Raw genomic sequence first — 144179 nt, forward strand, 5'->3', positions numbered from 1 at the left:
TATTTGTTAGTCCCTGCGATGGTTAGATATGAGTGTTTTTGGGGGTGTTTGAAGTGTCGCCCCCTGCTGTCTCTGAGCGGAAAACCAGCCTCGCGTCAACACGAAGACAACTCTCCTGAGAAACCCTGACTCTTTGTTAAAATTTGCCAACGTTACATTCATTTAGTGTTATTTGACCCATTGAGATCGACCTGGAGGAAAGTAATAAACTGAAGGAACAAAAAACACGTTCTCTGATAGTGTATTCTCACAAAGGAGCAGCAGGGGGAGCTCTGTTGCAAAAGTTCTATATTTTGAGCACAACTTTAGCTGTCACGCTGTCGACATATGTTTCAGTAAATGACAGAATGAACAATTATTGAGCATCTTTTCTAGCGGTCAATATTCATCATACATTTATTCATTTTTTTTTTTTACGGTACATTCAAATTTGAGTTGTTTCGGAGCAAAAAATTATGACATCGTTAACTCATTTTACATATCGACTTGCATTGTATTATTTGTGAATTGCAGCTGATCCTTTTGCGCACTTTTGTTCATTGCTATTTCAATTCTGTGGTGTTATATCGTGATTATTATTGTTTTTTTGTGATATTTTACGTAGCGGTTTGTTGTTCTCTCGACCCACCGTGACGTAACCTGTTTGTCTTCTTGTCCGTGCGCAGCGGAGCGTCCGGCGTCGTGCTGAACGATGGAGCGTGGTGGATTTCAGCGCTCGTGGGCCACACAGTCCCTCCGGATCACGGCCAAAGAGATCTCGCTGAGCGGCAAAGGGAAGAACAGCGCCATCGCCGAACGCTTCTCCAAGTACGGAAAACGGAACGCTCCACAGCTACAATCGAGCTGCAACACGCGCACTTCCGGATGGGGCCGGGAGTCACGGGGTCCCTCACAATTCGATATCACGATACACGATACAAGGCTCACGATACGACGATATCACGATTTTGCCATACATGCGATAATCGATATATCGCTTATGATATTCTACAATATATTAGGTCTGGGAATCACAGGGTCCTTCACAATTCGATATCGCGATACACGGCTGACGATACAACAATATCACAATTTTGCCATACATGCGATAATCGATATATTGCTCATGATATTCTACAATATATTAGGGCTGGGAATCAGAGGGTCCCTTATAATTCGATCCGATACACGATACGCGATACACGGCTCACAATACGATAATATCACGATTTTGCCATACATGCGATAATCGATATATCGCTTATGATATTCTACAATATATTAGGTCTGGGAATCACAGGGTCCTTCACAATTCGATATCGCGATACACGGCTGACAATACAACAATATCACAATTTTGCCATACATGCGATAATCAATATATCGCTCATGATATTCTACAATATATTAGGGCTGGGAATCAGAGGGTCCCTTATAATTCGATCCGATACACGATACGCGATACACGGCTCACAATACGATAATATCACGATTTTTCCATACATGCGATAATCGATATAGTGCTCATGATATTCTACAATATATTCGGACTGGGAATCACAGAGTCCCTCACAATTTGATATCGCGATACACAATACACGGCTCACGATACGACGATATCACGATTTTGCTATATACGCAATAATCGATATATCGCTCATGATATTCTACGATATATCACTATTTTTTCCACGAATCCAATACATTTTAACGCCATTTTTCTTTCGCGACCTGCGCAAACTCAACACTAGACACGCCCATTTTAATCATCAAAACAGTAAAAATGTCACATGGTTTGCGTCAAAAAGTTTCCGCTCTCTAAATGAGCAACATAAGTGTAGCGCGGACACAAAATGATTCGGAAAACTATACCAAAAATGACTCGCGGCAGCCCACAATATCGATACTGTATCACCAAATTCAGTATCACGATATGTCGATATTCCGATGTTTTGGCACGCCCCTACTTCCGGATTGGAGCTTTAAAAACATGTCCAGCTGTTGTTTTTTTTCCCCTCACTTTAGAACGTGAAAAGTGCTCATCGTGACAGAATCCAAGCTTTATAATCCAAGGATTTCAGACTCCATTTCGATACCAAAGGCAAAATCTCAAAATTACAAGAAAAAATAACAATACTTTTATGAACATGAAGAACGATCATGTTTCAGTCCTATTCAGACACAACAATGTAAGTCATATGTTAATCTAAAACACAAACAAAAACGCTCATAACAAATGGACAATGTAAGATTTTTGCCAACTATAAACGTAAATAAGTCACCAGATTTCACCCTCAGTTTGGCTAAAACGTACAATAGAAATAATCATCAAATATAGCCGCAAGCGGCAGTGATCGGCCCTCGCCACGCCGCCGCCACACCGCCGCCACGCCGCAAGAGGAGGGGGCGCTAACGCGCCCCAATTGTCCTTTTATTACGCCTACTGCTGAATCTGTGACGCTGTCACATCTTCTCCCCTTTGTTTTACCATCAAAAAGCAATTTTATTTTGAATTCTTGGCAAAATGTGCGGCTTTGCCGCACAGACACCATGACTCTTTGAATAAAAATGTGGATAACTTTTGATGGTCCACCCCTGAAGATGAGTCTCACCAAATTTCACGTTGATAGGGCTGACGCCCTGGGAGGAGTTGGTGAAAGTATAAAGTGTAAGCATGTTCTGGCGATTTCTCCATTGGAATAACATGTGAGGTTTCGGTCATCGCTACAGCAAAGCCGTAACAATTATGACATGGGTCTCATTTACTTTTTTGATGGGTATGCCAAAATTGAGTTTTGTGTCAAATTTCAGATAATTTCGCAAAACTAAACATTTAACCTCCATATAAAATCTGTAGGGGGCGCTGTGGCGCCAAATTAATTAATTTCACTTCAAGTAGGTTTAGGGCAAAGAGTTTAACAACTGATTGTAATTTGACGCAATTCGGACTTTATCTGCGCAAACGGCAGAAATGTTAAATTTGGGAGATTTCTGAAATTCTAGCTACAGTTTGCGGCTTCGCCGCACAGAGACCGTGACGGGTATCAATGTAATTTGAATAACTTTTGATGTCCCACTCCTCAGTAGCATTTTCACCAAATTTCAGCTTTTTAGAGCCAATGCCCTGGGAGGAGTTCGTAAAAGCACGACGTTTGGAGTCATGCTTAGCCATTTTTGAACCAATATGGCCGACATTTGGTTGGGTGGACGGCGTTGCCGTAATAATATTTTTTACTTCTCTTGTCACCATCTACCTCTGCGCCAAATTTCATGATTCTACGATCAGATTTTTTTTGGGGTCATTTCCTATCTCAACGCATTCTTGGTACATTTGGGGGCGCTGACGCGCCAATTTTTTTTATTTTAGAAAAGGGAAATAGCCAGAATGTAGAGAGGCACGATTTTTAGAGGTGTGCAAATTTTTGTGACTTTTCGTCAATGTTCACTGGGTGAAAAATAGGGGGGTTGGTCCCGAGAAGAAAGAAAGAAGAAAGAATAATATTCCGATGCGAAAACAATGTTTCCCATTTTTCAAATATCATAAACTATACATTTTCGGAAAGCGCTCGCGCTTTCCTACCTCTAAGTACACTGACGGGTACTTTCGTTAATTTTGAGTGGGTTTGTGTTTTTGGCCCTCTATACAGTAATAATGTTCAATTTTTGCATTACATGCTTATATGCACGGAACATGCAAGAGATGGGGAACGTATTCGTGAGCTACTTAGGGCAAATGAGTGCTTTATCGTCCCCATATAAAGTGCTCGTTTAGTGCGCACTTTTGCACGGGCTTCGCCCGTTTACAACGGTAATGTTCCATTTTCCTACTACTAATTAGTATGCACGGGGCGTGCATGAGTGAAGGAGTGCGTTAGTGAGTGTTTGGAAGTGGGCGAGCCCTTCGCGCTCAATTTTGTGCGCACTACGTGCGCACTTTCGCAGCCGTGCTTCGCACGGCCTTACGAGATTAAAAGGCCTCTCGCCATCTTGTGGCGCTCGGGCCTAATAATAATCATAATTAAAGCCGCGGTACCGGCGATGATGGCTCTCGCCTTCCCGCGCGACACTCCGCCCCGACACTGCATTCTCTTAGACTTTATTCTCTTAGACTTTATTCTCTTAGACTTTATTCTTTTTAGACTTTATTCTCTTAGACTTTATTCTCTCAGACTTTATTCTCTTAGACTTTATTCTCTTAGACTTTATTCTCTTAGACTTTATTCTCTTAGACTTTATTCTCTTAGACTTTATTCTTTTTAGACTTTATTCTCTTAGACTTTATTCTCTTAGACTTTATTCTTTTTAGACTTTATTCTCTTAGACTTTATTCTCTCAGACTTTATTCTCTCGGACTTTATTCTCTCAGACTTTATTCTCTTAGACTTTATTCTCTCAGACTTTATTCTCTCAGACTTTATTCTCTCAGACTTTATTCTCTTAGACTTTATTCTTTAGACTTTATTCTTTAGACTTTATTCTCTTAGACTTTATTCTCTCAGACTTTATTCTCTCAGACTTTATTCTCTCAGACTTTATTCTTTTAGACTTTATTCTCTTAGACTTTATTCTCTTGGACTTTATTCTTTTAGACTTTATTCTCTTAGACTTTATTCTCTTAGACTTTATTCTCTTAGACTTTATTCTCTCAGACTTTATTCTCTTAGACTTTATTCTCTTAGACTTTATTCTCTCAGACTTTATTCTCTTAGACTTTATTCTCTTAGACTTTATTTTCTTAGACTTTATTCTCTCAGACTTTATTCTCTTAGACTTTATTCTCTCAGACTTTATTCTCTTAGACTTTATTCTCTTAGACTTTATTCTCTCAGACTTTATTCTCTTAGACTTTATTCTCTCAGACTTTATTCTCTTAGACTTTATTCTCTTAGACTTTATTCTCTTAGACTTTATTCTCTTAGACTTTATTCTTTAGACTTTATTCTCTTAGACTTTATTCTCTCAGACTTTATTCTCTTAGACTTTATTCTCTTAGACTTTATTCTCTTAGACTTTATTCTCTTAGACTTTATTCTTTAGACTTTATTCTCTTAGACTTTATTCTCTCAGACTTTATTCTCTGAGACTTTATTCTCTTAGACTTTATTCTCTCAGACTTTATTCTCTCAGACTTTATTCTCTGAGACTTTATTCTCTTAGACTTTATTCTCTCAGACTTTATTCTCTCAGACTTTATTCTCTTAGACTTTAATTCTTTAGACTTTATTCTTTAAACCCCTTCCTCCGCCGCTAACGCTGATGCTAATGCCAATGCTAAGACATCGGCACGAGGGGAAATGTTCCTTCAAAATAAAAGAGGAAGAGGAAGTGAAGGCATTAATTGTGCCCCTGCTGGACATTTGTGAAAATACACAATATCTGCAATGCACTGTTTTTCATGGCGTCTCGAGGAGAATATAACCCATGAGTTTCAAACAAATCAGACAATGTTGAGTTTTTAGTAGGGGGCGCATAGACTAAATTTGTTACATGGTATTAATTACCAGACCATAAAAACGCATTAGTGAGTGAAATATGAGGTCCGTAGATCAATTCCATTAGGCGTGACTTGTCCTAGAATAAACAGGAAATTCCTTTTTTGAGGGAGTGTAAGGAATATCAAAATTTTTTTTGAATATTTATTACATTTCAATGATCGATCGGACAAAAAAACCTATGACAAGTACGATTTTGAAGAAAAAAAAGGCAAGGGTGGCGGTGCCACTTTGATTCGACATGGCTGGACTTCCTGTTTATCATAGAGCGATGCTGCCAGGTGTGTTTTACTCCTCAAAGGTCAGAGGTCAAAGGTAGCTCTATCACTGTCCCAAGTTTCATGTGCCTAGGCCAAAGATTAAGCGTTTCATGTTTATTCTTTTTTGAACTAGTTGGCACTGTTGTGACCGGCGTTCTCGCAACCTCCATTTTATTCGAGTTCGGGCCGAACCGATCGCGTCTATGTCCCCATGTGTGACATTTATCAACGTTAGGGGGTCAAAAATGCCCGAGTTGTGGCAAAATGACCACGAAAAATAATAATAATAAGAAACCTGGCAAGGGCAAAGACTCGTCGCATTCCATTCCATAGAATGGCTCGAGCCAATAAAAATAATAATGTTTTTTTCCCCATTTGAGTTCATTGTTTTGTCTTTTACAGGTATCAAAAAGCTGCAGAAGACGCCACAGACAAGAAGAAAGCCGTGAGTACTTTTCCATCTCACATTTAAGCCATATTTTTTTAGGTTCTGGGTCTGGTCCTGGGGCACTATTACTCTATTATTAGTCTATTATTTAGTCCTGGTCTAGTCTTGATCTAGTCCTGGTCTAGTCCTGGTTTAGCTCTGGTTTAGCCCTGGTTTAGTCCTGGTTTAGTCCTGGTTTAGCTCTGGTTTAGTCCTGGTTTAGTCCTGGTTTAGTCCTGATTTAGTCCTGGTTTAGTCCTGGTTTAGCTTTGGTTTAGCTTTGGTTTAGTCATGGTTTAGCGTTGGTTGAGTCCTGGTTTAGTTCTGGTTGAGTCCTGGTTTAGCTGTTTTAGTCCTGGTTTAGCTCTGATTTAGTCCTGATTTAGCTCTGATTTAGTCCTGGTTTAGTCCTGGTTTATCTCTATTGTTGTCTTCTCCTGGTTTACATGTTGGTTCAGACCTGTCCCGAGAAGTTTATTTCTGTCATAAATAATCATAGACAAAAAAAAAAATCATACTCGTGACATTTTTTGAAGGAAATTAAGTGTTTTTTTCACTCAATTGCTAGAAAAGTGTTTTTTTTTTTTAATTAGTTTTAGTCTAATTAAAAGTAATGTGACTATTTTAGAAGCAAAACAAAGTCCTTTCTGCTCAGCCTTTTCTCAAAAACATAAACCTAAATGTGAAGTGCTTTTTTATCTCGCCGTTTATGTCACATTGACCGTTCGGAAAGTCGATTGATCGAGTTAAAAATGCGTTAAGAAGACACGAAGCAAAGAACATTTTATTGTTGTTGTCGTTTAACCGCGACACTTATTCTCTCCGTTATCGTTAACGCTGACGTTCGAAATCGCGACGTCCCTAGTTCCGAGTCGGACCCGGTTCGAACGGTTGTAACTGACGAGGGCGGCGGTTGTTTTCAATGACACGCAGTCGTCTGTGAAAGTGTAAACATCTCTGTGAACGCTCCTCAAACAGGTTCTCGTGTCCGTTTAGTCTATGTTACCGGTGTTGTCTGTCTGCGCGATCTGAAGTCGTGTTCTCCTGCATTCTGCCACCTTTTCCCCGTTTCCTTTTGCTATATTTCTTTCTTTCTTTCTTACCCATTTTTAGCTTGAAAACCACACTGGAAAATGTGTGCAAAAAGCTCGGAACGCAGAGTAAAAGAGACATAAAAGAAAAATTGAACGTTCATGAAAACTGCTACTGTTTTAAATGATCGGGATGAGAAAAGTTTGATTTGATCCATAGAAAGTTGGTGAATTTTGTCTTTTCAGTGTTGCTCTTGCGGTAAGATTTGGGATGTTCGAAGAGTTCAGAGCGTGCGTTTCAGACACAAACTCGAGCAGCCACATTTGAGAAACAGACCGAAAGTGTTAAACTTCAAACTGTCCTGAAATGCCACAGATTCTTGCACGAGTTTGTTTTGTGGTTTGTAGAAGTGTAAAGTACAGGATCAGCAAACAAGATATTTTGTTATTTGCAGAGTTCAATGTGGTGTTTTAGTTTAATCATTTCAGACTTTGCAGGTTGTTAATTGTGACTAGAGACAATATAATAGGGACGTCGAGATATGAAATGGCAGAGTTATGATTATTGTGAGAAAAAACATCACGATTTAACCATTATTCGCGATTATTGTGACAAATAAGTGAAATCTTACATTTTGTTTCATTCCAGCGGTCTGACATGATACTATTCCTCAAGTTTGTTACAAAATTTAACTTTCTGAAAGACAAAATAAAGTTAAATGTGACAAAAACACCCAGATAAAAAGTTCATTACATTTAGGTCAATTTTTTTGGACGATAGATTAAACCAAAAATACTTAATTTTGCTTCTAAAATTGTCCGGATTATATTTTTTTGGTTCTTACGACTAATATAATAATAATCACAATTATCAACAATACATCAAGATTTAGACAAACTCTCCTCCAAACTCTCCTCCAAACTCCTCCTCCAAACTCCTCCTCCAAACTCCTATTGTTAATAATCAAAATGCTACAAAAAGAGCTGATTATAAATAAAAATTAAAAAAAGTTGTTTGTAAAAAGTGATATTTCTGCACTTTTGTGATTTATTTTCCTCAGCTAATAGATTTAAAGACACATTTTTACACATTTCTGCTGCATTGACATAATATCGTCCAAAAAATATAGAGTTTTTTGTCAATATCGCCCACCCTTTAATGAATCTTGGCCGTTCAGAAGTCGATTCCGTTCCGATACATCTCTCACAAACCACTTCTCGTAACCGGGGCCGCGCTCGTACTCGTGTAATTAGCCGCTCGTTAGCTCGTCGCACCCCGGGGCCGGCGCCTAGTCGCGTCCCGCTCCCATTGGGCACGCGTAATATCAAAGCCTTAATCCCGCGGCGCAAGCTAATCCCCCGGCGATGCTCCACCGTCTGCACGTCGCCGCGTGGTTCATCGCCACGGAGACGAGCCAAACGTTACACTACAACCATGCAGAAGTGCAAGGTAAAGTAGAAGTAGAAGTAGAAAATACACAGACGAAACGACCCCAGCGTAAAGACATGAGTAGCTGCTGCCGGTGCTCGTTAAAAGATAGATTTTAATTGGCGTTATGAGTGTGTAGTGGGTGTTGTGTAGCTCCCGTCGGACCGTTTACTTCAATGTACTGTAATTAACTTGCTTTTGAAGTCACTGAAGAGTTGAAGAGCACATTATTCTGAAGGCTGAGCTGGCTTTTCTTTTGGACAATTGTTTGAATCAGTCTCTTCACTAAAGTTGCACCGGTGTCAAAAATATCAATACCTCAATACTGGCCAACAGAGTAATCGTTATCGCAGGAAATACATACATCGCAACAGTACAAGGTTCTCAATCTGTCTGAAATGTGTCGTTTTTTTAAGTAAAATGTTTTAAAAATCCCAATAAAGTATTATATATATAATATATATTACATACATATACATATTTTGAGCCTTGGTTTAGCCTCGGTTAAGCTTTTCTTTTGAGTCATGTTAATTTAAGGCTAGTTAAGTGATTAGTAACTTAATTAATTAAAGTCTTGCTGAGCGCATCGTGTCAAAAAGTACATTAAAATATCGTAATGATATCGATATTGTAGTACAAAACGTAGTTGTTGGACATTTAGTATTTTTTTTTGCATATCTTGGTGCAATTGTTTTGCCTTTATAGATTTTGTGTGTGCGTGTGTGCGTGTGCGTGTGCGCGTGTGCGTGTGCGCGTGTGTGCGCGCGCGCACGGATACGTTAGTCACTGGATACTGCGAACACGTACCGATACTGCAAAACAAAAAACAGTTCAGAATGAGCGGGAGATTTGTCAGAACTAGAACAAGAGTGAACATGGATATTATTTTAAGTCTATTGTGTATATATTTAGCCTTTTAAAAATGTACATTATGCCTTAAAAGACTAGATTTAGTAGCGATTACTCTAAACCGTTCCGCTTCCACTCCGCAAATACTTTCTCCATCTTTATTAGTGTCTTTCACGGTAAATGTTTAAATTAATATATCTATTTTTTCTCCATATTAAGACAAAGTGGATTAAGAGTTTGTTGAAATGTTCCTGTAAATGAGAACGGATAAAAAATAAAATGGCACAGAGAAAGACAGGAGAAAGATCAGCTCAATCTACTTTAACAGTTTTAACTGCCGTATTTTCCGGAGTACAAGTCGCACCAGCCAAAAAATGCAAAAGAAAAAAACATATATAAGTCGCACTGGAGTATGAAATGCAGTTGCAAGTGTGAAAATAACAAATGATAAAAACATATAAGTCGCTCCGGAGTATAAGTATAAGTCGCACCCCGGCCAAAACTATGAAAAAAGCGAAAAATGCGACTTATAGTCCGGAAAATATGGTGTAGATGATACACACACGCGGGACAAAAGATAATCCTATCTGACATGTGCGTGTAAGTTATAACAGTAAATTATGAGCGTAATGATTCTCGTTTAAAGGGCCCATGACGGGTTTTTACCACTCTCTAGTTTTGATTTTATTTGGTGCGTTTGTGCCCGTTGTAAATCTAAATGACAATTTTACACCAAACAAGCAGCTTTTTGTGGAGAAAATGTTGAAAGATCTGTGGAAATGACAGGAAGTGACATCACACCAGGGACACGCAGTCCGTCCAGAGTTTATGCAGAATTTACACGAAAGAAACCATTTTTATTTTTTTTACCTTCTAAACATTAATTAGACAAAATAAAGGTGCTTGCATATACTGTATTTTCCGGACTATAAGTTGCACCTTTTTTCATAGTTTTGACCGAGGTGCGACTTATACTTATATTTATACTTATACTCCGCAGCGACTTATATGTGATATTGTTTGTTATTTTCACACTTGCAACCGCATTTCATACTCTAGTGGGACTAAAGCCTCGTACAGACCGCGGCGGCCGAAGCGGCCAGTTTACATTCAAAGTCTATGTAAACACGCGTCGAGCACGTTGTGCGTTTCCCGCGGCGCGATTGGTGCGTTTTCGTACGCTCTCGGCGCTTTGGGCGCGCGTATGAGGCGCCCGAGGCGCCCAAAGCGGCTGGCGCGACATGTTCAGCTTTGTTCAGCTTTCTGCGGCAGATGCGCCCAGTGTTGGGAAAGTTCACTTTCTACATGAACTAGTTCAGTTCATAGTTCATAATTAAAAATTTTGTTCACAGCTCCAAAAAATCAACTAGTTCAGTTATTTTTTTTTAATATTATGCAATAATTGTTCTAAATTATTTCCACAGCCCAAATACAACCACAGGCAGCAATTATTTTATTAGTTTAATGCTGAAAATATGTGTCAGATTTCATCTTCATATCCAATTTTGAATCCTTTCCCAGTATTTACATTCACATTGAAGGGACAGACTTCCCTCATGTGTTGCTGTCCAGTCCACACTAGCAGCAGCTGCAGCTTTCAACCCCACAGTATATTCTCAAAAACATGAGGGAAAACTTGCTTGGCAAAGTTTGCACAGAAATGTTAGATTGTTCCCATCCTCACCAACCTTATTATAAAACTCACGTAACTGGTTGTAGAAGGGCGACTAGTTACTGCTCTGTTGCTGTCGCGTCAATGATGCTTTTTGTTTTGATGCGCATGCGCAGTGCGGTGCGACACGCAAAATCTCTGTCTCCGCGATCTATCGCCTCTACAACTTCAGAGCTCTCACACTTGCCAGACATAGGCTCTTTTCGGGCAACTTAACGGTGTGTTTTTCGCCTGGAAATCTCTAGAAATCTGACACTTTATTGAACGAAAATAAAAATAACAAATTTGCCGTTCACAGACACCAGAATGAACGTGTTCATATTATCGTTCTTCAGTAGTAATACCGTTCGTTCAGTTCACGTTCACCAAAATTATGAACGCGTTCATGAACTTTTGTTCAATGAACGCGTTCAGGCACAACACTGGATGGGCCGCAGCAGCCAATCAGAGATGACGTGCTACGTACGACCCGGAAAAAGACCCAAAACAAACCCCGCGAGTAGGGATGCATACCTAAACCCACGTTCAGGTTCAGGTCCAGATTCGAATCCAGAGGTTTAGGTTCAGGTCCAGACCTAATTAGTCCGGCTGGACCTGAACCATGCCATATTTGCATAATGTTATACCAGCATAACACAAGCAACTTGGCTAAATTAAGTTGAAGACACTTGAACAAGGACGACTATCAAACACAAGGCTTAACTGTAGATTGAAATAAACTCAACTTGTCTGGTGTATTCACTGTTTTTTAACAGAAGTTACAACTTACAAATCACACGCTACTAGCTACGAGCTACTAGCTAGCTGCTAAACTATAGCTTAACAGTTAACACATATTCATGTGTTTTACTTGAGGAACAACTTCCGAACAAGAGCAAGTTAAGTATTGGTATTGGGGCAGCGGTTTCAGCAGTTTGACTGGGCTGTTTCCCACACTTGAAGGGGGCGTACCCACACTTGAAGTTTAATGTCTTTAGACACATTTCCACTCTTTAGTTTTGTAGATCCATTGGCATCAAAGTCAGGTAAAAACCTTCAAAAACTAGCATAAAAGTAAACTAGAACCACTATAAATCAATCAACTTAGCAGTATCAAAAATAGAATATGAAAATATTTTACACAACACATCATATTAGCAGCATTAAACACCAGCCCATATTTAACAACTGTAGAATACAAAATACTATTACAAAATATAAGCTCCAATTAATGAATGCAGCAATTAAATTACTTTGATTTAGTATTTACGTAGATGTATAAATATGTATATTGCACATTAACCAACGGAAATAAATGCCAAATACATCACACCACAACATAACACAGTTATTTCATTCATATTGTCGCGACCCTAATGTTAAGCATTATCTGGTTAAATGTTCCTTTCACACTGTTGTTAATGCATTGTTATTGTGTGGAGTCCAGGTCATTACATATTGATAATATAATAGATCCATGCATATTGGTTACAAGGTGTGTAACCAATAGAGTTACACACCTTGTAAGAGCGGGCTCAGGAGACGAGGTGATTTTTGATGGTCCTGTTCCATCACCGTGGTTACAGCCAACAGTAACCAACTCTGTTCAAGAAATAAAGTGACAACTTGTGAGTACTAAACTATCTAAACCAGCATTACTAACCTGAGCGAGAAGTTACAATATTTACACCCAGACCAAAGCACAACCCGCTCCTTTAACAAGCGTCTTAAACCAACACACAAGCGGCGACGCATGCGACGGCTTAAAACGGTTCAAATAAAGCCAGCGATCTTACAGCTGCCACCTCAATGTTCGGTCTCTCACGTATTTACACTAATTTCACCAGCTTCAACTTATGCCGTGGGAACGCGTACATCACTAATCCGGTCCAGGTGCGCCATTGACAGCGATGTCAGTGTTTACGTCTTTTCCAGCGCGAATTTCGCGATCTATGGAACGTTTCAGATTGTCTAGATTCTAGAACGAAAAGAATATAGTATGTGAGTGCAAGATTTGTTATGAGTCCAGAACCGAATCACCAAGGTTTCGTTTTTTTGGGACCTGAACCGAAAAGTTTTTTACAAGTCCGAATCCGGTCCTGCCGAACGGTTCGCATCCCTACCCGATAGATTTTTAAAAATCCTTAAATCGCAGCTCTTGGAGCAAATAATGATATTGACTAAACTCTGCTCAACTCTGAAGTATCTGCGGGTCCCAGACGGGCCCCGGAGTCCATCGCCTCCGCTTTTGGACTTGTAAATTGGTCCAACATTAAACTCCATTTACACCACGAGAAAAGCACCACAGCACAACTCCTCCACTGAGCATGTGCAGGACGACTCAGACGCACGTCTGCTGCTGAGTGTATTTTGATGAGTCGCGCCGCGGTGTGTACGAGCCATTATATATGTTTTTTTCTTATACTTCGCTGCAACTTATAGTCCGGAAAATACGGTAATACATATTTTTTGACTCTGTGGTAATTTCCTACTGTGATGCCATCAATTACATACAGGAAGTAAAATTATAAACCTAAAAAAACGTGCTATTCCGGGATAGAAGTTTTTGTATATACTTTAGCGATGTTGAAAATGTATTTATCTTAACCGCTGTTTAGTTCTGTGAGTGGTCCAACCCGTCGTAGGCCCTTTAAGTCTGGACAATGGCGAGATTATATCCGGCTGCCCAGTCCCAGTGAACGAGGGGTTAATGCCGCCGCCTTTAGAGTTTCCTGCTCTGGTTTCCTGGTTCTCCAAAGCAGCCGTCTGTGTCGGACACACAGCTTTCCTCAATGAGACTCCAGCCTGTATCAACCTGAGGCAAACCAACAACAGAACCTTCCTTTTGCTTTGGTTTTACTTTCTCTAAATTACCGCTTTGTGTCCCAACAATTTAAATGTACCAGGATTTCGCTCAGAACTGGGTAATTATTTTGATTATTTTAAGTATTTACAGTGATTTATTGATAGCCTTTTCTATGAAATTGTCACTTTTTTCTGCACTACTTCTATCAAAATACAGTTTCCCCTAAATCTGCTTGTTCGATCTCATGTCCGTGATTGATTTTTTGTCACTAACTTTGCTTAAAATTTGCTATTCACGTTTTTTATGCAAACTTATTTTACAAATTGTCTCATGTCTTATCAATTTCGCCACTTGATGCATGTCGCAAAATATTGATCCGGGGCTTGAAAACACTGAGCCACGACCGTTGTACGTGGCACTATATTATAACAATGGTGTGATCGGTTTTGTATTTAATTCACACGTAGATGATTTGTCCGTAGATGTTCTTTTTACCCCGGTTTATTGCCACGTCGAGCTTCTCTTTTACAACTCGTTTTTCCTCTTTTCGCGTGGAGGAACTGCCCGCAGCATCTTCAGACTCGCTCCCGTTTGGTGCAGATCTGTAGTTTTAGTTGGTGGAAGCGGTCCGGGAGGAATGCGTCTCTGCTCAGCCCATCTTGACCGTGCGGTTTTGCAGCTGCAGTAAAAACATGCACTTCCTGGATGGGCTCAAACAGCTGTTGGCTTCATCTAATTATCCGGAAACATGAGACGTTCTGGAGCGACGGACGTGTCTGACTCCTGCGTTACAGCCTCGGGAACATTTCTGAGTTCTATTTACTTTGAATTTTACTGTGACAAAACAACAACATTTGAGAGTTTGAGGTTTCTGGAACGTGTTAAATGTCTAAATATAACTAGAGCTGTTATTGCTTTGCCTGGAATGTTCTGCGGTGTTTTTATTCATTCTCACAGTGAGCAAGCTCGCCTCTCCACTGATCTGACCTGTAACTTGGCCTGGTGGTGTTTTCGGCTTGTCTCCATGGAGATAGTAGAAAAAATTCAATTGTATCATCTAGACTGGACTAGACTAGACCTCTCGCCATAAAAGTTACATAGTGCAACTTTAGGAATACAGTTTGAAGACCACATTAACAAAAAATAGGTTCACCCTTAGGTCAGGACTATTCAACTTGAGGCCTGCGGGCCAGATCAGGCCCTCCAAACAACCTGATCCGGCCCATGGTCCATCTTCCAAATGTAAAAGAATGTTATTTCTCCTCCATTGTTTGTCACTAACACGCGATCATTTGCTTGCAGTCTTTCGATGGCAGGGCGTCTCTCCGCTCCGGGAGCCTGAGCGCTCTGAAGAAGCGCTGGGAGCAGGCCGGGCCCGCCGCCAAGACCCCGGCTGCCCCCAAACCAGCCACAATACCCGAAAATCGTCCTCCTGCACCCAAGACCCGAGACTTACCTGCACCCAAGACCCGAGACTTACCTGCACCCAAGACCCGAGACTCACCTGCACCCAAGACCTCAGACATACCTGCACCCAAGACCTCAGACGTACCTGCACCCAAGACCCGAGACGTACCTGCACCCAAGACCTCAGACGTACCTGCACCCAAGACCTCAGACGTATCTGCACCCAAGACCCAGGACCCCCCCAGTCTGCAGGAGGACCACCCGGAAGCTGCCCTCACACGACAGAGCTCCAACTCCGCCGAGAGACCAATCAAGCGCGAGGAGCAGAGGCCAGAGGTCAGCAGTCGATTCGTTAAGGTCGTACGTTTAGTGACACAAGCTGCAGTTATTTCATTTTTATGTTTTTTTCCCCCATGTGATATTTTATTGTTCGTATTTGTTAAAGGTAATTTGCATTTTAGGTTTGGTAGCAATGATTTTCACAAAAAGATAATGCTGTGTATGTCATTTCTCAAGCAGATCTGACGCGTAATAGAAATGATGAAAGGGAAATTCAATGTTAACTCGGTTTTTAAACATTTGTCAGAAACTCTCGATGGAGCGGATCAAGAGAACCATCAGCGAGGACAAGTCTGAAGATCACATCCCGACGAGCCCCTGCGCCGCCTACGAGAAACCCCGAGTGCCCCTCAACAACCTCAAGATGAAGTTTGAGGGAGGAGAGGAGACTGTGGTTAAGGTATGTGCTTTCACCTGCTTTAGACCTGGTTTAGACCTTGTTTAGACCTGGTTTAGTCCTGTTTTAGTCCTGCTTTAGTCCTGCTGTGGTCCTGCTTTAGTCCTGCTTTGGTCCTGCTTTAGTCCTGCTGTGGTCCTGCTTTAGTCCTGCTTTGGTCCTGCTTTAGTCCTGCTGTGGTCCTGCTTTAGTCCTGCTTTGGTCCTGCTTTAGTCCTGCTGTGGTCCTGCTTTAGTCCTGCTTTGGTCCTGCTTTAGTCCTGCTGTGGTCCTGCTTTAGTCCTGCTGTGGTAATGCTTTGGTCCTGCTTTAGTCCTGCTTTGGTCCTGCTTTAGTCCTGCTGTGGTCCTGCTTTAGTCCTGCTGTGGTAATGCTTTGGTCCTGCTTTAGTCCTGCTTTAGTCCTGCTTTAGTCCTGCTTTAGTCCTGCTTTAGTCCTGCTGTGGTCCTGCTTTAGTCCTGCTGTGGTAATGCTTTAGTCCTGCTTTAGTCCTGCTGTGGTCCTGCTTTAGTCCTGCTTTAGTTCTGGACTTTCTCTGTAACTGCTTCTTTCGGACTCGTCGTTCGAGACGGCGTAAACCAGCACATCATGCTCAGTTTTTTAAGCGTTTCCGATCAATATTGCGATTATTCATTTAAAAGTTTAGCTCTGCATTTACCCTCAGATTAAAGAAGTTTGAGATTTGAAGTCTTACCCGCTGGGACATACACACTTCTCTCACACTTTATTTAAAACGAGGCACATTTCCTGCACTGCTTGAACACATTTGACGTCATTTCTGGCATTTGCGCTCGGCCCGGAGCCTAAAACGACTCTTTTCACCTTCAGAACAGAGGATTGCTGGAGCAAACCTAACAGTTCCACACGCGCACGCGCACACACACACACACAAAGCGTCGTCGATGTCGCTTATAGACATTTGAGAGCGCGTACGAGCCCCGACACAACTCCAAACTTATTCCCACGTTCCCACAGTCAGGATATAATATAGATCCAGCTCCAGAGTGAATCCAAATTTTTTTTACACGAGTCTGGAGTGTCCTTTAAACGCACCTCGCCGCCCCCGACAACCCGTAAATCTATTATTATCTAGGTTTCATTGGTACAGGTGAAAAACAAAAGGAACTACAACGACATTTCCTGGATTTACCACCTGCTCGTTTCCATGGAGATGTTATTGGTCTGTCTGGAATGTTCCACAGTGGGTCGTTAAACGTGTCGGTCTGCGCAGAGGCGAGCGAGCGGCCTCATGGTGAAGGCGAGCGAGCGGCCTCATGGTGAAGGCGAGCGAGCGGCCTCGCGGTGACGGCGAGCGAGCGGCCTCACCGTGAAGGCGAGCGAGCGGTTTCACGGTGAAGGCGAGCGAGCGGCCTCACCATGAAGGCGAGCGAGCGGTTTCACGGTGAAGGCGAGCGAGTGAGCGGCCTCACGGTGAAGGCGAGCGTGCGGACCCACCGTGAAGGCGAGCGAGCGGCCTCACGGTGAAGGCGAGCGAGCGGCCTCGCGGTGAAGGCGAGCGAGCGGACTCACGGTGAAGGCGAGCGAGCGGACTCACGGTGAAGGCGAGCGAGCGGACTCACGGTGAAGGCGAGCGAGCGGACTCACGGTGAAGGCGAGCGAGCGGACTCACGGTGAAGGCGAGCGAGCGGACTCACGGTGAAGGCGAGCGAGCGGACTCACGGTGAAGGCGAGCGAGCGGACTCACGGTGAAGGCGAGCGAGCAGACTCACGGTGAAGGCGAGCGAGCGGTTTCACGGTGAAGGCGAGCGTGCGGACCCACCGTGAAGGCGATCGAGTGGCCTCACGGTGATGGCGAGCGAGCGGACTCACCGTGAAGGCGAGCGAGCGGTTTCACGGTGAAGGCGAGCGTGCGGACCCACCGTGAAGGCGATCGAGTGGCCTCACGGTGATGGCGAGCGAGCGGCCTCGCGGTGAAGGCGAGCGAGCGGTTTCACGGCGAAGGCGAGCGAGCGGTTTCACGGTGAAGGCGATCGAGTGGCCTCACGGTGATGGCGAGCGAGCGGCCTCGCGGTGAAGGCGAGCGAGCGGTTTCACGGCGAAGGCGAGCGAGCGGCCTCACGGTGAAGGCGAGCGAGCGGCCTCGCGGTGAAGGCGAGCGAGCGGACTCACGGTGAAGGCGAGCGAGCGGACTCACGGTGAAGGCGAGCGAGCGGACTCACGGTGAAGGCGAGCGAGCGGACTCACGGTGATGGCGAGCGAGCGGTTTCACGGTGAAGGCGAGCGTGCGGACCCACCGTGAAGGCGATCGAGTGGCCTCACGGTGATGGCGAGCGAGCGGACTCACCGTGAAGGCGAGCGAGCGGTTTCACGGTGAAGGCGAGCGTGCGGACCCACCGTGAAGGCGATCGAGTGGCCTCACGGTGATGGCGAGCGAGCGGCCTCGCGGTGAAGGCGAGCGAGCGGTTTCACGGCGAAGGCGAGCGAGCGGTTTCACGGCGAAGGCGAGCGAGCGGCCTCGCGGTGAAGGCGAGCGAGCGGCCTCGCGGTGAAGGCGAGCGAGCGGCCTCGCGGTGAAGGCGAGCGAGCGGTTTCACGGTGAAGGCGAGCGAGCGGCCTCGCGGTGAAGGCGAGCGAGCGGCTTCACGGTGAAGGCGAGCGAGCGGCCTCGCGGTGAAGGCGAGCGAGCGGCTTCACGGTGAAGGCGAGCGAGCGGCCTCGCGGTGAAGGGCATAGCATTATTCAGACGATATGATGTCAGTCCAACAGAAATATGTATGAAACGTGTCTTTAAACACGTTAAGAGGTTTGATTATCAGACAAATGTGAAACGTCTGTAAAATGAATCACAAAAGTGCAGAAATATCACTATTTCTTTTGATTTGAAAGATTAGAACGTCACTTTTTCATTTAGATTTTTAGACGGCTTTCTGTTGAATTTTTACTTTTTCTGTAGCATTTTTACTTTTTATGTTGCATTTTTATTTTTTCTGTAGCATTTTTTTTTTCTGTTGCATTTTTACTTTTTCTGTAGCACTTTAAAAAAAATAATTGATAAACTCGCCGTTCAAATTTTGCACTTCTTTCACAGCATTCACAGTGTTGTACAAATGTCGAACTTTTGTCACGATGTTTCTTTGGCAATAAAAACACCTGCAAGTTAACAAATGAACAACGTTGAACTGACGTGTTGTGGAGCATTGTAAACAAAGCAGTAACAATAATATTGTTTATTTGGATATAAAGCGTAGACTATTGTCAAGTCTAAACTCAGCTTCAAACTTTTATTCCACTTTCATCAACAGTAGTCGAAGCAGGAGCAGGTCAAAAACCTTTAAAATAAGGCACTTTATTTCTATTATCATTTAAGCATTTTATACAGAAGTAATATAGTATTTGAAGATTTTTATTAATTTTTAGTGTTTTTCATTTCCAAAATATGCAATAGTATTTTACCAACTAATATTTAACTGCTGACTTTTAATATGTTTTATTTTAATCAATAAACCAATTCAGTTTTTAATAAATACATACATTACATGACTTAAATACATTGTTTTAAGTAGTTTTATCATTTGGTCTAAATAATCTAAATGGCCTTTTAGGTTAAATAACTATTCCCCAACCTTTAACATTAAATTAAATATTCCATTACATAAGCGTTCTACCTCAAATCTAAATGAAAAACTACAATCCCATCAATCATTCAGTGGAATAAGTTTACTAAAACCTAAGATGAGGCCAAAATGATCTCGACTTTACTTTAATGACTTGTAACTGCGCCCAACCAAACAAAATACTGCCTCGGGCTCGAATGTTGTTTTGAGCAGGTTTAAATTAAAAGAAAACTACTTTTACAGGCAAATCCACTCACAGGTGCATCTTTGTTTTCTCCTGTGCATTCATGGGCGTGGTCTGTGCATTCACGGGCGTGGTCTGTGCATTCATGGGCGTGGTCTGTGCATTCACGGGCGTGGTCTGTGCATTCACGGGCGTGGCCTGTGCATTCATGGGCGTGGTCTGCATTCACGGGCGTGGTCTGTGCATTCATGGGCGTGGTCTGTGCACCTGTAAACCTGAGCCAAATGAAGCCCTGCAGCTTCATCTGCCCAGGGCTCCATCTGCTGGCTGACATGGAGATAGCACACCTGGACCAGACATGAACTAAAGATAATAGCAGAGTGAGAGGAGAGACATGAGGGCTGTGCTATTTGCCTTGACGACGACAGTATAATCACTGGTGATGCATCGTCAGCAGGTAGTTTCCATTTGAACACCAGATTCTGCAGAAAAAAACAACTTCTTTACATTGTTCTCTTCTAGATTAATGCTGTTTTCACTCATGACAAAGTACAACACCGTAATAGTTGTTTAAACGACTTATTTATAACAAGAAACGTAGATTTATATCCATTACACTTTTAGATCTTCAGCTATTTTTCAATCATTATGGTGATATTATGGTTAAAGTGACACACTGCACCTTTAGGGCTGGAGAGAGTGAGGAAATAGTCGACCTTACGGTCTTCATTCAAGGCTGTTTTTGTGCCAAACTGAATCAATAAAATCCATCTGAGGTTTTGTATCTTTGACGCGAGTTCAAAGGTCTAAAAACTTTAACAAAAATCAAAACTCTTAATCGTTAAACTGTTGATTTCTATCTCTGACTTGTTGTTGTTGTTTGCGATGGTGTTTCAGACCGGACGGACCGCTCTGCGCAGCACTTCCTCCGACGACATGAACCACAGCGGTAAAGACTCACACTCCTGTCCTGGTCCTGTCCTGGTTCTGGTTCTGGTCCTCGTTTTAGTCCTGTTCTGGTCCCGTCCTGGTCCCGTCCTGGTCCCGTCCTGGTCCCGTCCTGGTCCCGTCCTGGTCTCGTTCTGGTCCCGTTCTGGTTCCGCTCTGGTCCCGTTCTGGTTCCGCTCTGGTTCTGTTCCTGGTTTTAGTCCCGGTTTAAAGGAATATCTTATCTTATCTTTTAGTCCTCATTTTACTCCTCATTTTAGTCCTGTTCTGGTCCCGTACTGGTCCTGTACTGGTCTTGTTCTGGTCCTGTACTGGTCTTGTTCTGGTCTTCGTTTTAGTCCTGTTCTGGTCCCGTTCTGGTCCTGTACTGGTCTTGTTCTGGTCTTCGTTTTAGTCCTGTTCTGGTCCCGTTCTGGTTCCGCTCTGGTTCTGTTCCTGGTTTTAGTCCCGGTTTAACACCGTTTGGCTGCGACTCGTCTTCTCTGACCCGGTTTGTTTTCTTGAGCAGGCGACGCTTCTAATCTGAGGGAGAAGATGGCCAAGTACCAGGCGGCGGTCTCTAAGCAAGCGGCGAAGCAGAGCGTGAGCACAAAACACAAACGTGTTCTTTCTCTACTCTTCATTCATTACTGTGGCACGTCGATAGATCGGAAGTTATTTCAAGAGCTGAAAAACATACATTCCAATAACTCAACAGAATTCGATTTAAAAGCTGCATTTTTCCCCGACAAAAATGGCAAAAATCTGCTTCTTCTTTCTTTCTTTTTTTACCCAATAACCGCCTGTACATTCAAGATAATGTTTTATTTTTGTGAATTAATCCTAATAAATGAATAAAATATCAAAAAAAAAACTTTACTGAAAGACTTTGCTTTTACTCTCATTTAAAAAAAAAAAGTGCTTTTGTTGTAGTGTTGTCAAAAGTATCAAAAACAAAAGTATAAGTATCAGATACTAATTGATGCAAAAACAATCAAAATTAGATTAAAAAACAGGACAAAATTGGACTTTTCCCGAGCAGATTCAGAATGACCTTGAGCTTGATCAGAACTTTGGTCACTTAAAGAATTATGACCTTTAGACACGTTTGGGCTGCGTTGCGCTCTAAGTGACACCGGAGATACAACGATACAGTTTTCTCACAATTCAATACATTACAATAGTTTTCCTTCTATTTGTGCGCTAATTACCAACAAACCACTGGGGGCAGAGCTGACCACTGGGGGCAGAGCTGACCACTGGGGGCAGAGCTGACCACTGGGGGCAGAGCTGACCACTGGGGGCGGTAGTGAACACACAGTGCAACAGCGGAAGCTCGACGTTTAAAAATATTCTTAATTTTCTGGGCTCGTTTCCAGCAAATGTGTTCCACAAACTGCACTTTTTTTCCCGTTTCGGTCCCTTCTCTAACTGACCTTGCGCGCCCTCCGGTGGTCATCTTCCAGAACACAGACCTGACGTTTAGAAACGGTCGCAAGTAGTACGAAAATTAAGCGTACGAAAATGTAGTGCCGAACAAACGCCAAACGGTTCAACATTACACACGAATAGACTCGTTTAAAACACGTATTCGAGCGCGTTATAAGATCATACGCGCCCGATTTGTGTTGATTATCCGGACGGCGTCTCGCGGTGACCTCAGCCTCATTGTCCCGCTTCGTTCTGCCCCGTAATCGCTTCCTTCCTGTCGCTTCTCGAAATAGAAACCGACTCGATGTAACTTTTACGTCGTGTTTTCTTGCCCTTTCTCTCAAACAGGGCTCGTCCGCAGAAGCCCCGGCTCCAAAAACATCTGCTCCGGCCGCACCGAAGCAGCGCTCGGCCCCCGAGTGCAACGGCGAGAAGGTCAACGGTGAGGCAGAGTTCACACGTTACGGGCGGGGCACTCCTCGGAAAGTATTTGGGGTTCGAAAGTGCCGGTTTTAACGAGCGAAGGTGTGGCGAAAGTGAGACTGACCCGGGTCTATAGCGAGAACTGGAAAGGCACGAGACAATTTACCGTATTTTCTGCACTATAAGGCGCACTGGATTATAAGGCGCATCAAGTGAAACAAAACAGACTGACTTATCTGACATAAGTCAGTAGGTTGAACTTTATTAATGCAGTATGCTCTGAAAATGGCCAGCTTTTCTTCGTAATATTTGTCAGTTGCTGCAAGATATTCATTAATCCACATATAATGGATTATAAGGCGCTTTTTTGAGAAAATTAAAGGCTTTTAAGTGAGCCGTATATCCGGAAAATACGGTAAGACCAAACTGAAGAACAAGAATTTAGGAACAGTAGGCGCACTGTATGGTCTATTTTCCATTCCATTCCATTGTTCATATATAAGGAGCACTGTTGTTTTTTGAGAAAATTAAAGGCTTTTAAATGCGCCTTATAGTGTGGAAAATACGGTATTCTCGTATCACTTTGACTATGAGCGCTCGTCTGTTCAGTTCTGATGTAGTTTTAAAGGATAAATGACTAAACCACACACATTTCATAAACTAGGTCTAAGTCGGTTTGATTTTTAGTATCTGTAGTTGGTTTAGAAATATTATTTAGCTTTACGCTCGTACTAAAGAAACCAAGTTCTGTCAAATAAGCCTCAAAGGAATCGTAGTCGAACAGACGATTGAGCTTGAACTGAATGTCCTGAAAAATCTTCTGTGTTTCAGGTGAAGTGAGCGACGCTCCGAAGCCGGCCAAAGTGAGTTCCTCTCTGCTCCTTCTCTCTCTTCACATGTTAGAACGTTTAACATGTGAAGAGAGAGAACGTTTCTCTCTTTACATGTTAAACGTTCTCTCTCTTCACATGTTAAACGTTCTCTCTCTTCACATGTTAAACGTTCTCTCTCTTTACATGTTAAACGTTCTCTCTCTTCACATGTTAAACGTTCTCTCTCTTCACATGTTAAACGTTCTCTCTCTTCACATGTTAAACGTTCTCTCTCTTCACATGTTAAACGTTCTCTCTCTTCACATGTTAAACGTTCTCTCTCTTCACATGTTAAACGTTCTCTCTCTTTACATGTTAAACGTTCTCTCTCTTCACATGTTAAACGTTCTCTCTCTTCACATGTTAAACGTTCTCTCTCTTTACATGTTAAACGTTCTCTCTCTTCACATGTTAAACGTTCTCTCTCTTTACATGTTAAACGTTCTCTCTCTTCACATGTTAAACGTTCTCTCTCTTCACATGTTAAACGTTCTCTCTCTTCACATGTTAAACGTTCTCTCTCTTTACATGTTAAACGTTCTCTCTCTTTACATGTTAAACGTTCTCTCTCTTCACATGTTAAACGTTCTCTCTCTTCACATGTTAAACGTTCTCTCTCTTCACATGTTAAACGTTCTCTCTCTTCACATGTTAAACGTTCTCTCTCTTCACATGTTAAACGTTCTCTCTCTTCACATGTTAAACGTTCTCTCTCTTCACATGTTAAACGTTCTCTCTCTTCACATGTTAAACGTTCTCTCTCTTCACATGTTAAACGTTCTCTCTCTTCACATATTAAACGATCTCTCTCTTCACATGTTAAACGTTCTCTCTCTTCACATGTTAAACGTTCTCTCTCTTCACATGTTAAACGTTCTCTCTCTTTACATGTTAAACGTTCTCTCTCTTCACATGTTAAACGTTCTCTCTCTTCACATGTTAAACGATCTCTCTCTTCACATGTTAAACGTTCTCTCTCTTCACATGTTAAACGTTCTCTCTCTTCACATGTTAAACGTTCTCTCTCTTCACATGTTAAACGTTCTCTCTCTTCACATGTTAAACGTTCTCTCTCTTCACATGTTAAACGTTCTCTCTCTTCACATGTTAAACGTTCTCTCTCTTCACATGTTAAACGTTCTCTCTCTTCACATGTTAAACGTTCTCTCTCTTCACATGTTAAACGTTCTCTCTCTTCACATGTTAAACGTTCTCTCTCTTTACATGTTAAACGTTCTCTCTCTTTACATGTTAAACGTTCTCTCTCTTTACATGTTAAACGTTCTCTCTCTTTACATGTTAAACGTTCTCTCTCTTCACATGTTAAACGTTCTCTCTCTTTACATGTTAAACGTTCTCTCTCTTTACATGTTAAACGTTCTCTCTCTTCACATGTTAAACGTTCTCTCTCTTTACATGTTAAACGTTCTCTCTCTTTACATGTTAAACGTTCTCTCTCTTCACATGTTAAACGTTCTCTCTCTTTACATGTTAAACGTTCTCTCTCTTCACATGTTAAACGTTCTCTCTCTTCACATGTTAAACGTTCTCTCTCTTTACATGTTAAACGTTCTCTCTCTTCACATGTTAAACGTTCTCTCTCTTCACATATTAAACGATCTCTCTCTTTACATGTTAAACGTTCTCTCTCTTCACATGTTAAACGTTCTCTCTCTTCACATGTTAAACGTTCTCTCTCTTTACATGTTAAACGTTCTCTCTCTTCACATGTTAAACGTTCTCTCTCTTCACATATTAAACGTTCTCTCTCTTCACATGTTAAACGTTCTCTCTCTTCACATGTTAAACGTTCTCTCTCTTTACATGTTAAACGTTCTCTCTCTTTACATGTTAAACGTTCTCTCTCTTTACATGTTAAACGTTCTCTCTCTTTACATGTTAAACGTTCTCTCTCTTTACATGTTAAACGTTCTCTCTCTTCACATGTTAAACGTTCTCTCTCTTTACATGTTAAACGTTCTCTCTCTTTACATGTTAAACGTTCTCTCTCTTCACATGTTAAACGTTCTCTCTCTGTACATGTTAAACGTTCTCTCTCTTTACATGTTAAACGTTCTCTCTCTTCACATGTTAAACGTTCTCTCTCTTTACATGTTAAACGTTCTCTCTCTTTACATATTAAACGTTCTCTCTCTTCACATGTTAAACGTTCTCTCTCTTTACATGTTAAACGTTCTCTCTCTTTACATGTTAAACGTTCTCTCTCTTTACATGTTAAACGTTCTCTCTCTTCACATGTTAAACGTTCTCTCTCTTCACATGTTAAACGTTCTTTCTCTTCACATGTTAAACTTTCTCTCTCTTCACATGTTAAACGTTCTCTCTCTTCACATGTTAAACGTTCTCTCTCTTCACATGTTAAACGTTCTCTCTCTTCACATGTTAAACGTTCTCTCTCTTCACATGTTAAACGTTCTCTCTCTTTACATGTTAAACGTTCTCTCTCTTCACATGTTAAACGTTCTCTCTCTTCACATGTTAAACGTTCTCTCTCTTCACATGTTAAACTTTCTCTCTCTTCACATGTTAAACGTTCTCTCTCTTTACATGTTAAACGTTCTCTCTCTTCACATGTTAAACGTTCTCTCTCTTTACATGTTAAACGTTCTCTCTCTTCACATGTTAAACTTTCTCTCTCTTTACATGTTAAACGTTCTCTCTCTTCACATGTTAAACGTTCTCTCTGCTCCTGCAGTTCTGCCCGCCGGCTCGGGAGACGTGTTACGCTTGTGTGAAGACGGTGTATCCTCTGGAGAGACTGGCCGTTCTGCAGCACGTTTTCCACAAGAGCTGCTTCAGATGTGTCCACTGCAGCGCTCGGCTCAGGTACTGTCTTAAGACAAGATTTAAAAGGCAGAGTCTCGAGCGCAGCACAGAGAAGTTACTGTATGTATGACCTCATCGTAACACACACTGAACGTTTCCTTCGTTGTCTCTCCAGTCTGGGAAACTACGCTTCTCTCCACGGAAACGTCTACTGCAAACCGCACTTCAACCAGCTCTTCAAGGCCAAAGGCAACTACGACGAGGGCTTCGGACACCGGCCACACAAGGAGCTGTGGGAGCCCAAAGTGGAGGGTGAGGAGGAGAAAGAGGCCAAACCCACCCAACCCGAGGCCCCGAAACCGTCCCCGAGTCCCGCCGACGCCGACCGAGACCCGACCGCCGCCGTAGAAGCGTCTCCCATCGCCAAAGTCACCGACCTGACGCAACTCCTGGAGAAACAGCCCCGCGAAACCACCGCGAAACCCGCCGAAAAGCCTGTCCCCCCGAGCCGCCGCATCCACGTCGCCTGGCCGCCACCGGGAGGCGACGGTCAGAACGGCGGCCCGGCGAAGGAAGGCGGGGTCTCGTCGGGGAAGAGCTTTAAGAAGTGGCCGCCGGAGGACGAGCCGGCGTCCTCCGCGTTCCAGAGCACGGAGCGGGCGGAGCTGAAGAGCCTGCGCCGGAGCTCGTCGCTGAAGGAGCGGAGCCGCCCGTTCACGCTGCTGAAAAGCTCCGAGTCGGCCGGCGCCAGTTTGAGGCAGAGGGAACTGCGGCGCCCGCTCAAAACGCTGCAGGAGTGGAGGGCGTCGCTGGAGGAGAGGCAGTCCATCGAGGAGAGAGAAGACGCCAACAACGCCACAGAACCCGAGGCGGTCCTGGCTCCGATCGGCGAGAAACGAGACGCGCCGAAAGAGAGTCCGAAAGAGGAGGAGCCCGAAGTCCAGGGCCACGTCCAGGTCCAGGCGGAACCGGAGGAGCCGGAGCTGAGCGCGGAGGACATTATCAAGAGGAACAGATACTACGATGACGACGAGTACGATGACGACGACATGGTGTAGTCCAAAAGGGCAAAGTGAAGCCTCAGTTATTCATAATTATTCATACGCAGGGGGAATTTTGAGTGATTATGATGAAAATGTGGCAAAAGAAGTTGTACCGTATTTTCTGGACTATAAGTCGCACCGGAGTATAAGTCTATTATTCAAAAAATGCAGAATAGAGAAGAAAAAAAACATATGTAAGTTGCACTGGAGAATGAAATGCAGTTGCAAGTGTGAAAATAACAAATAATATCACACATAAGTCGCTCCGGAGTATAACTAAATAAAAGTATAAGTCGCACCCCGGCCAAAATTATGAAAAAAGGTGCGACTTATAGTCCGAAAAATACGGTAAATATCAGGGTGGCTTCTCACTCTGTTGAAAAATAATAATAATTCAATAATTTCAGTCATTTTCATGTTACAGACACATTTGTGACTTGTATTTTTTTTTTTATCAATTCCCGAAAAATATTCCCATCTTTATTCATCAATATTTAATATAATGTTCCTGATTTTAGATTTGCACATTTCCCTCGAGGGCATGATTTAGATTTCGGCTTCGTTTTTTTGTCTATATAATGTTATTGTTAATGGGATAATAAGGCCTTTATTTGCTAATATATACATTTTATATCATTTTAATTATATCGCTTTTATACATCTCAATCAGAACGTAAATGAGGCTTATTGTTAAATTGTTAATGTTCACTTTTGTTACTGTGAAAAACCCATTAGAACTTGTTTTATATGAAAAGAACACTTGGAATTCTGTGATTAAAAACACCCAAATGTCTTAAAATGTCCACAGTGCTGTTTAGGTTTTATTCAAAAAGATAAAGTCTTAAAATCACGCTCCAAGTCCAATCCAGGTCTTGAGAAGGGCTAAATCGTGCTGTTCTGGTCCAAACATGGACTAAACCAGGACCAGAGCGGAATCAGTCACTTACGAGGCCAAAAGCTGGTTATTATCATATGATTATGGTTATGAATCCTATAAACGCTGTCGTTTAGACCGCGACAAACATCACAGCTCCAGGTTCAGTCTTTTCTCAAATGACAATCGTCAAGAATTCAACACAGTGATTGTAATTCCAGGACTAGACCAGGACTAGACCAGGACTAGACCAGGGCTAAACCAGGACTAAACCAGGGCTAAACCAGGACTAAACCAGGACTAAACCAGGACTAGACCAGGACTAGACCAGGGCTAAACCAGGACTAAACCAGGGCTAAACCAGGACTAAACCAGGACTAAACCAGGGCTAAACCAGGACTAAACCAGGGCTAAACCAGGTCTAAACCAGGGCTAAACCAGGGCTAAACCAGGTCTAAACAGGACTAAACCAGGGCTAAACCAGGACTAAACCAGGTCTAAACCAGGTCTAAACCAGGTCTAAACAGGACTAAACCAGGTCTAAACAGGACTAAACCAGGACTAAACCAGGACTAGACCAGGACTAGACCAGGGCTAAACCAGGACTAAACCAGGGCTAAACCAGGACTAAACCAGGACTAAACCAGGGCTAAACCAGGACTAAACCAGGGCTAAACCAGGTCTAAACCAGGGCTAAACCAGGGCTAAACCAGGTCTAAACAGGACTAAACCAGGGCTAAACCAGGACTAAACCAGGTCTAAACCAGGTCTAAACCAGGTCTAAACAGGACTAAACCAGGTCTAAACAGGACTAAACCAGGACTAAACCAGGGCTAGACCAGGACTAGACCAGGACTAGACCAGGGCTAAACCAGGGCTAAACCAGGGCTAAACCAGGGCTGAACCAGGGCTAAACCAGGGCTAAACCAGGACTAAACCAGGGCTAAACCAGGACTAAACCAGGGCTAAACCAGGGCCGAACAAGAATTACACAAAATATCAATAACAAATTTTAGTGTTACGATTATTGTGAGGAAAAAAAACTATATTTAAACATTATTCACGTTGACCAAACTGAGCCAAAACTGTGAAATTAAAAAATGTCATTCTTTTTTCCCCCGAAGGGACAAAATAAACTTTTTTCAGTTCTAGTCCAGGTTTAGTCCCAGAGTAAACGGATTATTTTTGAATCAGAATAAAATATATGATTTCACATACAATACTGTGGAGCTGAAGTAGATGATGCGTTTATCGGTTTGAATTTAGTTTAAGGACGACTCGTGACGCGCTCGTGGGCCTTTGTCCAGAGTGTAAACTCCATGAAACTGGGACCTTCATGCTGTGAGTGCAAACCAAAATGCCACCGATTTCTCTTCATTTTTGTTTGTTTGTTGGTGAAAAATGGTCCAATTGTTTGATTCTTCTCGTGTTGTAAAGATGAACGTGGCGCTTTAAGGCCAACTTTTGTCTGGAAATGTTTTTTTAACGTGTGGGTTTTTGTTGCGTTTGGTGCGTTCACACTTTGATCCCGCGTTGAGCCCAGTTTAGACCAGATTTAGATTTGGTTTGGTCCCGTTTTAGTCCTGGCCTGGTCCGTATCGTGGAGTGTGAACGCAGCCTCACTTTTCATTTCATGCGGCTCTTAATCTCGACCAAAGCTTAACTCTGTCGTCTTTGCACTGCTACAATCAAGCTTTTGTATAACTTTGTATTGGAAAATAACTGGAAACATTAAATAATATAAAGAAAAAGGTTTTTACTTGCTGTGCATAATTTTGACTGGATGAGGAAAATCATGAATAAAATCTGGCCTTTTTAAACTCTTTCATTAAAAAAAAACATACATTTCTGTCAGATATTTAAATTACCCATATTTCAATTATCCAAAATATGTAAAATGTCCGTATTTAAATTATCCATGTTTGAATTACCAATATTTAAATTACCATTAATATTTAAACTACCCATATTTAAATTATCCAAAATATGTAAAATGTCCATATTTAAATTACCCTTAATATTTAAAATGTCCATAATATTTAAATTACCCTTAATACTTAAACTGTCCATATTTAAAATGATCAAAAATATGTAAAATGTCCATTATATTTACATTACCCATGATATTTAATTCATCCATATTAAAATTATCCATAACATTTAAAATATCCACAAGTGTGTTTTAGTCATGGTCTTAATCAGTTTCACTAGTGAATAACAAGTGTTTTTAAGGCATTTTAAAGTTGCACTATGTAACTTTTCTGCTCACACAGTGCTGACCATAGATGATATCGCTTTGTCTGTAATGTTCCACAATATTTAACTTGCTTGTATAGAAGAAAAAATAAATAAATCCGCAGCCACAGAGCTGACCTGTCACTCGGCCCGGTCACTCGGTTCGTCTCCACGGAGACAGATAATGTGGAACATTCCAGGCAAAGTAATACCACTGAAAACAAATATTGCACTGTCTTTACCATCGAGTTACAATAAAGGCTAGAGACCGTTGCCATGGTAACCTGTAGTAACTGACGTCCAGTCCTGGCAGCCATTTTGTGGAGGAAGAACTCTTAATACTTTAATAACGTGACTTTTTGTACGTGCACCTTAACGCTCAAAGCTGAAAAAACATATTTAAAACTTTAGGTCATACATTTATTTATCGTAAAGTCATGAAATAAACAGAACAATGATCAATACAAACCAGCGCAGTGTCTTAGGTGAATATTAATGTTCATAATTCAAACACAGGTCGAGCTCTGCATCATTAAGTCACAAATACACCATTTATGTTCATACAAACACTATATTCATGACACAATGACTTTTATCGCCCGGTTTTATATGATTATCGATTAAAATGTCGCTCTTTCTGCCCTGGAAAGATGGCCATAGAACAGATGCCACGCCCTCTCGCCTTTATCATAACTCACTGGTCTTTTCCTTTCATATACTGTGCATGGATGTGTACAATTAACTGTCATATTAAAAAACACTCGCCCACGACACTCGACACATAGTGATGCCACATTTTTTTAACTTTTATTGCACACAACCCTGTCAGAAAAAAAGACATTTGTCAAACGATCATTGCATACGTGAACTTTGCGAGGGTCAAGTCGAGCTTCGGTCCGTTTCCAGCACGTTCTTTTGTGACTAAACGTGTGCCTAATAAGATTGTCCTTCGTGAGCGTGACAGAAGCCCCGCCAAAAACACTCCGCGTCCAGCAAAACGTGGGACATTCAGCAGAAGAGAGGCGCAGTGGGTTTAGTGCGATACCGCAGAAGGCCAGCAGGTGGAGGTAAAGCGCTGGATGGCACGTTTTGGCGTTAAAGATGAACAAAAGGTGAGATTGATTTGGTTACAAACAAGTATCAGCTTTGGAAAGAGATAGAGCTGCACAATAAAACCGGCAAAGTCACGTTATGTGTTTAGTATTTATATTTATGCACTTTGCTTTATTGCAATAGTCAAAGTAATGATTGCACGCTGTGTTTCCGGTTCTGTGCAGCCCTAGAGTGACTTCCTCATTAGAAAAGTATACATTAATTAATAAGACGATTAGGATTCAAAGCACATTTTGGTTCGAGCGTTTGCGACCGGCGTAAAACAGCGTCAGGCGACTGTGTGCGGCCCCGGCTCAGTTTGTGTTTCACACTTTGGCTTTTCAAGGCGTTTTCCTTTGTTTTCTTGGTGTTTTTATGGCATTTTCTTGCATTTTCCAGTATCTTCTTGTGTTTTGCCGTGTTTTCTTGGTGTTTTCTTGGTGCTTTTATGGTGTTTTCTTGCGTTTTCCAGGCGTTTTCTTTGTGTTTTAAATGGTGTTTTCTTGTGTTTTTATGATGTTTTCATGGGGTTTTTAATGGGGTTTTCTTGTGTTTTTAATGGTGTTTTACTGTGTTTTCTTTGTGCTTTTATGGCATTTCCCTGATGTTTTCCCGGTGTTTTCTTACATTTTCCTGTGTTTTCTTTGGGTTTTCTTGCGGTTTCCAGGTGTTTTTTTATGGTGTTTTCTTGGTGTTTTCTTAATGTTTTCCTGGCGTTCTCTGCAAGTACTCGTCGTTTCAGCCGCTCAGAGGATGCAGGTCCACTTTGACCTTTTCGCCCGTGCTCATCATCCCGATCGTGGGGTAGAACCCTCCGGACGGCAGCGCCACCTCCTTACGACCGACCACCTTCCCGTTACGAGTGAAAAAAACCTGCGAAACGAACACATTTAACGGTAAAACTTCAAATTGCGTTTGTAGTTTTTCCAGGCGTCTGGAACGTTCCGCTCCATCTTTACACGAAAAGAGTCGCAAGGAAAGTTTTTTTAGCGTCATATAATTATTCTCCATGGATTGGTGCTTGAATGTACCATCTCCATCATATGTCAGGAGTATTTTGTGATGTTTCGGGACATGATCGTTTTAGAAGCAAAGAAAAAAGTTACACCGGTGACAGAAATACAAAGATGCAAAGTACGGATTTAGCAGGGAGGCGTCGAGAGATAGATCTCAGAACAATACGCGTCTGAAGCAGCAGTTCAACAACAACCAATTACAAGCTCAGAGCCCCCATGCTGTAGATACCGGACACTGGCTCAGTAAATGGCCTATTGTGTTTACTTAGCGTTTACTTAGCGTTTACTTAGCGTTTACTTAGCGTTTACTTAGCGTTTACTTAGCGTTTACTTAGCGTTTACTTAGCGTTTACTTAGCGTTTACTTAGCGTTTACTTAGCGTTTACTTAGCGTTTACTTAGCGTTTACCTGGCATTTTGCTGGTGTTTACTGGTATTTACCTAGTGTTTTTCTGGTGTTTGGTGTTTTCCTGGCGCACATTCTCAGGCAGTAGAATGGCTCTGGCTTTTATGAAGTAGTTCGAAACTCAACAAACTGGATTCTATTATTCGTTTCAAGGTTCTTCTTATTTTACCAGACTCCTTGACTCAAAACTACAAATGACCTTCCTCACCGTGACCTTCCTGGCGTCCTCCGGCTCCTCCGCGCCCTCCTCGTCCTCCTCCTCGTTGAAGTAGAGGTCGTTCTGGACTTCGCTGGGTTTGGCGAACACCTCCACGTCCCACTCGTTTTCGTCCTCTGCGGAAACAACGGGGCGAGTGAGTGAGCGAGCGGGTTTTTTGGGGCGATAACGCGATCCAAGCGAGCCGCACCTTCGCTGTCGCAGGTGAAGTCTCGCGGGAACATGATGCCGCAGCCCATGACGTCGCCCTCGGAACAGCGCGGGCCGAAGGCATCGCCGACGCCGCTGCCGCTGAACAGCTTCCCGTCGTCTGCAATGGGGGAACAAACCGCACATAATTACACATAATCCGAGACGGTCTGTGCTCAACTTTAGCGTAAATGTCGGTTTTTAGGCTCATTTCTCGTCCTCCACAGGTATCCACTAATCATCTCCACGGCCGGGGTTCTACGTCCGCACCGCGATATCGATGGCGCCTGATCGATCTCGGTATTTGTGACTGACAGGGCAGATCGCGCGGTAACGATGAGCCGCTTGATGACCACAGTTTCTCCAGCAGTAGAACATGAAGAAACGTGACACATTTGTCCAACAGAGTTCCTTCCACACATGTGATTTTGTAGTTTTCCTACATATATTTCCCATTCTTCGTCTGTCAAAACAAAATTACCTTCTCTTTTATATTTATTTTGATTATATTTAGTAGCATGTTTGTCCTGATTATTAATATTGTTTATTCATACATTGTTCCTCATTTATGTGCCTTTATAAATATGAATTACCGTATTTTCCGGACTATAAGTTGCACATTTTTTCATAGTTTTGGCCGGGGTGCGACTTATACTTATATTTATACTTATATACTTATACTCCGGAACGACTTATATGTGATATTATTTGTTATTTTCACACTTGCAACCACATTTCATACTCCAGTGCAACTTGTGTATGTTTTTTTCTTCTCCATTATGCATTTTCTGGCTGGTGCGACTTATAGTCCAGAAAATACGGTAAATAAATAAATGTCCCGTTTCTCCGAGCCAAAAGATTCTTTCAACATGTCAAAGATTTTCATATTCTTTTACAACCTGGTGAAACAATGACCATAAACTCACCTGCATGATACGCGATGGATCCTCTGCTCCAACCCGGGTGTCTGTTTTTGGGATAGTCCTGAAAAAAACAACACGACTGTTGTTAAAACGCCACAAAACCGAGCCCTTTCTATTGTCAGGTCATCAACGTCGGAGTCCCGGTCCCAGTCCACCCCCGTCACGACGCCCTCTGACCTTTCGTGCCAGTCCTAGGGCGATGTAGCACTTCTCTCCGGGGTCCGTGATCTCCAGCTCGTAGTAATGGAAGCGCGTGTCGAGGGGACGCCGCGCCTGGGCCAGACCCACGTCCATGATGCTTTTGCCCCGGCCCATGTACTCCAGCGTCTGCCCCAAACACACACAATAGATGCCCCAAACACACACAATAGATGACACACACACACGACACACACACGACACACATACGACACACCAGACCAGGGATGTCAGGCGTTATTATTTGTCCATTTCAGAATCAGAATGGGTTTATTGCCATTATCAATGAACAGAATTCACAAACATAGAAACTTGTCTTGGTGATTCGGTGCAACACAAGAACAATTTAAGTCTACATCAGATAAAAAAAAATTAAGTAGGCTTAATATGCACATACATTTACAGTTGAGTTTACATATATCTCAGCAGAGCACACAATGCACTGTAGTCTCTGTTTGTCCCTGGCTGTGGCTCCAGCGTACTAATTATAACCATTGTGTACATTATATGGATTTTAGCCCTTCTTTGCTCATGTCCAGTCGGAAAGTAACAAATCACCAGAATCACCGTTTGTCACCGTCCTCAGAGGCCTCATCGAGCGAGGACGGCGACAAACGCTCAACGAAACGTGTCGAGGTAAAAACTAAACAGAAATGAACAAAGAGTAGATAAAAGACTTGATGAGTTTAGTGAATGGGTTTTCGGAATGAGTTTCGCCAAAATGGTTAAACTGGGGGAAAATCTGGCAACACTTGTAGTAAAATGTTTAGTATAATTGTGTAAAGTAAGTAGTCTAACCTCATGAGCACTTTAACTGATTATACAGGTTACATTAGAACTGTAAGGGCTACAGTGCCCATCACCATTTTCAATTTGATTTAGTCTTATTAAAAACAAATTAAAATGGCCGCTTTCCATATTGATTTCCTAAACCGAAGGACTTTTAACAAATGCCATTTAAAACTACAACAGAAATAGGATTAGTTGTGGAAAAAAAAAATCAAAATAATGTATCTCAATTAAAATTAAAGGAACTGCATATTGTTTGTAAAAAAAAATTAAAAAAAAATTTAGGAGGCAAAAAATAAGTAATTTCAATTCAATCTCTACGCCAGAGCAAACCAAAATTCAAAGTGCTAATTTATCTGGCCGTTTATGCCACTTTCTCACACCGAAAGTTGGTCGCGTCGTCATGGTTTTAACGGCGACGCTGGCTCAGACTCACCGTTCCCAGGACTTTGACGTCGTGGACTCGGGCCCAGTCGTCCTCATGGCTGTCCACGATCATGAGGCCCTCGTCGTCCTCCGGGCCCCACTCTGCGTTCAGGTCCAGCAGCACCTCCTCCCCCAGAGAGTGCATGCCCACGGCGGGGAACAGGGGGTCCGGAGAGCAGGGCACGTCCACGCTGCCCACCTACACACACACACACACACACACAACAGGCTCTTATCACTGTCACTGAGGCAACTGCACCGCCCTCTGGTGGTCAGTAGAGGTGAACTACAACCACGAGAGGATTTTAAAATATTCTGTGATTTTTAAGACTTAAAATCCACCGACATGAGGACATTTTGCAGCGGTTATTTGTCTCACATGAAGCACCGCAGTAACGCACACATGAGTGTCACGTGATTGAACAGGGTGTGACAAAAACAACTACAAAGTCTTCTTCTTTGGTGTTTTATGAAGGTTGGTATCCAAGTGTTACATTACCGCCATCTACTGTAATTGTACGTCTTCAAAGTATGCGTTTTATGCTATACAGTACCGTAAAAAATAAATAAATAAAAAAGTTGTAGTTCTTGTACTACAAGTACTAGAACTACAAAGTAGAACTACAAAGTGCAACTTCTGAAATTCCGCCACTCTAAAATATAGAAAAATTGCAACTTTGACCACAAATCCCGAAACAAGTACAAGACCAAGGAATACCAAGAGAAACATGTAACAGGTTATTAGTTCATCAGTTTGTTACTAATGTAGAAATAGAAAGACTAGTATAGGAAAACAGAAGACCTAAAGTTGACTACTTGGGTGTTGGACAGTAAACACACAAAAGCAGATGCAGAGCTGTCAACTTATCAAGGAGGTTAAACGTGAGATTTTACTAAATTAAGACAGACTATGAGTAAGATCTTCCTTCTTAACAGTGTACACAATATACAGTAAAAAGTTTAAATACCATGGCATCAATATGCAATATTTGTACATTAAACAGTTCAACACAAATGGTAAAAAATATCTAAGGGCAACACCTAATGCAGGTTGAACAAGGCTGTTGGCCTAGTCCACATGTTAGCATTAGCGTGTAGCAGCTAATGCTAGATAGGATATTGGCTAACAAACAATGAATTCACCAAACCACAAATGTTCAGACTCACCGATCCCATTGATCGATATTAAGGTGACATGAAGTTGGCTGGTTCTACAAAAAGGTAAAGAGTGAGTCTTTGACTAGAATTAGAAAACTAGAAATACCATATTTTCCATACTAAAAGTCATGGTTTTCATAGTTTTGCCCGGGGTGCGACCTATACTTATATTTATACTTATATACTCCGGAGCGACTTATATGTGATATTATTTGTTATTTTCACACTTGTAACCGCATTTCATACTCCATTGTGCATTTTTTGGCCGGTGTGACTTATAGTCCGGAAAATACGGTGTTTGGTTTAGAGCTGACCTGAGCAGGTGTTGTTCCAAGCTCCGCCCCCACACTTCTGATTGGGAGGAAGTCTGGGCACAGGTGTTGAACTGCTCTGCAGTGTGATTGGCTGGGTGTGAACATTTGTTAGGACATGTGACTTAGTGATTCAAGGACTGTAACGTGGCGGGAATTTTAAAGACTGGGCATAAAACTAGTGGATTTTACCCTGGGTTACAAACATTACATGACAAAAAGATCCTTGAATGACGGAAATCGGACAAGAAGTGCGACCTCGTGAAACAACCCAAAAAACGTATAATAATAAAGGGTTACAGGAACTAATAAAACAAAAACGTGATGAAATGCAAAAGTTCGATCAAACTGCTTGAGCCTGGCGCTGTACGGCTGCTCTGATTGGCTGCTGTAAAGTTCCTGGTGTGGCATGTTGGAATCACATTGACCCATAATATAATAGATCCATGTATTGACCCCACAGACGTGAGCAGAGCCACGACAAATACCGTATTTTCCAGACTATAAGTCGCACCGGACTAAAAGTTTAACCAGCCAAAAAATGCATAATAGAGAAGAAAAAAACATATATAAATGCGGTTGCAAGTGTGAAAATAACAAATAATATCACATATAAGTCACTCCGGAGTATAAGTATATAAATATAAGTATAAGTCACACCCCGGCCAAAACTATGAAAAAAGGTGCGACTTACGGTAAATATGGTAATCAACAAACTTTTCTTTAACAAGATTTTGATGGTAAGTACTGAAGGATTTGTTTACCGGTATATATATTTCTATGTCTGATTTATTAAAGATTTAAGTCAAAAAATTAGGCAAAATTTGAAATTTCAGGCCAATTTTTTGTCTAATCGAGTTTACACAAAAACGAAATCAGAAATCTTAAATCTCTTCTGTGAGTAAGAAATTAAAACCTGGTTCTGTCCATTTTTCAGTTTAAATTTAAATGTTTAGGTGTTTTTTTTTTCACATAAAATGCCTTATTTCTTTATGAAACCACGATTAAAAACTTGTCATATATTCTGTTCTTTCCATTACATGCGTTCGCACATCCGGGAACTTGTACAGTAGCAACCGAGTCCGCCATTTTGAAAGGGGCACAACAGCACATCTACTACATACGATATCCAGGATATGAGGCCAAAATGCCAAAAACCTGCGTTCTGTAAGGACATTGCTCTGTTGTCAGACCAAGGAATGAGAGCTTTGTCGTGTACCTTAGTTTGCCGTTATCGTCTAAACAATCAAAGTATTCGTAGCTCATTATGACCTTAGAAAAGGACGCAGTCGTGGTGGTTGCTAGTATATCGCGTGCCCCTTTCAAAATGGCCGCTATGGGGAAGTCCCGGATGTATGACGTCACCGCGAAAGCATGTATTGACCTGCAGCATCTCGCCTTAGTCAAAGAAAATAACAATCTCTTTTGTTTTCTAGTCATGACTCAGGACTTTACTTTTCAGTGTTTCACTTTTGGTTCTGACAATAACCACAGGGAAAGTACTCCTGGACCAAACCTGTCTCGTGACTGCACTCACCTCTTTCCCGTTCTTTGTGAAAAACACGGTGATCTGTCCGTCCTCCGGCTCAGGACTGATGCCACAGCCGATCCGGTCGCCACGGCAGCACTTGGACCCAAATTGCTGCCCCACCGTGCTCCCGTTGTACAGCCTGAGCGGGAAACATTTACCATCCATTTACCAATTCGAGCTCCATGGGTCACACTGTCTCAGGCCGAATACAGACACATGGGTCACGTTGTCTCAGGCCGAATACAGACACATGGGTCACGTTGTCTCAGGCCGAATACAGACACATGGGTCACGTTGTCTCCATTCAGACCACAGTTCAGTCTCGGTTCAGTCTCGGTTCAGTCTCGGTTCAGTCTCGGTTCAGTCTCGGTTCAGTCTCGGTTCAGTCTCGGTTCAGTCTAGGTTCAGTCTAGGTTCAGTCTAGGTTCAGTCTAGGTTCAGTCTAGGTTCAGTCTAGGTTTAGTCTAGGTTCAGTCTAGATTCAGTCTAGGTTCAGTCTAGATTCAGTCTAGGTTTAGTCTAGATTCAGTCTAGATTCAATCTAGGTTTAGTCTAGATTCAGTCTAGATTCAGTCTAGGTTTAGTCTAGGTTTAGTCTAGGTTTAGTCTAGATTCAGCATCAGTCTAGGTTTGGACTGGGTTCAGTCTAGGCTTAGTCTAGGTTTAGTCTACTAGGTTTAGTCTAGGTTCAGTCTAGGTTTAGTCTAGCTTTAATTTAGGTTTAGTCTAGGTTTAGTCTAGGTTTAGTCTAGGTTCAGTCTAGGTTCAGTCTAGGTTCAGTCTAGGTTCAGTCTAGGTTCAGTCTAGGTTCAGTCTAGGTTCAGTCTAGGTTTAGTCTAGGTTCAGTCTAGGTTTAGTCTAGGTTCAGTCTAGGTTCAGTCTAGGTTCAGTCTAGGTTCAGTCTAGGTTCAGTCTAGGTTCAGTCTAGGTTTAGTCTAGGTTCAGTCTAGGTTTAGTCTAGGTTCAGTCTAGGTTCAGTCTAGGTTTAGTCTAGGTTCAGTTCTGCATTAGACCTGGTTCTGGACCAAGAATATGATCAAGATATTTGCAGATCACGATGATTCAACTTGGGGCTTTTGAATTGAGCGTAACGGTCCCGGGCTCGGACACGTACTTGCCGTCGTCGGCGTGGAAGGCCACAGAGTTGGGGAGCTCGCCAGGCTGATGGTCCAGTTTGTACGACTGAGGCACCAGACCCACAGAGATCATGCCACGCACGCCCGAGTCCACGATCGTCACCTGCACGCACACACAAACAAACAAATACAATCCATAAAATAATCAAGACGTCATTAATCAGGCCTACCGTATTTTCCGGACTATAAGTCGCACCCTTTTCATAGTTTTGACCTGGCTGCAACTTATACGTAAATGTGATATTATTTGTTATTTTCACACTGGCAACCACAAGAGGGCGCTCTAGGCTCTAAGCGACGCAGAAGAAGAATCTGCACTTCCTCTTCCTCTGGAGTTTGTGGAGTTGTTTAGAAGTGACACAGAGGAAGAAGAATTCAATGGATTTAGTGATTTGGGGTAAAACTGATGCTTTGGTAAACTTGTTAGCATGTTCTTTATGCTATAGTTATCTGAATAACTGTTAATATGTTACGTTAACATACCAGACACTTACCACAGTTCTGTCTGTGCCTCATGTAGCTGAAGGTGTTAGCGTTAGCATACGTACACCTATTCACCATGTTCTCTAATCTGTTATTATTTTTAAACTGCATTTCAAGATGAAATGTCTGTTCTTGGTCTTGGATTTTATCAAATACATTTCCCCCAAAAATGTCTTTCCCTTCATTCACTCCACAATGTGCAATATTCTCTTCATTATCTCACTTTTTGTGCACAAATATGTAAATCTGTTGGGAGGGTATTATATTTGTACAAGTTAAGTTTGGATCTAAGTTTATTTTCACTGAGGTTTAGTTGATAAAAAGTCAGATTTATTGTATTTTATTGTTTAATTGTATGTGTTTCTTCTACTGCTCTGTAACAAAAACAGTATCCCCTTGAGGATGAATAAAAGTACTTTCTGATAAATAATCATAATAATAATAATAAATCATAATCATAATAACCCATAACAACGAAATTTCCCCCATGTGTGGACAATAAAAGGAATATCTTATCTTATCTCAATCATAATAATGCATCAGAAGCATAAAACAATAGAAAATTGTTGGGACTATTCCACCACCAACTCTATATTATTATTATTATTATTATTATATTTCAATAGAGAATCATTTCCGCCTCTTATGAATGAAAATAGTTCAGTAATTCACTTATAAGAAGGTCTTAGTAGTTTCTCAAACATTACAATACATTTGGAGGTATTTTAGAGTGTGTCACAATTTCCTCTTTATTCCAAATATGCTTTAGTTTCTTCCATAGTGAACGCATGAATGTGTTATAATAACTTTGACACTTTTAAATCGCACACAGCGGCTCTAAACTCGTAAATAAAAGGGGGATTTTGCTGTGGAAACCTGGCCAAAACAATCTATTGTGTGGAGTTCTGAGAGTCATAGTTTCGGTGGAAGAGCGTGGATTCTCTTTGAACCTTCTCTTCTTTCCGCTCAGATGTTTCCAGTGAGTCACAGAATTCATGAATAGAAAGAAGATTCAGAAGAAGAAGGTTTGAGTCTGATCAGTTTGAACAGGTTGAACGGAGTCAGGGTCATTTATCACGTCGAACGAGCATGACGGCAATAAAAAACACACCTCGATGATACTTTTAGATTATAATGTGGACACTGTGGGTGGGAACCTGAGCCGGTCACTCTCGGTGTCACAGCGGGCTTTAGGCAGAGTTGAACGTTGACCTTTTGGCACATTGCTGGTATTGTCGTGCTAAAGCTTCACGTTAGCAAAGCGAGCGGCTCCCGGATTTATCAGGACCTGCTTTTACAACATACAACACGTCGTCTTACATGTGCAAACTGTTTCATTTATTCCATTTTAATCAAGGATAAGTTATTTCCAATCGTCATGCCCCAGGGCAGCTGTGGCTGCACTACATTCCACCACCAGGTGTGAAGTGAATAAATAATGTTAAATTGTCTTTGACTGTCAGAAAAAGCATTATCTATTATTTACGGCCGTGGCTACAGAGCGGTCAAATAGCCCAGCAGTTTCAGGAGCCACGGCACGGCCATATAGCCTCATGGCTAACCCTAACCTTAACCCTAAAGGCCCGTCCACACCGCCGCGGCTGAAGCGTCCAGTTTACATTCAAAGTCTATAGTAAACACACGTCAAGCGCGTAGTGCGTTTCCCGCGGCGCCATTTCTTCGTTTTTGCGTTTTCTTACGCTCTCAACACTTTGAGCGCGCGTATGAGGCGGCCGAGGCGGCCGGCGCTACTTGTTCAGATATGTTCAGGTCTCTGTAGCCCGATGCGCCACAGCCGCAGCAGCCAATCAGAGCTGACGCTCCAGTGACGTACGTACGTATTCATTTCCCCTCGCATTTCCGTTATTCTCGTGGAACCCTCCACTTCTTCCTTCTTCACCGCCGAGCCCGAAAACAACACTCTCGATATCCGCCATTTTACACAATGAAAGGCCACACCGACAACAACTCCACTGCTCATGCGACAACACCTCTACTGCGCATGTGCGCAGACAGCTCGAGCGCGCCGTACGCGCGCCTGTGTATAGTGCCCGGGGCGTCGAGAACGCGCGTCCGATGCGTAAACCTTTCTAATGTACACGCGCTCACATTCTGCGTCGGGCGCGAATCGGCCGCACCGGTCTGTACGAAGCTTAACCCTGACCCTAACCCGCCGCGGTCTAACCCGGCAGGAGCCGCGGCACAAAATAGCCTAGCAGTTTCGGCCGCTCTGTAGACACTCCCATTATTTACTGTATTTTCCGAACTATAAGTCTCACCTTTTTTCATAGTTTTGTCCGGGGTGTGACTTATACATATATTTATACTTATATACTTATACTCCGGAGTGACTTATATGTGACATTATTTGTTATTTTCACACTTGCAACCGTTTTTTTCTTCTCTATTATGCATTTTTTGGCTGGTGCGACTTATACTCCGGAAAATACGGTATTCTTCAAACCAGTTTCATTTGTTCGGAGAAAATGACATCAAGTTGAAAATGATAATAAATCGAACGTAACAAACCCTAACACACATTTCTACTTCTGCCACACATTTAGAACATGTGTGATGTGTTGCCCCTGGAGGTGAAAAAGTAGAATGACAAAACTTACTTCAAAATATCGATTTCTTTTTGACAAAGGTCTGGCAGCCACAAAACAGCCCACTTCATCTGCGTTTCCCTGATACCTGCAAAGAAGACAAACACACACTTCAAAAAGGTGGAATTATATACAGTTTACCGTATTTTCCGGACTATAAGTCACACCTTTTTTGATAGTTTTGGCCGGGGTGCAATTTATACTTATATTTATACTTATAACTATACGGAGCGACTTATATGTAATATTATTTGTTATTTTCACACTTGCAACCGCATTTCATACTCCAGTGCGACTTATATATGTTTTTTTCTTCTCTATTATGCATTTTTGGGCTGGTGCGACTTATACCCCGGTGCGACTTATAAAATACGGTATTCTTTGTAGCTCAGGTTTTAGAACCTATTATACTAATGCATCTACTGAAAACCAGTCAGGCAGGCAGGCGGTCCCTCGTCAGGACTGGTGTTAGAACTCTATCTGCTGGCAGCAAAGAGAATTACAATGGTTAAAAGACAAAAGCCAGCTTCCCCCGTCAGGCTAACGTGAACCGATACCAGTTTACTTTCTCGTTATCAAAACTTTCTGAATGATTAAGAGCTGTTAATGCCATAATAATACGCTAATGAGAATATATTTAAACACTCATGACAGAGTAACGAGTATCGGATCAGTATCGGAAGCAAGAGGACCTCGTAAACAGGGCTAATGACGCTAAATAGAACTCCAGGTGTGTATTTGATGACGTTATAACATGGTTTGACACATCACACGTGCTGTTCGAACGGGCCTGACGCGTCGGGTCCGTTACCTGATGACGTCGCCGTCCCGCCGCATGCGCTTGAGCCGCTCCCGGTAGCGCACGGCTCGCACTTCGCGGATCTCTCGGATGCGTCGCCTCCAGTTGAGAAACCGATAGTGAAGGTTTATGTCGTCCATCGCTTCTGCTCATCACAAACTGAAACGGAAACACGCGCGCGCAGTCACAGTCGCGTCCGAAAGTGAGATGAGCCGCGGCGGCGCCCTGGTCACCCTGTTACCAGAAGATCGAGGGTTCAATTCCAGTGTGATGTATAAAAAGATGAACACAAACTCTAATAGTGTAATTATAGGACACATTTTGACCGTTCCTGTTCCTGAAGAGTTTTAGAATGATCCTGAGCCATAACAGAACTTGTATCACAATGTAAAGTATTGAAAATCAGATATTAATCAATACCAAAACTACTATCAAAACTAGACTCATTTGAAGCAGAACTGATGCTAAAACAAAACGCATTAACAGGACAATTAGACCGTAATACAGCTTTAAACGAAGACGACGTAGCAACCCAAAGAAAGTGCTGTGTTTTTTGTTGTTGAAAGAGACTAGTTATAAAAAATAATAAAAATATGTAATGAACGCAGATTGTTTTGTGTTTAAATGGACATTATGGGCTCGTGTTTAGATGACGTGAACTTTGTCCTGTCCAGTCGTTCCTCTGGGTGAAACCAAGTGGACTCTAAGTGTGAGATACTGAAAGAGGTCAAACATATTATAAATGTCGTTTTGTAGATGTGCTGGGTTATTAAATTTACCTTCAAAAAAAAGTCCATTGTCTTATGTGATATTTCTGTGGGTCATTTAATGGTTAATTCGAGTGCTAAATGTGAATCTTTAAGACATTTAAAGGCACATTTTGGCAAATTCCTGAAAATATCGCTGGAATATTGTGAAATATATATATATATATATATAATATATATATATATATATATATATATATATATATATATATATATATATATTGTGAAATTCCCTTTAGTCCATATCTCCGTCCACAGTGTCGAGTATCGAGTCTGTTCCTTAGTAACACAATTAAGTCAACACAATAATAAAAGTTGTACCCACACACATCCTGGTCTTTAATACATCTGGAAAGTGGCATATACAACAGGATATAATACATGAATAGCTTTAGTATTTAGAAGAGAATAATATTATATCACTTCTATTTAATATTAAACTGGTCTTTCACTTCCTGAAACTAGTTCCTCTGACGAATGTCCAAGTCCTGTACACTTTGTAGTATCTCATTGTTACACTTGTGTAGTAAACCCTTGTTGACCCATTTACCATGTGAATATTGTATACAACATAAACAAAAGCATTAACGTTAACGTAAATGTGTAAAACCAGAAACCATGAGGTAATCTATGTTATGATCTTCATAATTCATAAGCAGCGAACACTAAGCTACACTTTAGGTCAATGGAATGTATAATACCGGCTTTGTTACGGTTTAACGTTAATAATGTAACGTTAGTTTACTGTTGTTGATGCTCCAAAGTTCATAAATAAGGTTCAGTTCAGAAGCAGCAAAGGCAACGTGAAAACTGTGGCCCCGGCGCCGCTTCTTTACACGCTGCATTGTGTCGTTTTACGGCTTTCATGAACTTTTTACAACTGAAGTGACTTACACAAACCTTAAACTTTGAAAACACATATATCGTGTTGAAATCTTACTTTTAGAACGCTGAGTTGTGTTGTTTTAGTTGAAGATTTGACGAAGAGAAGTCTGTCACTTTGTGCCCGAGCAGCGCTGGCGGAAGTCCCGCCTTCCAGAGCCGCTCAGCCAATCAGAGTCAAGAATCACAGCTGCTGCTTTTAACCTGTTTTTAACCTGCCACTTTTATATTATATTATATTATTATATTATATTATATTATATTATATTATATTATATTATATTATATTATATTATATTATATTATATTATATTATATTATATTGTTATATTATAATATATCATATATTATAATATTATATTATATCATATTATATTATTATATTATACTATATTATATTACATTAAATTATATTATATTACGGGGGTACATGGGTTCGATTCCCAGACCAACATCACATGATCTCTCTGGGTGGAGTCTGCATGTTCTCCCCGTGTTACCGTGGGTTCTCTCCTGGTTCTCCGGCTTCCTCCCACCGTCCAAAGACATGTATGTGTTAGGTAAGATTGGTGACTCTAAATTGGCCCTAGTGAATGAATGTGAGCGTGAACTGTCTGTAATGTCTGTGTCTCTGTGTTGGCCCTGTGACGAGTTGGCCACTGTCCAGGGTGTACCCCGCCTAAGGCCCGAAGTCACTGGGATAGGCTCCAGTCACCCGCGACCCCGAAAGGGAACAAGCGGTAGAAAATGGATGGATGGATATATTATATTACATCATATTATATTACATATTATTATGACAACTGTAGGAAAAACTGTGTCATATTATTTCATTTTAATATGGTACTATACTATACCCCAAATACCTAGATGTTCCAAATACCTTTATTAATATTACTATTATTAAACCATATACCCTATACTTAACCCCTTTAGTATGTTTGCTTGGAAAACAATTGGAAATTAATTAAATTAAAACTGCACTGGAATTCATGCCCAGACGCTGTGAAAAGTGAAATCACATCAAAGGATTCATTCATTCATTATTAAAAATGTGGAACAGCTTTCAACATTTAGGCTTTTTCTAGACTTGTCACTGACTTTGGGGCAACGGTGGCTCAGGTGGTGCTGCAGTCGCCCTATTACTGTGAGGCTGGCAGTTTTGGGTGTTTTGACACGCTAAGCAAGATGGTGTATGATTAACAGATTGACTGGCAGGCACATTTCCACCAGTGAGCCCCAGGGCAGTTGTGGCCACAAGCAGCTAATCGCCTCAAGAGTTTGACTAAAGAGTGAACATATGACGCGACACAAAGCACAATGTAAAGCCTTATATACGGCTGCTCGATGAGTCCCTGTGGTAAAGTCCCTCAGGTCGGCAGTGACTCACAGAGGAATGTCGGGGGCGGGACTTAAAACTCTGACTCGGACCAATGGCGTGTGAGTCACGGAGCGTCGAGCCGCTCCTTTGGTCTGACACATGTTAAGTTTATGTCACTGCGGTGAGTTCTTTCAGGAGAATACAATTATAATTGAGGCGGCGTGGGGAGTAAACGAGCTTAACGATTCCTTTTCCATTCCCCGACGGTGCAGTCCAAAGGAATTCAAACCATCAAAGAGTTAATTTTAAGGTGGACAGATTAAAGTGCATAACTATGTGTGACAAGTCGACTCAAACAGGGGGAAACCTCCTCTGCACACTCATTAACTGTTGCCTGGGATTGCATCATGTCGATTTAATCATTTATGAGGACGTTTCAATGTATTTTGACACATTTTTATACTATTGCAAGTACAGTTTTGGAGCAGGATTTACTTTACTCTATAATATTTATTAATTTAGTCGACTATCTTCCAACTTTTTAATATTTACTTATCTAGATGACTATTCTCTTACTCTATGATAAACGAATACATGGTGAAACCAGTGACAAAAACGACAAGAATTAGATTTGTTGCTGTATATTCTGAATTTGAGTAATTTAACCGAGTGTTGGTTGAAAAGGGAAACCACGGGATTATTGTCCGACTTTTGTACGTCTCGTTAAAACCTTCACGTTGGAAAAGCTGGAGTGACAGAGGAGGACGGACGGAGGACGGACGGAGGACGGACGGAGGACAGAGGGCGTGTACTTGGGAGGGAAGGACGGTGAAACTCCTCCCCCTACGACAGCAGAGGTTTAAGATGCTCCGAGAGGAAGACGGACACATTTGGCACTGCTCACTTGATCGGACTACTACCAGCACTTTTACTTTGACTGCAAATACCCCTACTACTACTACTACTACTACTACTACTACTACTACTAGCACTTTTACTTTTTTTTTGTTTTCTTGTCTGCTACTTGTTCTACTGCTACAAATATTACTTTAGGTCGTTCACGTGGATATTGAAACCTCCAACGATCACTACAACTCTAACTTGCTACTTCTTCTAAATCTAAAACTACTGCTATTACTATTACAATTATTATTACAACTTTTACTACTACAACTGAAACTACAACTAGTACTGCGACTACTCCAGCTACTACTGCTTTTAACTTTTAACAACCACTACGTCATCTATAGATACTTCTACTAGAACTACACTTTTGGACTTTGAACGCATTTGCAAGTACTACTTACTTTTTATTACTACTTCAACGACATTTACTTAAACTTGGAGAACAATATCTTTAATTTTATATATATATTATTTGAGCAACTGCTATCTTAACTTCAACTTAAATTTGAGTAACCAAAGTTGTTTCCAAGCTATATTTTAGCAATTTTTAATAACTTCTATGGCTGATAATACAAATACAACTATTACTACTGCCACGTAAACTGAACTGCTACTGTTACTACAACTACTACTACTATTATCTACTAATATCTTCTACTTCTAGCCACTACTACCACTATTATCTACTATTATCAACTACTACTACTTTTATCTTCTACTGCTATCAACTATTACAATTATATTCTACTTCTAGTGACTACTGTAACTATTATTTACTATTATCAACTACTACTACTACTACTACTTCTACTACTACTACTATTATCTACTACTAGTGACTACTTCTATTCATATCTACTATTATCAACAACTACTACTACTATTATCTACTATTAGGGACGACTACTACTACTACGACTACTACTACTGCTACTACTACTACTACTACTACTACTACTACTACTACTATTATCTACTATTATTGACTGCTACTGCAACAAATACTACAAATACTACTCATATCGATCCCACTGCAGCCACTTTACTTGGACCCTTTTGGAGCACCATTTGCACCCTCTTACTAGTACTATTACTGCACCAATTGGACTTCTACCCTCAGAGTATATGGCCATGTGGTACTTCACTTTCCTGACGTTACTTTTACTTGAGCCGCTCGACTCCCTCCAGAGCTCGGTCCGTGTGACGCCGGCTGAACCTTCTGCGGAGGCGAGGACTTTAGCAGCCGGAGAACCATGCGGGGTCTACACTTTAAAATGTGTGCCCGGTTTGAAGTGTGTCCCGCCAAACGGTGACCACACCCCACTGAGAACCCTGCTGGACGGAAGAGGACGGTGCGGGAACAACTCGGGCACCGCGCCGAGTCGGACGGGTGAGGATCGTGACCTTTATCTACTCGATGATGACAATAATTACCATCTACAAGCAAGAATTTGAACGGCCGTGATGTTGTTATTCGGTCCTAACGCGAGCACTTCTTGGTCCCTGGTGTGGGCGTGGTTTGGTCCTGGTCTGGTTCTTGTTTAGTCCTGACCTTCTCCACGTTTTGTTTCAGGTTTAGTCCCGGTTTAGTCCCAATGTTCACGTGTTCAGAACCTGCTGACGCTCGAGTCTAGGTCACCCTTGTAACTTAAAATTGGTTCTCAATCGACCTGGATAAGCAAAGGTTTCAAGAGATTAATGTATTACCGTATTTTCCGGACTATAAGTTGCACCTTTTCTCATAGTTTTGGCCGGGATGCGACTTATACTTACATTTATACTTATATACTTATACTCCGGAGCGACTTATATGTGATATTATTTGTTATTTTCACACTTGCAACCGCATTTCATACTCCAGTGCGACTTATATATGTTTTTTTTCTTCTCTATTATGCATTTTTTGGCCGGGGAGACTTATAGTCCGGAAAATACGGTAGTCTTAATAGTCTAAAAGTAAATAACTTAAGGCAGCTAAATTATGTACAAAATAAGTGTAAAGCTTAGTGTAAAGTCAACTCTTACTTATTACAGCAAAGACTATGATTATTAGCGAACTACTGGATTGTATTTATTTGCAAAGCTTTAAAATCAAAATGTGGTTCAGTTTGTCATGTTTAGGATGCGATCACACATGTTGGGTTCTGGTTTGAGCACAGTTTAATTCTGATGTAGACTTGATTTGGTCCTGTTCTAGTCCCGGTTTAGCCCTGGCCTTGTCCATGTTTAGTCCTGGTTTAGTCCAAGTTTAGTTCCAGTTTTAATGTGGCGTTTGTGGAAGTACGACAAAGCCTATGAGGGAATTCTCGTTATATCTTCAGTGTAGCAATCTTATCATAAATCTGTCTTTAATGCTCGACTTGTGTACATTTTCTTTGCAGACACGGCGCCTACAAAAGCCCCTGAAGAGGTACTAAAACCCGCTTAAGATCTCAATAGTGTGATTATACAAAATGTGGCGGTTCTGTCCTGACCTGAACTCTGCTCCCCAGGCTCCGTGTCGTAAACGTTTGAACACGCTGCTCTCGGCTTCGGGGCCTCTTCCGTTCGGGCCCGGTCAGGAGATTTATCTGCCCAACTGCAGCCGGGACGGGTTCTACAAGAGGAAACAGGTACAGAAGAGAAGATCTGGTTACAATCGAGTGCGTTACCGTATTTTCTGGACTATAAGTCGCACCAGCCAAAAAAATGCATAATAGAGAAGAAGAAAACATATAAGTCGCACTGGAGCGTGAGATGCGGTTGCAAGTGTGAAAATAACAAATAATATCACATACAAGTCGCTCCGGAGTATAAGTATATATATATAAGTATAAATATAAGTATAAGTTGCACTCCGGCCTAAACTATGAAAAAAGGAGCAACTTATAGTCCGGAAAATACTGTATTAATTCTCTCCGTCCACATTGTCACACACACTGGGAAAAGAAATGTCGTGCCAAATAACACAAGCAGAGTGGAACCCAGGACCTTCTTGCTGTGAGGCTAAAGCACTAGTCACTCTGCCACTAATGTGCACACTGTCCGAGCACTCTGGCCTCACAGCAAAAGGGTCCAGGGAAGGAGAATCTGTGGAGTTTGAACCTTCTCTCTTCGTTCTGCCTTAACAAACATGCTCCACGGGCTTCTTCATGTTAAAGTATACCTTAGCCAAGTATAAGAGTTTATTTATTTATGAAAGTATACACATTATATATATTATAACATATCATAAAAGTTACACTGAATTAAAATGTGTCTGCATGTTTCATTGCATGTGTTTTATAGTCACGTGATTGTCCCAAATGCATCTTAAAACATTGTCTTTCTTACATGAAATATGGATGTTTATGAAGTATATATGTTTGTGTAGAAGTATATATGTTTGTGTAGAAGTATATATGTTTGTGTAGAAGTTTCCTTTGACTCTGTAACTCTGAACCTGTGTCTGCAGTGCTGGTCGTCCAAACGGAGGCAGAGAGGAAAGTGCTGGTGTGTGGATGAGAACGGGACTCCACTAAATCCAAACTCGACACGAAAGAGCTCCTCGAGGACCTGTTAAATGACAATAAAACGTGAACTGAAGATGAAGAACAACATAACCGGCTCCAGCTCATGAAAAACATCAATACATAAACATATCCAACACATACACGAGAGAAGATATCTAAAAACACAGCTTAAATAAGAGTTATCATTTAAATGTAGTTATTATTGTTGCATCCTATGTTGTCATGATGATGTTGTTGTACAGCGAATAATATATTAAGCCATATTTATTTTGCACTTTTCATAAATTGACCCTTTATTTAAATGTGTGCTGTATTGTATGTCAGATGATAACGATGTCATATTTAATAAAGTCCAACCTTTTTGTATTCGCTTTAAAACGTGTTCTTTCAGTGTAGTAGTGCCAGCTGATAGAATGTCAAACAGTGCCCCCTACTGGGCGCAGCGTGTCCAAAGTATGGCCCGGAGGTCGCAGCTGCGGCCCTCAGACACATGTTTGTTGGCCCTGAGGTCTTATCAAAGGTCAAATATCAAACACTCTGCATTGACCACCAGCTTGTGACCCTCCACTGCAAAAATGCTTGGACACTCCTGCGATTATGAGTCCACTTATGCCCAGTAGTAGTTGTAATAGTAGTAGTAGTAGTAGTAGTAGTAATAGTAGTTATACAATGAGCTGTACTAACTATAGCAGGGTTTTTTTCGCCGAGGGTCGCATTTTGAAACTTATACAGAGCAGAGGGCCACAAACAACCCAACAATGTCGAATTTGTTGAATGACAAAGTGAATCATTCGGAATTTTGCATTTGACATCGTTTCAGTGAGCCTCCACACCTTTAATAAGACTTGGAACATTAATATTAGGTTGGTATAAAATCAAAATGCTTTTTGTTGTTTGGACCAACTTAGCAGGAAGCCGGAGGGCCAACAAAAAATTGGTCTGAGTGCCGCATTTGGCCCCCGAGCCGTTAATTGGACATGCCTAACCTATGTCTACTTTTTAACCTCTCCACGGGCTAAATGTGTGTATCTAACTTATTCATCTTTTCTGTCAATCACAGTCCGTTGCGCCCGCACGCGCCAGTCCGCCTCCATCCTCCGGAGACGCGCGCGCGGCGGCGGCGGCGCAGGAGGAGATTACGCGGCATTTAAATAAACCTGTCCCGGAGCAGCAGGTGACCACCGGGACACACACACGTCCTCCGCCCTGCCCCGGGACACTCTGGGGCCATGTCTTCCCCGGGAGCCGCGTCCTCGAACCCGCTCACGTCGCTGGCGCCCAAATGCAAGACCAAAAAGAAACATTTCGTGCAGCAAAAGGTGGAGATGTTCCGCGGCGGTGACCCGGTCCTGAGCGTGCTCATGTGGGGGGTCAATCACTCGGTAGGTGCGCGGGGCAATATCGAAACTCAAGCATATTAACATATCAACATATTAATCCTGTAAAAATCACCTTGGAACACTTTTTTTTTGTGGTTGTTTGTGTCGCGCAGATGACCGACCTGTGCCACGTCCCCGCGCCCGTTATGCTGCTCCCGGACGACTTCAAAGCCAACACGAAGATAAAAGTCACCAACCACTTTTTCAACAAGTAATTTGCTTCTTGCTATTTAATTTCCCTCGCCTCCTTTTGCACGCGCTTATCTGGAGGAAAATACCGCGACCTGAGTCAGGCCATTACCCGGGACAATGGGCGCGCGGGACAAAGCCAGATAAAGACGTTATAATTGAACTTGGCTCGCCTCTGGGAATTAGTATTACAAATGATGAATACGCGGGGAATGGCAGTTTGTGGCTGGAGGCTGCGTCTGACTCATTTGTGAAGTGGAATTAATCACAGTTTCAGAAAAAGGACAGACTGCGTTATTGAGTTATGATTTTTCTGCTTTCTTTCTCCTCACACAAACATGAGTACAAGTACATACAGCAGTGGTGCCTGGTCCCTGCAGTAATCCTATAATCCACTGAGGAATCCAGGCTAAAGACAAAAGTTCCATTTGAAAAGAACAATGCGTTATGTTTTTTTACAAGCTCTAGTGGCATTTAAATGGAGCTTGGTTTGAATAAAAACGTAATATTTGAGATCGGGGCCAGAATTAAGAACATTTGTAATTGATTGTTTAATTAAATTAGGTTTAAATTAGTAAATATTTAAATAACACACTGAACATTTTATTTATTTTTATTTATTTTTTACTCTATTTTGTTTTTGGGTCCATTCACATATTATTAATTGCATTATGTACATGAATATATGTACTGTATTTTCTGGACTATAAGTCGCCCCGGCCAAAAAATGCATGATAGAGAAGAAAAAAACATAAATAAGTCGCACTCGAGTATGAAATGAGGTTGCAAGTGTGAAAATAACAAATACTATCACATATAAGTCACTCCGGAGTAAGTGGCATCCCGGCCAAAACTATGAAAAAAGGTGCAACTTATAGTCCGGAAAATACGGTATATATATATATATATATATATATATATATATATATATATATATATATATATATATATATATATATATATATATATATATATATATATATATATATTCATTGTGGCCAGTCTATACTAAATAAAATATACACCAAGACAAGATAGACTTACATTTGTGAAATTAAACAAAATGTAATCAAACTCAAGATTCAGTCGTTTCTATGTAATTGTTATAGTTTTATGCTTGGGTCACTTTGTACCAACAACTAAAATCAACCGTAAGTCCTGATTTGAGATGGAAAAACAGATCGAACCAAGTGTGAATGCTGAAGTGGAAAAAACAAATATCACAGGAAATGAAAAACCTTGATCTGAGGTGAGAGAAGTTTGATTTAGTTCTAAATGAAAGGTGACGACAAGCTCCCTTTTTCACCGAGTATGTGATTTTGATCAAAATGACTCACAATTTATATCTATTTCCTATTGACAACCTTTTCTTCTTCTTCTTCTTCTTCTTCTTCTTCTTCTTCTTCTTCTTCTTCTTCTTCAGGGAAAACCTGCCGGGACAGTTCAAGTTCAAAGAATACTGCCCTCAGGTGTTCAGGAATCTGCGAGAGCACTTTGGCATCGAGGACCAGGATTTCCAGGTACAGAAAGAACAGTTTACCCGAGGATCTATTATATTATCGACTTTACAGCAGACGCGTTGAGACGGCGCTCTCCTGCGATGCAAAGAGGCTTGAACCGGACGAAAGCGCGTTATTTGCATTTCAATCGCAGACATTTGCGTGAGGCAGGTGGACGCGGAGAACACGCCCACCGAACACGCCCCGAACACGCCCGCCGCACATTTGTTTAGCAGGTGGAAAGTATTTGGCCGCCACAAGCTACTGATGTGACTTTCCCTTTTCAGCCTAGTTCACAATTGTAGTGAAGTAGAAAGTACAGATACTGCTCTTCAATGTCGTAAAGTAAAAGTATGAAATGTACTATTAAGAGAAGTGCAGTAGCAGCAGGATTCTATTTGATACACAGTGTTTCCTGCAGGTTTATACTGAGATTATGGTTTATTTATGATCTATTGATGATAGACTAACGTTTTTTAATATGTTTATGGCAATATCACAAGTATAAAGTATCATTTGTATAATCAACATTTTGGTTTGGTTTGTGTTTAAACTCTAAAATGAGTCTAAGAGGAGCCAGTTTCCTCTGTTAATGGGGAAGACTGAGTACAGTACTTTAAAGTTTGTATTAGGTGCGAGCTTGCCCCTCCACAGACCTGACTCATAACTGGATGCTCTGCTCTGGTGCATCTCGGGCTTTTGAATACAACTTAAGGATCCAAGGCATTCACGTTTGTCAGTTCGGTCGCTCTAATCAGGGCTCTAAAGTTCGATATGCATTCTACTTAGAGCTGCACCGATTAATCGACTTATCATCAGTGGTCGAGTATAAAAAATGGTTGTAGTCGTCTTGAGCAAATCGAAATCTGGACTGTACAGACTCTAAAACACATACGGACAGACATTTTAACAACAAAGATGAAGAAGTGACATTATTGAACAAAAGAACACAAAAAAGAGTGAAACAATTTGTGATATTTTTCAATAATATGCTTTATTTGTTTAAAAAAAAGTATATCTAGAAGCGTTCAGTCACTATATTTCAACCTTTATTTGGTTAAAATGTATAGAAATTCTCAATGTTCAATAGAAATAATTTGCAATAAAAATAAAAAAATGAGAAAACAGCCGTGATGCTTATAATGTATTTAATTTAAGTTGTCAGAATCAGAATCAGAATCAGAATAAGGTTTGATGACGAAATTAATTTGAGCGTTAATTCCAAAATGCTCCATGTTTAAAGCAGGACTAAGGAACATTTTCACCTCATTGAACGTCTTTGTAAGTCCCTGTGAGGGTTAAATAGACGTGGCCCCTGCTGTCTCGGAGCAGAAAACCAGCCTGGACAACTCTCCTGAGAAACCCTGGCTCGTGTTTTTTATATTTGGCAACGTGAAAGGTTTTTGTGTGTGATTAAACCATGATAAAAAAAATTAAGAAAAATTAATTCTGCTTTAATCCTTAAACTTCTTTTTGATGCGACGGCAGATTTGGCCCAGTTTCACTCGTGTTTTGTGGCGAACCATCCTGGCAGAGGTCCAAACGTTGCTCAGATCTTCTCTCATCTCTACTCCTTTTCCTGTTTCCATGGTTGCACTCCCGCCTCCGGCCACCAGGTGTCTCTGGCCCGCAGCGCTCCGCACAAGGTGGAGCGGGGCCAGGGCGGCGGGCTGCTGCTGACCTCGTTCGACCGCACCCTGGTCGTGAAGGAGATCTCCAGCGAGGAGGTGGAAGAGGTGCACAACGTACTGTCGGAGTACCACCAGGTAAATCCACAAGTCGCGCGGCTAGTTTGAGGGTCCGGGTCGCCTCCGCACGGATCTGACCCGTAACTGAGCGAACGAGAAGTCAACACGGCGTTAAATGCGCGTCTCTTTGTTCAAAGCCTTTCACCCACACAGATGTTTGTGTCTGATGTTTGTGAAGAGGCTGCGACCTACTTTCTCCTCAGCTCCGAGCACCCGCCCTCTTTCTCCCTCTCTCTTTCTCCCTCTCTCTCTTTCTTTTTCTTCTTATCTCTTCTCTCTCTACCTCCTCTTGTCTTTATATCTCTCTTTCTTCTTTCTCTTCTTCTATTTCCCAATATCTCTCTTCTCTCTCTACCTCCTTTGGTCTTTATCTGTCTCTCTCTTCTCTATCTACATGCTTTAGTCTTTATCCCTCTCTCCTCTTTCTCTTCTTCTTCTATTTCTCAATATTTCTATCTCTCTTCTCCTCTCACTCCATCTGTATCACTTATGTTCTCTCTCTCTCCTCTCTGTTCTCTTTTCCTCCTTTCTTTTCCCACTTAACCTGTCTCTTTCTCCCTCTCTCCTCTCTCTCTACCTTTGGTCTTTATCTCTCTCTCTCTCCTCTCCTCTCTCTCTACCTCTTCATTACGTCATAAGGCGCTGGTACAGCTGGCAGCCCGGTGTAAACGCTCTCTCGTCTTTCTCACACTTATTGTGCTTTATCTCCTATATTTTGTAAATATAGTTAGTATATTTTTTCTATTTTACTGTACGATAGGGACACGCGCTGGAATAGTTTTTTAATTCAACTGTTTTTGACTTTTTTCGGCTGGATTTGAGCGTTTTTCGTTGCGTTCGTTGTGTTGTTGTGACGTGAGCTAGCTCCGAGCGAGCCCACCAGCCCCCCCTCCCCGCGCCCTACGGGCGCGCTAAAGTACGGCGTGTCCTCGGTACACGTTTATGTACACGTTTATATGAAAGAGGAACTTCACGAACGATCGGGACACGCACTGGAATCGCTTTAAATTAACTTGTTTTGACTTTATTCGGCTGGATTGAGTGTTTTCGTCGTGTCGTTGCGATGTGTCTTGGCTCTGAGTCCCCCGGCCCCGCCCCCCGGCTCCGGCCCCGGCTCCGGCCCCGCCCCCCGGCCGGCGCCGTACCGCGTTTCCACAAAGGAGGAACTCATGAAACTGCGGAGAACTGTCGTCTTACCCGGAGATCGTCACGTTATCCCGTCGCAATACTGACCTAACCTAATACTGATGTGCAATTCTGTCATATGTGCAATTACTGTGAAATTCATGTGCAATTCATGTGCAATTACTGTGAAATTCATGTGCAATTCATGTGCAATTACTGTGAAATTCATGTGCAATCTATGTGCTGTCGTGACACATATTCATGTGCAATTACTGTCGGGATCACATGCAATGGTATTTATGTATTTATTTGTCTATGGGAGTTTTTATTTATTTATAGGAGATCTTCTACTGAAAGTGTTTTTCAGACTTCCTATAAGTGATCTGTTCTTATCTTATCTTACCTCCTTTTGTGTTTATCTCTCTCGCTTCTTTCTCTTTCTCTCTTCTCTCTCTACCTCCTTTGGACTTTATCTCTCTCTTCTCTTTCTCTTTTCAACTCACTTCTCTCTCTCCATCTGTATCACTTATGTTCTCTCTCTCTCCGTTCTCTTTTCCTCCTTTATTTTCCATCTTAACCTGTCTCTTTCTCCCTCTCTCTTTCCCCCTCTCTCTTCTCTCTCTACCTCCCTTTGTCTTTATCTGTCCCTCTCCTCTTTCTCTTTTCTACTCACTCTCTGAGCCTCTCTTCTCTTTTTCAATATTTCTATCTCTTCCTCTTACCACTCTTTCCTCCATCTGTTCTCCCTCCTCCTTCTCAATTCTCTCTCTCTCTCTCCTCGCTTTCTCATTTTGTTTTTTCTTTCTTTCCCCTCCTCTCCTCATCCTTGATCTCTGTCACATCTTATCTCGCTCCCTCCATCTTTTCTGTTTCTCACTCTCCCTCTAACATTTCTCTCCCTGGCTAAACTCTTTCTCTCCTTTGCCTTCTTTCTCTCTGTTTCTCTCTTTTTTCCTCGATTACCTCCCTCTCTCTTTCTCTCTCTCTCTTCTCTTAACCTTTTCTCCTTTCTCCCACTTAAGGATTTCTCTTCTTCTTCTTGTTCTAAATGTTCCTATCTCTCTTCCCTCTTCCTCCTCTCTTCTCCGCGATCTCCTCTTTTTTCCCCTTCTCTTTCTCCCCCTCTCTTTTCCTCTCTTCTTTTCTCCTTCTCTCTTCCCTCTCCTTCTCTTTCCTTTCTCTCTCCTCTCTCCCTCCTTTGTCGCCGTCTTTCCCTCCCTCCCGTGTCCTCTCTTCACTCCTGTTCATTCTCTTTTCTGAGTCACCGAGGCTGTAACCATGGCGACAGTTGTAGTTTGATAAAAAAAAAAAGTGACTCATAGTTTTCCGTTTCACTTCCACCCTTCATTCATCACGCACTTTTACATCATTTATGATCTCCACCAGAGTCGTAAGGAATCGAATCTTCTGCGTTCACCTGCTCGTCGCCATGGTGATGTTTTACCCGGAATGTTCCGCAGTGACCTCATCGAGCTTACAAACGAGGGAAAAAGGGTTTTTTTTTTAAGCGCCTGTAACTGAATCAAAAGGTTCAAGGCCGTTGTGTGGAACATTCTGGGCAAAGCAATAACATCTCCATGGAGACGAGCAGGTGGCTGACCCTCCACCAGGTCAAGTTACGTAGTGCACCTTTAGTGGAGACTGAGCTGGAAGATCTATATCCTCCACTTTGTCTAACCGTTCTTTACGTTTGTGTTACGACGACGAGAACTTTATTGATCTGGAGAAATGGACATATCTGAATAGAAATAACAAAAGTACATTTTAATAACAGAAGTGGTTTTAAAAACGGCGTGGTTCCCCGCAGCACGTGGTGTTGCTCCACGGCGCCACGCTCCTGCCCCAGTTCCTGTCCATGTACCGCGTGTCCGTGGAGAACGAGGACACGTACCTGCTGGTGATGAGGAACGTGTTCAGCCACAGACTCGCCGTGCACCGCAAGTACGACCTCAAGGTACGGCACGGGGCCCGACGGAAATGTGGCGCCGCCGCGGGGACACGGGCAGCTCCGCCTCCGCGACTGAGACGACGACGGCGACGCCAGGGGCTCCCGGGGGTCCGGTGGAGCGGAGAGACATGCTCTTTTGGCTTTGATGTATTTATTAATCAAGGTTTCATACTTTTGACTTCTTAACCTCCTAAAATCCAATAGGCCGCACTGTTAATTGCGGTCGAAAGTCATATTTATTTACCGTATTTCCAGACTATAAGTCGCACTGGAGTATAAGTCGCACCAGCCAAAAAATGCATAATAGAGAAGAAAAAAACATATATAAGTCGCACTGGAGTATGAAATGCGGTTGCAAGTGTGAAAATAACAAATAATATCACATATAAGTCGCTCCAGAGTATAAGTATAAGTATATAAGGCCGCGGTTATTTTATAACTTGGTTTACGGATCCGTCGCACTTAGATTATTGATTTATACAATATAAATAAAATGTATTATTATCAAAAAAATTTAATAAAGTACCGCCGACATTGCAAAATAACATTAAATGAAATTTAAAAAGCGGTATTAAGTCCGTCCCTGCGCGGTCCCGGAGAGAGCGCGCGCGCCCGTTTCCCTGCTGCTGAGCGCCTTTTTATCGCAAATATACATTTTAAACCCGTTTACCACATTTTCTCCTGCGCGTTTTGCCGTGACTAAGGCTGCACACTTTGAAGCGTCAGTTCTACCAATGCAAAACACGCTAAATCTACTGTTACACTCACCTGCGCGCCGTGTCTCCCCCCCTCCTCCCGTGGGGCGTTTTGGGAAAACCCGGAAGAAAAAATCTTTTGAAATTGAAATTATATTTATATTTCGTCCGCCTGGTCAATATATTTCATTTAAAAATCCGTAAACCAAGTAATAAAATAATTACGGCCTAAGTATAAATATAAGTAAATACCGTAAGTTGCACCCCGGCCGAAACTATGAAAAAAGGTGTGACTCATAGTCCGGAAAATACGGTACATTAAGACTGTTTGTAGTGGTTGAAATTCTGCAGTTTAGACCGTCACAAACATGTTCTGAAATGCATTTGATTCTTGTATTAGCTTAGCAGTTAGCATAGTTTAGCATATTTCAGTCTTCTCTTAAATGCTTTTGGACATGTGAGAATTGAAGCTAGATTTATCGTCCCCAAAACTGGTCCAATGGCCTCTAACTGTTGGATAATCGGTGTAGGATTTTCGGGGGTAAAACTCACGGAAAAGAGAATTGAATCAGACTCCGTTTTGGGGCGACACAAGTGAACCGAGTGAAATTGCTTTTGTCGTCCACAGGGATCGTCGGCGTTCCGGGAGGCGAGCTGTAAAGAGAAGGTGCGTTTCTCCACGTTCGACAAAATACAACAACACGTTTGTTTCGGCGAGTGGATCGAATAAACAGGTCGCAAAACACGAGCGAACGAGGAGAAAACCTGAGAATAAATTAGCTCCAATTAGGCTGTTCATTCTCCGGGACGCGGCGATCGGTGTCGAGATGGCGCCGGAGCGTTCGCCGTCGGCCTCCAGCGTCTCTGACCCAGATTCAAAATTCAAAACGGAGGCTTCGGGAACGGCCTCGGAAACCTTTGATCTGCGTTTCGATTTGAAAAAGAAGCAATATTTGAACGATCTGAGCTGCTTTTATGTCACCGCAAACAAAACGACGGACGTAAATCGTACCCGAAAAATGTAACCACGGTCGGTTATTAAGGTAATCAACGGTTTTATAGTTCAAGAATCTATATCTGAACTCTAAGCAGATTTTGCGGTGCCGATACCGATATATTTGCCGATATATCTGCCTATTTAGTGATGTAATAGTCAGCTGTGAATAGGGAGTGGCGGAAACTGTTCTCAATTACAGTTTTACAGTGGATACTCTTTACTTTTACTTCAGTAGTACTTTTGAACTGGTAAAAGTAAAAGTATATTTCTTGAGGTTTTAGACCTGCTGAAGCGGCTGAAAGTTTTACTTTTTGCAGGTTTATGGGGACAACTTGCCTGTAATTATATATTCTTGTTCTCTTTGAGAAAACAATAATTTTTGAGTTTTTATAGAGAAAAATAACCTGGAACGTTATAAATAAAAAAGACGAAAAGAAAATGAACAGAATGCTTTATCAAGATTACAATAGTTCTCACAATCTAAAATAATTTCTTACTCTTAATATAATAATACTTAAAGGCGTAATGGATAATTTTTCGGCGATTTGAGAACGCAGGTGGAAGTGCGCATGCCACTCTGCCATGTGGACCGATACAACACACACGTGCGTTTGTTTATTAGCGCAACGGATCGCATCGCATCTCTCGTCTCCCGTAGATTTCCGTCTTCTTCTGAGTCAGCTCGAACTGTCTTTCTCCGTCTTCATTTTGCCCTGTACACTGAGGGAACTATATTATGATAGATCAATGCGCTTAGACACGTGGAAACGTGGGACGAGCCGCACGCGGCTGCAGGTGAGCGATAGATGCGTTTTATGATTGATACGTGGCAGGACTAATCGGCAGTCCACGCCACGAGGAAATGAGACTCAGATTTGGGCCAAAAAAATCGTCAATTCAACCTTTAATTAGATGTTATAATGTGGTACTTTCTCACTGTACTTTTACTTGAGCGACAAACTGAGACGTCACACTGGAAGAAAATGAATACCATGAAAACACGTTTTTCTGGGTAAAATTACAGTTATAAGGTATTTATAAGCCATCTACAACGTTAACAATGCCTTAAAAGTGCTAAGAAATCATATTTAACTAACTTGTTTTCTTATTAGCCTTATTTTAAACCGTTACCAAGTGTTGCTGTTTTGCAGGTGAAAGAGCTGCCCACATTTAAAGACACAGACTTCAGAAATAACCTGCAGAAGATCTACATGGACGAGAACGAAAAGGAGAAACTGATGGACAAACTCAACAGAGACATCGAGGTGGGACTTTTGTTTTAATGCAGGAAAAGAGATGATTTCAGTTTGTCTCGTTAGACACAGTGTGACTTGAGCACTGCTTTATATTTAGGCCGTGGCTGCAGATCCGCGGCGCGGTCAAAAAGCCCAGCTGTTTCAGGAGCCGCGGCACGGCCATATGACCCACGGCTAACCTTAACCCTAACCTTAACCCTGACCCTATCCCTAACCCTAACCCGGCGCGGTCAAATAGCCCAGCAGTTTCAGGAGCCGCGGCACAAAATAACATGGCAGTTCCGCGGATCTGTAGACACTCCCTCATATTTAAGTAGGTTTAAAGCAGCTCTGTTATACAAACTTGACTTATAGGAGCTTTTAACCATATTATAATTGTCCCGTCTTGTCATTAAACCCCTGGGAGTTATATTTAGAGTGATTTGTGTATATTTGAGTCATCTTTAGCCTTTAGCCTAGCTCTCCATTGGCGACGCAACCTACAGGCGGCGGTGTTTGATGTTATGTCTTGGGTAGGTTAAGTTGCACGGAGTTTGGCTTCCGTTCGCTCAAACCGCTTTTCGCTCGGAGAGAGAAACGTCATTAAAAGACTCATTTGGACCATATTATGTGTGAAAACGTAATGTCAGACGTGGCCTCGCTGTTGACCTCGATCTGCTGTCGTGCCGAGGTCGTTAAACTCCCAAATCACAGAGATTTCAACGTATCAACCCATAAACTGTCGGTTATTTTCGCATTGTACTGGACAGCTGCAAGTTTCCCAACGGTCGCACTTGACCCACAAATCAGGCTGAAAAAGTAGAAGGCCACTGCAAAGCGCGTGTTTACCACACCGTACACCGCACATAGCTTTGAGTTATTGTGTTCAAAGCATTGATCTTTGTGGCGTTCACGCAGCTCACAAGGAAATGGCCTCGTTCATGTTGTAATTGAAATAACAAGAACCAAACGGCGACAAGCGACAACAAATAATGGACCGTTGAAAGGGTAATGCACCAGGCACAGAATCGCTCGTCGGATGTTGAGGCTCGATCCGCACGTTTTGCAAGTCAATCCAGCGGAAATGTCAGACGTCTGCAATATGATGGAGTGGAGCTGTCGTTTCAGCACCACACACAGAGAGGAGCTGTCCCTTCAGCACCACGCACGCGCCTGCGATGGCACGCGCTGATATTACTCCTAAGCGTTGTGCGTTCAAATGTCAGCCATGTCAACATTTTCACGCGGGTTGTCGTTGGGTCGGCGAGCAGAGCTGCTTGACCAGTTTACACGCTTGTCTTTATATTATGCAGATACAGTTTCTGCTCGCGACAGAAACTCGGACTAGAAACTGTATCTGCACTGCTCATTTTTTTACTTATATTGCGAATTAAGATCCAAAATACAACAAAATTATCTATGGGTGTTATTGATTAGAACTATATAGAAAACATGAGCACAGTAGATTCTCTTTAATGCTAAACTGTTCAAATTTATAGGAGAGACAATAAAACCTCCATGAAGAAAACGTGTGGTGTTCCAGAAAGGTGTGCCACATTTCAACTGGCTCTCTAGAACAGTTCATGGCGGATTGTGTCAACAAACGTTATCCAAACATAACAAATTGTTTCTTATTGAATTAAATCAAAATTGTATCTGAATTATACTTTTTCAGGCCGATCTCAGCAATGAACTAAAAGACGTTAAGTAATTCCAACTTTGTGGCGCTCTGAGACGTACTGGACGTTATTTAACACGAAATAACATCCAGTTTATTGTCAAATTTTCTGCATTTATTTCTCTTTTCTGCACCTCTACGGCACGTTTTCTCGTCTCTTTATGTTATGCATTGGGTTTGGCTCACGTTAGACACATTACGTCGACAAACAGGAAACAGCTGATGCTAACACGCGCTAGCTTTGTAGCCCAAACGTCTTGTCCAGATCACTACAAGCTTTAACGATGCGTGTTTTCTGTAGTTCTTGGTGCGTCTGAGGATCATGGACTACAGTCTGCTGCTGGGCATCCATGACGTGGAGCGAGCCGAGCGAGAGGACACGGAGGAGGAGGAGGATGAGGAGGATTGCAGTGAGGAAGATGAGGACGAGGAGGACGGCGCGGCTCCTGTGCAGTACTCCAGCTCTCCTGAAGGCATCGCAGGATACATGAACTCATTCAAACCCATGGGCTCCGGAGAGTTTGACCCGTACGTGGACGTGTACGCCATTCAGAGCGCCGTGGGTGAGTGACTGCCACGTATGATGCTGGAGAAGAAGACTTTAGTTTGACTTAATGCCTGTTTGATGAGGGTTAAAAATCAGATACTAATCGATACTGAAACTTAGTACACATTTAGGCAAGTATGGATACTAAAAAATATTATTAGGACAAAATGTGACCTTTCCTGACGGGGTTTAGAATGGTCTTATGAGTGGGAGAGGGGGGCATTGGACTTTTTTGAGCTTTTAACCATCTTCTAACATCATTCCGTCATCAAAAACACACCTGGAGTTGCATTTAGCTTCATTCACGCTTGTTTGGTGAATCCTGGTCAGAAAGTCTTCTCCCCTCCGAGCGTCAAAAACACTCCTTTCCCCGTGTGTGTGACGTTTTCTCAATCTGTGACTCAGCTCTGAGAATCTTCAGTGCTGTTTTTAAGGCCATAAACCATTGCGAGACTCGTTCTGAATATTTCTGCCGTCAAATCGTGCAGATGGAGCTCTCGGGTCAGGTCCTCGTTTGAGACGATCTGAAGTCTTTTTAACATGAGATGCCAAATTAAAGGAGCATGTTTAAAGCCTAATAACAACAGAAATGATGCATAATATTCATCTTTTAACATTAAAACACATGTGACTGTTGTGTTCCAGGCGCTCCTCAGAGGGAAGTGTATTTCATGGGCCTCATCGACGTGTTGACGCAGTACGACACCAAGAAGAAGGCCGCTCACGCCGCCAAGGCCGTCACACACGGGGTGAGGCGCAGGAACATCATCTTCAAATGTAGAGCTGTTCTCTGTTTCCTGGACCACTACTTTGTACTTTCACTCGAGTATTATTACTTCGCAGTGACCGTACTCTTACTGTTTAAGGACATGTCTTGTAGATGTAATGACAGTTTGAGTGTTTGTGTTGCCAGGCAGCGGCTGAGATCTCCACTGTGAATCCAGAACTGTACGCCAAACGATTCAAAGAGTTCGTCACGACCATCTTTGCTTAAGAATGGACTTGCGGACCTCGACCGGGCGCGGCGCTGAGGACACACGGCACGACGTCTCTTTTTCACTCTCTCTAAGCTGCAGTGGCCTCAGTCTCATGTTTGCTGATTGTTGCCGTGCTCCGGTGCAGCAGCACGTTCACGGACACTTCTGCACACAGAGCCCAGCGGCCAATGACAAGGGTCTTAATAAACGGTGAACCGATAAACACTTTACTCTTCTCTCCTCGTGCACTCCAGACTGGTTTGTTTCAGGTCGTTAGCAGCTAATGCTAATGCTAGTTTACGTATTAATGTGTGGCTATGCTAATAAGCGTTAGCCTAGTTACAGACAGCTTTAACGAGCCTAATTTCCAACTGTCCGGGTGTTATATTTCAGGATCAGGCACAGGAATAGTGCCACGTATCAATCATAAACCCACAAACGTTTGTCTCTGCTTTAAGCGTTAGCGACTCGCGACTTGTTCTTCAAGTTCATGCTCTGTTTTCATGACTCTCTAACAGCGAGAGGCAACAGAGTGTGACATCTTCAACATGTGACAACAAATAAGTCACGTGACTGAAACCCATGTATAACGTGTCAATAATACACTTTAGTCGGAATATTTCATAATTTGATTGATTCATTAATCAAAAATACAGTACAAAAATACTGCTTTTAGCATTGTTACAGTGAAATGTCACTATGAAGAGGCGGGGCTTATCAGTTCTGCAGTTTTGAACAGGAAGTCGATGGATCTGTTTATATTAAGCTGTTTTAAATCAATATGTGTTTTACAGTGATCAAAATGTAAAATGATGATCTATTTATGTTTTAATTCAAACCTGAAACAGCTAAAAGAGCTAATGCTTTACACAACAGCTAAACATATATACAACATACATATTACTCTTCTCTTTAGTTTTTGTCAAATCATATTTTTAAGTGTATCTTTTGATTTGCTTCATCATTATTTAATTGTTTAATAAATTGCTGCTCTGTACCTTTTGTACTTTTTGTACTTTTTGATGATAAAGTCGGTTTTCAGTTTGAAGAGGTTCTTCTGTGTGATAAATGTATTTGTATTCCAGGCCTGTAGTTTCTGCTCCAGTGAGAACAGCACTCAGACAGAGCTGCAGAAAGCCTCCTCTTTGTGTTATTAAACCATTTATATCAGCGTCGAATGGGATTAATGTTCCACTGAACTGCTTTGCTTCGGAGAGGAAATCTTGTAGAAGATTATTCAAAAAGGCCCTTATAATGTCAGTGGTAATAGAACTCTGATATTTACTGCAAACGAGTCGGATCAGCACGAGTTTAACCCAGGGCTGTGCGGAAAAAGAAGTCACGACTTCCTCGTGTTGATCAATCATGATGTTCAGTTCAATTGTATTTAGTCTCATTCAGAACAAATACAAATGGCTTTCAATATACTTTTTCTGAACATAAATGAGACTTTTGTTCCATTTAAAACAAAGTAAGAGTCAAATTTCCTCCTCCAAAGTCTGAACTCCAAACCACATTCTTTTCCTCTCGATTAAAAACTAAAACTGATCATGAACGACTTGAAATGATGATCACAAGCTTGATTCAAATGCTGTTAATTGCACTGCCTTAAGTTAAAGAGACACTATGTAACTTTTCTGGTGTAGGATCTGCCACTTGCAAGTCTTTCCCTGGAATGTTCCGCCTTATGGCATTAAAAGGATCCATTCTTGCATGTATTCAATTAAACCAAGAGTCTTGGATGGGAGTTGAAACGTTAGGTTTTTCTGAAAACAGAGTCCAGATGACACTACAGCTGAATTTTTTCTACAATGTAAAACTCCTGGAAGAATGAGGGATGACAAGAGCAATGGACTCAGACTTGAACCTTAACAGACACGTCAAATCAATAACATCAGCCGCTTTTTACCATCTAAAAACATTGCAAAAATCAAAAATATAGTGCCTAAACCAGATTTGGAGAGACTTATCCATGCGTTTGTCTCCAGTAGATTAGACTGTAACGGCCTCCTGCTGGTGCCAGAGTCAGGACTAAACATGGACCGGCCTCCTGCTGGTGCCAGAGTCAGGACTAAACATGGACCGGCCTCCTGCTGGTGCCCAGAGTCAGGACTAAACATGGACCGGCCTCCTGCTGGTGCCAGAGTCAGGACTAAACATGGACCGGCCTCCTGCTGGTGCCAGAGTCAGGACTAAACATGGACCGGCCTCCTGCTGGTGCCCAGAGTCAGGACTAAACATGGACCGGCCTCCTGCTGGTGCCAGAGTCAGGACTAAACATGGACCGGCCTCCTGAAGATGTGCAACAGGATCTGCTCTGACAATACTCAAATTTTGGCTAAAAACTAAAAGGATTATATTCACACTCTTCTCTTTTACGTCTTCATCTGTTTTGTGTTTTTACTGCATTTTTTCCTATCGTGTGAAGCTCTTTGATCTGCTCTGTGTATGAATTGTGCTCTTCAAATAAACTCTCCTTTTTGTGCGTTCACTCACCGTCTTCTTCGTGATGTTTTTGACACCGTGTCCCTTCCTGTCGAGGCAGGACGACAGCACCATCTGCAGTCCCATGTCTTCAGTCAGTATCCCAGGTGTGTGAGAGCGAAAAGGCCCCTTCGTCCCGGTTTACAGTCTCGTGGGCGTGTTTCCGACGTTTGCTCCATCTCCTTAATCAGGTTTTCTCTTTTGCAGTGGTTGAAAAAATATCCCTTTACGTTAAATTATCAGAAGACCAAATAAGCCCCATCGCAAAAGAAAACTCGAAATCATGATGCCGTTCTCTTCACGCTGTAAATGGACCGTGGAGACGAGTCGTTGTAGTCTCTGTGCGTTTGTTTTCCTCATTAGTTCTCCTCCTCTTTGAAAACGCATGTGAAATCTGCGCCTCGTGTTCGCAGCCCGAGTGGGACTGAGCGAGGAACAGTTAGAAGTAGGTCATCATCAGAGCCCGAACACGAAGAACATGTCTCAAAGTCTGGTGTAATGATGGCTGCGGGAAACCGGAGCGCAGCGTCTGGAGGGACACGGACACTTTACCAGGTACGCACATGGTCTCTGTGAATATCATACCATAGTTTAAGGGATGGACAATATATCGCTATTGGTTAGATTAAAACGTTCCTGTTAATTTTGCACAATTTATTTCCAAGCTGCCTCAGTCTGTGTGACGTCAAACTTAAGGATGCGCTCACAGTTGCACATGCATTCATCAAAATTGGGACTAAACCAGGATTAAACCCAAAATTAAACAAGGACTATATCAGGACTAAACCTGGACTACATCCGGACTAAACCTGGACTATATGAGGACTAAACCTGGACTATATCAGGACTAAACCTGGACTACATCCGGACTAAACCTGGACTATATGAGGACTAAACCTGGACTATATCAGGACAAAACCTGGACAATATGAGGACTAAACCTGGACAATATCAGGACTAAACCTGGACAATATCAGGACTAAACCTGGACAATATCAGGACTAAACCTGGACTATATCAGGACAAAACCTGGACTCTATCAGGACTAAACCTGGACAATATCAGGACTAAACCTGGACAATATCAGGACTAACCCTGGACTATATCAGGACAAAACCTGGACTATATCAGGACAAAACCTGAACTATATCAGGACTAAACCTGGACAATATCAGGACTAAACCTGGACTATATCAGGACTAAACCTGGACTATATCAGGACTAAACCTGGACTATATCAGGACTAAACCTGGACTATATCAGGACAAAACCTGGACTATATCAGGACTAAACCTGGACTATATCAGGACTAGAAGAACTAGAAGAGATGTGTGAACGCAGCCCAAAGGGGACTGTATCTGTACAACCCAAATACATCTATTTTGCAGTTGTTTTCTACAGTAATTATTTTAAATTAAGCTCAACTATATCTTATTTGCCTTGTATTAGATTTTGGGCTGAATAAACATGTTGGTTTCCATTTTCCAAAAAGATAAATGGTGATTATGGGCTAATTTGGGGGTCGTCAACAATTTTCCATCCTTTCATCCATCCTCTTCTTCTGCTTATCCAGAGGTGGGTCACACAGGCAGCAGTGTGAACTGGGAGGCCCTGACTTCTCTCACCCCAGACACTTCCTCCAGAGGTGTTCCCAGGCCACACAGAGACAGACTCACTCCATTTTCCAGGGGTCTCTCCCTCCTCGAGGTGGGACAAGCCTGGAACACTTCTTCCCCAGGGAGACTTTGTCCAAGAGGCTCCTCCCCATGGAGGAGCAGCCGCTCTGCTCTGAGCTCTTCCCATTGGCATTATCATTATTAAGTTGTGGACCTTCTCAACTTTCCCTTATTGCAGTCTGGTGTCTTGGTTAATGGCTACACAGATACATGGTTAAAAAGGTAATACTTAATTTGTGGCACCATAATGCATTCAAAGCTTATCCTATATTCAAATACTAAATACTTGAGTAATATTCATATAAAGTAACTGTACCTTGAGTACACATTTGAGCTACTGCAAATTCGACTGAAAGAGTCAAATCTTAAGAAGTCATAATATTGTGAATGAATGAACAAAACACCATGAACTTTTTGGGCAGTATCTTGTATTGATAATGGATGCTCTATGGGTCATCGCATGAGTAAAAAAATACAAATGGAAAGTTTACATCACACATAAACACAAATACAAAAATTACTGCATGAAAAACGCTTGTTCAAATCATCATTGGGCATCTTTCCATTAGAACACTTTCAATAAGAACCATTCAAGGCCCATTCTAAAAGCAAACGTAAGAAAACCGCATCAAACATTCACCGTAGAGTTACTGCGTCGAGTACATTCAGTCTCATTTACACAAGGCCAACACTGCACTGACAATGCCCGGCAGCAGGAGGCGCTAGAGGGCACGAGCCGCACTGCACTTTAGACGCTTCACATGGGAAATAAAGATGGAGGGCAGAACATGCACGAAAGCACGTTTTATAGTCGTTTGAAATGAGCAAAATAACATACAAATAATGAATAATTGTATCAGAAAAGAGAAATAAAATAACAATAAATGTAAATTGCATCTAAATATAGCTTATCATCTGGGTAACTTTCTAAAAACGTGTTTCTAGTTTGGAGTCTGGATAAAATAAAACATAATTTATGTTCTCACAGCCCTGTTATATATATTTTTTGAAATAAATCTACAACCTCCTGTCATACGCCCTTTTAACCTTAAAGGGCGTATGACAGGTTTTTATGAGTTTCTAATTTTGACTTTATTTGATGTATTTATACCTGTTGTACATATACATTATAGTTTTACACCAATTGAGTAGCTATTTGTGGAGGAAAGTTGAAAAATCTGTAGAAAATGACAGGAAGTGACATCACGTTTATGCACAATTTAGACAAAGAAACAACTTTTTTGACTCTAAACATTCATTAGACAAATTTTAGTCGCTATCATGTATTTTTATTTGCCCAATAAATAGATTGTGACATTAGAAGAGTTTTGGCCTAGTGTTTGCTGGATAATTTCCTAGTGTGATGTAATCAATTACAAACAGGAAGTGAAATTATAAACCTAAAATATGTGCTATTCTGTGAGTTTTTTTTCTTTTAATTTTTGGCAGAATTCTAAATAAATTTATCTTAACTGTATTTTACTTCAATAAGTCGTCCAACCTGTAGGGGGCGCTTCAAGCATTATCTTAAAAACATTTCACTAAAACACAGTTAATCTGAACAATTTTATCCCAGTTTGGCGAATGTTTAGGTTTATAATTTCACTTCCTGGTTGTAAATCATGACATCACACTAGGCAATTCTACCGCAGTTACCTAGGAACCCTGTTGTGGACTGGACCAGAACACAAAATATTATTTGACACATAGAACTACATGAGAACGCCTTCATTTTGCTGGAGTAATGTTTAAAGAGTCAGAAAGAAATGTTTCTCGTGTGTGAATGTCATTCTGAGTGTTTTAGATCTCTGCTCTACTTCCTGTCATATTTTCAACACAAAATGACACTTGACTGGTGCAAAACTATCGAAAATAGAACATAAAAAAACTTGATTTGACCAGAAAGTCCCACTGGGAATCTCTTTGTCAGGGGCGGAGCCTATTGTACATGTTTTTAGTGTAGTGAACTTTACTATGACAATACAACAAAGTGCTAAGTGCTAAGTATGAATAGTATTCCACGTTGTCTTGTATCTACCTCCTGCCCTCCACATCCCGCCCTCTACCTCCCGCCCTCTACCTCCCGCCCTCTACCGCCCTCCACCTCCCGCCCTCCACCTGCCGCCCTCCACCTCCTACCCCCTCCACCTCCCGCCCTCCACCTCCTGCCCTCTACCTCCTGCCCTCCACCTCCTGCCCTCCACCTCCACCTCCCGCCCTCCACCTCCCGCCCTCCACCTCCCGCCCTCCACCTCCCGCCCTCCACCTCCTGCCCTCTACCTCCTGCCCTCCACCTCCTGCCCTCCACCTCCACCTCCCGCCCTCCACCTCCCGCCCTCCACCTCCCGCCCTCCACCTCCCGCCCTCCACCTCCCGCCCTCCACCTCCTGCCCTCCACCTCCACCTCCCGCCCTCCACCTCCTGCCCTCCACCTCCTGCCCTCCACCTCCCGCCCTCCACCTCCCGCCCTCTACCTCCCGCCCTCCACCTCCTGCCCTCCACCTCCACCTCCCGCCCTCCACCTCCCGCCCTCCACCTCCCACCCGCCACCTGCCGCCCTCCACCTCCCGCCCTCCACCTCCCGCCCTCCACCTCCCGCCCTCCACCTCCCGCCCTCTACCTCCTGCCCTCCACCTCCTGCCCTCCACCTCCTGCCCTCCACCTCCTACCCTCCACTTCCTGCCCTCCACCTCCTGTCCTCCACCTCCTACCCTCCACCTCCTGCCCTCCACCTCCTACCCTCCACCTCCTGCCCTCCACCTCCTCCACCTCCTGCAGTGCTGTCGTCCCACAGTGTCACCAGCCGTCACGTTCTGCTCAGAAGTCGGTTTCTCTAACTAAAAACAGAACCCTAAACGCCCCGACACACATTCACTGTACAAATCATAAACTCTCCCGACTCTTTTTAAGCATCTCTGTACAAGTCCCTCCCACGGCCGCCCGCCATGAGACGTAGCTATAGTATTTTATTATCAACACAATATTTTGCACTTGGACATTCATTTTCTATGGAGTCGATGGAAACAGTGACAAAGTGATAAAGCTGATCGGTGTCGTGAAGCCAGAGTCCCGTGTAAAAAAAACTGTTCAAATACTGCATGACGAAAACGAAGAAGAAGAAGATCCGCTGGTTTACAGTGCAATACATTCCGGTTCTGTCTCTGGGCCTGGAGCATGGGCAGTTTTACAAAGATACTGTTCCTCTGTGTTCCAAAGCGTCTCCGTCCACATTCGAGTCATTAAAAAAAAAAACAATAGGATCGCCGCAAACATCAGGGCGTTTGTTGTTCGTATACACGGTTTAACGAGCTTCTTTCGCTCTATATTTAAAGATATTTGAACCGATCCACTTGGTACAGGAGCCCTTTAGCAGTGTTTGTTTTCACAATACAGTTTAATGTCGTGTTTTTGTTTTGTCTCGTTTTTAATCGATGGAAATGTCATGCTAATTTGCTCGGCTAAATCCATGACGGCTTCAGTCGACCGCAAAATATGACCGTTATTTTAGCTGTAATAAATTGCTTCGTGACCGTGCGTTAAGACGTTTTTGTTTATGGTCTGGTTTGGGGTTTGACGAGTGGAACGTGGATTTAGTCTCCGCTCGTTTTATTTTCAACTAAAATACCGGTACTTTTAGCAAAAAAATGTCTACTTTCGGCCTCACGTCCCTGTAAAACCAGTCCGGGCGCGGTCGCAGGTCAGGACAACGTTATTTCCCAAACAGCAGAGGTGAGATCCTGTGGCCCCCGAACCCCGGCCCCCCATCTCCTCTCCATAAAGACGATGAACTACGCAGGTGATAAAGCGCAACCTTGAGGGACTCCCAACATAGCGCAGAACGGATCGGACTGCCACAAACACAGCTCCTGCTCCGCTCATTCAGGAAGTCGCATTCGTATCCATTACTGTGCTGCCTGGTGGTCAAGTGGTATAGTAAGCTGCAGATCACGTGTCAGCACATTTCCAACAATTTGCTGAATGTTCTCCCTGCTCGTTCGCCCCACATATTGCCCCACATCGGCCTCTCTTGCCTACGGGACGAAGAATCCTTAAAAAATAAAACAAAAACCCCTTTATATAACAAGGATAATCCCACTTTAGAGATTTAGCGAGAGGAGATCCAATAGTCTGAAGGAAACCGACGCGCAGAGAACATAAACTCAAACCCGGAGGCCGAAACGCAAACCCCTCTGCTACCGCGCTGCCCACACGCGAGCGCCAACGGGGGGTTTTCCAAAACACTTCTATTACTTCAAGGTGTGAAGCGCGCGACTGCATTCGACTTTAAATGGCACGATAGTTTCATTATCCGTTTCAGACCTCCGAGCGTTCTGAAACGTCAAATTACATTCAACCACAACATTCTTCTCAACATTCTAAAACCTTTAAATGCTTTGTTTACCCATCAACTAGAGACCGACACGCAAAAGGAAAGAAAAGGCATCTACAAAAACATCCATGTATCCAGGCCCTTTTTAAATGCCGTCCGAACGCCGTCGTTGAGAAAAACCTTGTCGTTTCTTTTGGTTTAAACGTCAGTCTCGGGCACTTGGCGTCAGCTCGACCGTCGGCGACCATCGGCGACCGCACGCGCCCTCCCGCTGAGTCCCTCGTTCCCATCTCCACACACACACGAGCTCATCAGAAAACATCCAGCAGTCAATTTCCCGCTCTTTACGACACGGCCCGGCGCGACGTGCTGTAGCTCAGGCTCGTCCCGCCGCCCGGCGTCTTGTGCGTGGTTATCTTCAGCGTGGTCGCCACAGTGAGGCCGGGGTTCATGGCGAAGGCGGGCGGCTGCGTCGTCGGCGAGGAGGCGAAGCCGACGGCCGAGGAGGAGAGCGGCGAGGAGATGGAGGACAGCGGCGGCTCGTTGGGGCAGCCGTGCTGGAGCAGGATGTCCACGCACTCCGGGCTGCCAGCGTTGTGGGCGACAGCCAGCGCCGTCTGGCCCTGGGCGTCTCGGTATCGCACGTCGCAGCCGTACTGCGGGGAAAGACAGGGCAGGGTCAGAGCGAGAAAAAAAACATCAAATGGCCGGAATCGCGATAAGATCTTGCAATTAGCGGTGTCACAATATCAAATTTTAATGTTATGATTATCAAAGGCGTTATGGACAATTTTTCGGCAATTTCAGAACTCTGGCCTGTGCGGACTGATACAACACACACGTGCGTTTGTTTATTAGCGTGACGGATCGCATCTCTCGTCTCCCATAGATTTCCGTCTCTTCTGAGTCAGCTCGAACTGTCTTTCTCCGTCCTAATTTTGTCCCGTACACTGAGGGAACTATATTATGATAGATCAATGCGCTTAGACACGCGGAAACATGCTGCTCTGATGGGGACGAGCCGCACGCGGCTGCAGGTGAGCGGTAGGTGAGTTCTATGATTGATACGTGGCAGGACTAATCGGCAGTCCACGCCACGAGGAAATGAGACTCAGATTTGGGCCAAAAGAATCGTCCATTACGCCTTTAAGTAGCACCTTTTTTCATAGTTTTGGCCGGGGTGTGACTTATACTCCAGAGCAACTTATATGTGATATTATTCGTTATTTCACACTGACAACCACAAGAGGGCGCTCTAGGCTCTAAGTGACGCAGAAGAAGAATCTTCACTTCCTCTACCTCTGGAGTTTGTGGAGTTGTTTTGAAGTGACACAGAGGAAAAAGAATTCAATGGAAAACCACCGGCTGGTCCTGCAGTTGTTCAGAGGAGACACATAAATGATGGCACAGGTGCACTGTTTATGGAAATGATAAACTTTGAAAATGTCTCATGTTCTAATGTAAATGAACTCTGTTACATCTAGTGTTTTGAATGTTCTGGACACCACCGCCCCTATGAAGGCTAAAATGGTTAAAAATAAGCAGAAGGCGCCATGGGGAAATGATGATTCGGTCAGGGCACAGAAAAGGAAGTGCCGCAGGGCCGAACGGAAATGGCGCAAGTCAAAGCTCCAGGTTCAAAAAGAGATTAACAAAGAAAAGCTGAACATGTACAACCAAATCTTATGTAGAACTAGGGAAAGATATTTCTCTGAAATTATTGGAAACAAATTATAGTAACAAACCCTCCAGCTCAGCTGCCGTTAGAACTCATTTCCACATCCAAGTGTAATGAGTTTGCATTATTTTTTAATGACAAAGTTCAGGGCATTAAAAATGCTATAAATCCCACAATGCAAAAAATAACCCTAAAACCACCTAGACTCTTAGAGCTAACTCACTTTGCACCAGTAACTGACAAAACTGTCCATGAGATCATCATCAGTCTGAGTTCATCTACATGCTGCCTCGATGTGTTACCCACCAGATTTCTAAAGTCTGTGCTGAACAGTTTGTTAGCACCATTCACTCACATAGTTAACATGTCGCTTCAATCTGGAACATTCCCAATGTCTTTAAAAACTGCGGTCATAAAGCCTCTCCTAAAGAAGAGCAGTCTTGATGCCGCAGTACTGAGTCATTACCGGCCCATCTCTAATCTGCCATTTTGGGGCAAAGTCCTTGAAAAGGTTGTTTACCAACAGCTCACAGATTTCCTCTTAATAAACAACTCATTTGATGTTTTTCAGTCAGGTTTTAGACCTCATCACAGCACTGAGACTGCTCTTGTCAAGGTGACAAATGACATCCGCCTGAACACTGACACGGGCAAAGCCTCAGTCTTAATTTTGTTAGATCTGAGTGCTGCTTTTGACACTGTCGATCATGGGATCCTCTTACAGAGACTAGAGGACTGGGTGGGCATCACTGGCACTACCCTAAACTGGCTAAGGTCCTATCTAGAAGACAGGAAGTACTTTGTTGAAATTGGTAACTGTGTCTCAGACCACATGACCCTGACCTGTGGAGTGCCCCAAGGGTCAGCCCTGGGTCCCCTTCTGTTCAACTTCTACATGCTGCCGTTAGGTCAGTTGATACGCAGTGAAAATGTGTCCTATCACAATTATGCAGACGACACTCAGATCTATGTTTCACTGTCGGCAGGTGACTATGGACCAGTAGATTCACTCTGTCACTGCATCCAACGGATCAGTTTGTGGATGCAAAACAACTTTCTCCAGCTGAACTCAGACAAGACTGAAATAATCGTTTTTGGCCCACAGAAACAAAGAGAAAGTGTTAGCGGTCACCTCCAGAGTCTCGCTCTAAAACCTACAAACCAAGTTAGAAATCTGGGGGTAATAATGGACTCAGACTTGAACTTTAACAGCCACGTCAAATCAATAACATCAGCAGCTTTTTACAATCTAAAAAACATTGCCAAAATCAAAAATATGGTGTCAAAACCAGATTTAGAGAGACTTATCCATGCGTTTGTCTCCAGTAGATTAGACTACTGTAACGGCCGCTCACTGGCCTCTCCAAACGAGCTGTAAAACAGCTGCAGTACATCCAGAACGCTGCTGCTCGGGTCCTGACCAGAACCAGGAAGTATGATCACATTAGTCCTGTTCTCAGGTCTCTGCACTGGCTCCTGTGGCTCAGAGAATAGACTTTAAAGCAGCTCTGCTTGTGTACAAGTCTCTCCATGGACTAGCACCAAAGTACATCTTGGATATATTAGTGCCATATGAACCATCTCGGACTCTGAGGACCTCAGGGACCGGCCTCCTGCTGGTGCCAGAGTCAGGACTAAACATGGACCGGCCTCCTGCTGGTGCCCAGAGTCAGGACTAAACATGGACCGGCCTCCTGCTGGTGCCAGAGTCAGGACTAAACATGGACCTGCCTCCTGCTGGTGCCAGAGTCAGGACTAAACATGGACCGGCCTCCTGCTGGTGCCAGAGTCAGGACTAAACATGGACCGGCCTCCTGCTGGTGCCAGAGTCAGGACTAAACATGGACCGGCCTCCTGCTGGTGCCAGAGTCAGGACTAAACATGGACCGGCCTCCTGCTGGTGCCAGAGTCAGGACTAAACATGGATCGGCCTCCTGCTGGTGCCAGAGTCAGGACTAAACATGGACCGGCCTCCTGCTGGTGCCAGAGTCAGGACTAAACATGGAACGGCCTCCTGCTGGTGCCAGAGTCAGGACTAAACATGGATCGGCCTCCTGCTGGTGCCAGAGTCAGGACTAAACATGGACGGACCTCCTGCTGGTGCCAGAGTCAGGACTAAACATGGACCGGCCTCCTGCTGGTGCCAGAGTCAAGACTAAACATGGGGAATCTGCATTTCAGTTTTATGCAGCTAAAATCTGGAACAGTCTTCCTGAAGATGTGAGACAGTTTCTACTCTGACAATGTTCAAATCTAAGCTAAAAACTGTTTTGTTTAGCTGCGCATATGACTGAAAGGATTTTTTTCTTTGCACTTTTCTCTTTTGTTTGTGATTTTATTAGTTTAGACAATCAGTTGGATTGATAATTTTTAATTTAGTTAATTTTATTGTATTTCTGTTTCTGTAATTTCTTTGTGATTTTAATGCATTTTTCCTGCTGTGTGAAGCACTTTGAATTGCCTTGTGTAGGAAATGTGCTCAACAAATAAACTTGCCTTGCCTTGGATTTAGTGATTTGGAGTAAAACTGATGCTTTGGTAAACTTGTTAGCATGTTCTTTATGCTATAGTTATCTGAATAACTGTTAATATGTTACGCTAACATACCAGACACTTACCACAGTTTGACTTATATATGTTTTTTTCTTCTCTATTATGCATTTTTTGCTGGTGCAATTTATAATCCAGAAAATACGGTACATCGCGATTTAACGATGGTTCATGAGATGAGATCATCACCAAACAACAGGAAACACATTAATTATCTTCAAAATCAAAGATAACTGAATGACAAACTTAAAGTAATTGGGCAGAAACGTGAAAAAGGTGCTTTACGTTTAGATTTTTATTGCTTCTAAAGTTGTCACGCTTATAATTTTTCAGTTCTTTAAGATCACATTGTGACCTGAATAATTATGATTAACCAAATAATAAGATGAGAATTTACAAAAACTGCGTATTTAACTGTGTATTTCAGATGTTTGTACAGATCTAAACCACACGGTTGGCAGTTTTTAAGCAGGATAAGAAAGGATATTGTGTTGTCTGAGGAGGAAAACGATGATAATTAATAAATTGCTGCCGTTGTGATTTGCTGATTGCGTCGATTCAAACTGTGATTTATCTTGCAGCTCTAGTTCAGAAAATGTGACAAAGGAATTAAAGGCAAGAAGTCTCTGGAAACAGTTAAATGTTGAACTGCTACAATACTTTAAGAATGGTTACTGCTTTATTTATTTATTTGTTTATTTTAAGCCCGGACAGAACAGAAAAAACTGTTTGTTTGAATTAAAATAAATAAAATAAATAAAATAAATAAAATAAATAAAATAAATAAAATAAATAAAATAAATAAAATAAATAAAATAAATAAAATAAATAAAATAAATAAAATAAAATAAAATAAAATAAATACAAAATTAAATGAATACAAAATAAAATAAATACAAAATGAAAAAAATAATAATAGTAATGAGGCAAGAAATTCAAACTTGGCTCTATGCATTTTTCAGATTTTCATGTTCCATATGTGCCATTTTTACACATAAAATGCCCTATATGAAAACATTATACAATGACTGGAATGTGGGAGAAAAAAGTACATTCGGACCTCATTTGAAATGGACCTATTTGACTTTGGAAGTGGGCCATTTGAATATGCTTCAATTTAGTTTCTTTAGACATTCTGTGCTGTTTGTATTCTTTTTAGTTTTAACTCTCTGGTCATGTTCTGTGTTCTGTGTTTTATGTGTTTTGTTAATACATTTTATTCTTACATTTATAAATTATAAACTACAAAAGAAGTTTCAAATGAATAGCTCTAAGACTTTTCTCTATTCACCTGCAGCATCTCGCCTTAAAATATAATGTTTGTTAAAATCCCATGTACTGGCTTTATTGTTGTTGTTGCAGATTATAATATTAAAAAACTATAAAATTCCTAATCTGATGAAACAAATGATGAAACCATTGCTAGACTAAAGCATCAAGAAGATTACCCACATCATTTTCCACATTATTTTTCAAAGTCACGAACAAACGAACGAACGGAAAGATAATTAAAGCATCAGCAGAGTATTTGAGACGAGACAAATCCTCTTCCGGATCTTGTAAAAACTGCATTTGACAGATCTCAAATACCGAGCGGCGCCGGCTCCACAGACTCGGGGTCCATTCATCAAACCCGCTCTCCTCACGCGCCGGGTTTGTGCTGAGTCGACCGCTCTGTTTATTCCGACCGCGTTTGCATTATAGCAGTTTATTTTGATGAATACGAGACAGTGAGTGCTTCCGCGTTCTGTAAAATGAATTGGTTTGGACAGATTCGGTCGAGTTGGGACTTTTAGACGGCAGAGCGGCTTCGATTTTTACGTTTAATTTTAGCGGCCTGTGTTTTGAATCCTCGTTTATCTAGAGTTTCCCGTTTTACTGCTGCCGCTGCAACACAAAGAAAGGCTGTAAATGTTCCACAGTGCGACATTAAAACTCTCTTATCACAGTTTCTTGATTATATTATGTGTTTTAATTGCTCGAAAAAACACCTTGAAAAACACGCAAACATACTGTGAGTGAGGCCGCCTCTCCACAGATCTGACCTGTAACTCGGCCTGGTGTCACCTGCTTGTTGTCTCCATGGAGATAGATAAGTTTATTGCAGTACCGTGGAACATTCTGAGCAAAGTAATAACATATCCACGGAGAAATTAACTGTATAAAACATCACATTTTCCATAAAAAGCAGTGATTAATTAAATGAACGGTAATGTTAAAATGCAAACGTGTTATTTTTCCTTGCCTCATGTAACGTCTGTTCTGTGTTCTGACCCGTGTCCAGGGCCGGCCCAAGACTTCAGGGGCCCCTAAGCGAAAAAAAATTTGGGGGCCCCTCACCACGTCATCAGAATCAGTTTTATTGCCATTGTCAGTAAACAATTCACATATGGGAACTTTCTTCAACGCAAACAAAGCACACCAAAACTCCAGGGCATCCATTTGCCAGTTAGTTTATTCTCAACACCTCACAAGCTCAAATATTGATAACTTAAATCCCACAATGCAACTTGGTATTCCGCTGACATCACCTCTACTCCCTGTACAAATAACACACGTCCCAGATATGTTTTTGGGCGTATTTGTGGGCGTTAAGGGTCGACAGCCACATTAGCACATTAGTTTAAATTAATGAACAGGGGGGTCTGGGGGCCCTCCCCCAGAGATTTTCAGAGCTTTTTTGGGTCTTCTGTTGCATTTTAATGTGGTCCAGCCGGCTAAAGTAAGAGTAAAATGTTGAGGTTGTAATGCTATAAAATGATGATGTGATGAAACTGTGCCAGGAGAAAATGATTAAAGCCAGTTATTAATACATTAGTGTACTTAATTACTCAATACAATATTGGCTATGAAAAATAATTATGGTCAGATTGATTCATTTTAACTGAAAATGTAAAAGTAATAGTTATCCTTACTAATTTATCTTTTACAGCTCCCAACTGTTCCTTCTTGCTAAAGTGACAAAACAAGTTATATTAAATTAAACAAATAGCATAAGCATTGCTTGATTAACAATTAACACTGATAAAACAGTGCAAACATGTTATTCCCAGAGAATGAACAGAACGAGAAGTGAAGGTCCAAACCTAGCTATAGTGAAGCGTTTCTGCAACTTTGCCACTTTTATATAAAAATATATAGTATTATTCTATAACAGACGTAATCATAATATGTCTGGTTATTTTTCACTATCAATTTATTATAATTTATAACAAATAGTCTAATGATGCTTTTTAAATAAATTGAAATGTTTTATTGCTCTATTAAAAGTTAATTACAATATAAATGTTTGTTCTAATAATAATAATAATAATAATAATAACTTTTATTTATATAGCGCTTTTCAGTGACCCAAAGACGCTGTTCTGATCAGAACATCACACACTGGGCTCCTGCATGAAACAATGCTGCGATGTGATTGGCTGATGGACCTTACGTGCATAAACCTTTACGTTCCTCTTATTGCACGTTAAGAAGTCAAAGTAAAACAGACATCACGAATCACGATTGATCTCACACATGGTGATGTGAGAGAGAGGGGACGCTCATCTCTGACTGAGGCTGCACAGGGGCCCGGGACAGGGACCCGGGACAGGGGCCGCACACTTTTCACTCCAAAGTCTCACGTCAGAGCTTCTGGACGAGGCGGCGCTCGTCTGGACCGGATCTCCGCCTCTTAGTGACCCGGGGCACAGACGCCCCTCACCGGCCTCACCTGCAGCTAACACTCCCGGGCTGGTGTAAATGTGAAGCTTATTATCTTTCATTCAGACATATTATTATGCGCGGGGCAGAGCTCTCGTCGCCTCCAGCCTGAGCGAACTAACGTGACAGACTCGTGTTGTTTCAAACAGCAGCATTAACCGTCTCTTTGTAAGAGAAGTTCAATACCTGGAGAGTGTTGTTGAGTTTGCAGTTTCTTTACATCGTCAAGAAGTTTCTTCTTTCGTTTTTCGGCATCGGGGGGATATATTCCTCTGGACATGAGGACCACGTTCTGTTGTGTTTATGTTTTGCTCTCGTTCTGCTCGCGCACAATGAAGTTGACCAATCAGCGCAGGTTTGGTGTCTTGGTTGCCAGATTGTCATTACAAATAAATGCGGTTTGTGGGTTATATGTTACCTCTGTGTGTGCTGCCGCGCCAGCAGCGCTACTACACTAGTGGCACACGCTGCGCTTGCACTTCTCATAAGACGGGTTGCCAGATTGGGGGCCCTCTTAACGCCTCGGGGCCCTACGCGGTTGCTTAGTTCGCTTATAGGCTGGGTCGGCCCTGCCCGTGTCTTGTGTAATGTCTTGTAAATACACTCAAAAAGAGAACTTAATATTGAAGTAAAGTTGTGTAAAGTGAGTAGCAGCAGCAGGAAGTAAAAGTGAAGTACCTGCCTCAGAGTAGGAGCTTAAATAGTTAAAAGAAATACGTGACGCATCAAAACGCGGAAAGTTACGAGAATGGAAAACGATGTACCCTCCCCCATGCCAAGTGACGAGTCAGGTCTGTGGAGAGCTGATCCTGCTGCTGTTAGCTTCATGGTTTAGTGCAATAAAGAATTCTTTCTTTGATGAATTGTTTTGCAGTGGGACTTTTAATGCTTCTCGTAATCGGTCCGGTCAGTTTTTCCTCCAAGAAAATGTATCGTGAAAGCAAAAAGTTGTGAAAAAGTCAGACCACCGCATGATGTCGTCGTCTAATTATTAAACTGTGCAAGGGGGGTCCTATCGGGGTCACGTTTCAGGTCGAAAAAGCTGTTCTAAAGCCAAAAAAAACGCCTAAAAATCTCCCTAATCATGCATGTGAATGTTAGTGATGAGGGTTTGTGAGAGCTTGTAGTTAGATTAATACTTCACTGTTTGAAAATGTTGTTATTTGAAAATCTATTTCCACCATGAACTTAAAAATGGACAAACTTACCAGACTTATGCTGATGTTTGTTTCTGGTTCATTATTTGGGCTACTCTTTGTTCCACTTTATAATAACTTCACTTTTTCCTGCCTTAATAAAGCATGAACAAGGACTTAATTCATCGTGAACAAATAGATTATTAAGAAGGATTCAGGATTAGTACTATTTAACTACCTTTTTTCATAATTTTGGCCGGGGTGCGACTTATACTTATATTTATACTTATATACTTATACTTATACTCCGGAGCGACTTATATGTGATATTGTTATTTTCACACTTGATTTTCACACTGCATTTCATACTCCAATGCAACTTATATATATCTTTTTCTTCACTATTATGCATTTTTTGGCTAGTGCGACTTATACTCTGAAAAATACGGTAATACTCTGACCTTGATTCTAACACCTAACCTTAACAAAGTAGTTACAAAGTTATTAAACTGTATGTTAATCATTAATTAAATCTGGGTTCATGCTCATGGTATAGTTATTATCAAATCAAAATAGAAGAAGAAGAAACCCAGCTGTAACTCACAGACCAGCCTGCGTTTCTTGAAAGTGTAATGTGCAAACTGACCCACAGGAGGAGCTGCGTCATCACCACGTCGCCGTGTTGGCAGGCGGCGTGCAGGGCGGAGGCGGGCAGACGCAGGGCCAGCAGCGCCCGGGACGAGAGCGCCATGCTGAGCGGAGCGTTCATGTCCTCCTTGCTGCAGTGGGCCAGCAGCAGCAGCAGCTTGGGCAGGTTGTGCTCCATCACAGCCAGCAGGAGGCGCCCCGCCAGCGTGATGTCCGGCCCCTCTCCCGGCGTGGGCGGAGGCAGCGGCGCCACGAACAGCTTCTGCTCGTATTTGGCCCGGATCCACGACTCTCGCTCCTCCCTGAGTCAGCACAAACGGAGAGGACGCCCGAGGAGCAGAAGTGTTACATCAGAGAAGGTCCCGTCCAGTGCATTATACTTGGATTATAATTGATTTTCAAGCTCGGCCATCGATCACAATTTGTTCTGTACAAAGAGTCGGTCTTTGGGTTTATTCAGACTCAAGCAAACCTAAACACAAGTCACGATAAGTAATGCAATGTCAATGTTTTCTGACCTGGTTATGTATAAAAGAGTGTTTATGTCACTGTGTCCAAGTCATTTCCCTCGAGGATCATTAAATCTACACATCAGGATGATTCTTTTCTCTTGAATGTTTTTAGTAATCGTGCAAATGAGAAAATAGTGCTGCCAAAACCATGAAAAGGAGTTTTGTGTTGTAAATTAAGATTACATCAGGGAATACAACCTGACTTCACTGATCTACAACCCGAACTAAACCACAATCAAGTTTACAGGGCAGCCTTTGAATTGAAATTGACCTGTAGCAAAACACGATCAAACCAGGACTAAACCAACTAAACCAGAACTTAACCAAAACAAAACCAGAACAAAGTCTAGACTTAATCAGGACACATCTAAGGACTAACCTGAGTCCAACAACGTCCCAAACACTCTCACAGATCTGCAGTAGATTAGCTTCTGCTTCTCCTTAGATGTTTTCTCTGCTCGAGTCCACTGATTTGATCCTTCTCAAACACACTGACGTCTCATCCATGACCGCGGATTTCGTCTTCCCACACGGCCGTTTCAGAAATGAGAATCAGTCGAGTTTAAATACTGAGTTGGAGCTGAAAGATCATGATCTTGCAGCAGGTCTCCAGCAGGAGAAGAGGACCGACTGTATACAGGACTAAACCAAGACTAAACCAAGACTACACCAAGACTACACCAAGACTAAACCAAGACTAAACCAGGACTTAACAAAGACTAAACCAGGGCTAAAGTAGGACAAAACCAGGACTAAAGCAGGACTAAAGCAGGACTAAAGCAAGACTAAACCAAGACTAAACCAAGACTAAACCAAGACTAAACCAAGACTAAACCAAGACTAAACCAAGACTAAACCAGGACTTAACAAAGACTAAACCAAGACTAAACCAGGACTAAAGCAGGACTAAAGCAGGACTAAAGCAAGACTAAACCAAGACTAAACCAAGACTAAACCAGGACTTAACAAAGACTAAACCAAGACTAAACCAGGACTTAACAAAGACTAAACCAGGGCTAAAGTAGGACAAAACCAGGACTAAAGCAGGACTAAAGCAGGACTAAAGCAAGACTAAACCAAGACTAAACCAAGACTAAACCAAGACTAAACCAAGATTAAACCAGAACTTAACAAAGACTAAACCAGCACTAAACCAGGACTAAACCAGGTCTAAACCAGGACTAAAGCAGGACTAAACCAAAACTAGACCAGGTCTAGACCAGGCCTAAACCAGGACTAACTAAACCAGGGCTAAAGCAGGACTAAAGCAGGACTAAACCAGGACTAAACCAGGACTAAATAGTCGGTTCACACAAACATTACCTGGAGGCGTCGGGCGAGGGTTTGCGGTGCCCGTGGGTGCGAGCCTCCCAGATGCTGTTCACTAGGTGGTTCCCGATGGCGCTGAGGACCAGGGTCAGTTCCCGTGGCAGGTCGTCCAGGTCCAGAGAGCGGACCCTGGACACGTGGGTCCCCAGGTTCCTGTGGATCCCAGAGCACTCGATGCAGAGCAGGGCCCCCAGGTTCAGACTGGCCCACGTTGGGTCTGAAACCAGACGAAACAGGTGAAAAAAGAACTTCTTATGTAATCTTAGAAACATCATAAATGTAATAAACAGTATCCAAACAAATGGTCAGATATTCATGTTTATCATAAAGTCTGATGACGGTTTGCATCATTTTATTTTCACAGTTTTTACTAATACATAAAACTATAATCCTGAAAACTGCCGTTGTGTTCTTGAGCAAGACACTAAAGTCCATATGAAGGTTCTATTGTTTTTCCTAATTATGTGTAGAACCATCAATCATAGTTTTAATTCTGTTAAATTTTGAAAAATGAATGTGACAAGAAGCAGAGCTGAGTTCTAAAACAGACGTGCCATTGAAAACAGTCGACACTTAACTGACAGACTTTTCTGACAGTTTAAACCATCATTTAACAAAATAAAGGCGTTACATGGCATTATTGTGTGTCAGATCATAACTGTTCTGTCATTTATATGGATTTTGGCTCTTGTTTAGAGGCTGGTTGCTAGGTAACGGCTGTGGCATTACCTCTACATATGTCATATCTGCCGCTCATGTCTAACCAGGAAGTACAATTATAAAACTTTACAAAAATGATCAAACGTGGGACAAATTGGCAAAATGTTTAGTCAAATCTGAAATATAATTGTGTTCACTGCGTTTTAGTGAAATCTGTAGTGTGTGTGTGTGTGTGTGTGTGTGTGTGTGTATGTGTGTGTGTGTGTTTGTGTGTAGAAAAGCGCTTTATAATTGTGCCACTTCACTAAATGTGCCCGTTTAAAACCCCGTCGCCGCTAAAAGCTAACGCACCCACGTAAGCGGCTCCGCGCGAACCCGGTCAGAGCATCGGACGACGACGGTTGGCGAATCGTGCCACTTCGGTTACATCACAAGAGCCGAAAGCGCGCCTCACAAAAGCTCCATTTTTACATTTGGGAAGCTTTAAAAAGCCTCCCACACGCAGCAGCCGCACAGAACCACCACGGCTCATCACAAAACAGGGGCATTTCGTTTTTAGATTCTCGCGGGGGCCAAATTCAAACCACCCACACGATGATTCGAAGGTTTCAGCCATGTTTCCCGGGCCGTATTGGTTCAGAATGATGTTGAATTGACTGTTGTCGGGTGCTGGGACCGTGACTCACTCGGGGCGTCGCAGTCCACGCAGAAGTTGTTTCCTTTGGCGTTTCGAATGGCTTGGAGAACCACGGCGTCGCTCAGGCTGTTCCTGCGATCCTGCAAAACGACAAACACAACGAGAAGTCAACACCCAAAAGTCACATGTCGATTTGTGTTTGGTAGATTTTAGATTGGTTTTGTTTCCGTTCGTCTGGTTCACAAAGTCTTCTTTTTGTTCAACTTCAGCGTCGTAATGATAGAGTGGAAATAGCACAAGTGATGAACGCGTTTTGCTGCTTTGTTTCCATATTATTACCAATAAAATACAAGCGCTTTGAGTTTGGGATGATACATAAAGTCTACGAAACAAACCAGTGTGTTCGTTTTTAAGTAATTACCATGTTATTATTAGATTAAATCAAACCAGGAAATGATAAATTGAAACTAACAACAATATTGTTCAAAAGAAATGTGCTGAATTACATTAAAAGCAGGAAAAAAAACAACTTAATTTGTCTCTATTATTAGTAGTGGAAGTTAGTGATCTGACTTTTCTACTGTTCAAATGTTCATCATACTATAAATAACATAATAACAATAACAACAAATAAGTGTAATGATAAATGTTGACACCTAAAAATAATGTTCCGTCGCTCATTTATTGAACGATAAGCTGATGTAGTGATTATCAAGACAAGCCCATAGTTGTTACCGTGAGTCTGGACTGATTTAGGGAGGTGAGCGTTTAGTAATGCTGCTCCCACAGCTTGGAACACTCTGCAAACTGAGCGGTAACTCTGCGGGCTGGTTCCATTTGAAAGGAACCGTACGTAAAATAAACCAGGACTAAACATGGACAAGACCAGGGCTAAACCAGGACTAAACATGGACAAGGCCAGGGCTAAACCAGGACTAAACATGGACAAGGCCAGGGCTAAACCAGGACTAAACATGGACAAGGCCAGGGCTAAACCAGGACTAGACATGGACAAGGACTAAACATAGACAAGGCCAGGGCTAAACCAGGACTAAACATGGACAATGCCAGGGCTAAACCAGGACTAGACATGGACAAGGACTAAACATAGACAAGGCCAGAGCTAAACCAGGACTAAACATGGACAAGGCCAGGGCTTAACCAGGACTAGACATGGACAAGGACTAAACATAGACAAGGCCAGGGCTAAACCAGGACTAAACATGGACAAGGACTAAACGTGGACAAGGCCAGGGCTAAAGCAGGACTAAACATGGACAAGGCCAGAGCTAAACCAGGACTAAACATAGACAAGGCCAGGGCTAAACCAGGACTAGAACAGGACCAAATCTAGTCCACATCAGAATAAAACTGGACAAAATGTCTTTGTAACGTGAGCCTGGTCATCCTTCAAAATAAAGCTCCATAACTAAATCAATACGTAATAAATCCACTTTGAGATGTGCTATTTCCATCTTCAAGAGAAAGTCTATGAACATTTATCAGCAGATGAAGGGTCGTTTGCGCCCTAAATTAGACTTGGTTTGGTCCTAGTCCAGGTTTACTTTTGGTGTTTTGTCCCAGTTGTGAACCCCAGGAACTGTAGCTGCTGAAATATGTAACAAAATGAATAAATAAAACAACCGCAGCCTTAGATTTACTCCTGCGTGAATCCCACTTCCCTCGTTAATAACGCCGAAACGAGGACTACGCGACACAGTGAACTGAACAGTGCATTATTAAGACGTATGTGTGTTTTCTGTGAAGCCGCGACCACGAAACAGAAGCCCGAGAGCTGCTGTTCTGTTCTAAAAATATCCACCCAAGTGTCCAGTGCCTCCGGAGACGCTTCTGCTTATCCAAACGTCAGAGGATGAAAGGAAATACGTCCAACTGTTCCAAAGGCGATGTCTGTGTGTAAGTCGATCTTCTTTTACCGATTTAATGCACCGCGTGTTGAATCTATAACACTGTAATGTGACCTTCTACTCACTTAAATAAAGCTAGCTCGAAAATGTTGGTTTTGTTGAGATTTTTACTACAACAGAGCGTGGTTTGAATGAAAACAGACTTGTATTTTGAAATAATTTGACGACAATTGAAGAGAATATTGGTATTATTGCAGTTTGCGAGTAAGTACCGTATTTTCTGGACTATGAGTTGCACCTTTTTTCATAGTTTTGGCCGGGGTGCGACTTATACTTATATTTATACTTATATACTTATACTCCGGAGCGACTTATATGTGATATTATTTGTTATTTTCACACTTGCAACCACATTTCATACTCCAGTGCAACTTATAAATGTTTTTTTCTTCTCTATTATGCATTTTTTGGCTGGTGCGACTTATAGTACGGAAAATATGGCACCCGGAAGTAAATGTTATTTGTACAGCATTTTTCACAGACATATAGTCACAAAGTGCTTCACACAGAAGTAACAAATGCATCTCTTATATATCTTATCTCTCATCTGCTCGTACACGATGGAGATTATGATTGACATTTCCTCTCTTTCCTCCTCCTCTGTTCTGATTGGTCGGCTGGAGTTATGGTAGTGCGGCTCTTCGAGTAAAACAAACTCATGCAAAATAAAGTCAGATTGGTTTGGAATTAGTCCAGGTTCCCGATTTTAAAATGTGTGAACGCAGCCTAAACCCATTTTTAGAACAAAGACGCCAGGATACTAAAACAAAAATGCCTAAAAAGTATCAACCGTTTACGATTTTCATCAAATATACACTTTATTCGTAAATATTCCCGCTTTCAATCGCCATATTTACATCTATATTTGATTAAAATGTGTCTAAAGAGTATGATAGAAATGACTGTTTGACAAATGGCTGACGTAATGCTGACTTAGGGCAGTAAAATAATCGTGAGTTGCAGAACCTATTAGAGCACATAACAATTGTCCTGAGCTGGGACCAAGCCAGGACCAGGACAGGGCCAGATGATGTCTAAATCAGGACCAAAATGAGCTCAAATGAAGACGAAACCAGGAACAGTGTAAGCTAAAAACGTCCATTATTTACATTGTGGTAATTTTCAAATCACACACTGCATTACACGGGCGTTATCTCATGAGTGTTAATAACTGCGCCGCATTGACCTTCTCTAACCTCGGATAAAGTCGAGCTGAATTCATCACAATAGCCGTTTAATTTATTCTCAACACTCGGCCGCTTTTAAGGACATTAAAAGCTGAGCAATGGGCAATAAAATGTAAATGTGTTGAGCGGTCGCCAATAGGTGAGCGCTGTATTCATCTCACACTTAAACCCAGCGACAGTGACTTCAGATGAGAAAACCAAACATGTTAAACACGCAAAGGTGAGCGGGGTCATTGTGAGAAACCACCATGGACCACCAGAGACCACCATGGACCACACTACACCAGGACTAAACAAGGAGTAAACCAGGTCCAAGGCACTGCTCGTAGACCACCATAGAGTACCATAGACCACCATAGACCACCATAGACCACCATAGACCACCATAGACCACCATAGACCACCATAGACTACCATAGACCACCATAGACCACTATAGACCACCATAGACCACCATAGACCACCATAGACTACCATAGACTACCATAGACTACCATAGACCACTATAGACCACCATAGACCAGGAACAGACCGCAAGAACTACACAAAACCAGGACTCCACCAGGACTACACCAGGTCCAAGGTACCTCTCATAGACCACAATAGAACATAAACACAACAGGAACACATCAGGAGTACACCACAAGAACTGCGCTACACCAGGACTAAACCAGGTCTAAACCAGGTCTAAACTAGGACTAAACCAGGTCTAAACCAGGTCTAAACTAGGACTAAACCAGGTCTAAACTAGGACTAAACCAAGTCTAAACCAGGTCTAAAACAGGACTAAACCAGGACTAGACCAGGACTAAACTAGGACTAAACCAGGTCCAAACCAGGACTAAACCAGGACTAAACCAGGTCTAAACCAGGCCTAAACCAGGTCCAATAGTAAAGCAGGACTAAAGCCCTCTGACTTCACACTAAGAGCTAAACTGGGTTGACACAGACATTTCATTTGTTCCAGTTCTTGTTTCAGGAGGACAGAGAAAGAGGAATCCTCACAATTGTTGTGAGTTCAAAACTCTTGAGAATTAATCTTGTTCAAACTCTGTTGCATTGGATCGTGATTGGGCCTGATCCAGTGGTGCAGGATTGGACCAATCACAGAGAGGCATTCAGGTTTGGGCTGAAGCGCCCAAACAACCAAAACAAACATGGCACGACGGACGTACTTTGACTATTTTAACAGAAATACAGACTATTTTGTTTTTAAAAAACGAGCAGCGATTTGTGCCTTTGAAGGGAAACAAGTTACACTGTTGTTCTGTTTCAACCAATCAGAGAAGAGCATTTGGTAGAGCGTCCCAATCACGTCCAGCGGCAGCATTTCCAGAGTGGTTTGAGACTCTGACCTGAGACTCTTACCTGAGACTCTGACCTGAGACTCTTCACAGAGACTCTGACCTGAGACTCTGACCTGAGACTCTGACCTGAGACTCTGACCTGAGACTCTGACCTCAGACTCTGACCTCAGACTCTGACCTCAGACTCTGACCTCAGACTCTGACCTGAGATTCTGACCTGAGACTCTGAACTGAGACTCTGACCTGAGACTCTGACCTGAGACTCTGACCTGAGACCCTGACCTCAGACTCTGACCAGAGACTCTGACCTGAGACTCTGAACAGAGACTCTGAACAGAGACTCTGACCTGAGACTCTGACCTGAGACTCTGAACTGAGACTCTGACCTGAGACTCTGACCTGAGACTCTGACCTGAGACTCTGACCTGAGACTCTGACCTGAGACCCTGACCTCAGACTCTGACCAGAGACTCTGACCTGAGACTCTGACCTGAGACTCTGACCTGAGACTCTGACCTGAGACTCTGACCTGAGACTCTGAACTGAGACTCTGAACTGAGACTCTGAACTGAGACTCTGAACTGAGACTCTGAACTGAGACTCTGAACTGAGACTCTGACTTGAGACTCTGACCTGAGACTCTGACCTGAGACTCTGACCTGAGACTCTGACCTGAGACTCTGACCTGAGACTCTTCACAGTGACTCTTGTACCTTGTTCTTGCTGCTCTCACACAGCTGCAGACTGGCCAGGATCTGACTCTCGATGGCCTGGACCCACGAGTCTCGCTCTTCCACGCTCTGAGCCTCAAAGTGCCACGTTTGGCCTGAACTCGACACCACCAGGAAGTCAAAGTTATCTTCATCTGAAAGAGAGACACATTTAAACAACATTACAAACATCATCATCACGTCCTTTATGAGCACGTTTCTGGAGCAGAGTTTTGATTTTGCTGGTTTAGATTATTATGAAGGAAGTAACAAGTTTATTTTGACACGGTAAATACATTTGTATTTATACATATATACAAAAACATATATCAATATCACAAAATGATCACACAGCCTCGTTTATCATTTCAGTTAAAAAAAAAGATCTCTAAACTCAATATTGATATAAAAGCTATGCAGCAGAAAACATATAATAAACTTAGACACTCTTATAATCTCTGTACAATGCTGACAGATGTCAAGGGCGATATATGAGGCGTGCACACAGAAGCATTGTGGGATCTTACCTGCTTTACTGACGTTCCTTAAGCTGCCGAAGCTTTTGAGTTTCCACATTTTCCGCTTGGCTGCAGACGGAGATGAGAAATGTCAATAATCCTGAAGTGAACTCGACATTAACACTCTGTAAAGCGCCACCCTGGTCCACGGGGATTACAACGGGATTTTCACAAAGAATGACAAATGAACAAAGATCCACACACGTCATTCAGCTTCCCTAATGTGCATCAACATCAAAGCCATAAATAAATCATCTTTCACCAGCTTTTCAAACTCGACACAAAAACGCATTGGATTCGATAAAAACGCAGTCCTCTTCAAACCTCAAAAACAACACAATCCTCTTCTCTTTCCCTCCATATCTGGGCAACAGTGGAACACAGCCTGTCATTATATATTCCATAATGTCTTCTCAGAGTTCACATACCTGCAGAACAGCGCTGCCTCTTCGATATCGATCACGACTCATCACAGACACTTGAGCTGTTGGACCTGAATTAACGTCCTTGATTTGCCGATTGGTGACATTGCCTGCCGTTTTAATGTCCCTTTCCTTCACTGTCTTTGAGGAGAATCCTTAATGTGCTCATCATCTGTGAATGGTTTCCCACGCTTTATTATCTCCCGGGTTGCAACAAATCTAGCAGCACTCTTAAATCTATCTTTGTGCTCCTCTAATTTCCCCAGAAGTGCTGAAATCGCACAATCCTTGAATCCTCTGTTCTCATCACCTCTGTTCTCATCACCTCTGTTCTCATGTGCACCGCCCCCATGTGCGCCGCCCCCCATGTACGCGCCGCCCCGATGTGCGCCGCGCTGAAACGTGTGTCGCAGGCTATGACGCAAATCTTCGTTGACAGAAATGTTTACATTTTTACAGCATTGGAAAACGTTGGGAGTGGAGCCAGGGCCGGCCCAAGCCTTCAGGGGGCCCTAAGCGAAAAAAAATTTGGGGGCCCCTCACCACGTCATCAGAATCAGTTTTATTGCCATTGTCAGTGAACAATTCACATATGGGAACTTTCTTCAACGCAAACAAAGCACAACAAAACTCCAGGGCATCCATTTGCCAGTTAGTTTATTCTCAACACCTCACAAGCTCAAATATTGCTAACTTAAATCTCAAATATTGATAACTTAAATCCCACAATGCAACTTGGTATTCCGCTGACATCACCTCTACTCCCTGTACAAATAACACACGTCCCAGATATGTTTTTGGGTGTATTTGTGGGCATTAAGGGTCTACAGCCACATTAGCACATTAGCAGTTTAAATTAATGAACAGGGGGGTCTGGGGGCCCTCCCCCAGAGATTTTCAGAGCTTTTTCGTGTATTCTGGTGCATTTTGATGTGGTCCAGCCGGCTAAAGTAAGAGTAAAATGTTGAGGTTGTAATGCTATAAAATGATGATGTGATGAAACTGTGCCAGGAGAAAATGATTAAAGCCAGTTATTAATACATTAGTGTACTTAATTACTCAATACAATATTGGCTATGAAAATAATTATGATCAAATTGATTAATTTTAACTGAAAATGTCAAATTAATAGTTATCCTTACTAATTTATCTTTTACAGCCCCCAACTGTTCCTTCTTGCTAAAGTGACAAAACAAGTTATATTAAATTAAACAAATAGCATAAGCATTGCTTGATTAACAATTAACACTGATAAAACAGTGCAAACATGTTATTCCCAGAGAATGAACAGAACGAGAAGTGAAGGTCCAAACCTAGCTATAGTGAAGAGACTGCGTTTCTGCAACTTTGCCACTTTTGTATAAAAATATATAGTATTATTCTATAACAGACGTAATCATAATATGTCTGGTTATTTTTCACTATCAATTTATTATAATTTATAACAAATAGTCTAATGATGCTTTTTAAATAAATCGAAATGTTTTATTGCTATATTAAAAGTGAATTACAATATAAATGTTTGTTCTGATCAGAACACCACACACTGGACTCCTGCATGAAACAATGCTGCGATGTGATTGGCTGATGGACCTTACGTGCATAAACCTTTACGTTCCTCTCATTCCACTTTAAGAAGTCAAAGTAAAACAGACATCACGAGTCACGATTGATCTCACACATGGTGATGTGAGAGAGAGGGACGCAAACTCAAACCGCTCATCTCTGACTGAGGCTGCACAGGGGCCCGGGCCCGACAGGGGCCCGGGACAGGGGCCGCACACTGTTCACTCCAAAGTCTCACGTCAGAGGTTCTGGACGAGACGGCGCTCGTCTGGACCGGATCTCCGCCTCTTAGTGACCCGGGGCACAGACGCCCCTCACCGGCCTCACCTGCAGCTGACACTACCGGGCTGGTGTAAATGTTAAGATTATCTTTCATTCAGACATATTATTGTACGCGGTGCAGAGCTCTCGTCGCCTCCAGCCTGAGCGAACTAACGTGACAGAATCGTGTTGTTTCAAACAGCAGCATTAACCGTCTCTTTGTAAGAGAAGTTCAATACCTGCAGAGTGTTGTTGAGTTTGCAGTTTCTTTACATCGTCAAGAAGTTTCTTCTTTCGTTTTTCGGCATCGGGGGGATATATTCCTCTGGACATGAGGACCACGTTCTGTTGTGTTTATGTTTTGCTCTCGTTCTGCTCGCGCACAATGAAGTTGACCAATCAGCGCAGGTTTGGTGTCTTGGTTGCCAGATTGTCATTACAAATAAATGCGGTTTGTGGGTTATATGTTACCTCTGTGTGTGCTGCCGCGCCAGCAGCGCTACTACACTAGTGGCACACGCTGCGCTTGCACTTCTCATAAGACGGGTTGCCAGATTGGGGGCCCTCTTAACGCCTCGGGGCCCTACGCGGCTGCTTAGTTCGCTTATAGGCTGGGCCGGCCCTGAGTGGAGCTGAGGCTGAGGGTGGGGCTGGGGGTGGGGCTGAGGGTGGGGCTAGGGCTGTGGGTGGGGCTGGGGCTGAGGGTAGGGCTAGGGCTGAGGGTGGGGCTAGGGCTGAGGGTGGGGCTGGGGTGGAGCTAGGGCTAAAGCTATGTGTTTCTGGTCAGTGCTTGTTGAGAATCTTCAGGATTTTTAAAACCTTTTTAAATAGAATAAATAAATACTTAAATATATATGTTACTGAACAAACAAAAATGGAATGAGGGGCCTCAGCATCCCTCAGCCCCGGGGCCTCATGATACTCTAATGCGGCCCTGGTTAGACTTAGGAACAAGTGGTGAAGGTGAGGCTTTGGAACAGGTTTACGGACCGGGTCTCGAGGCAGAACTGTGTGAGGGGAAATTGACAGACAGTAATTGGCGGCACAAAAACGTATTAGACGAGCGGTGAGAGTGCAGGTGGTGCAGTGGCTGAGGGCGTGGCACATGTGTGGTCGCAGAGAGTATATATCCTCTCTCTCCTCATTCCACAGCTGTCCTGTCTAATAAAGCCAGAAAACAAAGATGAGCTGTGAAGGCAATTCAAGCACTGAAATAATAGAATGAAATAATAGAATGAAGGTGTCAGGACTTTAAAGCGCCCCCTACAGGTTGGACAACTCGTTGAACTAAAACGCAGTTAAGTTTTATATATTTAAAATGTAGCAAGAAATCATTCTTAAAAAATTATCCCAGAATAGCAGGTTTATAATTTCACTTCCTGTTTGTAATTGATGACATCACACTAGGAAATTACCCAGCAACCACTGGGCAAAACAATGTATTTAATTTATTATATATATATATATATATATATATATATATATATATATATATATATATATATATATATATATTATTATATAATATATGAGAGCACCTTTATTTTGTTGAATTATGTTTAGAGAGTCAAAAAGGAGTTTGTTTAATGCAATTTATGCATAAACGTTGCCTAGTGTGATGTCACTTCCTGTTAATTTCTACAGATTTTTCAACTTTTCTCCACAAACACCTGCACGATTGGTGTAAAACTATAATCTATATGTATGACAGGTATATAATTCACCAAATAAAGTCACACGTCACTGTAACAACACGGTGGAGCTTGATCGATTTTCACCAGGATGACACGCACCAGTGGGCGGGAGACGGACTCAATACTGGATTACTTGAAACATGCACTTTGTCACTTCTTTGTGGGTTCGTATCAGGGCGGGCGGGCGTGGCTACAGCACAACACACTTGGTAACACAGTAATCTGCGTAGCATTTTACCGTCTGCCTGTCCGGTGGCTTCTCCTTTCTGGTTCACGCTCTTCTTCCGCCTGTGTTTCTTGCGGTCGGTCAGAGGAGAAGCCGAACCCATGTCTTTGGTGGAGGAGGAGCTGGACACGCCCTCGACCGCCGAGTCTAAGGCAGGACAGGCGGATTATTTCATCTGTGTGGTCCAGCACGCGGGTATCTGGGGCGGTAGTCCTTCAGTCCCCGTCACTGGACTGTATGGAATGTGTACTGCCATGAGCTGAATAGGCCCTGCATTATGGGAGGAGTTATAGCCTCAAACTGCCCCGCCTTCGTTACGTGATAGCTTAGTTTTGAGTCGTTATCGGCTACGGCAGCCTCTCGCTAATTTACATTCTATTGCTCTCTTGCAAGCCTCCGCCTCAAAGCTGCTAAGCCTTTGACTCGCTTCATCTCTGCCACGGCCTAAGTGTAGCGTTGTAAACAGAAGGGAGATCACACCATAATCCTGTTCAAAGAGAGATTTTTATCTTTTTGCATCAAATGTCTCGTTCGTTCTCTCAAACCCTAGCTTCTTCCTGCCTAAACTTTTCACCTCACCATCGATTGTGGGGGGGTTTGTTGCTCCGCCCACAGCCCGTTTAGCTCAGGGCAGTATCACTTTCCAGTCCCTTCAGATTGAAAATGGCTTGCAGTCGAAACGATTTCAAAAACATTGTCCAGATGACTACTTTTTGACATTTGTTCTACCCTTTGATTGGTGACATTTTAGTCAAATTCGTACGCGTCGACTGCACGTTTATCTCAAGTGAATGCACCGCAGCAGGAAGTAGAACGTGTGGCGTGTGCTTCCCGGTGCAGTAAAACGTGCTAATAACATTTCTCAGGGTTGCGTTTTGAGTCATGCATGTTTGAGTAATCCTGTATCGCCCTGCGTTTGAGGCTCAAGTGCTCGAAAAAATGTCTGTTTGCATCTGTCACCTAGCCCCGCCCACTGCTCTGTAATTACTGGCACAAACATAAACTCCAGGGTCGTACACAAAGGGTTCGAAAATGTTTCACTCCACAAGGCATTAAATGGGGTGATTTTGATAAAGAAATCTCATGATCTTTGGTAAAAAAGTATAGTTCCAATACATTTCTTTGTGATATTTATGAGTATATTTTTGTTTGCTCAAAGCTCGGTCATGAACTCAAAACCTTTCGTTGGGATGTCACCATGAAAGTAAAGATCCCTGCTCTCAAACATAGTGACGTAATAAGTAGTAAAAAGTATCCACTGTAAAAAACGACTTAAGTAAAGCACAAATACCTGTGCAGTACTTTTCCTTGTGTACTTGGTCACTTTTCCAGCCCTGATAGCACAATGTCTCTTACCGACACTCTGGGCGTGGTTGGACACGTTGGAGCTGCACCTCTGGACGCCTCGACTGTTCCTCAGAAACAGAGCGCTGCCCAGCTCCATCTCCTCCATCTGCAGCAGACTACTGGCCGTCAGCGGTACTGCAGCCAAGATAAGAAGAGTTATTTTAAAATTCAAAGGTTTCATATCCCCCTGAGACTCTTTTGTTCCTTTGTCATGGTTTGTCATCTGAGCACGGGGGGAAAGAAAGCTTATTGCGCTTGTGTAAAGTCTTTGCCTTCCTCCAGAGCACGCACTGGAATTGATCATGATTCAGGGTTTAAATATCAGTGGCATAAAGGTTGTTTAAATAATATCATTGTAGTATTGTTGTGAAGCATAGCGTAGTTCAAGACGTGTTATTGTGACAGTCAAACAGTCGTACCTTCTGGATCGGGCTAACAATTACTATTATTAGTCATATGATTATCTTTTTAAATACATTAATTTTTTTCCAGTTTTTGAAAACAGAACAGAACAGCTTCTAGATAATAATGGACGAAAAATTTGCATTATTGTTGAAAATCACAACTTGTTTATTTTCAATTTAATTTTAAGGTCTGTATAGTCATGGAAAAACATGGACAAATGAAGGATTACAACTAGAGTTAGACCCCCCCGCCCTCCGGCCGTCCTGACGTACAGTATGCCGCCGGTACACGTTTATATAAAAGAGGAACTTCATGAATGATCGGGACACGCACTGGAATCGCTTTAATTCAACTTGTTTTGACTTTGTTCGGCTGGATTGAGTGTTTTCGTGTCATCGCGATGTGCCCTGGCTCCGAGCCCCCCCGGCCCCCCTGCGCCCCCCCGGCCGGCGCCGTACCGCGTTTACACAAAGGAGGAACTCATGAAACTGCGGAGAACAGTCGTCTTACCCGGAGATCGTCACGTTATCCCGGCGGACGTTGGACGTTGGACATTCGCCTCCGCAAGTAGAGCGGGAGCTTCCTCTGAGTGTGCCCCGCCTGCAGTAGCACGACGCGGGGAGCTGCGCGCTGAAGTGCCGCTTGGTACGCCAGTTAGGGACCAACTCTAAAGTACCGTTTGTTTAAAAATGTGTTGTCTTAAAAAATATCAAACGTATTTATATTTAAAAAAAACAACAATATTGAGCATGAATCCAAGTTGCTAATATTAGATGCAATAGTCCTTTTGGGCTGAAAAATTAACCCTTTGTAGATTTTTAAAGAATATTTTTCGTCAAAAATCAAGGATTCTTATCAATAGCTCCTAAGTCAGCTAGCCTAGATAGTAAACGCTAAGTGATTATAATAGTTTGAGTCTCCAGGTATCACGCACACCTTTTACTTTTTCAAATTAACCCTTTATAGATTTTTAAAGATTTTTTTTCCGTCAAAAATCAAGGATTATTTTCAATAGCTCCTAAGTCAGCTGACCTAGAAAGTGAAACCCAAGTTATTATAGTAGTTGTGGTCTCCAGGTATCACGCACACCTTTTACTTTTTCAATTTAACTCTTTGTAGAATTTTAAGGAATATTTTTCGTCAAAAAACAAGAATTATTTTCAATAGCTCCTAAGTCAGCAAACCTAGAAAGTCAAACCCAAGTGATTATAGTAGTTTTGGTCTCCAGGTATCACGCACACCTTTTACTTTTTCAATTTAACCCTTTGTTGATTTTTAAGGAATATTTTTCGTCAAAAAACAGGGATTCTTTTCAATAGCTCCTAAGTCAGCTGACCTAGAAAGTCAAACCCAAGTGATTATAGTAGTTGTGGTCTCCAGGTATCACGCACACCTTTTACTTTTTCAATTTAACCCTTTACAGATTTTTAAGGAATATTTTTCGTCAAAAAACAAGGATTCTTTTCAATAGCTCCTAAGTTAGCAAACCTAGATAGTCAAACCCAAGTGATTATAGTAGTTGTGGTCTCCAGGTATCACGCACACCTTTTACTTTTTCAATTTAACCCTTTATAGATTTTTAAGGAATATTTTTCGGCAAAAAATAAGAATTCTTTTCAATAGCTCCTAAGTCAGCAAACCTAGAAAGTCAAACCCAAGTGATTATAGTAGTTGTGGTCTCCAGGTATCACGCACAACTTTTATTTTTTCAATTTAACTCTTTGTAGAATTTTAAGGAATATTTTTCGTCAAAAAACAAGAATTCTTTTCAATAGCTCCTAAGTCAGCAAACCTAGAAAGTCAAACCCAAGTGATTATAGTAGTTGTGGTCTCCAGGTATCACGCACACCTTTTACTTTTTCAAATTAACCCTTTGTAGATTTTTAAGGAATATTTTTCGTCAAAAAACAAGAATTCTTTTCAATAGCTCCTAAGTTAGCAAACCTAGATACTAAACGCTAAGTGATTATAGTAGTTGTGGTCTCCAGGTATCACGCACACCTTTTACTTTTTCAAATTAACCCTTTATAGATTTTTAAGGAATATTTTTCGTCAAAAAACAAGGATTCTTTTCAATAGCTCCTAAGTCAGCTGACCTAGAAAGTCAAACCCAAGTGATTATAGTAGTTGTGGTCTCCAGGTATCACGCACACCTTTTACTTTTTCAATTTAACCCTTTATAGATTTTTAAGGAATATTTTTCGGCAAAAAACAAGAATTCTTTTCAATAGCTCCTAAGTCAGCAAACCTAGAAAGTCAAACCCAAGTGATTATAGTAGTTGTGGTCTCCAGGTATCACGCACAACTTTTACTTTTTCAATTTAACTCTTTGTAGAATTTTAAGGAATATTTTTCGTCAAAAAACAAGAATTATTTTCAATAGCTCCTAAGTCAGCTGACCTAGAAAGTCAAACCCAAGTGATTATAGTAGTTGTGGTCTCCAGGTATCACGCACACCTTTTACTTTTTCAATTTAACCCTTTATAGATTTTTAAGGAATATTTTTCGGCAAAAAACAAGAATTCTTTTCAATAGCTCCTAAGTCAGCAAACCTAGAAAGTCAAACCCAAGTGATTATAGTAGTTGTGGTCTCCAGGTATCACGCACACCTTTTACTTTTTCAAATTAACCCTTTGTAGATTTTTAAGGAATATTTTTCGTCAAAAAACAAGGATTCTTTTCAATAGCTTCTAAATCAGCTGACCTAGAAAGTCAAACCCAAGTTATTATAATAGTAGGCGAAATAAGAACAAAATAGGGACAAAACAGGAACAAAACGGGACGGCAAAATAGGCACAATACAGGATCAGAACAGAGCAGGAACAAAACAAAAAGAAGCCAAGAAGGAACTAAACAGCAGAGGGGGGCGTGCCCAAGCCGCTGCGGACCACCACAGGAGACCTGCAATATTACCAGTGGAATTACTACATTCAATCGAAACTGATCAAAACAAATTCTCGGCACATACCGGGCATGGTTGACAGAGTAGCACACGATACTTCCTTAGCTGCTCAATGGGATCGCTCCACACCACAGGCTGCATCCAAACTGAGTGGACCAGCGCATGCAACGTTGGCCAGCTGTTGCCGCACAACAGCGCCTTCGCCGCAATCTGCGGCACGTGGTCATGGACAAGGCGTTAAAAGCCAAACGGGTGTACTTGACCGGTGTATCTGGGGCAAACCGGGATTTAGGAGCGTTGAAACTGAATGACTGAGGAGAATTGGGAGTTCATTACCTGCTAGGTGATTTGCCAGAGCCCCGGACCGGATTATGGGTGCCTGTGGCACTGCAGCGGCACTACCGGAAGAATTTAATTCATGAATTTGTGAAATGAATTGAAGCCGCGGGATTGTCATTACCTGGAATGGAGGACGGAGTGGCCAACAACCAAGGCCCGGAAGAGCGTGTGGGTGAAACGAGAGGCGGATGAGGAGGGCGCGCTTAAAGTGTCTGCCAGCTGAGCGCCACGGAGCGGCAGGTGAGTGTACCCTCAGCACAGGCCTCTACAGCCCATATTGCCACATTCCACCCCCCCCGAAATGCATCGTCGCCCCGACGATGAAACACAACTTAACACCAAGGCCTAAAAACTACTTGTGTCAGCCTGGAGGATGACACAGGAGCACCTTGGCCGGATGGTTGTTCAACTAGGGACCTTGGAATACGGTGGGGATTTAGGTATTGGCCAGCGGTCGTGCGAGTGGACCGGCGTACAGATGCCTCGCTGAAGCCAGGATTGGCCACAGCGTCAATTGCTGGCGGAGCCTGGTCAGTGACCACGGTGGGGAGAGCAACTAATGGTTCTTGAGCACTCGGCACGTGTAATGGGACGTGGGAGGAGTTTTGGGGCACAACTGTTGGCTGCCGCACCGGCGGCTGTAAAAACAAATCATTCTCAAATGACTGTTCATCTTCTACGATTGGTGCTACAGGTGCATCCGGAGGATTCACACCAGGGACAGTGGCAGGGGAGTCACTGCAAAGCAGGGCCTTCAACGGGGATCGGTGGACCCTTTTTACCTTGGTTTGTTGATCCACAGGAGCCACCGTGTACACCACACCATCTTCCCTTGGGGCTTGCAGGACAACATAGGTTGAGGACCCCACAGGTCTTGGGTCTTCCGACAACCCCTAGCACTGTAATCGCGAAGTAGCACCAGCTGGCCTTCCTTAAAAGGCACATCTATGACCCGTTGGTCATGATTTGCCTTTCTGCGTGAGGCCGCCAGACGCAATCTTTCTCTTGCCCCGTTGAAAGCCACCTGAAGACGCATCTGGTGCTCTTTTCACCCACTGTTACGAACCTAGGGATTCTGTAGGGGTGTCAGCTCCCTGGGCAGTGGGAGTCAGCACCCTCTCCTGGTTGCCAGGTGATTCTCTCCACTGCAGGTCCCTCCTAACACACCTTAGGATCGTTTGGCTTGAGTGGAGCCAGCCTGGATATAAGGGAGGCTGGTGGGAGCAGTCTCTCTCTCTCTCGCCACGCCCCAAGACTGGTTGCTGTACTGTGTGGCAGCACAGTTTAATTCTGTTTATTTTTGCACATTTTCATTGCAACGATACATATCACACTACACTTATTTAGTTGCCATCTACACAGATACATTAGTTTCTTTTGCAGGGCCTGATTATTTATAATAAAAATATACTATTAATTATTGTGAGTGCTGTGTGGACTCCCCTCTTTGTTTGGCTGCCGTTGAGCCGGGTGGTCGTAACACCCACTCATGCACACTTCCCCCCCCCCCCGGGGTCTTGCACCCTACCCAACAAGCAATCAATAGGCAGACGTGGTTCTTGCCCAAACATCAGGAAGAATGGAGACTCACCAGTGGACTGGTGGAGAGTGGTGTTATATGCGTAGAGCACCTGGGGTAAGCAACCACTCCAGTCCCTCTTACGGGATGCAGGAAGAGCACGCAACATATTGTGAAGTGTTCGATTGAACCGCTCACACTGCCCATTTCCTGCTGGGTGGTACGGAGTAAGATAAGACAAGATAAGATATTCCTTTATTGTCCCACATGGGGAAATTTCATTGATGCAACGCAGGTAGATACAGAGGTAGATACAGAAGAAAAGAACAGATCACTTATAGGAAGTTTGAAAAACACTTTCAGTAGAAGATCTCTTATAAACAAAAACTCACATTACCCAACAAGGGATGGAGGGGAAAAATAATAAAGATAAAAATAAATACATAAATACATAAATACCATTGCATGTGATCACGACAGTAATTGCACATGAATATGTGTCACGACGGCACATATTGCACATATGACGGAATTGCACATTGTTAAGTCAGTATTGCGAGTGTTCAGGACTAACAGTGTTTGTTATAAAGTCTGATAGCAGCAGGAAGGAAAGACCTGCGAAACCTCTCCTTCACACAGCGAGGGTGGATCAGTCTCTCACTGAAGCTGCTCTCCAGAGCGGACTGCAGGGGGTGGCACTCATGGTCAAGCATAGATGTGAATCCAGCCAGGACCCTTCTGTCCCCCACCTCCTGCACCGAGTCCAGAGCGCAGCCCAGGACGGAGCTGGACTTCTTGATGACTTTGTCCAGCCTCCTCCTCTCTCTCTCTGCGATGCTGCTGCTCCAGCAGGCCACACCGTTCAGGAGGGCTGATGCCACCACAGAGTCATAGAAGGTCTTCAGGAGTGGCCCTGTCACTCCAAAAGACCTGAGTCTCCTCAGGAGGTAGAGCCGACTCTGGCTCTTCCTGTACAGTGCGTCTGTGTTATGAGTCCAGTCCAGTTTGTGGTTCAGATGAACACCCAGGTACTTGTATGAGTCCACTCTCTCAATGTCCCTTCCCTGGATGTTCACTGGTAAGGGGGCAGTGGGGTGGCGTCTGCGGAAATCCACCACCATCTCCTTGGTCTTCCCCGCGTTGATGAGGAGGTGGTTCCGCTTACACCAGTCCACAAAGTACTGCGCCAGTCCCCTGTACTCTGCATCATCGTCGTCCGTGATGAGTCCGATGATGGCAGAGTCATCAGAGAACTTCTGCAGTGTCGTGTCTGAAGTCTGCAGTGTAAAGGGTGAAGAGAAAGGGTGCGAGGACAGTGCCCTGGGGCGCCCCCACACTGCAGGTCCGAGTGTCAGACACACAGTCCCGTGCTCTCACAAACTGGGGTTGGTCCGTGAGGTAGTCCAGGATCCACTCTGCCAGGTCATACTCCACACTAGCAGTCTCCAGCTTGTCCCTCAGGAGCTGATGGTGTTGAAGGGGCTGGAAAGATCGAAGAACAGGAACCTCACAGAGCTGCCAGGCTTTTCCAGGTGAGAGAGAGCGGTGCAGCAGGGAGATGATGGCGACCTCCACTCCAATGCAAGGCCGGTATGCAAACTGCAGCGGGTCCATGACTGAGCTCACGGTGGAGCGGAGGTGGTCCAGGACCAGCCGCTCCAGTGTCTTCATCAGATAGGACGTGAGAGCCACCGGCCTGAAGCTGTTGAGGTCTTTGGCGCGCGGTGTCTTGGGCACAGGTACCAGACAGGAGGTCTTCCAGACCTGTGTTACCACCCTCAGCTTCAGGCTCATGTTGAAGACATGCTCCAAAACTCCACACAGTTCATCTGCGCAGGACTTAAGGAGCCTGGGGCTGATGCCGTCAGGTCCTGCTGCCTTCCTCACTTTAATCCTCTTCCGCTCACTCCTCACCTGTGCTGCTGTGACAGTCAGTGGTTGGCAGGGGGACTGTGTGCTGGGGGGATGGGTGAGTCCAGGCCAAGTGGGGAGCTGATGGTCCGGGGCGGAGAAATGAAGAGGAATGGATGCAGGGCATTGTCCAGCTGTGGAAGAGGGAGCATGCAGCTGTGCAGGGGGAGGGGCGGGTGACCAATCAAATCTCAAGAAGTAAGCATTTAAATCATTCACCCACTATAGATCCCCCTCTGTCTGGGCAGGGGAGATTTTGAAGCCCAAGATGGTTTTCAGGCTTCTCCACACTCCCTGAATGTTCTTCTGCTGCAGCTGCTCCTCCATCCTCCTCTTGTAGCCGGCCTCAGCCTGCCTGCTCTTCCTCCTCAGCTTTTTCTGCACAGTCCTCAGCTCCTCCTTGTTCCCTGACCTGAAGGCTCTCTTCTTCTCCTTCAGCAGAGCCTTCAGTTCACGGGTAATCCATGGCTTGTTGTTTGGAAAACACCGCACCGTCAGGGAGGGAACAATGTTCTCAAAACAGAAGTTGATGTAGTCCGTGATGCACTCTCTGATGGTGTTGATGTCCTCCCCATGGCCGTAAAGCTCAGTCCAGACAGTGGTGCTGAAGCAGTCCCTCAGAGCCTCCTCGCTCTCAGCAGACCACATCCTCACCACACGGGACACCACAGGCTGCCTGCGCATGATGGGTTCATACACAGGCCTCAAATGTACAAGGTTGTGGTCCGAGCTGCCCAGGGGAGGGAGGGGGGAAGAAGAATAAGCCTCTTTGGTGTTGGCAAAAAACAAGTCCAATGTTCTATTGTTTCTGGTGGGGCAGGTGACATACTGGGTGTATGTTGGTAGAACAGAAGAGGGAGAAGCGTGGTTAAAGTCACCAGAGATGAGGAAGAGAGCCTGTGGATGCTGTGTTTGCAGCCTACAAGTGCAGGAGAGCAGTGCTTCACAAGCATTTTCAGCATTGGCAGACGGGGCCACATAGACTACGATCAAAATCACATGCGAGAACTCCCGGGGCAGATAATATGGCCTCATGCCAATAGCCAATAGTTCAATATCCGAGACTTTGTAATCTCATACAGCTTACACAACTGCTGGATGAGAGGGCTCTCAAAGTTTCGTCCCTGGTCCGAGTGTATGCGTGCCGGAACACCAAACTTTGCAAACCACTCTGTGACCAGGACTTGCGCCACAGTGGAAGCGTGCTTGTTGCGGGTTGTCAAACGTCAGTCATGACCAGCACGTTTTCCAGACCAGTGGAGGTCTGCTCTAACTTGGTAAAGTCGATAGCAAGGATCTCGTTTGGCTGTGAAGCCAGTAAGTGGCCCATAAAGGCGTGAGGAACCGATTGGTTGTCCTTTGCATGCTGACATCTCTCGCAAGCCTGGCACCATTGGGCTACCTCCCGTGACATACCTGGCCAATAGCACCGGGAACACAGCAAGGCCAGAGTCCTCTCTATTCCTTGGTGTCCATGCTCCTGATGGACCTGGGTGAGGACATTCTGGACCAAGGCTTTAGGCAGAAGGAGTTGATACACAGCCCCACCACCGTCAGGACGAAACACCTGCCGATACAGCAGCCCCTCTAACTCTACCAGGCGGTCCCACTGGGCCAGCACTAAGAGGGCAGTCGAATTTGTTGCCAAAAGGTCAGGATCTCCTGTATGGCGGGGTCAGACTGCTGAAGCTCGCGGAGGTCAGCAGGGGCAACTTGCGGTAGAAAAGTCACAAGGGACTGTGTTGCCTGTGTAACCATTCCTTGTAGGGCTTGTTTTAACTGCCCAGGCAGACATGTGCCCCAAGTTCCCGGTGCCACTTCCTGTAAGGAAGTGCCAGGCTGGCGAGACAAAGTGTCAGCATTTTGGTTACACTTACCTGAACGATATTTTAATTCAAAATCAAAAGAGGCCAACTGGGCGGCCCAGCGCTGCTCAACAGCTCCCAGTGTGTCTGAGGAGGGATGACTCAGGGGATTGTTGTCCATATAGATCACGCATTTGTGTCCTAGCAGTTACTCCCTGAATTTCTCAGTCAGGGCCCACTTAAGGGCCAACAACTCTAGCTTCATGGAGCTGTAGTTGGACATGTTGCGCTCAGTCGGGCGCAGGCCTCGACTGGCGTACGCAAGAGGTCGCACCTTCCCTTCCTGGTCCTGGGAGAGCACTGCCCCCAATCCAGCATGACTTGCACCAACCTCCAGAATGAATGGGAGGGAGAAGTCAGCGTAGGCAAAGTACCGGGGCCGTGGTGAGCTTGGCTTTTAAGGCCTCAAAGCTCTGCTGACATTCTGTGGTCCAGGGTCCAGTAGCACAGGCCGTTTCCTTGACCGTTTACCAGTCAGTTCAGCAACTCTACGGTGTTTGCTAACTGCTAAAATAATCCTTGATTTTTGGCGGAAAACATTCCTTAAAATTCAAAAAGGGTTAAATTGAAAAAGTAAAAGGTGTTACCTGGAGACTCAATCTACTATAATAACTTGGGTTTGACTTTCTAGGTCAGCTGACTTAGGAGCTATTGAAAAGAATCCTTTTCTTTTGACAAAAAATATTCCTTAAAAATCTATAAAGGGTTATTAATTTGAAAAAGTAAAAGGTGTGCGTGATACCTGGAGACCACAACTACTATAATCACTTAGCTTTTACTATCTAGGTTTGCTAACTTAGGAGCTATTGAAAAGAATCCTTGTTTTTTGACGAAAAATATTCCTTAAAAATCTATAAAGGGTTAAATTGAAAAAGTAAAAGGTGTGCGTTATACCTGGAGACCACAACTACTATAATCACTTGGGTTTGACTTTCTAGGTCAGCTGACTTAGGAGCTATTGAAGAGAATCCTTGATTTTTGACAAAAAATATTCCTTAAAAATCAACAAAGGATCAATTTGAAAAAGTAAAAGGTGTGCGTGATACCTGGAGACCACAACTACTATAATCACTTGGGTTTGACTTTCTAGGTCAGCTGACTTAGGAGCTATTGAAAAGAATCCTTGTTTTTTGACGAAAAATATTCCTTAAAAATCTACAAAGGGTTAATTTGAAAAAGTAAAAGGTGTGTGTGATACCTGGAGACGACAACTACTATAATCACTTAACTTTTACTATCTGGGTTTGCTAACTTAGGAGCTATTGAAAATAATTCTTGTTTTTTGACGAAAAATATTCCTTAAAAATCTACAAAGGGTTAATTTGAAAAAGTAAAAGGTGTGCGTGATACCTGGAGACCACAACTACTATAATCACTTAGCATTTACGATCTAGGTTTGCTAACTTAGGAGCTATTGAAAAGAATCCTTGTTTTTTGACGAAAAATATTCCTTAAAAATCTACAAAGGGTTATTTTGAAAAAGTAAAAGGTGTGCGTGATACCTGGAGACCACAACTACTATAATCACTTGGGTTTGACTTTCTAGGTCAGCTGACTTAGGAGCTATTGTAAAGAATCCTTGTTTTTTGACTAAAAATATTCTTTAAAAATCTACAAAGGGTTATTTTTTTAGCCCAAAAGGACTATGACATCTAGGATTAGCAACTTGGATTCATGCTCAATGTTGTTGTTTTTTTTGTTTTTTTTATAAATATGTTTATATTTTTTAAGATAACAAACGGTACTTTAGAGACGGTCTCTAACTGGCGTACCAAGCGGCACTTCAGCGCGCAGCTCCCTGTGTCGAGCTACTGCAGGCGGGGCACACTCAGAGGAAGCTCCCGCTCTAGTTGCGGAGGCGAATGTCCAACGTCCAACGTGAAACTAACTTCACCGCGGTGAGATCTTCTACTGAGTGTTTTTCAAACTTCCTATAAGTTATTTGTTCTTTTCTTCTGTATCTACCTCTGTATCTACCTGCGTTGCATCAATGGAATTTCCCCATGTGGGACAATAAAGGATTATCTTATCTTATCTTATCTTATTTACGCTTTTGTTTGTGCCAATATTTTAACTGCTCAAAAGATAGATATGAAGCTTTATTTGAACATTTTAGGGAAGTCAGGGACTTTCAAGGATGGACAAGCAGACTCGGGGATGGAGGATGGATAGAATAGTTTCACTTCATTACACAAACTAGTGCTCTATGTTGGTAAATGATTGCCAGTATTTCTAATGAACATATAATCATCAAACGTGAACAGAGCCTCAGCTACAGACAAAAACTTGTCTCTAAAAGATAGTTTTTAATACTGTTTGTTGAAACGTGGCGCTGCTGTTGCTTCACTTCTCCTCTGCACATGCTCAGTTAGGGCTTCTCTTCTCCTCTGCACATGCTCAGTTAGGGCTTCTCTTCTCCTCTGCACATGCTCAGTTAGGGCTTCTCTTCTCCTCTGCACATGCTCAGTTAGGGCTTCTCTTCTCCTCTGCACATGCTCAGTTAGGGCTTCTCTTCTCCTCTGCACATGCTCAGTTAGGGCTTCTCTTCTCCTCTGCACATGCTCAGTTAGGGCTTCACTTCTCCTCTGCACATGCTCAGTTAGGGCTTCTCTTCTCCTCTGCACATGCTCAGTTAGGGCTTCTCTTCTCCTCTGCACATGCTCAGTTAGGGCTTCTCTTCTCCTCTGCAAATGCTCAGTTAGGGCTTCTCTTCTCCTCTGCACATGCTCAGTTAGGTCTTCTCTTCTCCTCTGCACATGCTCAGTTAGGGCTTCTCTTCTCCTCTGCACATGCTCAGTTAGGGCTCGGTCAGGCACAAGATTCCCACACAGGTTTATTCAGGCAGCTGCAGGACAAGAAGAACCAAGCTTCCTGCAGTACTGCTCAGCGGCCTCTAGAGGTCATTAAAAGACATCGTGACTTCAGTCGAGCTTCAGCAGCAGAAGTGAGGGGGAAACAGGCTTATTTGGATATATTTTGGACCGATTTAAATATAGTTGTGACACATTTTAGATTTTATGGGTCAATCACTGATCATTATTTATTTATTTATTGTAGAGCAGCACACAGTATATGTAGTAATTGAGTTTGTAGTCTTTTAAAATGATACAATTTGGGGAAAATGATGAAAATCTGCCCTATATATCGGCTTAAAAATATCGGCAGAGCAACATGATCTGTTTCTTACCCTTCTAACCCCTGATGGACTCACCTAGACCGAGCCCCTCAGGTCCCTGTGGCTCCTTTGATTTCCCGTTAAGTCCAGACCCTGGTCCTGGTCCTGGTCCTGGTCCTGGTCCTGGTCCAGACCCGGGCACGGACTGGGGCACAGCTCGAGGAGGGCGTTTCCCCGGGACTTTCACTGTGACACGCAGAAGGTCCATCTCTTTCCCCGGAGCGTTCAACATGTAATCCTGACGAGTTAGACCAAGGAATGTTGTCAAAGATTTGAGTTCAGATGAGCCGGACAAAAAGGAGGTTTTTTTCCACTGATAAACGATATGTGCTGTATATATTTAAATGAATATATTTAAATCTATGGCAAGGCTGGAAAATCACAATATGTATTTGTGTCGTCAAGTGGGACAATTAGCTTTACAGCAAAAGAAAGTATAAGTTTAAGAAAAACTTTGACAAAAGTTCACAAATAAACACATCTCTTTAGTAAAACAAAATGTATTCTTCAGGGATGTAATATATTTGGTTTTGTAAGTCTATTTCTAATATTTTTTCTCTTAAAAAATACCTCTGTATTTAAAATAAATGAATAAAATAAAATGTAAAAAATAAACAACATAAAAATGAAAAAAACAATTAACCAATGAACACATATAATCCACCATTATTAACACCATTATAATCCACTTCACTGCTATGTTCAAGAATAGACCTCTCAAGAGCTGTAGCCAATATAAAGAGCCTTAAATACATTTTCAGACAAACAAAAAAACAAAACAACAAACAAACAGACAAACATTGGAGTTAACAGTAGATATATATCTTTGTGTCATACATGTACTTTAGGTGATTCTGACTTAAGGACTCACATTGACGCTGGCGTGGTACGACAGGATGCCGTCGCTGGTCAGAGTCACGTACTTCTTCTTCCACTCTTTGTTCAGAGAGTTCCCGCTGCGTTTCAGCAAAATGCCCTGACACGGAGAACAGATTAGGTTTAATACAGCGCAGGTCCTTCATTAGCCTCTGATATGAGACTGCGGAGCCACGAGGAAAAGAGGATCGTGTTCGAGACGAGGCCACGACGGGGTTAGAGAGCGCGGGAAGCTAACTGGAGGCACTGCTCTGTCTGAAGCTCTGTTATTCAAGTCGTTTTAACATAACGTGACCGTAAAAACTGACTCCGACAGCTGGATTTTTTACTTTAAGATAGCTCTGTAGACTTCGCTAACATTATATTCGACAGAATGCGTTTCACTGTCACGTTTTGGAACAGCGTTATGCCTTTGTGAACAGAGACAATGAAACGGAACGCGTAACGGATAGATAACGTTTTAAATAAGGGACTGAAGGTTCTGCTGCTGCGGTGGACACGGGCTGATTACGTTTATATGCTCTTTAGAATATGAAAGTAATTGTAGCACTGAAGGCTTGTTACATACCATGTTGTGCACAAAAGTGATATGAAATTAGAAAACCGTTCAAATTACCCAGCTTTGTGCCAAACAGCATTACATTTAGATAAATACCAGGCACTTCAATCAAATTAATCATGAAGTGAAAACTCCCGTATTTCCCGGAGTATAAGTCGCACCAGCCAAAAAATGCGAAACAGAGAAGGAAAAAACATATATAATTTGTACTCTGTAGTATAAGTTGCTCTGTAGTATAAGTCACATTTTTGGGGGAAATGTATTTGATAAAATCCAGGACCAAGAACAGACATTTAATCTTGAAATGCCGTTTAAAATAATAACAGATTAGAGAACATGGTGAATAGATGTACGTATGCTAACGCTAACACCTTCAGCTACATGACGCACAGACAGAACTGTGGTAAGTGTCTGGTATGTTAACGTAACATATGAACAGTTATTCAGATAACTATAGCATAAAGAACATGCTAACAAGTTTACCAAAGCATCAGTTTTACCCCAAATCACTAAATCCATTGAATTCTTCTTCCTCTGTGTCACTTCTAAACAACTCCACAAACTCCAGAGGAAGAGGAAGTGCAGATTCTTCTTCTGCGTCGCTTAGAGCCTAGAGCGCCCTCTTGTGTTTGTCAATGTGAAAATAACGAATTATATCACATTTAAATCGCACCCCGGCCAAACTATGTAAAAAAGGTGCAACTTATAGTCCGGAAAATACGGTATTTATATCTATCTGCAATATGAAAAGAAGGCTTCTATTTGTCTCTGTTTTTTGAGCATTATTATTATTATTTTCAACAGTCGTCCATAACATGAATCATGCACAAAGCTTTAGCACTGCTGTGAGGTAACACCAGTTGTATTTTTGTGTGTGTTTTGTGACGTTCAGTTCAATAAACCAATAAACCAGTCAATAAACGACTATCTTCTGGCAGCCCGAGCCAAAACGCCTACCGCCGTCGCCTCAACCAGACCCGTCCGTCCACTCTTCTTTCTTTCCCTCTGCTGCCGTGGAGACGTCTTCGCTCTCGTGGGTTCATCTCAGGCTCGCTCGGCTTTTCTATATAAATCTGTGCCTCTCACCTGCTTTATGGGGATGCACCGCCCACTGCCCAGACTGCTGTCGGCGCTGCGTCTGTTCGAGTCGCTGCCTCTGCGGCCCTGGAGAACAGAAGGACCAGAGAGGCTGCTGAGAAAACGCTCACGGTGGTAGAAAGAGTACTGACGATGAGTACTCGAGTAAAAGGACAGTTACTGGGCTAAGAAGGACCAGGGAGGCTGCTGAGAAAACGCTCACGGTGGTGGAAAGAGTACTAACGATGTGTACTCGAGTAAAAGGACAGTTACTGGGCTAAGAAGGACCAGGGAGGCTGCTGAGAAAACGCTCACGGTGGTGGAAAGAGTACTGACGATGTGTACTCGAGTAAAAGGACAGTTACTGGGCTAAGAAGGACCAGAGAGGCTGCTGAGAAAACGCTCATGGTGGTGGAAAGAGTACTAACGATGTGTACTCGAGTAAAAGGACAGTTACAGGGCTAAGAAGAAGGACCAAAGAGGCTGCTGAGAAAACGCTCACGGTGGTGGAAAGAGTACTGACGATGAGTACTCGAGTAAAAGGACGGTTACAGGGCTAAGAAGGACCAGAGAGTCTGCTGAGAAAACGCTCACGGTGGTAGAAAGAGTACTAACGATGTGTACTCGAGTAAAAGGACAGTTACTGGGCTAAGAAGGACCAGAGAGGCTGCTGAGAAAACGCTCACGGTGGTGGAGAGAGTACTGACGATGTGTACTCGAGTAAAAGGACAGTTACTGGGCTAAGAAGGACCAGAGAGGCTGCTGAGAAAACGCTCATGGTGGTGGAAAGAGTACTAACGATGTGTACTCGAGTAAAAGGACAGTTACAGGGCTAAGAAGAAGGACCAAAGAGGCTGCTGAGAAAACGCTCACGGTGGTGGAAAGAGTACTGACGATGAGTACTCGAGTAAAAGGACGGTTACAGGGCTAAGAAGGACCAGAGAGTCTGCTGAGAAAACGCTCACGGTGGTAGAAAGAGTACTAACGATGTGTACTCGAGTAAAAGGACAGTTACTGGGCTAAGAAGGACCAGAGAGGCTGCTGAGAAAACGCTCACGGTGGTGGAGAGAGTACTGACGATGTGTACTCGAGTAAAAGGACGGTTACAGGGCTAAGAAGGACCAGAGAGGCTGCTGAGAAAACGCTCACGGTGGTGGAAAGAGTACTGACGATGTGTACTCGAGTAAAAGGACAGTTACAGGGCTAAAAATGTACTGCTGCCAAAAAGTGCACTTAAGTAAAAGTAGTAGAAAAAGCTTCAGTTGTAGTCAAAGTAAAAGTACGTCCCGTGGTCCCGTTGTAAGTAAAAGTAGTCAGTACACATGAAAACTACTACTCAAAGTGCTAGTTTACCACTTTTGAGTCTGAAATGAAATTTTAATTTAGTATCTTTTTTTTTTGGTCGTATTTTAGAACAATCTTTTGTACATACAAAGATTAATGAAACTGCTTGAATTTAAATTATTTTTCAATTTTTTTCATATTAAAGAAAAACAGATCAAACAAACTATATGTACAGTAATGACAGAAACAAATTAAAATTAAAATTAAAAGAAAGAAAAATAAATAAATAAACAATGTACGACTAGGCTATCAGATTATTTGAGATTCAATCATTTTTCAATTAAAAAATAAAAATTATATCTAAGAAAAACACTGATCAAATGTACAACAACGACAGGAATGAATATGTAAATAAATAAACAAAATACAGACAGGGCTGAACCAGATTATTTGAGATTATTAAATTATTTTTCTATCACAATCCACAGCAGGCTCATCCTCAGTGACTCCTTTAATTTTAACGCTTCAACATGTGGCCCTCCGTGTAAAAGTGCTAAGCTAAAACCCGCGCAGAAACCTGAACATTCCACAAAGGTTCGTAAATGTTTAAATGCAGCTTTAAATTAAACAGCGTCAAAGGAAGACTTGTTTTTGTGTTTTTTTGACATTGACATCTATCGAAAGCAAGCAATTTAATCCTCCTGAACCACATCAAAGACAGAAAAAGGATGAGAATCTGCGTCACACTAAAAACCTCGTCTCTCGGCATCGACGCCGCTGCCAATATCAAGATTAAGCTGTACTTTTAGTGTCCCCCATCAAAGAAAATGGCCTGTAATTTAAGTGAACAGCAAACAGAACGAGCTGGCGCCATAAAAAATGCAGAGAGTACACATTTCACGCCGATGTCTGACGCAAATGAAAGTAATCTGTGTATTTTATATTTAAAAGCTGCACCTGTTACGGACCGTGCAGGTTCCGTCGCGGAAGATTAATGACTTTAGCGGCTGCGCTTCGGACACGCTTTCAGACTTCATTAGCTAAATACTTTAATCTAAGTAAAAGGTTGCGGTAGTAGTAGCTAGCGATGGTAGTAGAAGTAGTACTAGTGTTCAGTTTTTAGTCACAGAATACTGAATACTGGCAGTAAAGTCGATACGGTACTAACCCTATCCCTAACCCTTTAAAAGGTTTTTCTGGCTTAAACGGGACAGATGTTGTGCGAAATGGGGTTCGATGGGGGAAAGACATTCGGTTAAAGGTCAAAGCCGGGTCGTGAACCAGCAAGAATACTTTGCACTGATAAAATTGTTAGTTTTTCAAGACAAAATAGATGTGTTTTCCATTTTTTCTCGCCCTCACGTGTAGTTTGAAGTCTAAATTGCGCGATCAAGTCCAATGTGTTCATTGGATTTTAGGAAAGCATTACGTAATGTGGATTTAAATACAGCACAGATTATATTAACGCCGGTAGGAAATTGTTACCAAGACAAATACAGTCCATGTTCAGAGAGAGAAAGAGGTTATAACATAAGGGGACAGTTACATTTGAAGATGGGAAACAATTGCACTGTGAGAAAAGCTTTTTGTTTTCCCATCTGTGGCATAAATCGTAGAAGAGCTTGAGTTTATTGCAAGATACTTGGAAGAGTGGAAACATTAGTGTTATTAGACAAATATTCTGCTGTTGGGTAGTTGCAGATTTGTCAAAAAAGAGAAAATGTGTGTGTAATCCTTTTGTAAATACATCTTACTAGAGGGGAAAGGGACAATACGCTTCAAAACTTCTTCCGACTCTTTTTAAGCATCACAAACTCATGTATTATGAATTATGTAACCCATTTTGTACCGTTTTCTACAATAAAACTGTGAATATTTGCAGTGTAAAGTGATATTTCTGCACTTGTGTGGTTATTTTTATGGTCCACTCACATTTTGTGCTATATTTGAACCTCAATCGAGTCTTTTTTACTGGTACATTTTAGCACTTTCAAGAGAAAATACGTGGCAGATTGTCACGGGGATGAAACAATTCCATTTTTATCACAATATTAGCCCCAGGACGAGACATAATTGGCTCCATGAGAACGACAAATCCCCTCTATTGGCTGTAGAAGGCGCCTTGAGGCCTGACAGGTTCAAATAACAGTTTCACCCCCTCCCACAAGTAATTAAGGCTTGTTTGTTTGTTTGTTTGTTTGTTTGTGGTGACACTGTTAACGCGATCTCCCTTTTCAACGCTATAATTTAGAATCCAGATCATTAAAGCGCAATTTTTTCCCCTTGTCCACAGAGTTCAGGGTTGAATCTGCTCAGGCATCGTTAAAACCTTCATTATTTCCTTTTGTTAGTCCTCGGAGCACTTCGTAAATGTAAAACACTCAACGTACAAGATACGTACAATAAACAAGATAATTAAATATACCGCTGCAGCCTCTCTCAGCCGGTGTCACTGTTTGGATTTAGTCAATATTTAAAATGTCACGCAAATGTCAAATGCGAGCAGAAACAGGAAAAAGGGCATTTACGGCAAATCTGGGCGTCCTCCTGCGGGTGGCGCTGCGGACGGAGCCGGGCGTGTCCGCTTTCACAGTTTTACCGATGTCTTTGTGACTGATGACCGGAGTGGACGGCAGCGAGGACGAGTAGTCGCTGCTCTGGCCGCCGTTACTCGCCTGAGAGAGAGAGAGAGAGAGAGAGAGAGAGAGAGAGAGAGAGAGGGAGGGAGAGAGAGAGGGAAGAGTGGGTTAGTATGTGAGAGAGGGAGAGAGAGAGGGAGAGAGGGAAGAGTGGGTTAGTATGTGAGAGAGGGAGAGAGGGAGAGAGAGAGGAAGGGACAGAGAGAAGAGTGGGTTAGTATGTGAGAGAGGGAGGGAGAGAGGGAGGGAGAGAGAGAGGGAGAGAGAGAGGGAAGAGTGGGTTAGTATGTGAGAGAGGGAGGGAGAGAGGGAGGGAGAGAGAGAGTGAAGAGTGGGTTAGTATGTGAGAGAGGGAGAGAGGGAGAGAGAGAGGGAGAGAGGAAGGGACAGAGAGAAGAGTGGGTTAGTATGTGAGAGAGGGAGGGAGAGAGGGAGGGAGAGAGAGAGGGAAGAGTGGGTTAGTATGTGAGAGAGGGAGAGAGGGAGAGAGAGAAGGAGGTAATGGACGTTAATAAATCAAATTGCCGAGTATAAATAGCCAAAATGAGAAGAATGTGCTCGGGCGAAGAGAGGAAAAGAAAAGAAGAATAAATGAATAAAATGGAAAACAAATCAGGGCTTTAAATAGACCACAGTTCGTTTGACCGGTTCCGGACGACAGAACCCGATCCTCCTGTCGCCGCGGTTACAAAGTGCCGCGATTGACAGGCGGATGAGAGCCAATCGCCTGAGAGACGTGCTGCCAGTTAGCGACGGTAGAAGCTCTGTTCATTCATACTTTTTTTTGTATTTATCTATTTATTTATTTATTTAATTGATGCATTGACAGACAAACAATAAAAAAAACAAAAAAAACAAGGCCGTGGCAGGTCATTTTCATAGACGTACAGCCCCATTGATTTGAGTCGGTGCCGAATTTGCGTTAACATTGAAGTCGCTCGTGCCGAGAACCTTCCGCCGCGAACGTTACTATGGCAACACCAACGTGGACGAGCTAACATCTAACGCGCTACGCATATGTACTTCATCTTCGGACATATTTTGAATTGAATATGAGCTCGACGTTCACGAAAACCGAACACTCAACCGCTAATGACGGACCCGGGCGAACGGATCCGTGCGGAGGAACATCGAGGTCGATCGTGCGATGCGTTTTGTGACTGTGGCGGGTTCGAGATTTGACAATAAGTCGCACCTTTTTTCATAGTTTTGGCCGGGATGTGACTTATACTTATATTTATACTTATGTACTTATACTCTGGAGCGACTTGTATGTGATATTATTTGTTATTTTCACACTTGCAACCGCATTTCATACTCCAGTGCGACTTATATATGTTTTTTTCTTCTCTATTATGCATTTTTTGGCTGGTGCGACATAAACTCCGGTGCCACTTATAGTCCAGAAAATACGGTATATTTATCAAAAACCGACGTTACGAAACTGTCTTAACAAACTATTGAACTTGAATGACTGGCGAACCAAGGCGACAACGACAGATAACATTCGCAACCGTTTCCAGCCATCGAAGTGAAATATAGTCACGCTAACGACCGGCACGACCGACCACGCCCGACCACGCCCTTCACGGTGCGATCCTTCTGCGTTCGAACACGACGTTGGCGATACGGGCAAGACATGAAGAGCTCGTCAAATAAAAGACGTCACTTTGAACGTTCTTGTCAAACAAACCGCTAAAAACAAAGGCTCAATAGTGACGCAGAAGCTGGATTGTCTGACACGTCACCAGAAGGTTGTTGCTTTGAATCCCACTCTGCCGAAGCGTACACAATGTAGCTCTTCCCCGGAGCAGACACTTGTATCATTTGACACATTTATCATTTCATTTTACACAGAATTTAGAACGAACTCAAGTTACATAAATTCAGTGTAAAATAAAAGCTTCATACACTTGATCCACACTTGATATGACTGAAAGGATTTTATCTGCGCTTTATGCACTTTGTGCACTATGTTTTTATAGGTTTAACGAATCTTTTCTTGTTCCGTGCAGCACTTTGAATCACTTTGTGTGCGAACTGCACTCAACGAGGCCAAATTTGTGAAAAATACCTTGGAAAAACATCACGATTTAAAAAAAAATCCCGGTTGTCACTGAGACCGTGTGAAATATCGTCCGACGCGTTGCCATTTGTCGAGTTTGTGACCGGCTTTATGACACCGAACGACAAAATAAAAGTTATATGTGACAAAAACAGTCGGGTAAAAAAGTACTTTTTTTATATAAATTGAATGAAAACCACTTCTAAAATAGTCACGATTATTATGTTTTTGTTCTTATGATTATATTGTGACCTAAATAATCATGATTATCCATTAATTTGGCCGGGTTTGAAGGTCTAAACCCGGCTTAAGATGGAATAATGTTCAACAAAACGTGTAACAAACGCAACAATGAACAAAGCTAACTGTTTAACTGTTGATCAGAGCTAAACCTGGAAAAAGCTTTTGGATCGCACAAACAACAGTTCAAAAATGCAAACATGCCAAATAAAACACGCTGCTGTCTCCGTGAGCGGGTGAAAGCGTCTCGGCGGCTCATACCTGCCCAGGGAAGCCCCCTGACACCGGGGTGGAGCCTCCGGAGTGGGTCGGCGAGTTGGGCAGAGATTTACAGGTCGCCGCCAGAAGAGCCGCCTGCTTCTTGGCCGTCATGATCTTCTGAGCGGCTGCGGGGGATGGGAAAACGGCAGAATGTAAGAACACGACTGGATGTACATCGCCACAAATACTGAAAGACGTCACGGCGCGTTTTTATCTCAAATGTGATGTGAGAATGGCCTTTACGCGGTTTAATATTTGTTCTTTTTTAGCTCTGCGCACGATATTGACGGAGATTGCAAAAAATTGGGGACGCTAAGGCCAAAAGACGCATTAAAGCAGAACTAAGAGCTCCCCCTGCAGGTCCCTTGTGAAACTACATTGTCAGAAAACCGACACAAATGCTGTTTTTTGTTCTCTCACATTTTTTCTCTCTTTCGTTTTTCGTCTTTCGTAATAAGACAGTATAATCACATACAAAACCATTCACATTGTCAATTATTAAAAAGAGCCAGGGTTTCTCAGGAGAGTTGTCATTGATGTCGGCAAATGGTGCAAGGTCAGAACAGCAGGGGGCTTGAAGGGACACTTGAAACGCCCCAAAAAAACATATTGAACCATCACAGGGACTTACAAATGCGTTCAATAAGGTGAAAATGTGACTTAGTTATGCTTTAACACTGACTGTGGAGGTTCTGCAGAGGCTAACCCGCTAATAATGAAAGACGTAAGAAGAACTCTAAACTAACAATCGTGTTGTACATTATTTCGTGATTATATTTCATATTTCAACTTTTAGGCCATACAGTATATAGAGATCACAATTTAAGTAGCCGTCGTGTATCTATATTCTTTTAAATATGTAAATTAAGCTAACAATACGATACGACGACACCAAAATGGCAAATTGCTATTTACCGTATTTTCCGGACTATAAGTCGCACCAGCCAAAAAATGCAAAATAGAGATGACAAAGACATATATAAGTCGCACTGGAGTATGAAATGCGGTTACAGGTGTGAAAATAACAAATAATCACATATAAGTCAGTCGCACCCCGGCCAAAACGATGAAAACTACTAATAGTCCGGAAAATACAGTAGGTTTTTATCGCCAAATCACCCAGTCCTGGTCACGCCACTCCCAGCATTCACTTGAGTATCGTACCCTTTACCGGCCCTCGCCCTCCGACCACAGCGAGAAGAGCTTTTCGCCTCACCGTCGTTGAAGACTCGGTTGACGTTGAGCCCGTAGGTGGCGCAGGTCTCGTAGTACGTGCACCTCCTCACGTCGGAGCACAGCTGTCGAGCTTTGACGTCGTCGATCACTCTGGGGTTCGTGCTGCTGATTTTATCTGTCACGGAAACCAGAAAAGGGTCAAAGCTGGAACGAAGCCGGGGCTAGAGACTAAAGCCCCGGATAGTCTAAAAAAAGGGCTTAACAGGGACTAACACTAAATAATAATAATGCAAAAATAAAATTAAAATAAATTAATTAAACATTTAAAATAAACAAAATGAACAAAATGAATAAAATGAATGAAATGAACAAAATGAATAAAATGAAATAAAATGAATAAAATGAATAAAATGAATAAAATGAATAAAATGAATAAAATGAATAAAATGAATAAAAATAAATAAAATAAATAAAATAAATAAAATAAATAAAATAAATAAAATAAATAAAATAAATAGAGTAGCAAGAGTGAATTTAAGGATTAAAAACAGCTCTGAACAGGTGGGTCTTTAAATATTATAATGATGTTTAGTTTAGTAGGTTTGCGCTGCTCTTCTTATATATATAGCGGTACATGTAATTTTTCATCCACCCTTTAATATTAATGTACATTGAAACCTTTTGCAGACTGTACAAGACTGACAAAAGGCATAAAGTGGGACAATACAGACAAAGACAGACGTCCGTTTCCGTAGCGACCAGCGTTCGTTCAGTGCCGCTGGGGGAAGATTCTGTCTCTTTTCTCACCCTGAGTGCCCACCACCACGAAGGCGATCTCGCTGATGGGCCGGTGCAGAGCGAGCTGGTGGTAGAATTTGTAAACTTCTTGAAAACTGGATTCATTCTCCAAACTGAAGACGAGGATCACAGCGTCCACCCAGCTGGCGAACTGCAAGCGGGACAAAAAGTGTTTAAATGTGGCACACACGGCTTGAAACCGCAGCCAATCAGAGCGCTGCTTTTCGGCCTTTACCCCCGCGTCTCATTTTGTCACAAAGTGCTACTATTTTTACAAGAAACTCTTTGCTGTCAAACCCAAATTGACTCATTTACAAGTCCCAGTGTGAGGTAAGTGTGATTATCTTAGGCGCCAACACGTTTAAATTAGACTGTACTGCCCCCTGTAGACCATCCACGGAAATGCATCTCTCCTTCAGGTTCTCCTCAAGGTTTCTCTTTTTCCCTCTGGGTATTTGTATTTCTGGACAAAAGGACTTCCGTTTGCTAAGTTCCTGCGGACGTTGGTTAAGCCGCTTGTCTTTTATTGACCAATGGCCACGTCAGTGTTTGATTTGCCGACTGCTTCTGTTGGTTAAATCAACAACTGTGTAAGGCTCTTCGAGGTGACTGCTCTTGTGACTGGGGGCCACACAAAAGGAAACTGGACTGAACGTAATTTGGCGTAAATATTATAAATCGGCTTTACATTTTTGGCAGCAGCAAAAACACAACCAGGGTTAATTAAATGCATATTGGTCGTATTATGATGTAGTTTGACCCACCTGAAGTCCAGGGAGCTCCGTCTCTTCTCTGATGACGAGAACATGGCTCTGTCCGTCCACCTGCACGTCCTTGATGTACTGGCGCCCTTCAACGCAAACGCATTTATGATGAATGATCAATACGCCTCCAGAGTTTTGGCTTATTGTTCAAACTGACCTTCGGCGTTCTCCACGGGCAGGTAACTACCGGTCATGTGCCGGTGAACCAGAGCCGTTTTGCCGCTGCACAGACTGCCCAGAACCCCCTACACGGACGCACAAGCACGCACAAGCACGCACACACACACACACACACATACACACACAGACACACATACACACACAGACACACAGAGACACACACAGAGACACACACAGAGAGACACAAACACACACACACACACACAGAGAGACACAAACAAACACACACACAAACACACACAGAGACACACAGACAGAGACACACACACACACACACACACACAAACACAGACAGAGACACACACAGACACACACAGACACACACAAACACACACACACACACACACACAAACAGAGACACACAGAGACACACACACACACAAACACACACACACACACACACACACACAGAGAGAGACACACACAGAGACACACACACACACACAGAGAGACACACACACACACACACAGAGACACACAAGCACCCACACACAGACACGTATGTTAACACAGCTGTACAACTTCTATTCAAAGTCACAGCAGGTTTGGAGTGGAGAAGTCTCACCAGGTGGAGCTCCTGCAGAGGAAGCACGGTGGGAGCCATGGTCCATTCTTGACTACTGGTGCAGGCGGCTGAAAACGACACGTGCAAACGTCAGAAACCAGAAAAACAAAAGCTATTGTCAGTGGACCAAATTCACAAACTGGTGCCGTGTTTACGGTCTCTTCATCATAATCATGTGAAGCGGCACGACAAGAGCGGACGACAAAAAGACAAAACAACAAAAACACTGGAGTGAATGTTGTACTTGAAGGTGCACGTTGTGGCCTCTGTCTCCATGGAGATCTTGTAGCTTTGCATGGAGTGGTTCACAGGGAGGCATTAAACTTGAATGTGGAATCTAGAATGTGACGCAGGATGCATATGTTTAAAGGTATTTTTGGCAGTAAAAAATGTCTCGTGAATAGTAATTTCTGATCAGAACTAATTAACATAAGATGCTGACGTCAGCGCTTTCTGGTGGGACTTGCTAAAAGTACGACATTCGTCCTGGTCTGCACTAGCATCCCCAAAAGCTCCAAAAACTAGTGGATTCTTAACCTAAACCTAACTCTTATTTTACCGTGATTGTGAAATAATTTATTGTCCAAAATAAACATTCACCAAAAAAAAATTGAAAAATTATAGAATTCTAGCATTCCATGTCCCAAAGCCCTAATAATAATAATAATAATAATAATAATAATAATAAATATAGCCGCAAGCGGCAATGATCGGCCCTCACCACGCCGCCGCCACGCCGCAAGAGGAGGGGGCGCTAACGCGCCCCAATTGTCCTTTTATTACATCTACTGCTGAATCTGTGACGCTGTCACATCTTCTCCCCTTTATTTTACCATCAAAAAGCAATTTTGTTTGGAATTCTTGGCAAAATGTGCGGCTTTGCCGCACAGACACCGTGACTCTTAGAATAAAAATGTGGATAACTTTTGATGGTCCACCCCTGAAGATGAGTCTCACCAAATTTCAGGTTAATATGTCTAACGCCCTAAGAGGAGTTCGTGAAAGTCTAAAGTGTAAACATGTTCTGGCGATTTCCCCATTGGAATAACATGGAAGGTTTCGGTCATCGTTACGGCAACGCCATAACAATTATGACATGGGTCTCATTGACTTTTTTGATTCTAAAATTGAGTTGTGTGTCAAATTTCATATAATTTCACAAAACTAAACATTTAACCTCCATATAAAATCTGTAGGGGTTGCTGTGGCTCCAAATTAATTTATTTCACTTCAAGTAGGTTTAGGGCAAAGAGTTTAACAACTGATTCTAATTTGACGCAATTCGGACTTTATCTGCGCAAACGGCAGAAATTTAAAATTTGGGAGATTTCTGAAATTCTAGCTACAGTTTGCGGCTTCGCCGCACAGAGACCGTGAGAGGTATCAATGTAATTTGGATAACTTTTGATGTCCCACTCCTCAGTAGCATTTTCACCAAATTTCAGCTTTTTAGGGCCAACGCCCTGGGAGGAGTTCGTAAAAGTACGACGTTTGGAAAAAATCCGAAGTCATGTTTAGCCATTTTTGAAGCAATATGGCCGACATTTGGTTGGGCGGACGGCGTTGCCGTAATAATATTTTTTACTTCTCTTGTCACCATCTACCTCTGCGCCAAATTTCATGATTCTACGATCAGATTTTTTTGGGTCATTTCCCATCTCTCAATGCATTTTTGGTACATTTGGGGGCGCTGACGCGCCAATTTTTTTATTTTAGAAAAGGGATATAGCCAGAATGTAGAGAGGCACGATTTTTAGAGGTGTGCAAATTTTTGTGACTTTTCGTCAATGTTCACTGGGTGAAAAATAGGGGGGTTGGTCCCGAGAAGAAAGAAAGAAAGAAGAAAGAATTAAAGCCGCAAGCGGCATCCAACGGCCCTCGCGGGCCGCCGGCCTTCCGGCTCTGCACTTTCGACTTGATAAAGATGGCGCCCTTATTGTGTGTTGAATTAAAAAATAACTTGACAGACGGCGACACATTGGACATGGCCAATCCAGTGCAAATCAACACAAGTGTCAGTCAAATTTGCTGCGCCGCCGCACAGAGACCGTGACACTTGGAATAAAAATATGGATAACTTTTGATGCTGCGCTTGTGTAGATGATTTTCCCCAAATATGAGCTTGATCGAGCTATTGCCCTTAGAGGAGTTTGTTAAAGTGTGAAGCGTAAATGTGAACATTTCAGAGATTTCGCTGTTTTCCCATTTCTGACATATATTTGCGGGTCCGCCAAACAGAGACCGTAGCACTTAGAATCAAAATATGGATAAGTTTTGATGCCCCGCTTGTGTAGATGATATTCTCCAAATATGAACTTGATCGGACAATCGCCCTAGGAGGAGTTTGTTAAAGTGTGAAGCGTAAAAATGTGGTGATTTGAGCGATTCTACGATTTTCCCATAAGGATAACATGGGATGTTTCTGTCATCGCTACGGTTACGCCGTACAAAATATGACTTTGGCTTTCATACTTTTATGATCAGGATGGCAAATTAGAATTTTTGTTCAAAATATCATGTCATTTGGAAAAACTGTTGTTTACAGGCCACTCTGAAGGCCAAATAGTCAGAATTCTGGGAAACGTTTGCGGCTCCGTCGCACAGAGACCGTAAAAGCTATCCTTAAAATTTGGATAACTTTAGATGCCCCACTTGTCTAGAGGACGTACACCGATTTTGAGGTCGGTGGGCAAAACGCACTAGGAGGAGTTCGTTAAAGTGTGAAACAGAAAAATGTGGATATTCGAGAGATTTAGCGGTTTTCCCATAGGGATAACATGGGAGGTTTATGTCATCGCTACGACTACGCCGTAAAAATTAAGGCATTTGTCTGATTGGCTTTTTTGATCGCGACGCCAAAATAGAATTTTGGGTAAAGTTTAGAAAATTTTGGTAAAACTAATTTTTGACCTTCAATGTTAATTTAAAGGTCACTCTGTAGGGGGCGCTATCGCGCCCATTTCAATTTTGTCATCATAACTGGTCCAAACTAGAAAGTTGAACAACTGATTCAAATTTGGTCCTAATCGGACTTGTTTTGATCAAATGGGAACAATTTTTAGATCTGCAATATCCCAAAATAAGTTGTCCAACTTTGCGGCTGCGCCGCGCACAGACCGTAAAAGGTATCTCAAAAAATTGGATAACTTTAGATGCCACACTTGTCCAGAGGACGTCCGCCGATTTTGAAGTCGGTGGGCAAAACGCCCTAGGAGGAGTTTGTCAAAGTTTGACGTGAACAAAATGGCTAACACAGCGTGTTTTCATTTTCAAAGGAAGATGGCGGGCATAGGGTAATTCTGGGGGCGTGGCCACAATAATATTTGTTTTTTGTCCTCACAAGAGGAATGCGTGTTCCGAATTTCGTAGCTCTACGACAAAGTTGACCTCGGGGCGTCTCCCATAGGCGCAATGTATTTTGACTTTTGTCGGTGGCGCTGTCGCGCCATTTTTTAACGAAAAAAAAAATGGCCCAGAAAAAACAAAATTTTTCGCCGATTTTGAATTTTGGGTAAAGTTTGGTGAGTTTTTGAGCATGTTCAGGGGGTCAAATTAGAGCTCAAAAAGCAGAAGAACAAGAAAAATTAAAGCCGCAAGCGGCATCCAACGGCCCTCGCGGGCCGCCGGCCTTCCGACTCTGCTCTCTGCATTTTACAGAGATGGCGCTAACGCAATTGTCTAAGAACTAAGACAGCGACACATTGTACATGTACAATGCTGTGCTTAACCAGTGCAAATGAACACAAATGTCGGTCAAATGTGCAGCTCCAGCACACAGAGACTGTGACACTTGGAATAAAAATATGGATAACTTTTGATGCTCCGCTTGTGTAGATTATTTTCCCAAAATATGAGCTTGATCGAGCTATTGCCCACAGAGGAGTTCATTAAAGTGTGAAGCGTAAATGTGAACATTTCAAGGATTTGGCGTTTTTCCCATTTGTGACATATATTTGCGGCTCTACCGCACAGAGACCCTAGTACTTAAAATCAAAATATGGATAACTTTTGATGCCCCGCTTGTGTAGATGATTCTCCCCAAATATCAACTTGATCGGGCTTTCGCCCTAGGAGGAGTTTCTTAAAGTGTGAAGTGTAAAAATGTGGTCATTTTAGAGATTTTGCGGTTTCCCCATAGGGATAACATGGGATGTTTCTGTCATCGCTACGGCTACGCTGTACAAAATATGACTTTGGCTCTCATACTTTTATTTTGGGGATGGCAATTGAGAATTTTGTGCAAAATGTCATGTCATTTGAAAAAACTCTATTGTTTATTGGCCACTCTGAAGGCCAAATAGTCAGAATTCTGGGAAACGTTTGCGGCTCCGTCGCACAGAGACCGTAAAAGCTATCCTTTAAATTTGGATAACTTTAGATGCCCCACTTGTCTAGAAGACGTACACCGATTTTGAGGTCGGTGGGCAAAACGCACTAGGAGGAGTTCGTTAAAGTGTGAAACAGAAAAATGTGGATATTTGAGAGATTTTGCGGTTTTCCCATAGGGATAACATGGGAGGTTTCTGTCATCGCTACGACTACGCCGTAAAAATTAAGGCATTTGTCTGATTGGCTTTTTTGATCGGGACGGCAAAATAGAATTTTGGGTAAAGTTTAGAACATTTTGGTAAAACTAATTTTTGACCTTCAATGTTAATTTAAAGGTCACTCTGTAGGGGGCGCTATCGCGCCCATTTCAATTTTGTCATCATAAACTGGTCCAAACTAGAAAGTTTAACAACTGATTCAAATATGGTCCTAATCGGACTCGTTTTGATCAAATGGGAGCAATTTTTAGATTAGCAATAAGTGGTCCAACTTTGCGGCTGCGCCGCACACAGAGCGTAAAAGGTATACCAAAAATTTGGATAACTTTAGATGCCCCACTTGTCCAGAGGACGTACACCGATTTTGAAGTTGGTGGGCAAAACGCCCTAGGAGGAGTTCGTCAAAGTTTGACGTGAACAAAATGGCTAACTCAGCTTGTTTTCATGTTCAAAGGAAGATGGCGGGCATAGGGTAAGTCTGGGGGCATGGCCACAATGATATATTTTTTTTGTCCTCACGAGAGGAATGCGTGTCCCGAATTTCGTAGCTCTACGACAAAGTTGACCTCGGGGCGTCTCCCATAGGCGCAATGTATTTTGACTTTTGTCGGTGGCGCTGTCGCGCCATTTTTTGACGAAAAAAAAAATGGCCCAGATAAAATCTAATTTTTCGCCGATTCTGAATTTTGGGCAAAGTTTGGTGAGTTTTTGAGCATGTTCAGGGGGTCAAATTAGAGCTCAAAGCGCAGAAGAAGAACAATAAAAAAAAATAAAAATAATAATATTTTTAGCAAAAACAATATAGCCGTTTCCACTATAACAACAAATTATACATCGTTTGAAAGCTCTAAGCCTTCCCGATGCCGCCATGGGGTGGAATCATCATTACGAGCGCTTACGCGCTCGTCACTCCCTATTCCGTCGGGATGCCCCGCCCACTCCCCATAGACTTCCATTGATTTGAGCAGATACAAGCATGGCCCATGCCTGCGGCATGGATTCTCGCGTACGGGACGATGCCAGGAGGGTTTTTGGAGGAATGCAGCGCTTCGCGCTGCTGTTGTCAACAATGAGTGAATGGGCTATGCCCATTCACTCATTGTTGAGTGAATGGGCTACGCCCATTCACTGTGAGTTGAGTGAATGGGCTACGCCCATTCACTCAACAATGAGTGAATGGGCTACGCCCATTCACTCATTGTTGACTATTTCTGTCATAGCAGGAGTAAGTATGCATGATCCATGCCTTCGGCATGGGCTAGTTCACTGTACTTGCCAGGGGCGAGTGAGTAGTGAGTGTTTGGAAGTGGGCGAGCGCTTCGCGCTCGATTTTCGCACTTTCGCAGCGGTGCTTTGCACGGCCTTACGAGATTAATAGGCCTCTCGCCAGCTTGTGGCGCTCGGGCCTAATAATTTTAAACAAATAAATTATTCCTAAACATGAAAGTAATCTTAACCCAAATCTTCTCCTAAATAAAATGAATAAAATGAATTCGTAATATAATTTAAAAAAAACAAATTCGTAATATAATAAAAAAAACTTGAAAATAACAGAATGACAAGTTCTTGTAGGGAGTATCACAATGTTTCACCAATGATGGATTCAAAATGAAAAATAAAAATCTACTGACATGTGCACTGAGCTTTATTGTAAACATTGTAAACAAAATTCACAAAATAATCAATGTGCAAGTCTTTTACTCCATCAGCAGACGTTTTCTCCGCACATAATGAAGAACTAAAGCTGAAGCGTTCTGACCCGCGCTGACCCACTCTAATATTGACACTTTGCTCAAACTTCTGGAATAATTGACAAAGCTCTGTGTAAAGTTTAGAGCCCACAGTGTGATCGATTGTTCCGATGCTACATACATTTCCCCGCGCTCTTTATTGACCTCACTGACAGTTCGTTCACACACTGCGGCGCGATGTGTGACTAATGAACTTACGGAGCAGAATAACGGCCGGGACGTGTTCACGAGCGCGGCGTTCGAATTAAAACCACGATCGGCACGCAGGGATTTCTGTGTCGTAATTCATTCTGTGAACAAGAAAATGTCAACCAAACCATAGCCAGACCAGAGCCAGACCAGGGCCAAACCAGGGCCAAACCAGGACCAAACCAGAGCCGAACCAGAGCCGAACCAGGGCCAAACCAGGACCAAACCAGGACCAAACCAGGGCCAAACCACAGCCAAACCAGAGCCGAACCAGGGCCAAACCAGAGCCAAACCAGAGCCAAACCAGACCTGAACCAGGGCCAAACCAGAGCCAAACCAGGACCAAACCAGAGCCAAGCCAGGGCCAAACCGGGGCAAAACCAGAGCCAGACCAGGGCCAGACCAGAGCCAAACCAGGGCCAAACCAGAGCCAAACCAGAGCTAGACCAGGGCCAAACCAGAGCCAAGCCAGGGCCAAACCGGGGCAAAACCAGAGCCAGACCAGGGCCAGACCAAAGCCAAACCAGGGCCAAACCAGAGCCAAACCAGGGCCAAACCAGAGCCAGACCAGGGCCAGACCAAAGCCAAACCAGGGCCAAACCAGAGCCAAACCAGGGCCAAACCAGAGCCAGACCAGGGCCAGACCAGGGCCAGACCAGGATCAAACCAGGGCCAAACCAGGGCCAAATCAGGGCCAAACCAAGGCCAAACCAGGGCCAGACCAGGACGTGTGAAGCTCATGAGATCCTGCAGAGTAATGTTCCTCTTTAGGCCCAGTGCAGTGTAACTACAGCTTGATCAGCTTTAGCTCGTAGACTTTAACGCTGAATAAGTCATGTTCATTTAGTCAGAGATTTGGACGTTCACAATTCAAGGGCATTTACATAGATCCATAAGCAGTTTTCATTCTTTATTATTGGGGAAATTATATTTAAGTGACATTGATTCAGAAGGATTTTAAAGGGAGAATATTTAGAATGCACCAAATGTTTGGACCAATTAGAGTTTGCCAATAATCCTATATAAGACTTATACAAGACTCACATTTAAACACAGACATTTAATAAAGCATGAATAATGACTTCATTCATAATGAACAAATATTAAGAATGATTCAGGATTAGTAAGTACTTAATTAATACCCTGACTCTAATGAAGTGGTTACTAAGCCTGTTCATAATAAAAGTCTTCGTTCATGCTTTATAAAGGTTTGGGCAGCAACAATTAATCAATTAAAAGACCATCTTAATGTCATATTTGAATAATAATCACTGTTGTCTAGACTACAGACTATAAAAACACAAAATATTTTTTTATAACAAAGACTGTGGCACTATTCAATTAAAATATCAAAAAAGAATCAACTATTTTGGATTTTTGTCAATGATATGATTAAATATTTCAGCCTTTATTTGTTCCACGTCTTTATTTTGTCCTAAATCTAGCCTGTTTTAGTCCTGGTCTAGTCCAGGTCTAGTCCAGGTTTAGTCTCAGGTTTAGTCCTGGTGTGGTCCTGTTCTAGTCTTTTGTTAGTCCTGGTCTAGTCCTGGATTAGTTTCAGGTTCAGAGTGAACAAATAGTTTATAAGATAAGATAAGATAAGATATTCCTTTATTGTCCCACATGGGGAAATTTCATTGGTGCAACGCAGGTAGATCCAGAGGTAGATCCAGAAGAACAGATCACTTATAGGAAGTCTGAAAAACACTTTCAGTAGAAGATCTCCTGTAAAAAAAAACCTCCCATAGACAAATAAATAAATGCATAAATACAATTGCATGTGATCACGACAGTAATTGTACATGAATATGTGTCACGACAGCACATAGATTGCACATGAATTTTACAGTAATTGCACATGAATCACAACAGTAATTGCACATATGACGGAATTGCACATCAGTATTAGGTTAGGTCAGTATTGCGAGTGTTCAGTACTAACAGTATTTGTTATAAAGTCTGACAGCAGCAGGCGGGAAAGACCTTATTAAGCATGATTAAGGTTTAGTAACTACTTCATTAAGGGCTTCGGAATAAGGTTGCTAAGCTTGAATCATGCTCTATAAACCATTTGTTCATTGTGAATTAAGTATAAGTTCATGCTTTATTAAAGGCGTAATGGACGTTTTTTCAGCGATTTGAGAACTCAGGTGGAAGTGCGCATGCCACGCCCCCGTGTGGACTGATACAACACACACGTGCGTTTGTTTATGAGCGCGACGGATCACATCGCATCTCTCGTCTCCCGTAGATTTCCGTCTTCTTCTGAGTCAGCTCGAACAGTCTTTCTCCGTCTTCATTTTGTCCCGTACACTGAGGGAACTATATTATGATAGATCAATGCGCTTAGACACGCGGAAACTGCTGCTCTCGGGGACGAGCCACACGAGGCTGCAGGTGAGCAGTAGGTGCGTTTTATGTTTGATACGTGGCAGGACTAATGAGACTCAGATTTGCGCAAAAAAAATCGTCCATTCAACCTTTAAGGTGCAGTAAAGAAGTAAATAAAGTGTAATTTGCCATGATTGATAGCATTTTCTCCCATTATTTAAAAAAATCCCACGAGAGAAACTTTAGCTCCGGATTGAACACAACATTCGTCATGAATTCTTTAACAAAGTGTGTATCAGAGACACCTCTGGAGCCCGAGCCATTTGCACACATTTGTTTTTCTCACTTTCTTTCATTATTCATGCGGCGAGACCGTTACGGCGCGGTGTCGTCAGCGGTTACAGTCACCATGCCGCTTCAAGAGAAAACACGCGTCGACGTTCATTCATAAAAGATGCACAAAAGCAGGCGTAAAGTCTAAAGATATCGAGTTATGCATGAGCGAGTGACTTATTCATCATATTTTGTGACCGTGTTTAAAGGTGCGCTAACTGGGGATGTGACCGTGTTTAAAGGTGCACTAACTGGGGATGTGACCGTGTTTAAAGGTGCGCTAACTGGGGTTGTGACCGTGTTTAAAGGTGCACTAACTGGGGATGTGACCGTGTTTAAAGGTGCGCTAACTGGGGTTGTGACCGTGTTTAAAGGTGCACTAACTGGAGATGTGACCGGGGCAAAAGGTGCGCTGACTGGGGATGTGACCGTGTTTAAAGGTGCACTAACTGGGGATGTGACCGGGGCAAAAGGTGCGCTGACTGGGGATGTGACCGTGTTTAAAGGTGCACTAACTGGGGATGTGACCGGGGCAAAAGGTGCGCTGACTGGGGATGTGACCGTGTTTAAAGGTGCGCTAACTGGGGATGTGACTGGGTTCAAAGGTGCGCTAACTGGGGATGTGACCGGGTTCAAAGGTGCGCTAACTGGGGATGTGACCGTGTTTAAAGGTGCGCCGACTAGGGTTGTGACCGTGTTTAAAGGTGCGCCGACTAGGGATGTGACCGTGTTTAAAGGTGCGCCGACTAGGGTTGTGACCGTGTTTAAAGGTGCGCTGACTGGGGATGTGACCAGGGCTAAAGGTGCGCTGACTGGGGATGTGACCGGGTTCAAAGGTACGCTAACTGGGGATGTGACCGTGTTTAAAGGTGCGCTAACTGGGGTTGTGACCGTGTTTAAAGGTGCGCCGACTAGGGATGTGACCGTGTTTAAAGGTGCGCTAACTGGGGATGTGACCGGGTTTAAAGGTGCGCTAACTGGGGTTGTGACCGTGTTTAAAGGTGCACTAACTGGGGATGTGACCGGGTTTAAAGGTGCACTAACTGGGGATGTGACCGGGGCTACATTACAAAAATGTCTTCATATGGTCCTGAGTTGGACCTGGCATGGCTACAAAGAATTTTGTCAGGTTGTGGATGAAAGAAAAGGGAAGGACATTTTGGCATATTAATCTAGTTTAGTCCTGGTTTAGTCCTGGTTCTTTCTGGTCTGCAGAGGTCCGTTTCAGAGGTGCTTCAGTCCTGGTTCAAACCTGGTTTAGTCCTGGTTTAGTCCTGGTTCTTGCTGGTCTGCAGAGGTCCGTCTCAGAGGTGCTTCAGTCCTGGTTCAGTCCTGATTCTTCCTGGTTCAGTCTTGGTTTAGTCCTGGTTTAGTCCTGGTTCTTGCTGGTCTGCAGAGGTCCGTCTCAGAGGTGCTTCAGTCCTGGTTCAGTCCTGATTCTTCCTGGTTCAGTCTTGGTTTAGTCCTGGTTTAGTCCTGGTTCTTGCTGGTCTGCAGAGGTCCGTCTCAGAGGTGCTTCAGTCCTGGTTCAGTCCTGATTCTTCCTGGTTCAGTCTTGGTTTAGTCCTGGTTTAGTCCTGGTTCTTGCTGGTCTGCAGAGGTCCGTCTCAGAGGTGCTTCAGTCCTGGTTCAGTCCTGATTCTTCCTGGTTCAGTCTTGGTTTAGTCCTGGTTTAGTCCTGGTTCTTGCTGGTCTGCAGAGGTTCGTCTCAGAGGTGCTTCCGTCCTGAGTTAGACGCCCTGTATCTCTTCTCTTCACCCGTCTTGTGGCTTCCCTCTGGTCTGGCACGGTCTCACAGTCTCACACATTCAGATCACACCGAGTCCTTGGCTTGTGTTGCCATGGTAACTCCCTTTTCCTCCTGCTGCGGCTCTGATTCTGTAAACAGCTTTTTCAGGGTTAAACCATCTCTTATGTGTGAGAAGCACAGGAGACGTGGATACTGACATTAAACCCTCATTTGACATAAAACATGACAAAAGGTTCAGACAGAGCAGCTTGTATTTGAAAAACACGCCTAAATACTAAATACTCCTGGTACATGAAACAAACGTGTTGATAACGAGCAAAGAAGTTCGCTTGCTGAAAACAGTCATTCAAATCCTATCTCTACTGTCACTGCAACAATATGGAAATGGAAATAGACTCTCACTTTATGACTCCCCTGTGTCACATGAGCAAATATTTTAAAGTGCTTTCAACAGGTTGGACTACCACTGTTCCCTTACGCAGACGTTATCATTCAAAACCCAAAAATACATAACAACACCATAAAAAAAATGTTTAACACGTCCCTTGTGCATGAATTGTTCTCACATTTTGGAGCAGGATTCCTTTTTTAGAACTACTACAAAAACTGTAGTATATGTTTATCACAGGTACTATTCCACCAAAAGGAAAAAAAAAGAAAAAAAAAACAAGACCTCTGGGAAATTTTAAACAGTGTATTTTATGAGGAGAAAATATGCTGTTTTTGCGGTGGGAACAAAGTTATGACATGAATGAACATAAATAAATAAATAAATCACAATAAAACAGTCACAACCCTTTAGCCATATCCAGAGTAGAGTAAGTTAAAATTTAAAAATTACAAAAAATAATAAATAAAATAAATATTAAAATGAAATAATAATAATAATAATAATAATAATAAATACATAAAATAAAATAAAAATTAACATTTTAGCTTTTAAAAATCCAGAGTAGCGTCGGTGAATGCACAGGCTCCATTTGCAGATGCAGGGAGTAGGAAGTAGCCATATCCCTCCTCCTCTCTCTATAATGAAGCAGCTCAGTGTGGAGAGCAGGAAGTAGCCGTATCCCTCCTCCTCTCTCTCTAATGAAGCAGCTCAGTGTAGAGAGCAGGAAGTAGCCATATCCCTCCTCCTCTTTATAATGAAACATCTGAGTGTGGAGAGCAGGAAGTAGCCGTATCCCTCCTCCTCTCTCTAAAATGAAACATCTGAGTGTGGAGAGCAGGAAGTAGCCGTGTCCCTCCTCCTTTCTCTCTTATGAAGCAGCTCAGTGTGTCCCCGTCATTAAATATTCATGTCCCACTTACTCCCCGACAAATCACCGAGGCCTAAACTCAGCTCGGCACACGCCACACGCCACACACCAGCGCCGGAGTAAATTCATAAACATAAATGATTGATAACATTGCATCCTCGTCAGCTGACAGCCGCGCCTGAATATTTCATGAATGAGTTTGAGAGTCGCCGCATTGTTTAGTTCGACTGTCAGAGTAAAGTGTATTCTGTCCAAACGCGCCAAGTTAACAAATACATTATGGATATTATAGCGCAACAAGATTTAGAGTGAATTTAGCGAAGAGGTGAAAGTGGGAGAGTAGTTGTTTTAGAGATGGATTAGAGTGTATTGTCTCAAAAAACATTTAAAGGGGTGAAAAACTGAAATGCACAAAATAATCTTTTGATTGAAGTACTGTGACGTTAATATTTTTACTACATTTTTGTGACACAGATGATTTCAGTTATGACAAAACTAAAATACACAAGCCTTCATTTGATGCAAACATAAAAACTTCATTAAAAAAAAAATCCAGGCCAATTTAGGCTTTAACGTGGAAAAAACTCAAATAAAATCAGCCCTTTTCATTAAAAAAAACAATTTCTGAAGCTCTTGGTGTCATTATATTATATTACATTAAGTTTGTTGCAATATCAATTTTTGCAACAGCGAATATTGCAATATCAATACTTTTATCATATATTGTGAAGCCCTAATATTGGAATTTGTGATAGTAACATTTTTAAAAATCAACTGTTTTTGTCTTAAAAAATGTTTCAGATAAAAATACCAGATGCCGTTTTTGTGATAATCGTCCAGTTTATCTGCATTTACTCCAATAGTCCATTAAAGGTGCACTGTGTGAGCAAAGGAATAACACAAACAGGTGGCCGACCCTCCAGAAAGTTACACAGTGCACCTTTAAGCCACATTCTCGTCACACAAACCAACGCTGCATTACGACAGCGGCGTGAGCTCAATAAAGCCCCCCGCGTTCTCAATCGCTCATAATAATCAGCCCGAGCGGCATTTGTTTACGTTTTAATTATAAGACGAAGCGCAGACAAAACAACTCGGTGTCAGTCACGTCTTTCGACCGCTCATTTTACATCATTACGCCGCGAGTACGACGCAGAGGTAAGGCCAAATTAAAACGCCTCTCCTTTATATTAAACGCACTGTCGGTAATGAAATTGCCGAGAGGGGACATTTCAGCTCTGTCCTTTACGAACCTGCAGAATGACACGGAGAGAACATGCAGCGGGTTTCACAATGCGAGCGTGTTTTTGTGTGAGAGGGAAATGGCAATGACAGATCTATGAAACGCAGACAAATGTCAAGATAAGACATTTGAGAAGCTGAACAAATCCACCTGCAATTTAATCAAACTGGACAAAACTCAACCATCTTTTACATCCACTTCAAAGCCAAACACGCATCTGACCGGCTCAATAACAATGTTCAGACAATACCTTTGCGACACATCAGGAATGTGCTCAAATGTGTCTGTGAATATCTTGTTTTGTGTGTTTTTTTTGGGATCAGAAAACGCTTCACGGCCTTATTTGGATACAAGATGGTTCTGGTTTGTTTTTGAGGTAATTTTCAATAGCTTTAATCGCAGACAATACACTCAAAATTCCAATCATGCACAACGATATCATCCATTTTCAGATCTCCCAGCTCCAAAGCGTGCGATCACTTACCCGGACGCATTAGGGAGGCTGCACCCGATTGTTTGGTCGTAGAGTAAAATGAGCGCGTTGTAAAAGCAGCTGTCGGTGACTCAATCGGGCTGCGGAGAGCTTTTCTAAAAGGCCCACGTTCACGTTAGAGCGTTTTATTGTGTCGTAATGTCAGGCCTGTGCAACCCTGCGGGAGATTTGGTCATTCTGGAAGAGCTATCCAAACCCGCCATCCACAAACGCTGAACCGCCTCGTCATTTCTTTTGTCTGGGATTGGCTGCGCGTTCGTCTCACTTAGCGCCACTTTCTGAAGCTATTGTGTTGTCACTTGTGTTGTGTTGTGCCGACAGGGAAGACGTCGAACTTTGTGCCGGTTTTTGTTTCACGTGGATATGCTCAGAAATGACAGAGACGTTAACCGCAAACCAGATCAACACCATCTGTCGTTTTCCTCTATAGAACGCAGCCTGTTTTGAAGCAAATGTAATTCCAGACTTAGCAAAGATGCATTTTTTGCTCCACTTTGCCCCCAAAACTATGTCAAACTCGCTTAAACTCACACTCGTGGATCCGATTATGCAACAGGAAAGTAAGAAATGCATTTGAAACCACTCCGCTTTTTCCGTCACCGTTGTAAAATGGTAAAAGCATAGATCTTACTTGTGTATACTGTCATACCCATGTGCAATACTGACTTAACCATGTGCAATACTGACTTAACCATGTGCAATACTGACTTAACCATGTGCAATACTGACTTAACCATGTGCAATACTGACTTAATCATGTGCAATATTGACTTAACCATGTGCAATACTGACTTAATCATGTGCAATACTGACTTAACCATGTGCAATACTGACTTAACCATGTGCAATACTAACTTAACCATGCGCAATACTGACTTAACCATGTGCAATACTGACTTAACCATGTGCAATACTGACTTAATCATGTGCAATATTGACTTAACCATGTGCAATACTGACTTAATCATGTGCAATACTGACTTAACCATGTGCAATACTGACTTAACCATGTGCAATACTGACTTAACCATGCACAATACTGACTTAACCATGTGCAATACTGACTTAATCATGTGCAATACTGACTTAACCATGTGCAATACGGACTTAACCATGTGCAATACTGACTTAATCATGTGCAATATTGACTTAACCATGTGCAATACTGACTTAATCATGTGCAATACTGTCATACGCATGTGCAACACTGGCTTAACCATGTGCAATACTGTCATATTCATGTGCATATAACTGATGTAAATAAGAGTGTTTACTTTACCACTATTATTAGTATTATTTTGTCTTATGTTAGCTTATTTTTCTTTTTTTCCCCCTCTATTCCTTATCAAAAATATGAGAGGTTCTGTATATAGGAGTTTTGTTTATGAGAGTTTTTTCTATTAAGAGTGTTTTATAAAGCTTCCTATAAGTTATCTGTTCTTTTCTTCTGTATCTTGCGTTGCAACATCGAAATTTCCCCATTGTGTGGACAAATAAAGGCTATCTTATCTTATCTTAATCACAAACGATTTTTACGGCGGCGACTCACCCTCTTCCTCGCTGGATCCTCGCTCCACGGGCGGGTACAGCGGCGGCGCGGCAGAGGGCGTGCTTTTCGTGAATATTCCGCTTATGAACTTGAGCATCTTCCTGTCCCGGGGCGGCGCTCTCTGGACCGTCCCGTCCTTGCCCCGTTTCACCTCGTCGGTGAACATGGGCAGGTCGCTGTTGTCCAAGGTGCGGCTCGTGCCTTTCCTGGCCCCCCTGGTGGTCGCGTCGCCGGAGGGTAACACCACCGAGACGGCCTTGTACCTGTCACTCTGCGGACTTTCTCTGGCCATAATCCCGGAATATCCCCCGCTCATGGGCACTCCGGGTCGTATCAGCGTTCCTCTCCCTTCGCTGTCCGCCCAAGACGCTCTGTAAGGCCCCAAAGTTGTACCCGCTATCAACGGAGACTGGTCGCCCATGCGGTTGTCCCTTCTGTCCAAGGTCTTTGCAGAGTGATACTGGTTCGGGTCTCTGAGGTCCCGCCAGGCCGAGTTGGCGCCACCTTGAGGGCGCATGAGGACCTCGGGGCGCGGGCTGACCTGGGTCGAGATGGAGAACGGAAGGCTTGATCTCGACCGACTGTTCAGTTCCGCTCCGTTCTCGCCCTTGAGGTAAAGCATGGGCGGCTCTCGGTACAGTTCGGTTTTGGGACGGATCGCGTCGGATCTGGGGCCCTCGCGGTGGACTGGGAAGGCGTCCGACGCACTGCCGTAGACTTTGACCATCTGGCGGACAGGAGGGTGGACGAAGGAGGTGTCTTTGCTTTTGGGGAAGGCAGGCAGGTCCCTCTGAGGGACAGGGCTCTCTCGCTTCTCCACCCAGCCTTTAGTGACTTCAGCTGGGCTTCCATGTCTCGGAGGCTGCGCTGGAGTCTGGAAAACATTTACAATATTAATCATTGGAATAAACATAACTTGTGTGCTTAAAGTTGGACAAAGAGAAAAATGTGTCAATGTCAATTGCGTTCTACACATGAATCAATCTGGAAATGCTTTCACTGAAAGTAAAAAATATATATTTCTGTTACAATAGGCCAAAGCAAGTCTGCCGTTGTCATCACGTTTGTTTGTTTGTTTGTTTGTTTGTTTGTTTGTTTGTTTATTGGTTTGGGTGCTTCACCTTTGGCTTGAGCGGCACATTGCTGCTCTAGTAATGGTCCAATCCTGCACCACGGGTGGTTCAGGTCCAATCACAATCAAGCTTAACAGTGGGAGCCTAAGTATGTCGGTGTAATCCCTCATTCGTCCAGGCGTGTTCCATAGTAGAAAAAGCTTCAGTTGTAGTCATCTGGACTCAGTTTGAAAAAATAGACGTTTCGACTCTCATCCAAGAGTCATTGTCAATAAAAGAATTTAGATTGAGAACTCCGATATTAATACTGTTCTGTGGTAAGACCCACCCATTGGGAGGAGCCTTCCTGAAGTAGAAGTTGAAACAAACAACTCCTTCTACTTCAGGAAGGCTCCTCCCAATGGGTGGGTCTTACCACAGAACAGTATTAATATCGGAGTTCTCGATCTAAATTCTGTTATTGACAATGACTCTTGGATGAGAGTCGAAACGTCTATTTTTTCAAACTGAGTCCAGATGACTACAACTGAAGCTTTTTCTACAGTGGGAGCCTAACAAGATGGATTCTCAAGAGTTTGTGAACTCGAGATAATCTTGCTGGCGATTTGGCAAGATTACCATTGACATTGATCATAGGTAAACAAAATGGTCTTGGTAGATCTTAGGAAACCCATAAATCGTCTCTTATAGCCGAAATAGCTTTTCAGTAGCTTTTATGCAGTTTATTGCACCTAAAGGTTTCTTGAAGATGTGAGACTCGCCTCAACTCTGACAATGTTCAAGGTTGAAGTTTACAAATGACAACTGAAAGTATTCTGTTCACATTATTCTCTTCAAATACTATTCTTCAAAGTTTAACCATTTAACAAACTAATTTGGTCTAAAAACTAGTGGAAATGAGTAAATCCCAAAGTCTTTACCTGAACCTTCTGCACTTGTGGCACCTGTGGCATCTCATCGATTCGTGGACCGGGTTTTTCCACCAGAGTTTTGGAGCTCAGACTTGGCTCCTCCTTCTCCGGGACTCTCTGCACCTCCTTGTGTCTCTCCACCAACGCCTCCTTCATCGTCGCCTCCTTCATCGTCGCCTCCTTCATTGTGGCCTCCTTCAGCACAGCCTCCTTCACCATGGCCTCCTTCATCATGGCCTCCTTCATCATGGCCCCCTTCATCGTCACCTCCTTCACCGTGGCCTCCTTCATCGTCGCCTCCTTCACCGTCGCATCCTTCCTCTCCTCCTTCCTCTCCTCTTCCTCCCTGGACTCCTCTGGACCCTCGTCATGGTCCGTATCCTGGCCATGTTCCTGCTTTAGAGTTTGGTCGAAGTCTTGGCCTTGGTCCTGGTTCTGGTTGGAGCAGAGCCAGTTAATAATGTGTTCCAGTTTTCAGTTTACAAGCCTATACATACAATACCGATCTTACACCGCGTCCCAGACAACTGAGATCGGATATTTCCCACTTGAACGTTGCGATTTCAAACCCTAACTTGTACGTAAATAACATGGCTAATGCTAATAAAACCGTGGGCTAAAAATGTTACGTCTCTAACATGTGAAAGAACGGAATATTGTCAAATTTAACCTATAACAAACGTGTACGTGTTTTTTAATGCGCTGGTTAATCGTGCAGATCTACGTTTTGTGGGGATTGTCGTTGTGGTAATTAACGCACTTTTATTCAATGGCTTTTAATCCGGCATGAGAATTGTGTGGTCCTCTGGCTGTCTTTTATTATTTTATGTATTTTATGTTGTTTTTAATTAATTTTCATTTTATTGTATTTATTATATTTATTGTATTCAATGCATTTATTGTATTTATTTAAATTTTTAACATATTTTACTTCTGCTTGTTTTGTAACTCTGCGCAGCACTTTGGAGACTTTGTGTTGGTAAAATGTGCTATATAAATAAAGTTGGATTGGATTGGAACACGTCACATCTTATCTTGTATGTGGCGTGGGAATCTCTTGTAGGAATTCCCGGTCGGAGGGGCGTTCCAGGGCAAATGTTTCGAGTCGGGAGTGTCTTACATAGTTAGATTAGTTCTTTATATGACAACATAGTCCTTGTCCGAAATATGGAACTCGAGCTTGACACGTTAACATTCTAGTTTCGGTGCTGGACTCACCTGCGGCTCGCCGTCCTCGCCCTCGTCGCCCACGGCCTCGACCTTCACCAGGGTGAGGGAGATGAGGTAGGTGGTGGTGCGTTTCTGGGGCTGCCCGTCCGAGCTCATCGTCGGCGGAGACTGAGGCGACTCTGGCACCTGCGCTGGAGCTCAGCCGCACCTGCCCGACTCGCACCTGCCGACGTCACCCAGTTTTAGGAGATTTTCAGATGGGATTGAGACGATGAGCTTCATATTTGACGCTTGATTGACAGAACATATTTAACAGCCGCACTATGTAACTTCTCGGCTTCAAAAAACATGTTTTCCCACTGTCAGCAGGACGCCTCTCCCCAGATCTGACCTATATCCAGATAAGTGTAATGGCCCTTCACTCGAAACGTTACCATTCATTTAAACGCGATTTTAAACGATCGATGAGACATTTGCACATCCTCGCATAAGAGTAAACATATTTCAAAAGAGAGGAAAGCATCAAAACAAAACCATAATTGAGTTTAATCTCGGCATAGCTGTTGCACATTGCAGATGATTTGGGTAATTACGTGTTCAAATAAACGGTGGTCTCGAGGGGAAACACATAAACGGGGAATTTATTCAATCTCAGGCTCTGAAATAAGACAAATATTTCACTTATTGCGGGTTGTGCATCTCTTACAGAAATACCATAACCTTTTTAAACTTTAATCAGAAAATATGGGTTTGCATCAGGCCTAAATTGTGCTGTGCAATAACAATACAGCCATTTTGATTGTTTGAAAATGTTCCCATCAGAACTAAAAGGTCATGTTTACCTCTGGAGTGAATGTAATAAAACGCGCACAGTGCAACTTTTCTGGTAGAGACAAAACAGGTTACGGCACCAGGCCAAGTTACAGGTCAGCTCTGTGGAGAGGCGACCCACTCACAGTAGAATACATGATTTTTTAAGATCTAGGCCAACTTCAACAACTATGACACCTTTAAGCTCTAATAGGTCAACAGTTTATCAAAATTAAATGCCCTTTATCAAAACGCTACCTGTTCTTTCTGATACAGACACTGCACTGGCTGATTTGACTTTACATGTGCTAAATTATGGCCAGCACTAATTAGGCTACATTCCTGCTATGCTGTCTATGCTGCAAACTGCTAATTGATTGGCAGAATTCCCCAAAAGCCTCCTGCCCCAGAGGACAGTCTAGACCCATTTTGATGCCTCCTTTGAAACTCCTCCATGCACAGCTCCTCATCCTCAAGCCACACACGATATTATATTTTCCACATAATATTCAAATTAATTGGACTAAATTGGTCTTTTCTCCTCCTGTCGGACCCACGCTGTAGATGTAAGGGAGCTGTCCATGTTTGAGTCTCTAAATCAGGCTGAAATTATGCAACCACTAGTACATTCAGTTCATTTATATTTGGTCAAACCTGGAATGAAACCAAAGCCATTTTTTCATGCGCAACGATATTCAGCCGATACGTCTTACCTTCGTTTATGCCAAAGAATATCCATTGCACGATCCCTTGTACGTTTGAATACGGAGGAAACGGGTCCAGCCAGGCATCAGGTGTCTATAAATAATTGGGGAGGATTGAGGGGGGGGGGGGGAAACACAACTGTAACGGTCGCAAAATGTGGGGGAAAAACGTGATGTGAAGGGAAAAAGGGCGCAGGAAATATCCCCAAATTGAAATCCGTCACTTGTCACGAAGCGTCTGGCAGCTGGAGCCCCCCGTTTGACAATGTCACGCATAAAATTACGCGCGGGGCCTTTCGCCGTGGAGCGAGTGATAAACGCCGAGGGGGTGGGAAACACGCCGTATTTCCACTGGGGAGGGCAGGAAATCGAAAAGAAAAAAAAAAAACGAGCGTAAGTGGCCCCGATTATCGCGATGCGCACCCGCCGCCTCCGTCGCCTCTCCTCCCGGTCACCGCATCCCCATCCCCGGGAGCCTCCGTCCAATTAGCGAGTCAATAAGATGTGTCTGAGCGGAGGAGAGGAGGAGGAGGTGGAGGAGGAGGAGGTGGAGGAGAGGAGCCCGACCAGCCCGCTCGACGCTGCCCCGCTCCGGCGCGTATTCCCCGAGCCGCCGTGCGTCGCGAGCGCCGCTTTTCCACGCTCCTCCCGGGATGCAGAGGCGCGCGCTCACGGCGTGGTGGTGGTGGTGGTGGTGGTGGTCCCGGGCATCTCGCGGTCAGGTTGTGTATCAGAGGAACAATGAAAGGGGAAGGGGGGGAAAAACGGAAGGAAAAGAAAAAGCCCGAGCTGGATGCAGAGAGGAGGAGAGGAGAGGATGCTGCTGCGCGCGCGGACCCTGATGCCTGACAGTGCGATCTGCCCGAGCGCGAGCCTCGGCTTCTCTCTCTCTCCTCTCTCCTTCTCTCATCCGGCTCTCTCTTTTATTCCAGAACAATTTATGGGCTTCTTCTCCTTCATCTGCTCAGCCTGCTCTCTCACAGGGGTGGACAGGATGCATACGAGGCAGAAATCTGGACATTTAAACAAATTGTGTGGTGATAAAATATGACAAGGATCCGGGAAATGAAATGTATGGAAACAGGAGGGAGCATATGATTGTGCATTTTGCCCTGTAAAAGTTGTTGGGCTTCAGCTGTAAAATAACCTACAGCATAAAAGATTACAATATATATATATATTTTTTTTAATCAAACAGGAAGTGAATGAGTCTGTGCCGTTTAAGAGCCATTTGTCCCAATGTAAAGTAAATAAGTCCATTCTTAATTAGATTTATTGCAAAAATAATTCATTTTTTTTCATTTTATTATTGTCCATTGTTGTTTTGGCTCCTTCAATATTTGGTTCATCCATTTCTTAGTAATTGTCTTACCTCTCAAAACGTATCCATCTGTTGCCTCCATTGCAGGAGTTTTATGTCCCAGATACACAGATTTAAAGTCAAATGTGAGGTTCAAGTTGAAAATACTGCAGTGCTTTATTTCCCCAAATAGTTAAAAAAAAAAAAAAATTAAAATCAACAACTAATCCTTCTTTTAACCAGAAAAGTCTCCCAAAAATTTGCAAAACAATTCTGCAACTTACAATACAGTTTAAGCATTTAAAAGAGGCATTTTTTCAACTTACAGGTCAGATCTGTGGAGAGGGGAGCCTGCTCACATATTTTGCAAGGTACGTTCTGAGCAATAAAATAAAACCTGTGTGATTTGAATAAACATAGTAACATTTCCATGGAGACGAGCAGGTGGTGGACCCCACCAGTGCCCCTTAGATCTGACAAGATGAAATATGTAAATCGTGCATTTCTCATATGCAAATTGTGACCTTGCATTATCGTCCATATTTATCCTAAAGGTCACTGCACTGTAAAAGTCT

The 144179-nt window shown here is 42.8% G+C and overlaps 5 protein-coding genes across 7 annotated transcripts; 3 read left to right on the forward strand and 2 right to left on the reverse strand.

Annotated features, from left to right (window-relative positions):
* Positions 1–665: 665 nt before the first annotated feature.
* Positions 666–29169, forward strand: LOC140365247 (LIM domain and actin-binding protein 1-like). Of its 2 annotated transcripts, XM_072451543.1 has the most exons (10): positions 666–807; positions 6134–6176; positions 15227–15667; positions 15918–16070; positions 20723–20774; positions 21282–21355; positions 22532–22625; positions 23438–23469; positions 26195–26325; positions 26441–29169. In XM_072451543.1, the coding sequence occupies exons 1-10, from the start codon at positions 692–694 to the stop codon at positions 27321–27323; spliced, it is 2019 nt and encodes a 672-aa protein (XP_072307644.1). In that variant the 5' UTR covers positions 666–691; the 3' UTR covers positions 27324–29169. The 2 variants fall into 2 exon arrangements, with proteins under 2 accessions (XP_072307644.1, XP_072307645.1); XM_072451544.1 differs by lacking the exons at positions 666–807; positions 6134–6176 and adding an exon at positions 13950–14042.
* A 2051-nt stretch (positions 29170–31220) lies between these two features.
* LOC140365248 (SPRY domain-containing protein 3-like) lies at positions 31221–45500 on the reverse strand. Its single transcript, XM_072451545.1, has 11 exons — positions 45404–45500; positions 43709–43855; positions 42910–42985; positions 39787–39911; positions 38679–38811; positions 35683–35871; positions 34437–34586; positions 34263–34320; positions 33338–33457; positions 33139–33263; positions 31221–32382 (listed from the first exon to the last, which is right to left on the reverse strand). Exons 2-11 carry the CDS (start codon positions 43834–43836, stop codon positions 32248–32250), a joined length of 1239 nt encoding a protein of 412 aa, XP_072307646.1. The 5' UTR covers positions 43837–43855; positions 45404–45500; the 3' UTR covers positions 31221–32247.
* A 2675-nt stretch (positions 45501–48175) lies between these two features.
* Positions 48176–51416, forward strand: LOC140366127 (insulin-like growth factor-binding protein 6). Its single transcript, XM_072452799.1, has 4 exons — positions 48176–48962; positions 49954–49982; positions 50065–50184; positions 51006–51416. The coding sequence occupies exons 1-4, from the start codon at positions 48698–48700 to the stop codon at positions 51111–51113; spliced, it is 522 nt and encodes a 173-aa protein (XP_072308900.1). The 5' UTR covers positions 48176–48697; the 3' UTR covers positions 51114–51416.
* An 871-nt stretch (positions 51417–52287) lies between these two features.
* On the forward strand, positions 52288–65120 carry LOC140366128 (phosphatidylinositol 5-phosphate 4-kinase type-2 gamma-like). Its single transcript, XM_072452800.1, has 10 exons — positions 52288–52445; positions 52556–52653; positions 54055–54151; positions 55747–55896; positions 58811–58957; positions 60275–60313; positions 61795–61908; positions 63858–64119; positions 64749–64852; positions 65017–65120. Exons 1-10 carry the CDS (start codon positions 52293–52295, stop codon positions 65095–65097), a joined length of 1245 nt encoding a protein of 414 aa, XP_072308901.1. The 5' UTR covers positions 52288–52292; the 3' UTR covers positions 65098–65120.
* An 8767-nt stretch (positions 65121–73887) lies between these two features.
* On the reverse strand, positions 73888–142409 carry LOC140365249 (arf-GAP with GTPase, ANK repeat and PH domain-containing protein 1-like). 2 transcript variants are annotated; one of them, XM_072451546.1, is made up of 22 exons: positions 142314–142409; positions 140839–141013; positions 139630–140055; positions 137637–138510; positions 122192–122259; positions 121604–121691; positions 121447–121532; positions 120692–120833; positions 119925–120059; positions 118709–118833; positions 116032–116178; positions 112229–112306; positions 110579–110683; positions 109744–109945; positions 97601–97726; positions 96257–96391; positions 92085–92144; positions 91561–91712; positions 86475–86565; positions 85123–85345; positions 83286–83589; positions 73888–74226 (listed from the first exon to the last, which is right to left on the reverse strand). In XM_072451546.1, the coding sequence occupies exons 2-22, from the start codon at positions 140944–140946 to the stop codon at positions 73915–73917; spliced, it is 3987 nt and encodes a 1328-aa protein (XP_072307647.1). In that variant the 5' UTR covers positions 140947–141013; positions 142314–142409; the 3' UTR covers positions 73888–73914. The 2 variants fall into 2 exon arrangements, with proteins under 2 accessions (XP_072307647.1, XP_072307648.1); XM_072451547.1 differs by lacking the exon at positions 96257–96391.
* Between the last annotated feature and the right edge of the window lie 1770 nt (positions 142410–144179).

Source organism: Eucyclogobius newberryi, unplaced genomic scaffold (assembly GCF_026437365.1).
Source record: "Eucyclogobius newberryi isolate DKJ021-1_F unplaced genomic scaffold, fEucNew1.0.hap1 SCAF_19, whole genome shotgun sequence".
NCBI classification, from domain to species: Eukaryota; Metazoa; Chordata; class Actinopteri; order Gobiiformes; family Gobiidae; genus Eucyclogobius; species Eucyclogobius newberryi.

Excerpts from the sequence above, each read along its gene's own strand:
- LOC140365247 (XM_072451543.1), top strand. The coding sequence starts at position 692 with ATGGAGCGTGGTGGATTTCAGCGCTCGTGGGCCACACAGTCCCTCCGG. Across the intron at positions 6,177-15,226 it reads CCACAGACAAGAAGAAAGCC|TCTTTCGATGGCAGGGCGTC; the intron begins GTGAGTACTTTT and ends ATTTGCTTGCAG. Across the intron at positions 22,626-23,437 it reads CAACGGCGAGAAGGTCAACG|GTGAAGTGAGCGACGCTCCG; the intron begins GTGAGGCAGAGT and ends TCTGTGTTTCAG.
- LOC140365248 (XM_072451545.1), bottom strand. The coding sequence starts at position 43,836 with ATGGACGACATAAACCTTCACTATCGGTTTCTCAACTGGAGGCGACGC. Across the intron at positions 35,872-38,678 it reads TCACAAAGAACGGGAAAGAG|GTGGGCAGCGTGGACGTGCC; the intron begins GTGAGTGCAGTC and ends GTGTGTGTGTAG. Across the intron at positions 33,264-33,337 it reads CTTCACCTGCGACAGCGAAG|AGGACGAAAACGAGTGGGAC; the intron begins GTGCGGCTCGCT and ends TTGTTTCCGCAG.
- LOC140366127 (XM_072452799.1), top strand. The coding sequence starts at position 48,698 with ATGGCCATGTGGTACTTCACTTTCCTGACGTTACTTTTACTTGAGCCG. Across the intron at positions 48,963-49,953 it reads CACCGCGCCGAGTCGGACGG|ACACGGCGCCTACAAAAGCC; the intron begins GTGAGGATCGTG and ends TTTTCTTTGCAG. Across the intron at positions 50,185-51,005 it reads GGTTCTACAAGAGGAAACAG|TGCTGGTCGTCCAAACGGAG; the intron begins GTACAGAAGAGA and ends CTGTGTCTGCAG.
- LOC140366128 (XM_072452800.1), top strand. The coding sequence starts at position 52,293 with ATGTCTTCCCCGGGAGCCGCGTCCTCGAACCCGCTCACGTCGCTGGCG. Across the intron at positions 58,958-60,274 it reads ACCGCAAGTACGACCTCAAG|GGATCGTCGGCGTTCCGGGA; the intron begins GTACGGCACGGG and ends TGTCGTCCACAG. Across the intron at positions 61,909-63,857 it reads AACTCAACAGAGACATCGAG|TTCTTGGTGCGTCTGAGGAT; the intron begins GTGGGACTTTTG and ends TGTTTTCTGTAG.
- LOC140365249 (XM_072451546.1), bottom strand. The coding sequence starts at position 140,946 with ATGAGCTCGGACGGGCAGCCCCAGAAACGCACCACCACCTACCTCATC. Across the intron at positions 138,511-139,629 it reads CACAAGTGCAGAAGGTTCAG|ACTCCAGCGCAGCCTCCGAG; the intron begins GTAAAGACTTTG and ends AATGTTTTCCAG. Across the intron at positions 110,684-112,228 it reads GGTGCATCCCCATAAAGCAG|GGCATTTTGCTGAAACGCAG; the intron begins GTGAGAGGCACA and ends TCTCCGTGTCAG.